The 144,179-nt window shown below is 39.6% G+C and overlaps 5 protein-coding genes across 8 annotated transcripts; 3 read left to right on the top strand and 2 right to left on the bottom strand.

The window, feature by feature from the left end:
• Positions 1–15,666: 15,666 nt before the first annotated feature.
• On the top strand, positions 15,667–24,099 carry NRSN1 (neurensin 1). Its single transcript, XM_058833465.1, has 3 exons — positions 15,667–15,998; positions 21,274–21,471; positions 22,497–24,099. The coding sequence occupies exons 2-3, from the start codon at positions 21,283–21,285 to the stop codon at positions 22,893–22,895; spliced, it is 588 nt and encodes a 195-aa protein (XP_058689448.1). The 5' UTR covers positions 15,667–15,998; positions 21,274–21,282; the 3' UTR covers positions 22,896–24,099.
• Positions 24,100–33,262: 9,163 nt separating this feature from the next.
• Positions 33,263–93,668, bottom strand: DCDC2 (doublecortin domain containing 2). 3 transcript variants are annotated; one of them, XM_058830846.1, is made up of 10 exons: positions 93,506–93,668; positions 83,330–83,381; positions 70,950–71,026; positions 70,699–70,830; positions 65,998–66,141; positions 65,113–65,167; positions 63,395–63,590; positions 49,465–49,565; positions 37,453–37,797; positions 33,263–36,546 (listed from the first exon to the last, which is right to left on the bottom strand). In XM_058830846.1, exons 1-10 carry the CDS (start codon positions 93,508–93,510, stop codon positions 36,439–36,441), a joined length of 1,215 nt encoding a protein of 404 aa, XP_058686829.1. In that variant the 5' UTR covers positions 93,511–93,668; the 3' UTR covers positions 33,263–36,438. The 3 variants fall into 3 exon arrangements, with proteins under 3 accessions (XP_058686829.1, XP_058686826.1, XP_058686827.1); XM_058830843.1 differs by lacking the exon at positions 93,506–93,668 and adding an exon at positions 87,539–88,439; XM_058830844.1 differs by lacking the exons at positions 33,263–36,546; positions 93,506–93,668 and adding exons at positions 36,574–36,845; positions 87,539–88,477.
• MRS2 (magnesium transporter MRS2) lies at positions 93,575–105,334 on the top strand. Its single transcript, XM_058831105.1, has 12 exons — positions 93,575–93,606; positions 93,660–94,102; positions 94,312–94,385; positions 95,944–95,980; positions 96,580–96,692; positions 97,108–97,281; positions 97,929–98,059; positions 98,729–98,845; positions 101,450–101,602; positions 102,696–102,813; positions 103,532–103,645; positions 104,624–105,334. Exons 1-12 carry the CDS (start codon positions 93,575–93,577, stop codon positions 104,732–104,734), a joined length of 1,617 nt encoding a protein of 538 aa, XP_058687088.1. The 3' UTR covers positions 104,735–105,334.
• Positions 105,335–106,531: 1,197 nt separating this feature from the next.
• GPLD1 (glycosylphosphatidylinositol specific phospholipase D1) lies at positions 106,532–130,453 on the bottom strand. 2 transcript variants are annotated; one of them, XM_058830841.1, is made up of 25 exons: positions 130,315–130,453; positions 127,335–127,390; positions 126,770–126,848; positions 122,980–123,077; positions 122,042–122,152; positions 121,736–121,784; positions 121,193–121,247; positions 120,442–120,549; positions 119,712–119,739; positions 119,485–119,624; positions 118,460–118,525; positions 118,098–118,221; positions 117,444–117,583; positions 116,080–116,266; positions 114,991–115,101; positions 113,915–113,989; positions 113,314–113,470; positions 111,486–111,627; positions 110,848–110,953; positions 110,660–110,753; positions 109,911–110,087; positions 109,444–109,604; positions 109,152–109,178; positions 108,986–109,036; positions 106,532–107,847 (listed from the first exon to the last, which is right to left on the bottom strand). In XM_058830841.1, exons 1-25 carry the CDS (start codon positions 130,409–130,411, stop codon positions 107,770–107,772), a joined length of 2,517 nt encoding a protein of 838 aa, XP_058686824.1. In that variant the 5' UTR covers positions 130,412–130,453; the 3' UTR covers positions 106,532–107,769. The 2 variants fall into 2 exon arrangements, with proteins under 2 accessions (XP_058686824.1, XP_058686825.1); XM_058830842.1 differs by having other exon boundaries at positions 118,098–118,218.
• Positions 130,454–131,807: 1,354 nt separating this feature from the next.
• Positions 131,808–141,937, top strand: ALDH5A1 (aldehyde dehydrogenase 5 family member A1). The gene is made up of 10 exons (XM_058832674.1): positions 131,808–132,137; positions 132,272–132,355; positions 133,270–133,440; positions 133,553–133,669; positions 134,102–134,245; positions 135,119–135,262; positions 136,556–136,714; positions 138,042–138,211; positions 138,958–139,016; positions 139,169–141,937. Exons 1-10 carry the CDS (start codon positions 131,841–131,843, stop codon positions 139,372–139,374), a joined length of 1,551 nt encoding a protein of 516 aa, XP_058688657.1. The 5' UTR covers positions 131,808–131,840; the 3' UTR covers positions 139,375–141,937.
• The last annotated feature ends 2,242 nt before the right edge of the window (positions 141,938–144,179 follow it).

Here is a 144,179-nt window from a genome sequence, read left to right as displayed (position 1 = left end):
ATCTCTTAAGCAGTTTGGGGGGAGGGGGGTAATATTCAAGTACAATTTAAAAGCTATAATTAAAATATCGATTTCATGCTTTTCCAAGAATCTTGCCTTTTATGATTTTACAGAAAAAAAACTAGCAGTCAGATGAGAGAAATTTTCACTAAGTAACAGAACCAGAATATCATGACGAAAACTATTTTGTACTCTACAAATTCCAAGAACAGAAAGCAGAATAAAGGGAAATAAAGTGTCACTATAGAGCTTGCAGGAGAAGGCCTTACAACTGCATTTTTCAATGTAGCATTTAGCAATGAAACTGAAAACTATCTTACTGTATTAAATATCTCAAAAATATACAGAAGCACTGTTCTCTCTGGTTTCTGTAAAACCAACATCCTTGGAATAAGATGCAGTACTTATGGAAAATTCCTCCTAGGTATTCTTTCTCAAAAGCAGTTGGGAATTTAGTATAACATCTAAAATAATTTCTATATATTTATAAATAATGTGTATATCTATATAAAAGCAAACTAAGTAGCACTTTTAACCATCTGGACTTGGATTTTAAGTGTTACTTTATGTAAACCAAGTAAGTTACAAGTTCTTGATATATTATGCAGCCTGCAACCTACCTGCATCAGGTTTAGGCTGCATGCATTTGTTTTAAATTTAGAAAGTGGTACACTTAACCTTGAACTTAAGGAGCAGCTATCATGTGGATAATTGATTTTGGTTACTTTCTTAATTGTTTTTCCTGCAAATACAGCAGGAGCATGTGTCCCTTTGACTTTCAAAACACAAAATTGCAAGTTAACACCTTTCCTGTTTCTGCCCTTTCCTGTTAACGCCTTTTCCATTAAAAGCCTCTTCGATAGAAAGTGTCGGGGATTGAGGCTGGCTCCGGTACACATAAGACTGATTAGTCACCAAGAACAGAGAGGCTACCAGCCAAATGACTTTGATGGAGGATGTGCACACTCCTTACTGTGCAGCTGAGATGTGCTGCAAACTACTGCAATGGAGACAGCACAGTTTATGCTACAAAAACTGTAGCAAAGTGAGAGTAGTGATAAATGAGAAATCTTAAACCCAGCCTCAAGCAGTTCAAGACTAACCTGTGGCTACCTTCACTGCAACATCCGTCACTTCATTTTTGGCATCTTTTATCCCAGAAGCATCCTAGCTGTAAACACCAGCATGCCCCCAAAAGCCTTACATTTCCTTTGCCGAGGAAAACTGCATTCTCATTTCACTTTTAAAGCTTGTCTCAAAATTCTCTTCACAGTGATCAAGGTCATGCACTGCCGTGCTTAAATTTTCAAAAGGCCATAGTTCTGTAACCACTTGCACTTACTAAAATTCACATTTTTCTTCTATCACCTGCAAAGTGGGAAGCCAGTTGCTTAAAGCATATAAAGCAGGAAAGGAAGCATGGCTTTTGAGGGGACTGGTACCAGATACCCATATAGCCTTCTGTCAACAGATTTATTCAAGGCATGCTTCCATATTTCACTTACATTGTTTCAAGTGTCTCACAGAAAAGGAACAGAGAGAGGAACAACTCCCTGTTCCACAGGGGCTCAGTGTGCAAGACATCATAGAGTGCTGGCAGAACATCATCCATCCTTCTCCAGGTTCAGTGAGCACTAAAAGCACCAAAGTAAAGCTGTGTGCAACTTAATTTCTTGCACTAGAGCTTTCTGAGCTCAAAACCAAAAGCCTACAGATTTGTAGGTCTCATTTCTGTATCACAAAGCCATTCACTCTGTGTTGGAAATAATTAATCTTCTGATTAATTCTGATGCAGAGCAGCTGGGAGGGTTGGGAAGTTTTACATAGAAGGGCTGAGCAAGTTTTATGCAGGTACTGAAATGCAGTGGGTCTGGTATTAAGAGGGCGTTGGTGGTATTCATAATAGCCCCTACTGAGAATAAGGAAAAAAAAAAAGGAAGCAAAAGCCACAAGCTTTAAATACTAACATACTTAAATATCAACTCAAGAAAATCTCTGCCATGAGCAGAGAAACTCTCTTACTGCAGGATACATGTTTCTAAAAGCTGACTAACCAAAAGAGCAGGATAATAATCTTATCGCAAACTAGTATTTTCAAGACTATTCCAGCCTGAGCAGGGACTGGAGAGTCCTTGACCATTCTGCTAAAATCCACTATGAGAAGCAATAAGAAGTATTTTCCAAAGGCACCTATAAGAGCGAACAAATCTTAACTTCTATACATTCCATTGTTCATACATCAATTTATTCTAGTACAAAGGACTGAGAACCTCGAATTAGACATTTAGGCACCTGTGCCACAGGAAGGATACTGTCTGAGGAGACAGAGGTGGATCTCAAAGGGCTAGAACAGCTTGTTGAGGTATTCAGCATTTTATGAATTCCATTTTCAGAAAACAAAGGAACAATTTATGCTCAAATTCAGGGCTCTTCAGTCATTGTTCTAAAGCCTTGGAAGGCCTCATATTCATATTTCTCAGGAGTATTTTAAGCATTTAAATCCCATTATCATGTATGAGCTTTCACAGATCAGCAGCTCAGCATGTAATTCAGGGGATTTTCAAGTATGCTTTCCTCCCAATAGCTCCTGTGTGAGTTAGTCATGAAAAAAAAAAGTAGGACAGAACTAATTATAGAATAAAACCTGACAGAGGTGGTCTATCTGAAAGATTTTCTTTGGAATAATAATTTTGAGAACAACTATATTTAACTGTATAGCTGAATTCAGTTAAAAAAATAGTCCCTATTACTCAAGACAAACTCTTGCTGTGCAGTTATGTCCTGTTCTCTGCAGTCTTAGCAGGCAGCTGATTCTCCCCATTTTTATGGCAGTCTTGAAATCTTATGTCACAACTTCAGTTACTACTTTAAACAGAGCACAATTCCTCCACATTTCCCTTGAAGGGCATATTTAGGCTTCAATTTTACTACTTCTGAATTTCCAGTACACTCACTCTGGATATTTCCACACCAATCATAAGAATTCAGCACTGCCCCAATATTGCCAAGAGGAGTATTATTTTGGGTATGACTGTACAGTGCAGATGCTTTGGAATGGCATCTTCCCTGTGAAAGAGCATCATACTAATCAGTTATGGCTTTGTCTGTTTTTTGTGTTAGCTCTTTTCCAGGTCCTCTATCTCCGTTTCCTCTTCAGTTTTATTCACCCATTTTAAAAATCAGGCCTCAAATGTACACTTTACCTGCTCTCTGAGATGGCACCCATCCTCTTATAATCTTTATGAGGTGGCTGCTAATGCTATCAGACCTGCTTTGACTCACTCTTTGCCCACTCCAGTATGAAAATATTCCCATTTGAAGGAACTTGATTTGGCCTTTTGAATAGCGCCCACCCTTGAAAAAGCAGTGCTTAGAAAAGAGTTATTCCATGGTAGATGCCCCATTGCAGTCCCAAGGTGTGACTGCAGTCATACAGGTGCACTCAAGACATAACCCTGGTTATCCATCTCAATTTCCCTGTTCTTGACAAGCCACCATGTTCTTATCAAGGGTCACTGGCACCAGCTTTGTGGCTTGGAAACTAGGTCCTAAGTGACCATGGTTACACACTCTTCCTGATGTATAAACATCACAATACAAGATCTTCCCACAGATATCTCCTGAACCACTGGAAATGGGAACTTCCACATTAGCCCAGATGAGATCTGTAGTCATGACTGAACAACACAAAATGTAAGATGGGCACTAAGCCACAGGATGAATATTCTTCTTATATATTCTTCTCTCACATCTAGGGGAGAAAAAAGTTAACACAGAATAGGTATTTTCAAAAGAAAATTACATTTCTTGCATATTATTTAAGATTAGTATGGGCCTGCCTGTAAATGTATCAGCCTGTGCCAAAAATTCAAGTGTATAGTATCTAAGAACAGACAACGAAGACAGAGGAAAGCAATGAGAAATGCCCCGTTGTGACCTCACCACCTGAGGAAGGTGTCAATGACTAACAAAAGACATCTCTGTGGTAAACTCCTGAGCTCTTAAAATGCAATTACAACTTCACAGTGGCCTGGACCAGATAATTTACAACTTCAATACTTTCAGGACTCAGGCAGAATCTTAGTGTAATTAGGCAATTTATTTCTCAATTAGCAATTAATTTAACAAGCACAAGAGACAGAAGAAAATACAAAAGTGTGGATTTCTAAAAAGTGAGACAATTGAAGAATACACAACATAGCAAGTTGTGTTCAGTTCTACTAAGTCAGACAAGGATCCATTTGCAAGCATCTTAAGGAGGGAAAGATCACCCCCTCTGTATAACTTGTAAAGAAATCAAATATGCCAAGGCCTGAAGAGACAAACCATCCTCCTGCTTCATACAGCAAACACTTCATCAAACCAGTGTTGAAGGCCTTCAAGACTCCTTCCAATGCACTGTGACCACAAGGACTAACTTCTCCGGCCACGGCTGGAGAAACTAGAAAAGTTCCTCTAGGCTCAGGGCTCAGAGAAAGCAAAGTTCCCTCTGATTCAGACAGAAGATGTGGACATGAACATGGAAACACCAGAAGGGGGATGTCACTGATCAAACGGCTCTGGAGCATGAACCTGGAACTTCATTGCCATCCCCCCACAGCTATGTCTCTAATAGTGATCCAGCAAGGGCATTGATATGAACACCTTCTCATGACACTGCTTCTTGTCATGCTGACCTCATTTTGACTCATGTCACCCAGACAATGTAAGGACATAGCCACAGAGCATGCTTCTCACATGCAGCATGAAAAGTGGTGAAAAATGGGGATAGATGCATGTGGCTCAACAGACAAAAGCCAGGCCAGGCCAAGTTGCCCTCAAGACCACACAGTAAAGGACCTGGACCATTTTATTTACTGATTATCATGTACCTGAGAATGATCTGGGTTGGAAGGGACATTATACTACCTTATAGAAGTACTAGGAACTGCAGAGACAATTGCTTCTGTCACTAAGAGATGCCAAGTTCTATAAAAATTACAACAGTTTCCTTGGTCTAAAAAAAGCCTAACATCCTTTTATTTTTGACATCGATGAGTCAGCAGATAGAAAAGGCAATTCCCAAATATAGATCCTCGCACCAGAGGACACAGCAAGAAGAAAATTTGATCAAGGCTTCCTCCTTCACAGATATGACATTGCTTGTGATGAGGCACATCAGTCAAACAGCATTGCCCATCACCAGCCCTTCCTTAGAAGGTCCCTGGAGTGTTCCAACAGAGAGAAAAACAGTATTTTGGTATGCAATGAGATGACTTCCACAAACTTTCTGATGTGGTTTGGACTACTTGGGGTACACAGCAGGAACAAGAACAAAGTGACCAAATAAGGAGCTGTCTGTATGGTCACACGTTACCTATCTTTAGGTAAGTCTCTTTTTATTAAAAGAATATTCCCTGAATCATTTGAAGCTTCCCCTAGCAAAGGCTTCCTGGGCAGGCATTCCAGGTGAGATACTTAATGCTACACACACCACTCAACATTGACACTATGTTCTGAGAATTTTGTTTAACTACAGGTCTTTTCTAACTTTTGGGTGTATTTTATTTCTGTGGAATGTAACAATCCCATAGTAGTCCAAGACAATCCCTGGCTGGCCACGTTTTTCTGAAACAATACTCCAAGTCCAGTCACCTTGAATCATAAGCCTCTCTGCATGATGATTTTATTGCCATGCAACTCAAATTTCAGAGAATTTCTGAATTCTGGCTTTATGACCACAGGTCCCAGAAGATGAGATTCATCACAGTTCTACTAACTTCAAGCAGAGCTATATCCATTTACTCCATAGAGGGATATGATACAAGTGAGTACTTTTGGACTCCTCCCTGATGAAACAGCCATGAAAACATTATGCTTTTAAGAGTTAGCTACAAAGATTCTAGGATTAGGACATCATTGTATTGGTAACTTGTTGGGTATTCCTACATATTTCTTAAAAACACCAAGCTGAAAATACATTCACTAACATTTGAAAGCAATTTTTGTGTAATGAGTTATAGAATGTAGGCAGTTTCCTTTTTTTGCAAGGCGTCTACATACCCCGGAAAAGGAATGTTCTTATGAATATAAAAATGTGACCACCAGACCCTAAAACATATCTTGCATAACTGTTTTTTGAACATAAATATCATATAAATTGTGCAAGTCATACTGAACCAAGTACACTCCAAGTACTTTGAAGACTGCTGTGCCTAACTAGAATGCAGCAACAGGTTTGAATGGTAGTGTACCAAAACTTACTGTAACATCAAGTGTCAGTATTAAGCAGACTAGAATCAGATTTTAGGAACAGAATTTATTAAGCCTGTATAATGCTGAACATAAATCATGCCATTTATAATAACTGTCATCTCAGATGACCTTGATAAACCTATCAGCCGTTTCCCACTCCTTAAGTCATTGTCTGGACTAAGAACATAAAAATCTTGAGTTATTTCCATGGATTTCAAAACAATTTGAAACTTCAGCTTTGGACATTTTTTCTGCTACCTTCAGAATAACATTCATGCATTTCTAGAAAGCTGTACAGTTACTAACATGTAATTATAAATCACTACAGTATACAATCAGGTAATTTAACAAATGATAGATCAATTCAGGCCTCCAAATCCATGGATATCAAACCACGTAGTCCTATTTTTATCACTGTCTCTATCTCACTCAAAATATACCAGATACTAAGTATATTTGTATGCCAAATTATTTTACTACAAAAGGATGGAATGTGTTTTTGGAGGACATGTGCTAAGCTACCCAAAATGTTAAAAAATAAGACCACATTGCTGCATCTTTTCCCAGTTTGTAATCCCAAGTCACTAAGTACACTATCTATGGCTATTTGCTGAGTGAAATGGCTACTGTGATGTATGAACACATAGTTAGGAACACATCTTCCTTCTTGAAAAGTATATTAATTCCCTCAGTGCCAGCCACAGTTTGGGATGTTCTGAGATGCAAGATCAGTGGGTATGAGAACCCCATCCCTCAAAGAGGTGCCTTTAATAAATGAAGCAATCAAAACAGTCAGGCATCAATGTCAAGCACCTCAGATTCTTTTTTTCCCCCCCATAGTTTTAGAGCACAGCACCCAGTATCTCTTCCAAAACACCTTTAAGGCTTGTTAAATAAACATACAGTCCAACAGGCAACATGTTCTGGGGAGAGAAGACACCAGAAGTATATAAATATCTGGTCCAGTTAAACAAAAACTGATAGCAAACTCCAACTTAGCTTAGCATTAATGGAATTCATCTACCTCAGAGTTACCAAGATCAGGATCACAGAGAAACACACAAAAATTATAACAGAAGAATGCTCCCACCTTACTAAAGCAGATAAGAATAAAAAAGAGCAAATTCTTTGCTGACCTTTCTATATCAACTTTTTCCTCATCAACAAGAGCACAGCATGAATGTAATTAACATACAAGGCAAATAAGAGTCAAAACAAACACAATCTCAAGAGAGGAAATCATAGCAGCAGCAGATGGAGGCAGCAGTAAACATTAAAGATGCTGGCAAGGCCCAGTTCTCTCCTCTGGCATTTTTAAAGAAATATTTATTTGGAGTTGAAAACATGAACATAATAGTCAATTTACAATGAAAGAAAATTCTCTTGAGGGGGACCACTGTCAAGTGCACAAACTCAGTGCAGCATACTTTATAGCCAACTCACACAACCAGCACATGAGCTTCCTTCCTTCCAGCACCCTCGGGGACTAAGCTTGGTCTTGTAAGTAACCTTACTTTTGTTTGGCAACATTCAATTTAAGCCAGGGCTTGAGAAGTTAATACACACCAAAGAATAAAAAGAGATGCTACCACCAATCACCAGTTTGCAATTCTACAGCCCTCCTGTTGACTTTATCACAAAAGTTGTGTTTCTCATCCCTGTATAAGCCAGGCAACACAGGTGAGTGATCATCATTATACAGCACTCCTGAAGCTGGGTTTAAGTAAGGTAATAGATTAAATTCCTATTAACTAGAAGTCAAAGGGCACAAGAAGATTCATCATGTGTTCAGGAGTCCCTTGAGCCATGGCAGCAGTACGTTTTAATTGGGTTTTCTCTTGAGGCAATTCTTTTGTGATTTATGAAGAAACAAACTAGTCTTATTTTGAAATGCCATTTCATTATTTAGCAAACAAAACAAGCAAACAAAAAACCCAACAAAAACCCACAAACAACGACAAAAAACCCCACAAAACCCTAAAACTAATCAAAAAGATGTCCGCAACCACCAAACCTTGGTTAAAGGAAGGATCTGAAAAAACTATCTGACATCTCTGCTAAGGGAAGTCTGGAATGCCTCCTCACTCCACTTAATCTCTGTGTAGGAATTCTAAATGCATTATAATAAGCCCCCTCAGAACAGCAGGTACTAGAGGCATCTGAAAGTGTCCCTGGCCTAAGGCTTGACGGAGTCTGATGTTGAGGAGTGTTGCAATGCTATTCTTCCTCACAACTGAACTGGAATTGCATTTAGATGTCATTACTACAACACTCAGGAAGTCAAATTTCTTGGCAAAGAACTTTTGTCATCCCCTCCTATACAATTAAGGTTCAAAGCAAGGTTTTATTCCACCTAAACTAATAAGCCTTTTATTCCACCAAGGTTTTATTAGCCACCTAAGCTAAGGAAGCAGTTTGGATTGAGTCAGTGGTGAAATATGAACTCTATTGTCATTGTGGGGAATTTTGCCATTGACTCCAGTGGAACTATACTGTTGCCCAAGAGGTACTAAGAGGTGTTATTGTCTCTAAAAGAAAACACTGAAAAGCATAAAGGTGTCTTCTTGTTTTCTGCATAATTCAGAATATACACTAATAATACAATATAAGACAGCTTCTGAATGAAACTCGGTATTTCTTTTGGACTCAGGCATCTTCCACAAAGACTGCCAATTTTGATTATGAAATTGGACAGAGAAGAATCTAGCAAACTCCTAGGCAAATTGCTAAAACAATTAGTTAGCTTTACAGTTAGAACCATGTTCCTCATTTCTATCCTGCATTAGCACTGCATTAATTTTGAACACCTTTATCACAACACATTATTTTCCCTAAAATTACAGTTATTAACTACCAGAAATTGCCTCTACTACAACAGCCACAGTGTTGATTACAGCAATGAAAATGCTATAAATCAGCTAAAAAGTCTCTCCTACAAAAGCCATAGTCTATTCAATATAATTAAACAGGTTATGACCAAGATGCACCCTAACAACAGCAAAACCATTTAATCACTGGAACAAGCAAACAAGAAAGTCATTAACCCCATTATAGCTGGAGGAAAAAAGGGCCTTGGGGTTTAATTGCAAAACACAAATATTTATTTTGGACTGACACAAAATGAGAGGTTTTGTATCATTTTAAACTAAAAAATTTCTTTGTATTACCTTTTCTCTCTCTGTCCTGGTCCATTTATTAAAAAAAAAACCAAAAAAAACCCACCAAACTATTTTTAATGGAAGAATCAAATAATTAAGTTTTAAACTAGAAATATTTTGACATTTTGTTATTTGAAAGATTTGATTTTGAGAAGTGCTTTAATAAAATGTTTTTTTCAAAATCTTTCTGCTCTCCTTCCATGTTTTGTTTTTCTCCAATGAACCAAACAAAATGATATTTCCTTTCTCCAACCTTCCAGAAACATTCTTTTTCAGTTAATTTACAATCTGTCAAAATAAAATTATGTCCTCATTTATAGAATAGATAAAAAAAACGTTCCAAAAGTTGAAGAATAGAATTATTGCCCTTGGTTACGAGAGATGTTGAATATCCACATATAATGGTATCTTTCAGCCCTGGAATTGATAACCTACGCAGAATTACAGAACGTTCTTTGAATGCACTCAAAACCCCTGATAAAAAGGCACAGTTGGTGACCCAATGAAAGTTCCAGCCTATGTCAGTACCCACCACACCATGTCAGTGACATCAAGATGATCTTACCATCTTACAGGGGCATAATTCACTGTAGAGTATGAACTGGTAAAAGAAAAAACTCAAACAAAAATAAGCAAACAATCCCCCAGATAAACAAACAAACCAAATCAAAACCACATTAATTTCCTCAGAGTAAAAAAAAAAAGGCATTCAAATGTATTATTTAGATAACTTCTCATGGATTTAAAAAGGCTTAGCTCTCTTAAATGGGACACTACTGCCTGAATAATTAGATCCCAGTGCAGTTTTGAAGATTTGTCCCTTAATCTTCAATATTTTCAGCACAAAACACCCAGAATGATCAGCTGTCCTGAGCTATTAAACATGAGGATAGAACGAAAAAGTTACTTAATTCACAGTTAAAAATTTGTTTTTCAGAGCATCATAGTGTCAGAGAATATAGTGTCATATAAAACCAAGCAAGCAAACAGAAGAAAAGAGACAGTGAAACGTATTTTGTTAGGGTGTTCTGTGCTGTCTTCTCAAGAAGCCTGCACACAACTCTTATGAAGTCAAAGATCCTGGAGAGAAAAGGAGCTCTGCTGAATTAACTCTACCAACTACAGAGCACCACACCCACAGTGAAACATTTCACCACAGTGAAATCAAAAGGGGTTTAAAACTGTAAGCACAAGCAGAAGATTTGTATCCACCAATCCATCCTTGAATTGCCAATATTCACAAATGCAGCAGTGTTTTAAATGTCCTACATAGAAGTCTGAGGATGATGTCAAAAGGATGATATTGTCACTGGAACCATGCTGGTTTATACATCAACGAGATTATACTTCTCACTTTCACGTGTGCATGAGTGGAACTTGTCTGCCTACAATTGTTGTCTGTTTACTTTTGAACATCATCAGTGATTTAAGATGGACAGTGTCACCACAGAACTTTGACCGGTCTGTAGTTCAGAAATAATAGTGTTCTCTTTAATGTTTTTTTGAGGGTACCTGCCTGCAATCCCACCAGTCCCATGCCCTCTAAAAGTGTGTTAGGATCAAAGGTGGAATGAAATTTTTGTTGGACTGGCTACAAAGAAGGTAACATTTTCCTTGTGTCTCTATTCAACATGTTGGATAGATTTGAGATCCTTGTTTTCTCATAACATCTGTAAATCATAGGAACAATCAGTGTATGCTCTCCTCCATAAATAAAGTTGGTTGCAAAAGCTGAGGTGGCACTTATACTTTGTACTGCTCTCTGGGAAGTAATTGTAAAGTCTCTCTTTGGAGAGACTTTTATTGCTTAAATCTAGCAGTGTTTTCTGAAGAAGAAATATGGACTAAGAGACAGTCAGTGACAGCCTGGCAATTGATGCTTGTTATAATGGCTAATTACATTACAAAAAACACTGTGGCTGCACTGTTTCAGAGAACAAAAACAAAGAACTCCTTGAACCAGAAGATGCCTTTGCACAGAGGTTTTCACAGCATCCTCCAGACAACGTGGTTCCTGCCTGATTGCAGCCACTCTCAGATGCTGTCAGGATACATGGGCAACAGCACCAGCTCAGTGCTGTTGTCCTTCCTATCTTTGATCTTGTAATCGAAATATGTCTTTTAAAACTGTGTTTATCTTGATTACATGGTATTTGTGTACTACCTTCACTCTGCCCTGTTGTTAGGATTTGTATTACACATAATGGCATAGAAGAGACCAACCACAGAGTAGTTGCATTACAAACTTAGAGTGATTGCTTTATAAAAGCCAACTAGTTTATCAAAAGATGATGGGAAGAAATAGAATGACTTCTGGAATAGAAATCAGATAAAATATTACAACTGCAGGGGATTTTAAGAGTAGTTATAAAAGTCATCCTCATGACCATCAGCATTCACACCAGAGATCAAGTTTTCATTTACTCCCATTTCCATCTGGACACCAAAACAGAGAACAACTTGTACATTGTGTATGAAGCAACTTTAGCAACCTCACCTCTGGGACCAGAATGCACAGGCATGCAAGAGTTACCAAAAGACTCTTCAGTTCAAACCTTTTTCCTCACAGGCACACAGGAATACAGAAGAGAGAGAAACACATCTGATGTGTCCTAACCCATTCAAACACAGTAACTCACACATGCAGCAGCCACAGCTCAGCCTGCCCAGAAACTCAGCCCCTATCTGGCTGTCCCGCTGGGAGCAGACCACTCTGGAAAGTCCTCCCTTGGCACGGGTGCTCTGCACTTAAGCGTTACACCACATCTCCTCACGAAGAAACTGAACTTCTTAGAATGACTCTGAACAGCTTCCCCTCACCAGCCCTTGGCTTTGAATTCCTCTCTCCTTAAGAACCCAAATTTGAAAAATTAACCCAAGCTTCCAGGTATCGATCTTCATAGGCAGTGTATTTTAAAACAACACGGCCGTCTAGCGGTAGTAGTAGCTGCTGCTGCGAAGAAAATACTCTCTGCTGCACACATTTGCTGTCCAACACTTGAAAACTTGACACTTCCAGAAAATTGTGGGTTTGATATTTTGCTGTTTCATTTGGGTCTAAATTAAGGCTTTTTGCCTCTAAACCATGTAGACACACTGCACTTGCAAAGCTTACTTGAAAACAACTAGGCCTAAGAGCAAGAAAGTTTCTTACTGAACACTGGAAACACAAATATGATGAATGGAAGCAGTCTCTGAGTGAAGATGTGTCACTGAAATACTTCTGATTCCTACTGCCTATTCCTCTTTGCTCAGCATCCACTCACAGGCAAATGTTCACTGACTCATGTGAGGTCCCTGTCACATCTTAAATCACTTGTGTATGTGCATTTTGGACTACACAGCTCCTAAATATTTCTGGGGATTGTGATATTCAAATTCACCAACACCAACAGGAATGAAAAAGAGAACAAACAATTCCTAGCCCATATATTTTCAGCATAAGACACAAAAAACAAAACCCTAGATTTATGATTTTGATTGTCAAGAAAGCATCTTCTGTATTTCTGGCTCAGGGGACAAGAACAAATCTATATCCAAAGATGGCAATGGCAGAATATGACAAATTATAACAATTAATCATTTTTGCTAGCTGGAACACTTTGAACAAAGCACTGAGAAATACAGCAATGTCTGACAAACAAGTAGCCAAGCACTGGACATTTCTGGACAATAGCAACAGGCAAATCACCTCATATAAAACAGGAATGCAGCAGCCAGCAGCATATCTTGAGTCTGAAAAAGACACCTCTTTGATATATAAAACATGCTCTACATCAGAAGCTTTGAAAAATGAAATACTCTTTATAAGACATCATCCCAGCTCTAGAAGAGCACCCACAGACCTGAACTGACCTCCACCTTTTTGCCCCATTCCTCCCCAGTATTTCTGGTCACTCAAGATCACCCCCTTAATGGCAGGACAGCTCCTTGAGGAGATTCCAAGCCAGAAGAAGGGCAGACAGCTATTAGTCATTAGTCCTGCTCCTTGTGGACCTGTGTCAAGTGCAGATTTTTCAGAAGTGGAAGCTTTATGGGCCCTGCTCTCCAGATGAAGGTGGGCCAGTCATTAGGAAGGTAAGGACAGGCAACTGTGTCAATAATGTCATTACAGCAGAACTATTCAGGCACGTGAAGCAGAACAGCTTCTGGAATCTTGCCATCACCATTAAGCAAATAGGAACAGACACCTGCAACTCAGTGAACTTGAGTCTCATACCAATTTCTGCATTTTGCTACAGGAGAAAGTGTTTTACAGGAGCTGTAATTTCTCCAGTTCAGCACAGGCTCCCAGAAGCTACCTAAGCTGCATCCATCCAACCAGCTGATAAAATCACTTCGACTGTCAGTAAGAGAGATGCCTGTAAATTCTATGGCAACCAACACCACCACCTACAGAAATTCCTGACAGGATTTTTTCCTCGGCATGCTCACTACTGTCCATTATAAACCTTTAGAACAACAGATGGAAGATAAAAGAAAGCACTAGACTTGGGTTTCCTCTCCACAAGGGAAAAAAAACAAACCATATATACAGCTTGAGGTAGAATATTGCACTTCCTCTCCATGCCACTACCAGCTGAAGCCCTCAGGATAAACACATCTAAATGTTTTGAAAGCTGGTAACTAAGGAAAGACCTACGTTTGGAAATTCCTTCATAGACCAGCAGCTCAAACCCTGAGTCCCACCATGACCTAGAGGTCCTGCTATTTTATAACATCTTTGCATTGATGTTACCTATTTCTAGGCTGAACAGGGCATTTACACCCTTCTGTTCCATGTTTCTCATAACCAAATTCAGTTTCTGAAGCAGACACTTCAAGAATAGCTGTGATTTCAGATTGAGTTTAAAGTTCTCCTAATGTGCTAAAAGTGCACTAAAATCAACCTATGGTTAACCCTTGGTAATCCCTTCAGGGTTGTCAATTTGGAGTTTACAGATCAACACTACTGCAAATGTTCCCATTGCTAAAACATAAATTTGTCTTGGTTAGCTGAGAATGTAACTTCTGTGCCAGGAAACAAAACTGGGCCAACACTGGCATTTCCTGTTCTTTTTACTTATTGCTTTTGTCAATAGGTAAGTAAGCAAAAGAATCTTTGCAAACAGAGGGAGCACTGATCATGTAGATTAATTGTTTTTTCTAAAGAAGACATCTTCCTGATCTGAGATAAAGCAGCATTCAGTCATAACTGCGATACTACATGTAAATCTGGTGCTAATTTAACAGGACAGTTAATCACAGAATCTCTTTTAAGACTGACAGCCCATCTGGCTTCTTATTTATCACCTCACTGTATTTTCCTAGCTTTTTTCATAAATAGTTGTCAGTTTATTACGTGCTAGCTGCTGTGGGTTGAGGCATGCTGATTATAGTCACTGAACAGCACACTGCTGTGAAGTAGTTCTGCTCAGGTCAGGGGAACACTTTTGGCATTATTCATTGCCTGAAACAAGAGAGGCGTAACAGTTTTGGAAGGACAAGATGAAATGCACTGAAAACAGCACTTCTTCCTCCAAATCTCATCCCCTACTTGCTCTTTTTTTTTAACAGCTATTTTTATGATTCCTAGTTTGCAACTAACCAAAGTCATTGTCGTCTTTTACCAAAGAAGCTTGGGCTATCAATGAAACCATTACTCTCACTTTTTTCTTTATATACTATAGTGCTTAAGCCACTTTGGAAATACCTTGTTTTTCCTTTGGCTAATACTACCCCATTTTGCTTTAATGCACTTCCACTTATGCATGCAGCAACACTCTATTTCTGTGCATATTTCAGTGCACCATACGGATACGAGTCTTTAGAACTCTTGCCCTGTGCATTCTCATTATTTTTTCAGAGGAATTACATATCGCATCTTTGTGGGATAAACTTCAGCTCTCCAGCTGTCATGCTCTTTCCTCAGTAGCTTCCTTAGCCCCCAAACTTGCTTTTTTGCAGTGTTTTCCCATTGAACAACTAACCTGTTGCTATCAGGGCAGCCCCCAGACGCCAACGCTTGGCCCTCAGCCTCACTGTCTCCGAGGAGTCCCCCTCGGTCTCCCTCTGGGCGATCCATTTCCCCAACCCCCAGATCTCAGTGCCTCGTCCTTCGCAGGACACTTTCAGCCACGATTATCCCCTCGGCTGGACAGACAGCACAGCACCGGGTCCCTGCGGCTCTCGATGCTGACTAAAAGGGGGAGGTGGTGTGGGGGGGCGCGATCAGAGGCCTCTGCGCCGCCAGCCCGGGAGGGCACCGCCGTGACCTTGGCGTGCACCTGCGGGCCTGTCCTGCGCGGCCCCGGGACCCGAGCGCCGGCAGCCGGGAGCGCCGGGCTCCCCCCGGGCTCCCCCCGGGCGGCCGCCCTCGGGCGGGGGCGGCGTGGCGAGCGCGGGGGCGGCGTGGCGAGCTTGGCCCGGCGCCGCTCCGCGCCCGGCGGCGGCGGCGGCTCAGTGCGCAGGCACGGCGCGGGAGCGAGCGGCGCTCCGGGCCGTACATAATACGTGGTGTCTGGGGCCGGCGCGGCGCAGAGCGGAGATGGGGCCGGGCCGGGACAGCCGCAGCTAGCGCCGCCAGCGCGGGGGCTCGCCGGCCGAGGGCAGCGCCGGGAGGGACAGGTAACCGCGGCGCCGCCGCTCCGACCCTCGGCAAACTTGGGCTCGGCACTTCGGCGGGGGCACGGCGCGGAGCATCCCGCGGAAGGCAGCGGCCGCCCCGGGCTTCGCCTCCCGGTTCGGGGGGAACGCGGCTCTCCCCGAGCAGGCTGGTGCCGCGCTACCCCGCCGCGGGTCGGGGAGGGGAGGCCGGAGCGGGATTTCCGCTGCCCCCGGGGCACCGCCGGGCCGGGAGGGTCGAGGGGGCCGAGATCTCGTCCGCGTCTAGGGCGCTGCGGAGTTCTTCCGCTCCGGCCGGGAAACGGGAGATGGAGAGCATCCCGCTCCGGCCCCTGGCGGCGGCGAAGCGGCCGGACCCGGCCCCCCAGGAGCACAGGAGAAGGTGCTGCTCGCACCCCCGTGCAGGGCAGGGGAGCAGAAGTGGCATCCCGGCCGCACTCGGGGGAGCGGCAGCAGGTGCCCCGGCAGCGCCGCAGCCCCGGGCGAGGGCAGGGCGCCGGGACGGGCGGAGCGCTGCTCGGCCCCGCCGCCGGCCCGGCAAGCGCCGGGAGCTCAGGAGGCATCCGAAGGGCCACCTCGGAGACCGCTGTCAAAGGCAGGCTGTATGTGTGGCATGCCAGTGGTCCCCCTTCACAAGGAACGCTCTCTGTAGGTAAGGACGGGAAACATGGCTCTTTGAACAGAAGGGTCAAAGTATGTAAATCTGAAGAAGGGGGAGGGCGACTTCACCTCTGCCAACCATCAGCATTCGTGGCTTACATTCGGTGGCAGTGTGGTGTCACAGAGCAATGACACATCTTTATTTCCTTCTGTGCTGCTTTTTAAATGGCAATTCCTTACATCTTAATTTTTTTAGATGTGTTCAACCCTGGCACAATAAAGCAAAGTGTTTGGAAATTTTTGGGGCAATTTTTCATGGAGCTTGCTCATCTTTTAATCTGTCTGTTCACCAATCCAATCACATCTCCCCAGATCAGCAGAGGATAGTAAAGCTCAAAGTAAACAGGACAGCTTTTGCCATGGAAACAAAAGTTGCTAGGGGATGAATTGCTACTACACAGTGGTGTTCTCTGAAGCTGTGATCCTACATCCCACATTTTCCTGAGCACCTTGGGTTTAGGCACTGAAAAACTTAATGGTTAAGCCTCTTCTTTCAGCCTGGATGTATGTTTTCAGATCATGGATAACACAAATTTCGGTAACAGCAACTCTCTTTTTAGCAAAAGTTTCCCAACATTTCAGTGTTTAGTTTCTCAGCCCTGAAGGCAAGACATGCAAATACACATCAACACTCAAGAGATCATAGCTACTGCAGTATTTATTCATCCAATGTAAATTGATGCTGTGACACACGTTTCCTTCCTACTTGTGGAGAGCTGTTTTCTCTCTGACTGTTCAGTTCCTGTGCCGGATCTGTAAGTAGCAAGAACATTACATTTACATTGCAGCTGAGAAAAGAGACCATCTTAGCCCAGGCTGCTTCATATAGGGCTGGGGAGCCACCTTCTCTCTTAAGGGGCAAGATACTTTTCAAAAGGTAGGAGATTATTTGTAAGTGAAAGAGTCTGACCATGAAAAAAATTCTCAGTAGAATTAATATTATACAGTGCTTGAAAAGAATTAACAATTCTGGCAGTCCTTTTTTTTTTTTTTTCCCTTTCATTTTAAAAGGTCATACTGCTTGATGGTATCACAACTATTTCAAACATAAGATCATTCTTTTGTTCTCTGTTTCACCTCCTAGCTCTTATTTATCATTTTGCTCATATACCTGACCAAAACCACCTATTAGCCTTTTAGATTGCCAAAGAAAAAGAATCTAAGTGTCGTGTAAGCTGTGTAGTCCTTACAGGCAGTTCTTCATCAAGCAGTTAGAAACACTGCATCCTACTTTTTCTCTCTTGACTAAACTTACAGGCAGTGCAATGAATGCAAGGTCATGTTTATACAAGTCTCTGTCATGTCACATTGGGTTTTCTTAAATTTATCACAATAACTAAATAGTAATAATAACTAAAGTTGCTGGTTCAGACTCAGGGAAGTGCTTCACCTCCTCTCTGAATGCTCCTGGTGGCAGCTGGAGTAATACAGCTAAGCTTTGGCAGGCCACATTATCCCATCATGTTAATTCTGGTTCTTCCCTGGGTTGACCTTATGGAGTCGCTTACACCTGGGGAAAATACCTACCATTCTGCTCATTATATGATGCTAAATTTGCTTACCTGAATGATTTAAGTTAGCCAGAATTTAAGCATAATTTATTAAGAAGGTAGAGTCGATGTGAGAATAAAGATCTAAGGACCCAAGAGAATGAGGTTCTGCAGTATTTAGTTGACCTCTTTATTTCTGGTGTGTGAGATGGAATCTTTGCTTAACCAAAAGATGAGTTGAGGGGTATGGATTTAAAGTGCTCTTATCATTGAGGTATAGACAGTGTGACCCTGCATGAGAGAGCTGGGGCAGCGGTGGTAAACTACATCATTTTTCCCTCTTCTCCTTTTGCCCTAAGGTTTGAGGTGGGCAGAACTGTGGTTTTTTGAGAACTCAGCTTGTGCTGTTAAAGATGTCAGCTAGCTGTTGAAAAAATGGTGGCAGTGAGTAAAGAGGACTTCTTGTCCTCTCTTTTTGGGTAAGGAATAAACAGTTTTTCTGAGGGAAACAAAAAGAGCCTTCAAAAGTAAAATAACTTACAGCTTTTCCCCACAATACTCCAGATTATATACTTAGATACAAAACACAATTTTATTTTTTTTTGTCCCTCAGAAAATCATAGTGTTCAAAACGTCATAGCATGATAAAAAATGCACAACAAACTGTCCTTGTTTTTGACTGGCATCTAATGAATTTTTTCTCAGTAGCCGTTACAGTGCTGTGTTTGGGATTCAGTATCAGAACAGTGTTGATAACACACTATGCTTTGGTTGTTGCTTCATGCTTGCCCTAAACCAAGGACATTCTCAGTGTCTCATGCTGTGCCAGTGAGGAGCTGCACAAAAAGATGGGAGGAAGAACAGCCATGACAGCTGATGTGAGCTGACCAAAGGGGTGTTCCACACCATAGAACATCATGCCCAGTAGTGAAACTGTGGGAGTTACCAGGAAGGGGTTAATGGCAATTTGGGGACAAGGTTTGGCATTGGTAGGGGTGGTGAGCAACTCTATTGTGCATGACTCCTTTTTCTTGGGTATCATCACTCCTTTTTTTATTTAGTACTAGTAGTATTATATTTTACTTTGTTTCAATCATTAAACTGTTCTTATCTCAGCCTACAAGATTTACTTTTGTTTTTTCTTCCTCTTCTACCATGGTGCAGGGATAGAGGGTAGATATGAGCTAGTGGCTGCAAGGTGCTTAGCTGCCAGCTGGGCTTAAACCATGACACAAATGAATGTTTTTCACTATATTTAACTGTAGTTGGAAATATCAGTGTTAGCTATGTACAGCTTGACATAGGGTGGCCACAGGGTCAGACTCTCCCAGTTCACCTGGTGAGCAGCTGGTGCTGCCCAGGAGCTTCCTGCTGTCTCAAGGAAGTGCCTTGTTTTTCCACCATTTCTTGGAAGGCCAGCACTGTGAGCACGCTCTGATGGGCACTGGTGCTGTACTATCAGCAGAGAGCAAGACTGCCCACAGACTTGGAGAGCACTTCTTTAATTTCCTGAAGCTTTACAGTGGCTGAGGTGGAAAAGGGAAACTTGCAGGGAGTTGCTCTGCAAGGCTCAATCACCAGCAGTGTTCCCTCTAGCCCTTGGCAGGTCTCCCAGCAACACCTGGTCTGCCTTCTCCACTGGGTCATGACTTCTGTGAGAGCCTTGAAACCTCGTCACTGTGTTGCATGAGAGATATTTGCAACTGTAAGAATGTTGAGATCATGAAATCCCAAACCAAATGCATATTAGATATACAAAATAAATAAAATGCCAATATAATGGGTTTTTGTAAAGAGGAAGAAGCAAATCCCTCTCTATTCCTGAGCCAAGAATACAACCAGATTTCCAGAGCATGGAAGTTCACTGTTTATGCCAGCACTGATTCTAGCAGAGCCAGCCAAAAGATTCAGTCAGACTGTTGCTATTCCCCATCAATATTTTCTGGATTCTCCTTAATTTGTATGCTTCCATATTCAGGTTTTTCATATTCAGCAAGATCTCTTGTTCTCAAAGGGTAAAGGTCTGTAGGGCTGCAAAATTGGGAGGTCCCAGCTGCCATGAGCACATAAAACATCCCTCCAAGTGAAATTGCTGCGGAAATCTGACGTACTTCTTGAAGCTGATATAAATTGAGCCATGACTTTCAGGAGCAAGTTCTGATTAACAGTTCCCTTTGGACTAGGGCTTTTTGAACTTCTTTAAAGAGAAGCCAATCAGCCTAAGTGACATTGAGCTATTGCTCAAGTTGTTTCTAGGGGCTAGTATTATTTCAGTGACTTCAGTAGCATCACACTTGCGCAAGCAAGTTCAGGCCTTGGACTTGCTTAGTTAAATATGGATTTTGTGCATTAGGAGAACTTACATGAAATGGAAAGAGTAAGAAATTTGTTGGTCGTTCTCATAGCTGGGAAAATTCTGATTTTATTAAAGTCAGTAGGAGCTTGGGCATCAGCTTCTTCAAGAGAGCAGGACTTGGCTGTAAGCTTAGTATTTCCATTTTGGTCTTGCTGAGCAGATTGATGTGGTTATGGCATTCTTTTTAATTTTATTTTTTTTTTAACCCCATTTAAATTCAAGTTATATACTTTATCTGTCTAGGACTTATTTTGCCTCTGTTTCCCATTTCTGTGAGTGGTATGTCAATGTTTAGTCCTGCACTTCAAAAGCTCAGAAAAAAACATTTTAAAAAACCCCTTTTGCACAGCAGTTTGCAAAGTTCATAAGGTGGCAAACTCCAGAAACTGACAAAGACAGTCTGGAAGAGAGGCAACATGAGCCCTTGAGGGATGCTGGATTTTGTTACCTGGCATATCCTGCTTTTTTCAGTCTCCATGGAAACACAGTAGCACATCAGTGTGAAAGATGGGGAGTGAGCACCCTGCGTACGGGAGTGAATGTTCCCTGCAGCACCTTTGGGCTGTGCTGTGCCAAGTCACTGAATTCCTTGGGTTCACTTGAGCTGAGTCACTGCATGCAACTGTACCCGGCTCATTTCTCAGTTTGGAAAAAAATGAAGGAAAGGTCTCTCCTGGGCCGTTTTTTCCATCACATCTGGAGAATTTGCAGCCATCTTTGCTCTCCCACCACACTGATAATGATCTGCTTTGCGTGAAACCTCTCGTTGCAGGTAGGAAGGATGAGCTCCTATGCTGACATCTGCGGGTCCAAGCACGCGCAGGGCAGCACCGAGGGAGGGTACCAACGCTACGGAGTTCGGTCCTACCTGCATCAGTTTTATGAGGACTGCACAGCTTCAATTTGGGAGTATGAGGATGATTTTCAGATCCAGAGATCGCCGAGCAGGTGGAGCTCTGTATTCTGGAAGGTACTGCCTGTTGCTTTTTACTGGCGAGCAAGACTCCCATTTCAAGAATTTCGCAGTGTAACTACTGGTATTAAGTACTCATCCAGAAAGGCGTTTTGTTGCTCAGTTCTGCCTGAGGTGGCCAAATAACTATGTCTGAAAGCAGGGCACTTCTACCAAAATATGTCAGCTCCCCGGGTTCTTTGGATCATCTAGTTTCTCTGTCCCAATGTCACTGAAACACCAGAGTCTTGTCTGGGAACCCCATGTACATCTTGAAAGCGTAGTTTACCTCCTCTCTGCATCAATAGAAGTCCTGCCAGATTTTTGGGAACAGGACTGGTAGGTTAAGAGTAGAGTGTGATGTAGGGCTCAAGAAAACCAAAAGATCTCCATTAAGGTCAGGGAATTTGACAGAACTGGAGAAGAGCAGAGGTTGAGTGGGGCCTGTGAGGCCATCCAGTCCCTACTCCCTGATGATCCCTAGCCCCAGGAATGTTCTGGGTGAACCAAATTTTTTACTTACACTTAAAATGTGCTATAAACACTCTGTGATCTGTTCATATGGCAATAGCAACTTCCTTCTAATCCCTGCAAAGGAATGAGATCTCGTGAAGTAAAAGCAAGTGGTGGATATGACAGACTACCAGCAGGGACTGAACTGTTGATGCTAACCACCAGCTAAAGCTAAAGAAATAATCAGTCACACAGCACTGGGGTTAAACTCTGACCCTCTCTCTGATGGGGCCTTTCAACATGAAATGCTGTTTAGAGATAGTAACATATTCCATTGTTTCCAGGAATGTCAGTACTCAATTATATAAATATGACTTGTAAAAGAACATTTTCCCTTATATTCTAGTTCTACTAAGGCCTCATATGTCCTAAAAGAAAAATGCCCATCTTCTAGGAGAAAGAACGATATCTGCAAGACACAGTGAAAGATAAATGCCTCCTAGGAGTACTTCCCAAATGAAAACTGGAAAGGGAAATGGACAAACTAGAAATTAATTGAGGGTTTGTTTGTTTCTTTGTTTGTTTTCCAGGTCGGACTCATCTCTGGGACGGCTTTTATGCTGATAGGTGTAGCTGTTCTTGTAGTGGGTTTTCTTGTGCCACCGAAAATCGAAGCCCTTGGGAAGGATGATTTTGTTGTTGTGGATACCCATGCTGTTCAGTTCAATGGGTCTCTTGATATATGCAAGCTGGCAGGAGCAATCTTGTTCTGTGTTGGAGGGTCCACTGTGGCAGCATGTCTGCTAATGTCTGCTTTTGCTAAAAGTTACTCCAAAGAAGAGAAGTACCTCCAGCAAAGATTTAAAGAGAGAATAGCTGATATAAAAGCCCATGCAAACCCAGTCACAAAAGCGCCAGCACCGGGAGAATCAAAGATACCTGTCACTTTGTCCAGAGTACAGAATGTCCAGCCTTTATCTGAAACCTGACCTTTCCCTTGGGTTTTGTTTCTCTTGTAGATCACTTTAACTGGAGAACATCAGCCCTTGTTGGCATCTGTGCTAGTCAAGTAAAACATTGAGTGCTCCACTATATAAACGTGCAGCTAATGGGGAAGCTGCTCTGGTAAAAATTTAGGATTGGGAAAAAGGAAATTATGTGATTAGACCTGTGAGTAATATATTCAGTACATTTGAACCTTTTAATCTGTGTGGGTACAGTAAGTTCTTGCAACAATTATTAGGTGTTTAGCTTATCAGATTGCATCCCTGGGAAACCTAAGGTGCACTTAATGACAGCTGTACCAGGAACACTCTACATCCCACTATTTAAAAATTAGATGAATTTGCTCTTTTTTCAGTTTAATTAATTTGTTTAATTTTTATTGTTTTTGCCTTTAAAACACTCTTTAGTCTTACATTTCCCACCTGGTTCTGCTGTCTGGGAATCCAAGATTCTGCCCTTGTAATTTGCACTTGTCCTCCTGTCACATGCTACAGTCTGTATCAAAGTAATACTGCACAGGTAAAACATATATGTCAGGGAGAGCCCATAATTTGATCCTGGCACATGTCACTTCCCAGTAATGAAACTTCCTGGGAAAGGCAAGTTATACTTGATCCTGAGTTATAACTAACCTGTGCTAAACTGCCACTTTTGTCTTAGTCATTGCCATGTTAGCAAAATCTACAGAGAAAATAAAGATAAGGAATTCCTGTGGGAGGAGGAACATCATACTTGTGTGTCTTTGCTTTGATACTGTTTCTTTCATTAGACTGTATTATGTTGAGGATAATACAAAATGTTTTTGTTTTGTCTGGGTGAGAATGAATAAATGTGGTTTGACATACCCAGGCCCTGTATTTTGTCAGTACATCAATGCCATGTTAGATGATCTCAACGTACGTATCTGAACACATTTTGAAATGCTGTTTATATTTTTATAGAGAATAGAAGACGTTATGCTTAACCAGATACATCTGTGTAAATGCTTACCTAAAGACTTGTCCTTTCATGGAAGACCCGTAACTATTTTATCACCCAGGCCAATTATTTTACTGTCTTAATCTATGGATTTAAATTAAACTGTATAAAGATGTGACATTTGTACTCTCTGACAATATGTGCCACCTTATAGTTCTGTCTATTTTTTGAATGGATTGAATAAAATTCTAGGCGTGAGCCAGCCATGGATTTTGTGAAAAGTTTCTTTCTGAAAAAAATTTAAGAGCACTGCTTAAAGGAGAAATCAGCAGTTGAAACTCACTGGTCTCTTAATGCAGTTGCATCTGTTTTCATCTTACAGCAGCAAGAAAGCTGAATCAAACAGATTCTTCCACAATAATGGCAGGTATGTGATAAGAGCTGTGTTCTTTCCCTTGCTCATAAAACATTTTGTGGTCTGTGACGCTCAGTTCAGACTTAGAACATCAATAAGCCAGATCATATGTGTTTGGAAATTTCAGCTGAATCTGCAATAATTATTTATAGTGGACAATGCCATGGGAAGTAAAATTTTCTTCTGCAAAGAAAGTTCCCATCTTGGCAACACAATTGCAGAGTCCAAGCATTAGCACTGAAAAGATGGACAGTCGAGAGCTCATCACATGCACACAGTCAAAGAAAATAGAAGAAAGGAGGCATAAAGGCATCTGGCAATTCACTGGCACCCATATATTAGAAATGCAAAGGCACATTGCACCCAATACTTCAAAATAAGACTGCAGTCTCAGGGGAGAAATAGATGAAGCAGTGCTAAAGAGGAAAAGATCAGAAGACTGGCAAGATGAGCTGTGTGTATTTATAAAGAAAGCCATCTAGAGCAGGGGTGAGAGGTACTGATTACTCACAAGGCACGTGGAGAGTCTGTCACTGCTGCTGTTTGTTATTCCAGGTAGAAAGGGTCCTCAGCATTTCCTGTCCAGGTTGCAAGGAGTGTTGTTTACTGCCATGGACTTTCACTGCTGTCAGGCTATCAGTGTGTGGGCAGCAGAGTCAAGCTGTTCTGGCCTTTTCAATTGAGACTTTTTAATTGTGCATGGAGGAAATGTGACATTTTAAGTTTTACAGTGAAGTTGACAGGAGATGAGAGCGAGGGCTTCTGTAACTGAGTCCCTTCTCTTCACCTGCATTTTGTTAATACTGTACTGGAAGCTTGACTGAAATTCCAGCTGGAAAAGAATGCAGAGGTTGGGGTAGTTCACCCAAACTAGTTATATGGGTATATACTTCTCATTAAAACACACTCCACCACACATGCAAGTGTCACTTAATTTTCATCCAGAGGACAACTGACCAATCAGGTAATTGACAGAGTGGATCCAAACATCAGGTGCTCAGTCACGTTGCACAGAGCTGAGCATGCTTTGACAGTACAAAAGGAGATGAGTCATGGCATGGCATTACCCAGGTGCTAGGGGAAAAGAAATGCCCTTGAGGATTTTACTGAAGCTTGCTGGGATAGGAAATGCACTTGGGATTTATCAACAGCAGCAAAGCTGATAATGCTGTCATGGCTAACGTTGCCACACACGTTTCATCTCATTAAATCCTTGTTTCGGTTGCTTGGAGCTTTTCTGCAACTGAGACCTCCAGAGGCTGCAATCCTTCACAGCAGAAAATCAGTGCCACACACAGCTTTTGTAGAAATACTGAGCAGAAAATTGCTCTCTTAAGAAGCCCCATACTGGAAAGATTAGGACACCTCAGGAACATTTTTTAAGATCCATTTTCTTGTAATGTTTTAACACCTTCACCCTTTGGTGCAAGAACTGAAGCATTAGCAAAAGGCAGTGGAAATGGACTGTGTGCTGTTCTTATGGAAAATGTCTGTGACATGGCCTCCAGATGGGGACCAGCAAGAGGAAGTCACGCTCCCTGGGAAATTTCTATTGAGGTTGAGGGCAATCTGTACCTGCACATATCAATTTCCCTACCATATAACTTTTTCACTTTTCCCATCCCCACTAAATTGCAGCGCACACTTGACTATGGGACTGCCTGGGACTTTCCCTCCAAGCACTGACTGCCATCAGCTTTCTAAAGGACACGTAAATGGAGACCCCAGTGCATATGAGATGGCTAAGCAGCCAAGCTCTTCTTTTTTCAACCCTTTGACCTCCCTGCTCCAGAGGCTCCTTTCAGTTTCTTCCTGCTCACCTTATTTCTTGCCCCTCTTCTAGACTCATTTGGCTTGAAATCACAGTGCAATCCCTCCCAACCCAACACCATTTTCTCTGCAATTTTGGTGAAAGAAGGCACAATTTTCATCTGAGTGGTAATTACTGGCTTCATTTTGGTTAATAGAAGCTAACCTGAAGGTTAGCTCTGCTTCCCCAGCACACTGTGATGGAAAGGCTTCTGTTAGCATCTGCTCTGTCCTCCACTCTCCAGGCTGTCTCGACCCCTTTATTTTCCAATTTTTCCCAGTGCATAGTGAATCACAGGCAAAAGGCAGAGATGGAAACATTCCTCCTCTTGAGCTGCCTGTAAGCAGATTTAATTCCCAGTTTCAGCTACAGCCTCAGCCTGCCATTTCCAAGAGACTTTTAATCATGCACAAGTACAAGCAAACAGCTCTTCATGAAAGCAGAAGCAGCAGAATAGGGAGGCTGCAGAGAGAGTTTGGCAGGGGGAGAGGAGCAGCACAAGCTGCACACCAGGGAGGCCACTCAGAGAACAAGAAATGCAAAGGAGTCAGCAAAAGACTGCAAGTACCTTAGCTGGATGCACTTTCCCAGCAGCTTTCTCAAAAGGGCTAAGAGTGGAACAATTTTAGTAAAATAAAGGAAGTAGCACTTGGGATTATTCAGCAGTGCCTGGTCATCCTGCCATTACACAGCAGGCTGCCCTCTCAGCTCACTGCATGTCAGGGGTAGAGAGACAAAAAAAATACAAGCTGCATGAGCAGGCTGTAGAGGCACAGCCTCACCCCTTCCTTGTCCTACCCCTTACACAGCTGAAGGAAGCAACATCTCTACAGAGCATTACCCTGTACCAGTCATTTGGGGTTAATGGCCATGCACCTCTTAAGAGAAACAACACTTGAGTTTTGTCAGTTCATCCCCATGGGACAGTTTATCCCAGAGGAAAACCTTTGTAAATGGGAAGACCCACCTAGTTTCCTCCTATTTCAAATATTTAGAGACCATGTGTGATTCTACTGGAGCCTTCTGGTCTCTGGGCAAACAATCCATCCACCTCCTCATTTTTCTTCAGTTCTTATCTGGACATGTGGCAGACCACACAGTGTGCATTTCCTGCATCAGTTCACTTGATGCACATTAAGCAGGCCAAAGCTCAGTTTTACTGTCAGATAATTTACAAAGGTATTGGGATGAAAATAATCTCTGCATATTGACAGTAGGTGAAGCAAATACTTCTAACAGCCCTTTAGAGAAAAGAGCCAGCATCAAATAACCTCTTTTATTGTTTTTTCCTAATTATTTACAGCTGATTTTTGAAGGCACCCTTTTTTTTCCATAATTTTCCATTCGTGGACTTTTGCAAATACAGATGGGAGGTCAGTTTTAAACAATGCTAATAAGCTAGTCAATTTAACAATGTATGTTATGCTGCTTGAGCAATTTCAGCCTCAAAAATTATGGCACTCATCGCTGCAGGCCATTTGCCAGCAAAAGGCACCCTTCAGCCTGAGGCTAAAAGGATGTGTTGATGTTGGTGGTGTTGTGGTCATCTGTCAATAAGTATCAGGAGAGACAGTCAGTGAATATTGAAAGCATAGAAAAACTTGCTGCAAGTCTAAAACCTGTGACCAGAACAATGTACGTACAGTGGCTGAAATCTTCATGAAAGCAGACATCAAAAAAAAAAAAAAAAAAACAAACCAAAAAACAAAAAAACAACCTAACAAAAAACAAAACACATCAACTTTTGACATCAATATTCTGGCCCCCATAGATGGCTGGACAAGCTTGAGGATCTTATTGTTGGACAACTGCATTATAAAATATGTGAGGACACATATTTTCCCTTTGAACACTATGATTAAAAAAAATTTCTTCAGATAACTGTTGCTCAGAATAGGTTCAGCTCTCAAATAACCCCTTGTAAAGGCACTTGTGAAACTGGAGCAAGTTTGTACCCAGACAAAAATCCTCACTTCAAAGACTGCTAAACAGAGCCACTGTCTCTGAGGGGCACAATTCGGAGGGTGCCCCAGTATCCCTCATGTTCAGGCTGACTGGGTTTCTGCCTCCCTGCTTTGTAAGGTCAGAAATTAGTGGGTTCTTCTGCATCTTCTCTTGCATGTCAGAGGTGACTGAGAAAGCCCTGAGTAAGGCACACATCAGTGCAAATCAGAGTAGAGGTATTCACTAAAACCCAGGACAGCCACAGAAGCCAGTGACAGCTTTTAGCTCTGGCCTATAGCTGAGCTTTTAGGGCAGAGGCAGCTCCAGCACTCTTCCAAAATTCACCATAGCAGCCATGTGAACTCCCTAGTGCCCTGAGAGCCAAGGTCCCAGATTTGCCCAGAGAGAGACATCACTGTTTTAGGCCACAGGAAGAGTAGCAAGAGCTTGGTCCCTTGAAGTAAACACCAGATAAAGAGAGATGATTGCAGCACATGTAGCCAGCCTGTCTTTAGCTTAAAATCACAGCAGAACAAATGGCAAAGAGCTTGTTCTGACCTCCAGGTGATCATGCAACTGGAAAGTGATAAATTGAGTTTGTTGGTTTAAACATGTCTTGTGTTTGACATAGGTCTACATGACATATAGACAAATCTTTGCCCTGACATGTCTGAATCCTCTGCCCTTCCTCTGTCCCTCCAGCAGCAGTGACTGCCCTTTGAGGAGTGCCTCAGCATTGCTCTCTGAACTAAACTGCTCGCTCTTGTGGCACCATGTGCTTAGACAAAGGTATGACGGGAAAATATTCTCCAGGTCACACACAAGTTCACCTGCCTGGATCACTGGCATAAACCTTGAAGGCCTCAGCTCAAAAGCAATTCCAGACCCTATAGCCAGATGGTTTTTGTCTCTGCAGATGCACTCATGGCATCCGTGTTGAGAAGGCTCTGGCCTCTAGTTGTCTGGTGTGCTGCTAAGTCTCCTCACGCAGGCTCTCTGTGAGTAATCCAGCAACCAGGCGTACACAAGGCAGGTCCCAAATCTCTCTCCAGCAGCAACGCAGACCAGTCCATCAAGTCCTTATCTTTAAAACACGCAGCTGTGGATCACACAGATGTTGGATTAGAAGAAACTCAAAGTGTACACCAAAGTATCTCCAGATCTGCTCTGTAAGGAGGCTGCTGGCCATATTTCCTGTGAATGCCAGGCCTGTACTGAGGCACACTTACAGCAAAGTGCAGAGAACTGAGGTGCCCAAGGACTGCAGTCTGCATCCCGTGTGTAAGGGAACTAATCTAGCACTGGCTCACTGCTTGTATGCAGGGCTGAGTAGTTAAAAAAGCAAAGCTGCTGGGAGCACCACCTGGAGCCAAATAGCCACAGACACACACACCACTGATATGTGCATCACTTCTTTTGGTACAGGAGCCCTCATAAGGCGGTGTTGTGTAGTTTTTTCACCTACTGGAAGCTTCTGGAGGACTAGGCATTTGTCTGGGAGCAGTGGCAAACACCACTGGGTCAGTCAGTCAGGATCACTGGGTCAGTCAGGATGCTAACTCTGAAATAGAGAGCACAGTGCCTGTGGAAATTGCAGGCCGCATAGCTTTCTCAGTCTTGCCTGAGAAAGTGGCCTGGGAATTCATAGGGAGGAATTAAAACAATCTTCAGAGATAGAGAACAGCCTTGCAGGTGCTGTTTGTCTGTTCCTTGTTTTCTTGCAAGAGAAGGTCGAGGGGTGGTGTGCCCCACTGACCAATGATGGTGATGTGTTAGTTTACTAACCAATAAGAGTTTCTTTTCTGTACTTTTCACGTATTGGTCTATAAAAAAGAGCTAAAACAATAAACTGAGAGATATTCTCCTGATCGACTCTCAAGAGAGTCTGTGTTGTTCGTCTCGGCGTTCCTAATAGAGCGACATCTGGTTATCACCGACGTGATGTACATCTAGTGACCCCCGAGGTTCGGTGCAACTAGCAGATAACAAACCAGCCACTTCCCCCACAGAGGGGTAAGTGAGAATCTCCCGGGCTCTCCTGGAGGGAGCTGGTTTTTAGACCAACGGGATAGTGGAGCCCTGCCAGTGAGCGGGCTTAGAACGGCTTATCTTGACGAAGCTAGAGCTTAAAGTCCCGGGTTAAGCCACTGCGTCTGCATCATTCCATTCGCGGGCCGTCAAGATAGACGGTTCTCACAATGAAGAACCGCATTTCAACTAATGATCAGATTGTCTTCTCTGCGTGGCAGGATGCCTTGCCATGCATGGGACTCAGTATTTCTGAAGATGCTATGCGTGCTTTGTTCCAGTGGGTAAAAGCTCAAGGTTTTACTGTGACTGTTGATAATGCCTTTAACCTCGAGATTTAGCTGTCAGTGGGAGACCGCCTATGGTCTGAGCTAGCTGCAGGAGATACCAGCGTGTGCAGCTTGGCAGCCACCTAGGGCGTGCTCTTTAAAGCGCTGGAGCGGTGCCAGTCTAGGGACAGTGATGCCGCGATGGAAGATTCACATGCCAGGGGTACCTCTTTTGTACACCATGAGAGACCGGGGGGTGAGACCGAGAACCCATCACCCACGGAGTTGAGCGCACAAGCCTCGCCAACAGAGAGGCAGCAGGAGAATAGAGACCACCCGTCCCCGCCCGCGCCTCCGTCTGCGGCGCCTTCACCAGCGCCGCGAGCAGCCATGGGGGTCCCTTCGCTGTCGATGGTGTTCTTCAGCCCCCCCACGCCCTCTGCGTTCCTTTCTCCTGTGCCGCAAGGGACAGCACAGACGCCCCCACTGCAGCCTGCTGACGCGGTGGGGGGAGCGGTCCCCCTGCGTCCATCTGCGGGACCCGGCAGCGCGGCGGGGGGGAATCAGCTTTCAGCCCCCCCGTGTCCAGCCGCGGAACCCGCGCATGCACGAGCCTTGCCGGGACACCCATCGCAGTGACCCTCATCAGGGGTGTCCTCTCCGGCCTCCGCACCGCCTCTGCACAGCCCCCTGACGGCAGCAACACTGCCCACCACGGCAGAGGCGGGCGTGGACTCTCCCCTCTGTGCCCAGCCCGGCGCGGGGGGCAAATGAGTCCACAAGCAAAGCTCCTGCCCGGACCAGCTACTGCAACTTTGTTGCCAGGGCAACCACTGCTGGAAACAGCAGCTGAGCAGGAGCTTCAGCGAGCAACAACACCGACAACTTTACAATGGAATCAACTTTACAGAACTGCAGAACATGCAAGCTTCAAACCGCTCAACAACACAGCTGCAGAACCCGACGAGCAACAGCAGCCTAATCCTGATGAAGCAACCACCTCTACACCGCAGATAGCTTCCCTGTTTACTTCACTGATTGCAGAGAGTCGAGAAGCTTTTGACCACAACCATGTAAACTCTACAAGTCCCTCAATCATATCTGAAGAGAAAATCCAATGGTCAACAAAAAAAAAAAAAAAAAAAAAAAAAAAAAGGGGATCAAAGCATCGTAAATTGCATTATTGCATTGTTGATTAATCTGTAAAAAAGTTTATAGATTTTTGCATAGTAGAATATCTAGGTGTTCTTGAGTTTTGTCACTTTAGTATTCTTTTAAACTTCCCTGTTGACAAGTTAGACTGTCAGTTTGAGCAGACTAAAGATGTTTTATGTGCTGTGTGTGTTAGTTTACTGAACTAGTTGTATTAGAGTCAACCATCAAATCCTTGCAAAGAAAGCAATCTTTAAACATCAAAAACACAAGCCAGAAAATCATTCTTAATCAGTGTCCATTCCAAGCTCTGTTGAAGGAGACCTCTTGTGCTGTGTTTGTTCTCTTTCCTGCAAGGGCCCAGCAGGAGATTACAAACACTGCTTTTTTATTTTAAAACAAAAAGGGGGAATTATGTATGCTAACTCTGAAATAGAGAGCACAGTGCCTGTGGAAATTGCAGGCAGCATAGCTTTCTCAGTCTTGCCTAAGAAAGTGGCCTGGGAATTCATAAGGAGGAATTAAAACAATCCTCAGAGACAGAGAACAGCCTTGCAGGTGCTGTTTGTCTGTTCCTTGTTTTCTTGCAAGAGAAGGTCGAGGGGTGGTGTACCCCACTGACCAGTGATGGTGATGTGTTAGTTTACTAACCAATAAGAGTTTCTTTTCTGTACTTTTCACGTATCGGTCTATAAAAAAGAACTAAAACAATAAACTGAGAGATATTCTCCTGATTGACTCTCAAGAGAGTCTGTGTTGTTCTTCTCGCCGTTCCTAATTGAGCAACAAGTCAGCACCATGATCTGCTTCCCACATGCACCAGCCATGGCACTGCCCAGCACCTGCAGCAGCCACACTCAGGGGCCCTTTGCAGCACCAGGGCTCTCCCTGCTGTGGAACAGCAGTGGAACATCCAAGTGTGGAGAGGTGCCAGTGAGTGAAAAAAGCCTTAACACCACTATTAAGGCCTTTGAGATGAACTACCCATCCCCACTCTTGCCAAAAACAAACAAACAAACAAACAAACACACAAACAACGCACACTTTTTATGCAAAAAAAACCTCTGCTTCAGTTTCCCCACAGAAAATCATGCTTGCGAAGGTTCTTCCAGGGAAAGGCTCTAATCCCAATGAGCAAGTACAATGCTACTACAACAGTTGTTTGCCTGCCTTTGCACACACACAGGACCATGTGCAAGCATCAGATGTCCCTGAGGGTGAGGCCCCCAGCCAGAAGCACCCAAGAGGTTTAGCTACCTTACCTTCCTTGTCCTGGGAGAAGCCACCTACAGTCATGGGGTCAGGGTACTTTGAACTATGAACCCTTTGGTCATTTTGAACTAGGCCTTGTGCTGAATGAAAGGAGAAATAGTCTTAACCCATGCCTCTTTCTCTGCAGAATCTTGTACAATTATAGAAAATTGCAGCTACAACAAATAATACTTTCCCATCACTAACATAATAAGAAGATTAAACTATTAATATGCACATGATTTATGAGTGCAGTGTGTGTGAGCACACAGCAAATGCCTTCAGTTTCAGCACTCACACACATCTATAAGTTAATGGATACAAAGGTGCACACACAGAATAATTTACAAAGAGCAGATGGCTCCACTGTCTATTGCCATGTCCACAGCACTTCTTTTGATTAAAACTTAGATTGAAAGCTGTCAGGCATCCAAAACAGAACCTCTTCATGTGCATCCCATTCAATCATTCTGATTGCAACTACTTAATAAATACACCCTTCCTGGAGATACTTCATTTGGTATTTATATTTATTATCTAATGGTTATTTTAATGTACATTTGGGGTAATCAATCAAAATATCCCAGTAACAATCCTTTCCCTGTATTTTCAAATAATCAGAATACTCACATTATTCTACTCTGCACACAGGTTTATTTCACTGTACTTTAGATGAAACTGAGTGGGGATTATATTCTCCTTATTTTCACCCATTTTTTCCCACAAACTAACTTTATTTTGGCTCTGACGTGTCAAGGCACCAAAACATTAGTTAAAATTGAATGAAAACTGCAGTCCAATGGGATTTAAGCCTATGCTTTAGTGCTTGGCTGAAATTAGGAATCTCTGCAGGGAGACATGTAGAAGTTTGGTAATTTTCCCAGGAATTGCCAGTGAAAGGATAAAACTCATGTCATTTGCTGAGTACTGCCTGGACAGTACACACATACCAATAACCCAGGCCTAACCTGAATTGTGGCATTAAAAAACTCCCTGAGCAAGTTTAACTGTGCCACTAGTCTTGCATTTATAACTATGTAATAGCTCAATTGTCAATGTATTTTCTTTCACAGTTGCAATACAAAAACTGCCAAATCCATTTTTTGTTGGTTTTTTGATTTTTTTTTTTTTAAAGTACTGGTTATGGGAGAATCCTGTCAGCTGCAAAATCACCAAATTATAAAGTCAGTAATCCAAAGACAGATTTAACAACAAACAGGCCTTGATATGAGAGAAAACACAGGAATGTCTGAACTAGTTCTCTTTAATAGCAAATTATTTTTAAAAACAAAAGCAAAACGAGAAAACAATTATTAAACAAACCCTCAGAATTGTTGCACATAAGTGTAATAAAATAACATTATATAAACTTTACAAAATGATGTATTTCTCAGGTAAAACTGAGTTAAGCAATCACACTCAGCAGACCAAGACAGAAAAACTATTAGGAAGACCAAGACTGTATCAGTTTTGTTTAATTTCTACTAGAATTATTTGTTAGGTATAAACTAGTTTCCCTAAATAAAAGAACCTGATAAACATTCATGTTGTCAGTGTAGCAAGGTGAATGATAAAATGGTTATATCTCTAATTCCAAATTCAGATTTGCTTTTCTGAAGAAAGATATCCTTTCTTACATGAGAACAGAGGGGGAAACATTTTCCAAGTCGAGTAACACTCACAGGAATTTCATGCTCCTATAAAGGAAAATGGTAATATTACATTTCCCTAGAATTTAGTTTAATCCTTTAAATTATTCTTATTGATATCTGTAAGTCTCTTAAGCATGGAAAATACCGAACTTTTGGGGAAAGTAAAGAAATGACAGAAGCTGGCACTCAAAAGCTATAAATAGAAACCAACAATAAAGGTACCTGTGTCATTTTACCTCACTGTCACTCACAGTTATTTTTATCCATTCTGATTCAGGTTTGTTTTGTTGTTGTTGTTGTTGTTTTTTGTTGAGAAGAGCTTTTTGGTTTTTACTTTTGCTTAACTATAAATGTCTTTTAAATCCCAGAGAAATCAAATATATTTGAATATAGGTTTAATTGCTATTACAAAAAAAGGAAGTGTGCATACTTTGCTTAAGAGCTTGGCTAAATTAGGAGTTATTTTGAACTGATCACAAATGCAATATTCCCTTCAATCTTTGTCAGACAGCTCAACAGAAGCTACAGGTTTCATAGAAGGTTTCAAGGTTTCACAGACAATTCAGAGATTCCACAGGGCAAACTGTTCTAACCCTTTTCATATGTTTTTTAACATGTCTTTTATACTTAATATTGCCAAAGCAGCAGAAATATGCTGAAGGATCTCCACATTTTTTACTACATTGGAAAAATATACTTAATAATCAGTAGAAGAAGGGAAGATGTTTGAGTTTCAGTTATGGCAAGTGGTTCTTCACATTCCTTAAACAGCGCTTCAAGTTCAATTTGTTCATAAATGTAATTCTTGTCTTAATGGCATGAAATCAACAAAAATTACATTAAGTTTAGTATAGTAATAATTTACTAGCATTAACGATAAGGAAACCCACTATTTCTTTTGTATAATTAATAAAATTATGCTTAGGGCTGTATTTCTATGAACAACAAATTATTCCCATTACTAACAGAGAAATGATAAGACCAATAGAATTACTGTCATTAAGTGAACTAATACTGTGGATCAATGCCTTATTTACTAATGCATATTAAGCCACAGCCTATCAGGAGATATCTTGCTTAAAAGGATGATGACACACTTCCAACCATTAAGGCTATGCAAAGGGTTCATAAAGGCATTGTTCCTGACTTTTACAGAAAGCTGGTGGGCTTATCCTGATGTCTCACATATTAAAATGACTCCATCAACTGCAATGGTGTCATGGAAATTTCAGTCTGAATCTAGGCATGTTCTTTTTTTTAGTTCATTAATAAATTAAGTTTCTCTTAGACTGAATTACAAATCCATCCAAATTCAACTCTTTAACTAATCCACTACATACTCTTCCTTTGTCTTTTGTTCATGATGACAATAACTCACTATTTAGTGAATCCGTGCAGGACAATCAACAAAATTTTCTGTTTTAAATGGAAACAAGCTGCAATATTGTAGGCTGTATTAATAGTGTTAAGTAAGTGCTATTTATGTATGCAAAACCTAATAATTCTAATTAACATACTGAAAATAGACTATTTAGTAATATTGAACTGACCCCTCATTATAGTAAATCATTTTCTGTGGGCATAAATCCATTAGGTGAGGAACATATTCTAGTTATATCTTAATGTTATACCTCAAGATTATACCTTATACCTATGTGGAATTGTAGAAGAAAAACTACACGTCCTAGTTAAAAGGTAAAAAATAGTTTCTTTTCCTGAACAAATCAACAAAGAAATTTTGATATTGAATGTGGGTGGGTCTCTTTTCCTTTCCCCGGAACAGTGTTGTTTTTCTGGTTATTCTATTGTTGCTAACTATGTCGTACCACAAAGTAGTTAGTTTATTTCTAATACTACTATAAAGTACTTCTGCATTTTCCCCATCAAATCCTATCAGAAAATCTCACCTTCTAAAATTAATTCTATGTTCTTCTAGTAGATATAAACGCTTGTTTTTCATCAGTCCATAGAGCATTACGTGGGTACTCAACCTGCCTCCCTAATTTAAGTTGCCAATGACAAAAAATAACATGCTTTATATTTAAAGTGTTATCCGTTCTCATTTTCTGCTCATTACATTTTTCCTGTTTATGCAACTGCTGCATAGTCATTGCTCTGGTCATTCTTTTCACTTTCCTGTGGGCTGGTGATTGTCACCCTTGGATTTGTTGATGTTTTTTCAAGACCGGGATCAACCTCAAGAAAAAGGACAGGCACTGTTAACGTCATTGGGTATCAAAGATTTCACTTAATTTCAATACAGCATTAAGCACCTCATATTAAAATTTCCACAAGGTATTCTAAATGTGAAAAAAGTGTTTTCAAAGAGCGATTGTGTTAAAATTTTCATTTATTTTATACTTATATATCTTCCAAATGAGAAAGCACTCACATTAGAGGTCCCCCCTTCTTTCATCAAGCATCCAGTTACCCACATATGCATTTAAATGAATGCTCATTCACTTTCTCCATTTCCATAAATAACTTCAGCTTTTCTAGAACAAAAAAAAATTCAAATATATGAAGCACAGAATAAATTCAGAGCCCAAGAAAATGTCATGCTACTCAGCTCTCTCAATTGAAAAATATACTTGTGTGTCATACAGGCACTATATTTTTCAATTTCTAAGAACAAGATGAAACTTCCACAACACAATGGCAAAATGCATTTATGAAATGCAACTTTTGTGAAAGTCAATTCATCAAAATAATGAGGCACTTTGGGGTCATGAACACACCCATCTGCTCTGCCCTAAAAGAAAAAGTAATGTAGAAATATATAATGATTCTGCTTTTCTGGAAACTGCAAGAATTTTTCTCATTACTTTTTTTCAAAATTTAGCACACTAAGGAAAGTAGAAGATGCAGATTCATCAAATAGTGAGAAACATCTGCTTTCTCAGTTGGAGGGTATATAATGTAATTACTGATGAAACTGATCTATACAGACAGAAAACAACTTTTCCACAAACTGAAGTTCTCATATATGGTATCAGGACTTTATCAGAAATTAACTACTTAGAGACCAGATGAGAAGCATAAGGCTGAGATGAATGAGGAACAATAACATAAGAAAAACAGTTTAAAAGAATTAACACTCACCTGGTTCTGACTGCCAGAATCCTCTTTTATTTCTCCTTCAGACTGAAGATCACCTTGGTAGTTCAAATGCTCCATTCCATCACCATTTCCTTCATTGGTTTTGCCATTTAAATGGATAAGTTCATTTCCCTCTGCTTGGTCAACATTCTGTGTTTCCCCTGCTTCATCTTCATAATTTTCATTTAATTTCTTTTTGTTTTCTTCCACTTCAATTCTTTCTTTAACAGTTTCCTCACTTTCCTCCCTATTCACTTCTGGATATTCTTCCTCTCCTTTATATGCCTCCTCTCCCTTGTCATTTTCCTCTTCTACATTTTCTTCTTCATCTACAGTTTCTGCTGGCCTCTGGTGAAAGGAAAAACAGCAGCATTATGAGGCATTTTAAATCAGAATGCTCCATGCAATTCTGAAATGTGACAGACATCAAATTCACAATTACATCATTACTGAGGAATAAGTATGCTAATTTGAGGTTTGTCTACATGGACAGAAAATGATGCTCCTGTACTTACACCCCATAATGCCCTTTTATTCTTCATTTACAACAATTGTTGGTGAGATTTAAATTTATTACATGGGTTTTAATCCATTTGGCCACACTCAAAACAACTGGAATGAGCTAGATTTAATGGGCACAGTAACAGCTTAATCTGTTCCATCTACTCCAGGTTCTCTAACTTTCTAGCATCTAGTACATACTTGTTTATAAATCCTGTCACAAGAAAATATCATGTATTACTAGCCCACAAACTGTTCCCCAAGAAGCATTTTACCTATGGACCAGGTCATGCCATGACCATCGGTATTGTCTTCTTTGAATACACAGAGAAGTAGCCAGAGAGATGAGGTAGACCTACCACTGGTCACTTCCAAGACATCATTCCCCTTCCCAAAGATCCCTGTATAGGGTGCCTTGGCTAGGTTTTGCTGGACATTTGGCAGCAATTTTTTTCCTACACAGAATTGGACTAGCAGCCAGAAGGAACAAGATCTTGCCTCACTTTGTAGAAGAGTTATATGTATGGATAAAACTGCTGGCAGCATCATCTCACGACAGCCTGGGAGACAGTTGCACAAATTGTCTGGTCTTTGTCATTTGCCTTCCAGTTTCAGCTTTGAAGGCACACCTGACTATTCAGTCAACCAATGCTCCCACCTGCCAAGATTACTTACATACTTCTGCTGAGGTATGAATCAAAATAAAGTGAAAAAAATCCCACAGGAGCAACAGGGATGACTCCCACCCAGCTTTATCAGACTCTAAATCTAAAGCAAACAAGCTGAGAGCAATTGATTATCTCTTAATCAAAACTGCTTGGAATTTTACTGTCCTCAGTAGCTCCTTTATGCAAGCTGCTATCTGCTACAGAGAAGCAAGTTGTCTTCTAAAAATTTGTTTTCCTCACTAACCCTAACATTTCAAAAGAATTTTCTCATCACCTTCAACATATTAATAAGAGCCAGTTCATTAAGGTCAAGAGTTTATTGAAGCCTCTTGAAACATCTTGACTTTCCTTTGATATCTAAGTTGCAACTTTATTATGCCAGTACACAATGCCACATTGGCATGGCTGCAAAAAGGACAAGTCATTGTGTTGCAATAATCCACAGAATATGGAATTACCAGAAATACTATGTGGTTACATGACCAGATAAATAATGGCTCCATAAGTGATTTTTGAAGTACGGTCATTTCTATGTGTTTTATTCAAGCCTTTCATCTAGTAACATCAAACTGGCCTTATTACCACTGAAATAGAACTTTAACAAGCCAAGTCTTTACAGAAACCTTCAAAGAAGGCAACATCCAAAGCAAATTTGATCCAACCTTTGTAACCTGCAGCACATAAAGACAGCAAAGAATCTGTAGATCCATAAATTCTCAGAAGTTACCCTCTACTCTTAGGCATGTTATCTACTAATTTGCTTTCAGTCTACTAAGGAAATTAGCAGCCCTGGATTATGACCAGAAACAGGGTAAGGTGGGACAAATTACACCAGATGCCACTAGCTAAAAATGTGTTTGGTTTTACTTAATGGCACCTGCTTGCTATGACATTACACACACTAAAAGAAGAGAGGATAAGAAAAGTCAACACAGACCTTCTCAGTTAACTGTCGTAGTCACCTGAGACATTACAATTTCCAGCTTTTTGGTAGTGGCTTTAGTATGGTGGCTCACTGTGGAGTGCAGAAGAAAAGTGTGTAGGCTTTATGCCATGGTGTAAACATATGTATCCCAATGCTTTAACTGGTTTCACTGCTGTGGAAGCAGTCTTTGGCATAGAAGTACAATGGACATTTGAGGGACAGTGACTTCCTAAAGTGCTATGCTAGCTAGACTTATTTGATCTTATCTGTCTAAAATAGGTGTGTATGCAAATTTTTGAAGAGTTAAATCTGAGAAACATAGAATAAAAACATAGCATTACTGAACTGTACCCAGAAACTCACTGAAAGCTCACAGAGCATAGAACTAGCATGAAATAACATTCAAATTCCAACTAATTTAACTTGACCAATCAAGCTAAATTGCAAGAAAAATAATAGTAGAGAACAAGATGAGTAGAACAACTCCCATCAGTGCAAGTATGTTTTTATAGTAACTGAAAATTTCAAGATAGCTGAGCCTATTACTACAATGTCATTACTATTATAGACAAAAATAAAAAGACACATTTTCAGCTAATAACTGGAAAGCAAAATGCATTCTTCATTTAATCTCCTTTCAAGCTACGCTACATAAGAATGGACATTTCAAACAAGTTAAAAATACACATTGATCCAGAGGAAAAGACCTTTCACAAGGTAATCTAAAATGTAGTACGGTTCCCTCTGCATGTAGAGTCAAAGGTAGCCTTTAAAATGTGGGTATGACCACTGACTGTGCATTTCAGACTGCACAGCAGACCTAAGGCAGGACTGTAGGGAGGAAATTGAAGGCCAAAACCACCCACCAAATAGTACATTGCTCTTTACATAAAAAAGTGTGATACTTCCTACTGAGATCTCATTGACCTACTCACCATGCATAAATTAGCATTCTCTATTTCAAGCACACCTTCTTCACTAAGAAAGAAGTATACTTAGCAAATTTTAGCTAGGGAACATTTATGGAAGGAGAATGTTTATCTGCATATATAAATGCAGGGTAGAAAACAGAAAAAGGGAGAAAACCAGAGGTCTTAATAGTCCAAAGCCTGTAAATGCTGTACATGCTTAACTTTACCTTTTTGAACAGTTTCAGTGATAGCAGTGATCCTGAAATGATGAACTGAAGCCTACATTAAAGTACTTGGTGGGTCAGAGTGTAATTTAAAGTCCCCTGGAGTCATTTCCATCGAATTTGATGCAGTCCAGCCATACCTCTACCTACCACTGTAAAAATTGTCTATTATATATGCACCAAAATTACCACAAACTGTGCTCTCTCAGTCAGAATAAAGCAGGATGGGCACACTGAAAGCAAAATAGGAATGCTGACTGAGACCCACCTATCCCTGCAGAAATTATCAGACTCAAGTCAGCAATGACCTTGTATACTGACATGGAAGCAGTGACACTTCCCATCTTAGTTTTTATCTTTTTATTAGTCACCTTTTAAATAACCAAAATATTCTCAGTCAGAATATCCTGTATGGAATAAATTGGATGGATAGCCAAGAGAGATGGGGGACTGCTCTTCCTGTTGTTCAGAAGTCAAGAGTTCAGCCTTTGGCCATTGTGATGGTTCACTGGAAGTTGTCCCTCACATTTGGGATTCTTATAAAAGCTCAGGGCATCTCAAATCCAGAGAAACAGCTCTGGATGTATCTCCAGGCCTGAGTGCCTGAGGTCTATCACCTCTATGCAACACAGTGATCATAAGGATATCAAAGATCGTAACAAGGAACAAAAGGCACATCAAAAATTCATGTTGGAAGCAAAAACAACTGTACAATTTCAACTTGGACTGGAGAAGCATTCCTATTCCTTAAGATAATTTTCACAATCAAGTGAGTTCTAGAGCAGAGAGCTTTTCCAGCCACTGTGCTAGATTATCCCCATTCCTCCCACAGCCAGAACTAATCATAATAAGGTTTGTAATTTTGCCTTTTGAATGGTTGAAATAAAATAGGAAGTAACCTTCATTTTTGCATTGCTGGCTGCATCTTTTAAGCAAAGGTGATGCTTTTGCAGTTTCATGCTTGAAAGCACATTACTTAAAGTAACTAGTTTTCAAACCATACCTTTGTGAATGTGAGAACAGTTCTTTGCTTGTCATGGACTAGCAATAAAAAGACTCACTGACAAAAGACTTGTACATGTACATTGAAAAGCATATTAAACCAAATGCACACAGTAAAACCGGAGCAATTCTCAGCTTCTTGCTGCAAACATGGACCCAGCTCGCCTTCTGGAAACCTCCTGACTTAACTAACAGGATGATGAGGAACAGAGCCAATTTAATTCTGCATTCAAGAAGTATGATTGCTTGACAGTATTTTTAATCTCAGCAAAAACAGAGCATTTAAAAAAGAAAGATGTATTCTAATTACACTCATCATGCTAACATTCATTAAGAGCTACATTACCAAATGCCATCATCACTCAAAAGCAGTAAGTCAGGAAATCTTCAGACATTGAAGCATTTGGCTTCTTTTCCTCTAGGGATGCTAATGTAAACCTCTCAGAAGGTTTGTACATGACTGGTACTGAAAAGTGCAGTATCACAAATTATTTAAGGCAGAAATTATTTTGTACCATTAATATAAAACATAATTTTTCTTTATTGAAGTCATTTGGAAATGTTTACTTGGCTAATGGTCATGACAGACAAACAATGAGATAGACAACAAAAATCTTAAAGGTCATGAAAAACAGCATAAATGCATCTCACAAATGCACCAACAGGAACACTTGACTTCAATTGCACCAAAGCTCTCCAGAACAGAGCTCCCCTGCTCCTACTCGGGAATGTTTTGTAGCAGCGCTGCACAGATTCCAACAGCGAAACATTTTGTTCCTGAACCAGAAAGTGTTGCTAAGTGACAACAGCCCTCTTCTCTTTCACATCATTTACAAAACCTAGGCTCTCAAAAACAAGCAAATGAATAGTTAAGGTTCAACTGTCTTACACTTCCCACATAGTTCCCACCTTTGCACAAAATGCACTGTTGTTACTGAAGGCTAAAAGTCTTTATCCCCACAACATTTAAACCTCAACTTTTTTATGAGATGGGTGCCCTTTATTTATTTATTTTTACAACACTGTAAAATACCTGAATCCACAGAGTCTAATCTTTCATAAAATCACAGCACCCAGAAGTCCAGCTAGAATGAATGGAAACTAAAGAACTTGAAGTGTAGAAAAAACAGCTTTTCAAACTCCCTTCATTGGTTTCATTGTCCAGTAACTGGAAGCATACTTCATTCTTAATCACAATGCAGCCATGATAGAGAAGCCAACATCTTTGAGCACTGCCCTCTGGGGCCCCCAGAATAAGAGGGACATAGACCTCTCCTACGAAGACAGACAGAGAGTTGAGGGTGTTCAGTCTGGAGAAGGGAAGGCTGCAGAGAGATCTCTTAGCACTTCCCAAGGCCTGAAGAGAGCCTTTGTGAAATCCAGAGAGGATCTTCTTACCAGGGCATGTGGTGACAACACCAAGGCGAATGACTTCAAACTGACAGAAGACAGGGTTGTATTGACTCCTAGGAAGAAATTCTTTACTATGAGGATGGTGGGGCACTGGAACAGATTGCCCAGAGAAGCCATGGATGCCCCATCCTTGGAAGTGCTCCAGACCAGGATAACAAGGCTCTGAGCAACCTGGTCTGGTGAAAGGTGTCCCTGCCTGTAGTAGAGGGGTTGAAATGAGATAATTTTTAAAGTCCTTTTCAACCCAAACCATTCAATGGCTTTATGAGCTTATCAGATCTTTACTTTTCTAATATGTACCTAAGTCAAAAATACTTTTTTCTATCTACTTCAGACATCTATGTTTGTTCTTTCCCCAAAGCATTTTGCACGTGTTCAATTTGCCTAAGCGTCCTACAATACAGTATGATCTGCTGAGCATACCTGTAGATAATGAGAAAATTGTTAAGCATTTAGAAATAAGTCTGAGACTGCAAAAATACAAAAATAATTTTATAAGTTCTTCTATAATTAATTAAAAATGCCCTTTAAGTTAAGCAGTTTTAGAAACTGCCTGCTCGAGGGTTGCTGAAATTTTAGAAAACAGGGTTACACAGAGAGAATTTTTTTCAGTGGTATCGAACTAGTTTTACAAGAGTTTCGCATTTCCAGGCTTCACTCAGAAGTGAAGGCCCTTCAGCTGTTGGCCACACAGGCCTCTAAAGACAAGATCAGCTACTGCTACTACAACTTCAGAAATCAGTCACCCAATGCAGAAACCACAGAAAGATCTCCCTTCTCATTCTGAACTGCAAGGAGCCAATCAGAGTAAGTTTCCCTATCTCACACAGACAAACAATAACAACATTAAGTGTAAATCAGTGGAGCTGAAAGAAGAATATACAGTGGAAAATATTATCTGCTGGCTTGTCAGCACTCAAAATTCATAAGGCTTAAATTACAGCTGCATCATTTGTAGTGAAATTTGAGCATAGGAAGTCCCGCATGTGTTCTTTCCAAATGCCATTTTGAAATCCTTACTGATGTAGTGCAAAATGTTTTCTTGTGAAAAGCTGTAGCCTTTTAATCAAAGAATGTCTCTTAAAGCAGTCAGCCTGTTGTAATGTTGAATCAACATAAACTTTAACCTTTTGCCTTCGGCAATGGGGAAGATAAACATTTTATTCTGCTCACTGAGGTGAATCTTGGGTCTCTAAAGCAAAATGTATACTCCATAATGAAAACTGCAAATGAAAGGTGAAAATTTTCTTCTACTAATGATATACTCCAGCTCACCTAGGGGAGATACACAATCTCACATCACATCACAGCCCAGGAAATGGGAAATAATGAGTGGAGGACTGCATTAATCAGTGGACAAGTCTATCAAAGTGGAAAGCAAATGGATAATGAAAGAACCAAGAATGTGAACATCTACAGAAAAACTTCAAAGCAGTGCCTGTTAGAAAAATTTATCATCAACTAAGTTTTACAAATAAACACAGAAGCAGGTAAGCCGATGGGGATGATGAATCTGGAGGGGGGAAATAACCCAAAGAACAAACCAAAACAAAAAGAGTATCCAAGCGGATACTCTTTCTACATCACATCTTAATAGCCAGTATCACACACCCCATGGCAAAGCAGGCTGGCACAACAACATGCCTGAATTACTTATGGGGTCATGCACTGGATAACTTCGGGTCTCATAACTCTCATGCTTACTCCACCTCCCAAGGGCTAAGCATGGGAGAAGTACAACCACTGCAAATGGATAAACCACTGCAAATTTGCAGTGTTATTTCAGTATTATCACTAGAAACTGTTGCTTTTGTATTTTAGAACTTTTATAGAATGAAAGAAAAAGAGTAGCTTTTTCTGAAAGCTTTAAAAGTTAGGATTTTTTCTCTTGGAGTTACTTTGAATATATTTGCATTATTACCAGAAAATTCAAAGTAACACACATAATTACTACCTCCAGTAAGAAACTACTATTATTTTGCTGCCTCCCTGTCAAGAACCACCTTGTTCCCTTGCTATTTGCACAACTGATTTCATAGTCTGTCATCAGTCCCCATGAATGTTGACACAATGATGCAAACAACCAACTTGGAGTAAGCCTGCGTGTCAAAAGAAGAAACCAATCATTTTGTATTTGGGAGCTGAAGCCTTGGTAAAGAATATAGAACAGAAAGGTCTGGTTTGGTTAAAGGCAAAATACTCATTTCTTTCTTCCTTGATGTTCAATTACAACTGTCAGCTAGTCTGGAGTAAAGCAAACACTGTTCTTTTAATGTGTTTTCAGCTGGCAGACAGCATTTTACAGAACGGGACATAAGCGAGTCTAGCCAGTATAACATTAGGTTTAGTTAATGGCTAATCTGGCATTTGTTCAACTGTGTACTTCAAACAGCAAGACAGAGAAGGTGCATAAAAAGAAAAAAATATGAAGCTCTATCTTCACCACCTCATTTATGTGCCTGATGGAAATGATAGCCTATCAGAAGTGTCAGTATTCTAGTGAAAGCTGGCATGTAAATATTTATGCATTATGCAGGATAGTCAAGCCCTGGCTGGCTGTCCTTTCCCATATTTCTAGCAATAACAGAAACTCTGGTGCAGATAAGAAAAAGCTAAAAAGCTTTACATCACAGAATTTAAAACAATTTAAAATGGTCATTAATATGAACCTGAACATGCAAAATGCTAAATGCTTCTAAGGTTAGAGTGACCTTAATTATCTGGAAATAAAAACTACTCTGTGCTACCCAGAAGGACATGGCTTCTTGCCAGATTACCAAGGAAACTATACATGAAGTTTTAACATTATATATATTCCATGGCTCGTGTTGCAATAAATCTTGGTGCTTTGTTTTGCTTTTATGGAAACACAAAAACCAGATTATTCATAGTGTGCATGACTGATTTTTGAATATTTTTTTTCCCCATCATATACACCTGCTTTCAGTTCCTTGTCCAGATAGCAAAATCTGTTGGTAGCAAGTGAAAAATATTTCCATCTGAGCATGATGAATGGACCTTGGTACATGAGCTTAGAGGTATCCAGCAAGTTCCTAGCATTGCAAGCTTGCCAGCACATCTGATGCTCACTGGCAACTGTGTGAACAGTTCCACTGCCAAACAGAGAAGTGGTAGTAGAGAGTTTTTCCCCTCCCTAGGGATGGTCACCATCCGCTGGCAGAGGCAAACTGGTGAGACACACAGAGCTATTGCCTGTGCTGTAGCATCTCTGTGGAGAGGTAAGGCAGCTGTCTCCAGGGCTGGATTTCATGTGAATAGCAGTCAGCCTAAAAACTAAGGTCTGACAACCCAGTTTACACAGCCAAATGTCCTACATTGCCCAGAGGAATTCTTTACACACCTTCAGAGGCCAATAAACAGGCTAATAATTTCTGAATTTGATTATTACACTGTCAAGACCAGAGCAGAATGTGCTTCAGGATGTCATAAGAAACTAGGATTAAGACAACAGCCGACATGTTCTTCCCCAATGTCAGTGCTATCAATATAACATAACACATCCTAATTATCATGACACCTCACCAGGACAACCACAATTAACAGGGCTGAGCCCAATGCTGCTCATCATATAAGACTCTGAGGATGGGGCAGGTATGTGCTGTGAGAAGACACAGCTGTATCACATCCTTTCTATCAGGAAGCAAGACAGTCATGTTCTTGTTGTCTCTATCACCTGATTCATGTGTCTTCAAGAACAATGTCTATAAAATAGCTGAGCAACAGTCCTTCCCATTAAAGTGAATAAATAATGAGAATGATCCTTCCTACCAACAGGAGCCTAAGATAAAATCTGTATATTTTTTTAGGTGGTATGGTGTCAGTCTTCAAACTGGCTAATAAGTTCACAAAACATCTATTTCCCCTCAGGTATTGTTTGTAAAAGCAGAACACAAGCTAAAGGTATGTCTAGTATTCTTTTAGACATTAAGCATGAAAAAAATCAGCCAACTAAATAATAAGCAATATTTAGTAAGCAATTAAATAGTGACATAAGCTCTAGCCCCTAAACTTTTTAATTTGCTGCTGTGTTGTTTCTTGTTTCTAAATACCTCTCTTCTGCTGAGAAGGACTCAAAGCTGGAAAAATACTCTAGATGCAACCTCAGAGACGTCAAGTCAAGAAAAATAATCAGTGACCTTGATGTGCTGGCTGTGCTTTTACTACCCCATCCTACACAGTCCACCTCATCCCCACAGGGAGCACTTGCATGCATGGGAACTGCATGGCCCTTTCTGCAGCTCCTTTCTAGCCCACCTCTGTCAAGACTGCACTGAGACAGTTACTTCATTAAAGGTGCCCAACTTTGTACCTCTCTTTCTTGCTGAACTTCATGAGGCTTAAGTCATCCTATTCCTTCAAGCTGTTGAGATTGCTCTGAATGACAGCCCTGCATTCACCTGATGACAGCTGGGCCTGAATAAGGCTGTGTCCCATACCATCATCTGTGTTACTCATGAATATATAATGTCTCAGGTACAGTACCAAACCCTGAGGACCACCATCTGTAAATAGGTGCCAGTTAAATCTCAAACAGCTGACCTTTTAAATATAACCAAATAAGCCAGTTTTTCACCTACCTTTTAGCCCACAAATCTAGTCTCTATTCTCATTAAGGATATTTTCCTCCCCATATTTACCACACTTCTTCCAATTTTTGCTTAAAATATGGAAGTCTATACTGAAAGCAAGATAAAGGACAATAACTGTTCTCCTGTCCTCCACAGAGCCACTTATTTCATCACTGAGGCAATGAAATGGGTAAAGTATGATCTGTCCATAGTACATCCATAGTAGTTATTCCCAAGCACATGCACCAGTTTCCATTTCTCAACAAGCTTTTCCTCTCTCAATTCCATTTCTGCATATCCAGAAAATGCCTCTATTCTGCTCTTTAATCATCTATCCCCCCTTCTGCCTCTTTTAGTTTGAGGTCAGGAGTCCTCTGCTCAAATTGGCCTCCTGTTATGCTTGCTTGTTATCATTCACAGTGGCCATAATTCTTGTAGTTTGAGAAGATTCTCCTGGAAATCAACTAGATCTCCTGAATTCCTCCCCACTTCAGGGCAGCCTCACACAGGATCCTGCAGCCAGTTTCCCAACCAAGCCAAAGGCAACTCTCCTAACTTCTAGGATTTTTTTATTTTGTTATTTTCTACCCTACTTTCTTCAGGGGCTTAAACTCTGACCATTTCACAGCTGATGCAACAAAGGCTTCCACTGTCAGATGCCAAACAAGTTTCTATTTATTCTTGAGAAGTAAATTCAGCAGAATGATTCACCTAAATATATCTCTTACTACCAACATCAAAAAACCTGTCTCAAACACACACCAGAAATCTCATAGATTTTTTTATGCTCCATTGGGTTGCCCTGGGTAATTGAAGTGCATTTACAAACTCTTATCTTTAACTCCCTCCCATTTTTTACAGACTCACATAAATAAACAATCCTCAGCTCTGCTGACCACCAGTATGTCATAAAAATGCCCAAGATTCTTGATTTTACTGGGGTGATTTTTAGCCTGAGAAATCCTTTGGATAAACTGTGATTCCTTGTATCAAAGCATGGATCAGAAATACTATTTTGTGGCCAATGTGACAGGCTCCAAGCCATCATCAATGGACACCAAAAGCACAGTGCAACAGGAAACAAAGCTGAACAAGCTGGCAAATTCCTACAAACACGTAAGATGAAAAAGAGGACTGTCTTGTGAGCAATTCATTAGCAGAAAGAAACCACATACATTTTCAGCAAATAGTTTAAGCAATTCTACTCTTCCCTTCCTTGGAATAAGCTTCAATTTACCTATTCCTTGTATTATATCAGTCAGCAGGAGTACAAATCAAAGTACAAAAAGGAACATATAATCTTACGTTTAATTATCATGACCTATTTATTGCATATAAATCTTAGGATTAAAAAATTGGCCAGCAAAGCACCATGTTGCTCCAACAGAACTAAGTGCTGTCAGCTTTAACAAAAATCAGATAAATCCACACATGTTGTGGTCCAGAGCTGGAGGAATACTGCTCTACAAGTATAAAGAGACTGCAATTCAGGTGAACCTATTTGGTAGGATGTAGCAGTAGGAGTCCTGATTCACTAAGGCTCTATAAGAGCTCTCAAAGCAGTTCTAAAGCTGATGAAAAGGTAACTGACATTTGACATATTAACACAGAAAGGGAGATTTGCTAAAGCTGCCATAAAATAAGCTGTATTGTTGAGCTTACATTCACCTCCACAGAATTATGCTGTACACTTGAAAGAAATTGAGGAAAGAGAATCAACACACAATCTGTAATCCTAAAAAAAAAATATGCAAAGCCATTTCTTTAAAGCTTCATCACTACCTGGTCCAGTGGAACTTCCACAAGAGTATCTTCATCTTCTTGCACTTCAACTGCCCCCCACATTTCAGACCCCTCTTCTCTGGCTTTGTAAATATCTTCACCTATAATGGGAAAGATAGAGTGTAAGGAAGTGAAGTCCAATGGTGACACAGTGTGGCTCAACTACTGAACTGCACATTCAATTTTGCTTCTGAGAAGTTTTCTGAGCTGACCCATCATTCCCGATACAGTTCTTTCAAGGAAGTCTTCAGTCTCCCCTTATTGTCAATTTGTTTTTCCTTCCTTTTAACAATACTTACATACTACACCACTTGGCGAAGGGGGCAAAAAAGAATGGGAACTGAAAGGGAACTGAACAAAGTCCTGAATCTGAAGTTCCTTCACTTTGGGCAAAGATCCAGAGCGAATCTGAACTAGATACATTACAACAACGACCTAATACTTAACGTTTCTACAGTCAATTACAATATCCTTTAGTAATGAGGGTTGTAATAACATACATCTATCAAAAATTTCAGTCTCTGAATCAAAAACAAACATGCTGAATCAGGGTTAAAAGATTAAGAGCAACAGTTGGATTAGTTCTACTCCTCAACTCTGGGCACATGCAAGTAGCACATAGAGCTGAAACTCCACATACGCATTAAAAAGCAGGTACTCCTGGACAACAAGGATTAGCAGTTACATTAGTATTTTCAATTTTGCAAAGATCTTACACCATTTAGTTTTAGTAATTTCTTTCCCCTAAGTATAAGGAATAACTAGGGGTCTCTGAAGTTTCCAACACAGGCCTTACAGTATCAGCTAATTAGAAAAGTGAAGATAGGTACATACGGAAAAAAATTTCCAAGTGATGCACGATCCTCTCTTTTTTCCCCTGAACTGAAAACAGCCCAGAAACTAAAGGCATAGGTTGCTCCAAATCATCTCTCTCCACTGATCAAGGAAATCTGAAGATGTGCCCATATCCAATGTAACTACAGTAAGAAAGATGAAAAAGTATTTCCACTATTTCTGACTGCCTCCTAGCTCTTCATAGAAGGATCTGAACTTGGTAATATCAACCAATACAAATTGATTGACATTGCTGGATGCTGCTAAAAAAACAGCTTTAGTATAGCACAGAACCAGTTTGGTGGGAAAAAAATTAATAAAACCACAAGACCCAGAGAAATCCAGCATCCAACTGCATAAAAAGTCAGCACTGACTACACTGTCTAGTTTCCCAGTTACTTTCTTATCACTGTGAGAGTCAAGGGAAGAGTTTGCCCTGGGAACAAATTCTGAGGTGCCATACCTCAGATGTAAATGGCTGGAGGGGAGGTGCCAGATGGCCTTAGAAGTTGCCAGACAGACACTGCCCAGAGGACCAGAAATGAAGGCCGTTTTCACAGTCTGAAATGAAGAGGCAGAACTGGGGGTTTCTATGGCACATCACAATGAAATTCCAAAGTGGTGCTGCTGGGTGCATCTTAGGAGAGAGATTTCCTGATGGACAGAGCAGCTTGATTACCCAGGCATCAGTCCTGCTGGAACCTCCCCACCCTACCAAAAGATCTATAGTACTTGTCCTCTGAAAGCATCCCTGTTGGAAATACCAGAGGGCTCTTAGCATCATTGGTTGGATTCTTATCCTAAATAACTCACACATGTTTTTCAAGACCTGATTTTCATATTACACATGAAAATAATAATTTTCTTTTTTTATTTCCTTTTTCTTGGGAAATTATAATAAATACAATGCATGTGCATGCATGTTCCATTGAAACCAACTAAGGACATTCAATATTTGATGACAGTATGATAAATCTTGGACAATCTACCTGCATGTATCTCATTACAAATCCCCTTTGACACAAGACTTGTTTGGGTTTTTTGACAAAATCAGCAATAAAAACATGGAGTGGCTGAGAATAACAAGATGCATCTGAACAGAATGTTACCTGTACTTTTTCAAATAATCAATGCACTTCACACTTGCCATTTTTCTGAGCTCTCTAAGAGACAGAATGCTCTGTTTCTCTTACCTGGTATTATCAATTGCCTCTCATCATAGACATTAGAGTTATAGATTTCCACCACACTCTGAGAGGAAAATGTTCCCTAAAAGCCACCAAGAAGACTCTGCTATTTCAAGGCCTTCCCTTAAGTACGTAAGAAAATAACCTTGCCCTAGATTCCTTGGCTCATTGAACTATAAAAAGTCAACTCAGAGTCTGAAAGAACTGCATTTAATATCACCCTCCTTCCATTTAGACTCTGTAATAACACCTTTGCCTTCAAGGTCCCCAAGTCTTTCAACCAAAATGGGGACTGTCTGGCCTCTGGAGGTAAAAAGGATTTTGGTGCAGGGGCAATTTTCATCAGGTTTTTACTCCAGGGCAAAAAGAGGAGTAGAAGGGAGATGAACATGTATTAGCCCTGGAAGCCAAATCCACTCAAGAGCTGAGGATTCTCAATTTTAAAGCACCTCATCTTAGAAGAGAGATCAGGCTCAGGGCTATGCTGAACAACCCAAGGAGACAGACATACAGTATTTTGAAAAAACTTAATTATGGAACAGGAGGGAGCAGGAGAGAGGAAAGAAGGCTGTAAGTTTCAGTAAGGAATCATATTTCTCTTTTAAAAGAGAGTGCCCAAAAAGGTTTTTGCAGGATTTCGATGAGCAAAATCTGAAATCTCAGTGGAATTTCCTCCAAGCACTTTCTAGCAGGTGTTTGCTCAGAAAGCTGGTCATAAATGAAAAGCTACTAGTTGAAAAGAACTCTGCACAACACTCTAGCATCTCTCGGGGATACCACTGTTGTCTTGCACAGAAAGAATCCTCAAGAGAAACAGCATTCTTGTTCTTCCACAGACTGCAAATATTTTTTAAGGATAATAGAACATTTACAACAAAAGGAAATTATTTACCTCTGCACAAACATAAGAGAATGGAATACAGATATCCAAAATATGTGTACAGTCAGGGCAGGACTTAAAACACTTAGGTCTGAAATGTGCCAAAACAGAAGAAGAAAGAAATGACACTAACTGAAAGATGGGGAAGTTGTAATACTTGAACAAAAAATTTGAAAGGTAATGGCAAGGAATGCAATTCATCTTAAATTAGGGCACACACTGTTGTCTTTTGTTACGAAAAGTGAAAAGAAATACAAAAATTGCAAAATAACTTACATGAAATTGATTTGAATAAATGGAGCATTATGAAAATAGCTTAAAATGTTAATTGCTACTATAGAGCCAGAAGTATTTACACTTTCTGCATGTGAAGTTACAAATATTTGGAGGATGGAAGCTGAGTGAAAGGCCAACACCTTTTTTGTTTGTGTGATTCTGTGTCAAGATCTTGTCAACAGAAGTTTTCAGGCCACATTAATCACAATTATTGGTGCTCTGAGTTACTTCCAAGGAAATGTTTTCAGTTGGGTAACTTTGCCTCATATTTTATAGATAATGCTTTTTGGTTTATGAAAAAAAATATGAAAAAATCTCGTTGATGCAATATTTCACATCTCTGTGTCTGAATCATTAGTCAGTTTCTTCTCATGTCTCTAAGGGAGAAAAAAAACCAAGAAAGCATTTTAGAAAATGCCATAAATTACATGTAGAAACATTTTTGCACATCTTCATCCTGTATTGTTATGGGCTTCTATTGCAATCTGTACTGAAGCAGAAATATGTGGTGTACCGTGCCAAAAAGAAAAATTCCAGCACTTCTATTAAATGGAACATTTATGACTACTACAAACAGTTCATACAAAATTGTAAATTAAACGTGGTCCTCTTTTATGAGTCAGCTCTGACTTTCTTGTGCCTCAAACTACCTGAGAACTGACCAGACAAGCAACCCTGAAGCAGAAGAGCTCTGAAAGAGGGTAAGAAAGGAAAGTATGTCTCCCTGCAGCTTTGCTGGTAAGTATAAAGAGAGGATTTATTTCAGTTTGGTTCTCAGTTCTCCATGCCACAGCAAGTGCAGCTTCTGTCAAGAGGCCAAGCAAAAATCATTGAAAGTTTCATGATCTTCTGTGAGGGCATTCTTCCATGATGTCCAAACAAAAAGAAGATATTGGAGTTTTTCAAGTCTTGCCAGTGTGACTACCTTGAGGCAAAAATCAGAGAGTTAGGTAGCCTAAACATCTCCTGTTATTTCTGATTATTTTAAAGCAGGGTCATGTTCAGCAATTTAGGTAAAAAGGAGGAAGAATAACCTGCAGAAGGGCAAAGAACAGATTAATTCAAAAGGAGCAGCCAGGTAGAAAGAGAGAATATGCAGAGGCTGGAGGATATAGACACTGAAGGAGGCCATGATGACACAGTGATGTTAGAAAAAAGATGTGGAATGAGGAACTGTATAAGAGCAAATAGAAAGCTGAGGAAATTCTGGTGAAAAAAAAGGGAAGCAATGGGGTCCAATGCACTGACTGGAAGGCAGAAAAATGGCTTTTACGAACCAGAAGAGTAGAAGCTTGAAAGAATGAGAGGGGGGAAGAAAAACAAATCTGCAGGTACCCAAGCCAATTTAAGCTTCCTAAAGGAATCTCCCTTCAGGAAAGCCTTCAAAGAGGCATGCTGCTGGACTATTACCTATCAGCAATTGAATGTTTATGCTCTGATGTTACCACACACTCAGAAGTGCAGCAGGAAAAAAAAAAAAAAAAAAGCAATGAAAAAATACTGAATTTTTGTTCATATTTATTTCTCCAACAAACAATACTTATTAGGACTCTGGAGACTGGAAAGAATTCTTACAGAGTTTTTTGGTTTCAGGCTGAAGTGATGAATGAAAACTGCAACCACAAGTGCTTTCCTATGTTCCTACGGAGTTTCTTCAAGAGTTGTGCTCTCACCCGCCTCTTCTCCAGCTCCATAATCCCACAGAGAGAAAGAGTGATGAAATCTCAGGAGGATCCAGATGGCTTAAAACTCTGAATTCCTCAAAGCCTTGTCAGGGTTACTAGGAAAGGGAACATTTGGACCATGGTAACAGCCCTGACAAGGAAAGGTATCTACTGCTTCAAAAATGCCAAGGACCAGCTCAACCTGGCCCAAGTAAATTCAAATGACACAGGTGTTGAAACACTGGCACCTACTTTATGGCCAGCTTCTTCACAGCTAGGAGCAATGAAGCCACACAAATAGTAAGAACAAGATAAATTTTCAGCTGAAATTTTCACTGAAAGCAGTGAAATTACATGAACAGGATGTAATCAGAAACAGTCTTTGGTAATCACGTCCAGAGGCTATGGGTGAGAGAAAGGCACTGCGGTCAGGTTTGGATGAGAAGCTTGGAAAGCATAATGACTGGCAAACAGGGGATGAGGTTTCTGATTTTGTCCTTGGCCAAGGTCTATCTCAAAGTAAGCAGTTCAGTACTCGACTGCTTTCACCAAAGATAGAAGGTGGTACTGTATTCCTGCAGAGGTTTTCATCTCTGTGACTGTTGCAAATGGACAGATAAAACCAATTCAATTTTAGACTATTTTAAAACTTCTTAACGACTTGCACAATGACACCTAAAAGTCAAAGATCTTCCTTTTGAGAGTTTTGAGAGTTACCTACTCTGTCCTGGCCCTTATCTATGCCAGCTCTTGCTGGCTTTGCAGCCCCAGGGAATTAATTTATTTAATTTATTTAATTAAAGGGATTCTGCTGCCCATTCAGGAGAATTTTCTAGATATTTCCTAGATCTTTTTTACTTCCTAATCTCCTGATAGGTACAGAACAGAGAAGTTACCAGCAACAGCAAATTTATAAACGCCCAAAAGATTTTGACTAGCAAAATTTCATGTTTTAGTAGTTGTCTCAATACAGAAGCATTCAGTGTATTGTGCATTCAGCTCAGTATGTAAAGAAAGAAACCACAAACTGGTGCATGTATAACCAAGCAAGTCCTGGCTAAAATGCGAAGATCATTTTCTGTTTGATGCCAATCAGTATTCCAGCTGGAATTCTTTATCTGCACTTTGATAAACAAGGTTATAAGACTTTATTAAATACTAATTAAGTTATGTATTAAATTAACTCATAAGAAATCTGAGTTTATTTTTAAATAATTAAGTTTAATTATTTAATATTAATTAAATATTAAGTTTAATTAATGAGTTTAAGTATTTTTAAATAATTAAGCACAGAATAAATGGCTTTCATATAAGCTCCTTTCCTAAACATCATTAACTGCAAAATATTATTTGCAGTGAAAATTACAAAATATAGAGATATTAATGCATTTCAAATTTTAAACTGAATGAAATTTAGTAGTAGAAATTGTAAAAGTCATTGTAATAATAGTCTTCCCTGAGTATTTTGTGAAAATCTGAGACATCTATTAACTGCAAGCCCTATACATAAGGAAGGAAGTTAATGTGACTATTAAAAAAAATTAATGTGACTTACAACAGAGGCTGCCTCATAAAAACAGTAAGTAAAATTCAAAACCAAATATAAAAAAAGAAAAAAACGTGGCTCATAAAATTGAATAGTTTGCTATGAGGAAAAAGGAAGACATCTGTTTATGCCTGCATATAACATAATTTTATTTTGTAGTTTTGTGTGTGTTTTGGGGTTTATTTAATTTAAAAGTATCACTCTTGTACAAGGCCCATTTCCAACAAAAAGCCACTGCCTTCTTGATAGTTTTGCATGTGTGTTCATGTCTGTGATTCTTGTCATCAAAAAGCAATGGAATTGAAAATAACCTGCTATCAATATACATATAAAACTGTTGAGAATATTAAAAAATACATTTTTTCCCTTGATACTATTGTAGCCTCAAGCTTTTAAGCAATTGCTTCCTCTCCTTTGAAAATTTTGCATTCATAATACAACTTGATGGTATTAGAGAATGCTGACATCTGATTACCTCAACAGAAACTACAAAAGGTGCTTCTAGAGGCTGCCCTTGTATACAGCATTCTCCCTTCCTGATGGGAAATATGGTAACTCTTGAGCAAAGGAAAAGTTGCAATAGCTCACTCATCTTTATACATCAACAACTACAAAAATAAAGGACTGTCCCTCTCCCTGTTTTGGTCTTTCATCTCATTTACTCACCATCTTTCTAAGCATTCAATTTATTATTTGATTTAAATTGCAGCTCATTAAGACCATTCACATTTTGAAATTAAGAAAGCCAGTGGTCATTCAGTCACATCTTTTTTTAATTCCATGCCTGTTCCATAACTCAGCCTTCTCTTGAGTACAGCTGTGTGCTAGGGGCTAAACTGTCACAAAACAAATGCAAAAGCCCTGAAATGTCTGCCCTGGTACCATCATTCCAAACTCAGCATCACTACACTTTTACACACTCCTGCTGGGAATTAAGCAGCATGCTTTCCTGCTGATAAGTATATATTTTCCCGTTTAACATTTTGTGAAATATTCACTCACTTCCTTAAAAGCAAACCCAAAGAAGCTCACTGTGTGTTTGAATAAAGTGGCTGCAAGGTTTATCATCATCTGAGTTCCCCACTGGCATTAGAACACTCTGGCTACCATGATTTAGCACTGTAACAATACACACCTACAGCAAAAAGGGTTCTCATTTCTTGCTACAGATTTGTCTCCTACTATGCAAGGAATAAGCCAACAGGTCTCATAAAACCTCTGCAAATGAGAAGCTCTCTCTTTCTTCAGCAGCCTTTTCATCTGCTTTGACAATGCAGAAATTATATGGTCTGTGTGTTAATGGCAGATAGGTTCTTAATCTTAAAAGTTATCAGCAGGAAAACACAAACAGTTTTAGTTCACAATCAGAGTGGCTATTCAGCAGCCCAGGTTTGTACTCTTTGGCAAGTTGATAATTTTACTGTAACCAATTCAGAGCAGGACAGCAATACCTGGAGTTCTGTGCAGCTTTCCTTATAAATAAGGGTTGGCCTGTTTCTTCCTTTTTTTTTTTTTACCCAGTAACAAAACCAGGAAATTGAAATGACCACTAACTTCTAAGACCTCATAACACTCAAAAATAGATCTGAAAAACTGTGGAGTGGCTCAGCCTATGTCTGCTCTGTGACTTCCCTAAATCACATCAAAAAACTCAAACTTCACAGTCTATTAACTCTAGAATTACTTTTTTTGTAGTTTATGTAGGGGGTTACTTTGCAAACCATGCAACCACAATTAAACTACTGTATTTTAATTGAATAGACTTTAAATGAGGGTTCTCCCCTGCAACAATTTTCTGCTACACTTCTGAATTTGCTACTTTCCTGATCAACTTCCTACACAAACTCTTCACAGGATGTGTACCACAAACCAAAAAATTAATAGGCTGGGGTTTTTTTGGTCGTTTTCTCTCTTTTTTCTTTCCTAAACTTCAAACCAAGCAGCTGATAATTAAATGTACCTTTGGTGTCACTTTCATAAACCCAAATTCTGCTGAACCAGATGCACTAGTCTAAGCTCTAAACCTCACATTTCCAGTGGCAATTACTGTTGCATACAATATATTCCATGTTATTAAGGCTTCTGTGAGTGCAGTGGAAGCCTGATCATAACATTTATAGTGTGCCTTATAAGTTACAAACACCAAAGCATCAGCTCACAATCTACTGGATTTGTGAAGAAGTGGTGAATTAAAATCTTGCACAAAGAGCATTCAGCTCTAAGAAATTCTTTAATCATCTTGATTTAAGAGGATTATGACATGGATCAGTTGTAATATAAATGGCATGCTGGTGAAATTCTCAGTGTATTAAAAAAATATAAATTCAAAGTAAATACACAGCTAGCCCAACTAAACTCAGCTGGAAGATTAGGTTAAGCCTTAAATACACTATATGCATAATTCTTCAGATGTTAAGACCCAGGAAACAATTACTTTCAAACAGTCTAGCACTCAAGAGAAGATTCCACAGAATGCTAAATTGGCAGGGAAAATGACAGCAAAGAACACAGGATACATTCACTACTATAAATATTTTCTTTTTATCTATTTCCATACACCCCAAAATATGCATGTGTAAACTCACTGTGCATTTTATTGGTTTCAGATTAAAATTTATTAATCACTTATCAGTGACAGCCAAATGCAGCCAGCTAAAATGCCAAAAGTCTTTTTCACTGTCAATCAGGAAAAAATAAAATTATAATTAAAATTAAATAAAATTCCTAAGATAGTGATAAATGCTTCCCTTATTCAGTCCTAAGCCTTTGAATTTGAAGGACTGTTTTGGAATAAAACTGCAAAGCCAATTTAGGAACTGCAATGAGCCTTCAGAATAGACAGTGCAGTTGATCAAAACTGTACTTGGGAGCCACCATTATCACTGTATTCCTGGAAGTGGCTTCTAGTTTTCCATGAAGAGAAAATCTCCATTTCAGAACAAGACTCCTCTCTCTGAAATAAACCTGAAAATGTCATCATTCAAGACACCAATTACATACCTACTTCATGCATCCAATACTTCAGTGCCTAGTCTAAACTAAATTTCTAATTTCACAGTCATCTGAATAATAAACCAACCTGATTGCTAGCTTTTAAGGTATTTTATTCAGCAGCCCCACTAGTCACACAACCACTGCAGGGGTCCATCTCACTGAGAGACAAGGTGACAAACCAGGACAGAGCAAGGGAGATTCTCTGCTGACAGGGAGACTTTTCAGAGCACTAAAAGCACACACATTAGGAGAAGGGGAAAAGCTTGCACAGCCTGTTTTCAGGTTGGACTGGATGTTAATGCAGGTCTTCAGTGTATGAAGAAGTACTGAAAACAACAGGTGAAGCAGTGCCCCCAAAAAAGGGAACATACTCTTTGCCTGTCCTTTGGATCCCAACATACTGTCCCAGCAGCATAAATTCCTTCCAAACACAAAGGGAAGCATGATGGGTCCTCAGCAGACATGTAAGGAAAGCATAAAGACACAGGATAAGTACATGTATGCACACAGCATGTCTTGCTGCCAGAAGAAGCCATGCCCACTTATTGGTATTCTAAAACCCAGAGGCCCAGCATGCTTAAACATTAATTTCAATGGAGTTTTTGGGGGTTTTTTTTGTTAAAAACAAAACAGCTCTTTGGTTTCTAACAAGATTTGTTCAGTGTGCCTGTTGGCTTTCTTTCCTTTTAACTAAATTAAAGATTCTTGTTCCACATTTGTAGCCCAGCATTCACGTTAACTTGTAATGAATGCTTAAAATGTAAAAAAAAACCCAATAATCTTTGCTCTGTTGAGGTCTCAACACTCTTCCATCATTTTAATACTAAGCACAATAAATTTGTGCAGGTTATGCTTAAAGGCTGCATGGCAATAAAGAGAGAAAATTATGAAATAAACTAAGCATGTGAGATAGTATATAAAGGAAAGAAAAATTGTCTTTATGGTATCAAAATGACCAGGTAAAACAACAGTTAAAAGAATCCAAGGGAAAGCAAAAAACCTTGGGGAAAAAAAAATAGAGTTGACATTAAACTCACCAATCCCCCAGCTGTAAGAAAAATCAAAAAATTAATAGTATCACCAGAGGATTGAAATGGCGGTGTTTGGGAAAACCCTGATGAAAATGATGGTGAGGGAGGATGGGATTCCAATGAAATAAATGAATCTTTAGCTCCTCTTCTAGAAAGGAAGCAGTTCTAGAATTAAAAATTATATCCATAATTAAGACTGAAGTGTTCAAAAGACCTCAAGCAGGTCAGGAAATAAAACATGGTCAGAACTACTCCCTGGGACCCTCTGCAAGTAGCAAACATACAGGAAAAATATGGATGAAAACCAGAGGAGCCAGAGACTGAGCAATTGTTGAGAGTGAGTCCCTCAGGAGCAGGTTAGAATATTGCTTGATGGATGTGAAGCTGATGGATACTGGGGGCCAGGAGTCTTATTAAACCTAGGACCTGAGCCTATCAATCAACCCCATTCAATAATCAGCAGGGTTGCATATTGGGCAGGAGGAATAGAGGGTATGGGAAGAGCAGGACAAGCTTCCATACCCATGTGGTCATCTCATGGAATATTCACCACTGTTACAAGGCAATGTACGGACACTCAAACGGATATATCCCAATATCCCCAGAAGCTGATCCCAATATGCTGAGACTTCTATTGAAAAAAGCCCTGATAACATTAAAAATGTTTTCAGTAGGGTGACAAGAGAAAATGAGAGGAGATGTAATACATAATGAAGCGTTACAAGATCCCCAAGATGACCTATCTTCTTGGGCAAGACTCTTTCATGACACCATGCAAGGGAAATGGGCTGGGAAACCATCCCAGAGAACAAACTTGGGCCTTTGAGAGAGGCCCAAAAACTGAAGTGCAGAGACTTCCTGAGTGCCAGGTGAAGACTTTTAAAGATACCCAGCCTGAGATAAAAGAAGGATCAAAACACTCCTGGAGCAAAATGAGTTGTGGAGGACTACAGTAGCTTTAGACACTTCCCTTGCAGCTCTCAGGCAACAAGAAGAGAACACTCAGTGAAAACAGGGCAAGAGGGAAACATGAAAAACAAAAGAAAAAACATACCTGCAACCCTTTGAGGAGAGGAAGAGAGACGAAAGAAAAAAACCTCACTAGGTGCTGGGAGAACTTTAGGCTTTATCACCTGGTGCATTATGACCTATCAATGGACTGATAAGGACAAGCCCCATATTTACTTACCAGTAGGACCTAGAAAACAACCTTTGAAATAAATGATTGATAGAGAAGCTCAAATTTCACTAAACACCCCAATGGATGATGAGAAATTAGACATAAGTTTTAAAAGAAATAGGGCCCACACACCAGAATTTAATGGACAAAGTAATTTATGTTATACTGCCAAAATTTGTTTATGCTTACCTGGAAAGACAAAGACCTCACATACCCTTGCAATCACGAAGCATGAAGAAAATACTTTAGGATACAACATCTTTAAATGAGAAGTTTGGCAATTGCCTGATGAAAATACTTGGTCATACAGGCCCACAAAAACTCCAAGTAAGTTTTCTGAAGAGAATCAGAAAACTGATTCAACATCTAATGGTTTTAATCATGTACTGACATGAATGGAAGTGGTATTCAGACTGTTAGCTGTCACTAAAAGCACGTATGCTAATGACAAAGCTACTGTTTCAGGGCTTCTGTAATTGCTTTTCCAGTCTTCCTTTTCCACATTACACACAAAGTGACAATGGATCACTCTTGACTGGGATGACTGGGACAGAAAGGAGGGTATCAAAGGAATTTTTCATATTATTATGAAATTGTTAACTTTATTATCCCCCAAGTAAACAGGATGGTGGAGTGTGCTGATGATTTGTTGAAAAGCTACTTTACACCTCACACATCTGGATGGGATAAAAGTTTACCCTCTATATTATATCAGATGGATAAATGACAAGGACCACGGTATAATGTGGACTTCCTCAATGCTGGCTTTCTGTCAAGGGCAGTCTTTGACAATGAGGGTTGGCTGGGCAGGAGGATACTCACAGAGCAGCACAGCTCAGAGCTCCTACAGCCTGCCTGGCCTGTGCTTCAGGTCACTCCATCTTGAGGTGTGACCGGAACAGAATGCACAAAAGACAGCAGTTTTGCAGAAGGAGACCATCTGGAGTCACTGTAGTACCTTTTATTTTAACTACTTCACTACAAGCTACCAATGTTCTGACCACAGTGGAGCTCCCACACTCCACTGAGTGAGTAAGTCAGGAGTGAAAATACTTTGATTTCTCAAGAGTTAGAATCATAGAATAGTTAAAGCTGGAAAAGACCTTTAAGATCATCAAGTCTGTCAACCCAGCACCACCACCATGTTCATCATTAAACCTTTCCAAGAGTGCCATATCCATACTTTTTTGAATATTTCCAGGGACTTAATTCCACCACCTCCCTGGACAGCAGGTTCAATGAGTTACAACCCATTCTGTGAAGAAATTTTTCCTAATATCCAATCTATGCCTCCCCTGGTGCAACTTGAAGCCATTTCCTTTCGTCCTGTTACTTCTTACCCAGGAAAAGAGATTGAACTGCACCTGGCAGCACAACTCCATGGCCCATTCTCACTTTTACTAACAGGTCTTCATATATGGAGGAAAAATAGAGGATCACGGAAAGAACCAAGAGCTTCTCCAAAAAAACACTTGAGCTCAAACTAGACAATATGCTGCCTTGAACATCTTATCTTCTCCTAGGTACACAAGGCTCACAAAGCATGGAAAAGCTGAAGTGAGAAGCAACCAGTCACTTCTACAATAAACTTAGTGGCTTCCAACCAATTCTGTCAGCAGGTGGAGCAGCAACAGCACTACATACAGAAACATAAATACTTCCCTATATATGTCTAGCAAACAAATAAGGCTATAAATTTATATATATTATATCTCTTTTAAAAAATTGAGGGAAAGGGATTATCACACTATAAGATAAGAAAAACAGTTTTGCAAAGAGGATGTTTATGCCTAAATTTGCAAACTGCTGCCACTGCTGTGACAGCACAGAGAAGGGCAAATTCTGAAAGGGCCTCCAGCAGCTCTGCTGTAGGATTAGCCTCAACAGCTACCATCTAACTGGAGTTTTTGTCTGTGTTCTTCCCCCAGGGTCTAGTAGTTTTGTTACACAGAGCCAGGCAGGTAATGAGGGATCCTTAGGGACAGCAAGGGGTCCTTTGAGAGCACCAACTCCTTTTCCTCACCTTATTGCAGGGCAGAATAGGGGGGAAAATGGCAAAAATATATTTTTTATTTTCCTTTACCAAAAGCATAAAGATAGAACCATATGAACTTAACTTCCAAGGTATACTAAAAATATACACTGCATCTTGTGCTCTGTAAATGAAGCCAGGAATGTAGTGGATATGCATAAATACATTTCCTAAGCAGAAAGAACTTTTGCAATTCCAGTTAGCCAGAGTAAATGGACAATTCAAGAACTATTCAAGCATGTTATTCTACTGCTTCACTTGTTTAATGAAAAGCCACTATGCTACAATAGTGTTTATCTCACTGACCATTATCTTGAAGGACTCCTGTGGAAGCTTTTACTGTCTGTTTTACTTTTGTAGAGTGGTTAGAAAAGTGTTGTCTGGACACAGTATTCTCTCGATTCTGGCTTTTTTTGTCTTTCCTTTTGGGAAGCTGAGGTGAGGAACTGTTTTCTTCCCAGTCACTGGATCCAATGGTAGATTTAGATTTCCCATCATTTCCCTGAAAAGAAGAGGATGTAATTATCAGTGATGCAAATTAACAAGCTTATTTTTAAAATTTCATTAAGAACTGGTATCAGGTGTTAAAAAAGCGTAATAATTTCCAATCACTGCATTTAAGTAATATCTTAAATTACCCAGAAAAGTACAAATCAAAAAGTACATATCAACTTACTATATGATCTGACCAATTAAATTCTCAACAGCTTTCAGGAGAAAAATCACATCCTTATTATAAGAAAATAATGTTTCATTTAATGAAAAGAATGGCTAGATGAGTCTATGCATGCATGCATATTATATGCAGCTATCTCATTCATATGTGTGGACAGTCACAAGACATAACACATGACTTGTTAATATGACATAATATGACTTGTTAATAAATCATTGTCTGTGCAAATGAGACCTGGGCATTATTCTAAGTGTCAAGAGAAGCTGGAGGAGAATGACAGTGTTCATGGGGCAGTAACACATTCAATAGAATGGAACAGAAACTTGTATATTTTATTGCTTCTTTTTAGCGGCTCCAGAGACTTGTTTGGTTTGTTTTGTAAACACAAAATGGACATGATCATGGTAAATGGACATGATCAACTACCACAATTATAATGACAGACTGAGTCTAATTTCCTGCTGTCTTGTACTTTTACAGTAAACTGCACTTGTGAAGAACTGGTGAAAACAGATACTTATATTCTGTTTTGGCACTAAAATTAAATCCACAGAGGACTCTTGTAGCAAGGTGGGGTTAGGTTCTTCTCCCAGTCAAAAAGCAATAGGACAAGAGGAAAGGGCCTCAAGCTATGCCAGGGCAGTTCAGGTTGAACATGAGGAAGAATTCCTTCACTGAAACAGTGATTAAGCATTGGAACAGGCTGCCCAGAGAAGTGGTGGAGTCACCATTCCTGGAAGTGTTTAAGAAACAAATGGATGTAGCACTTTGTGCTATGCTTTATTTGACACGGTGGTGATAGGTCAGAGATTGAACTCAATGACCTTGGCGGTCTTTTCCAACCTTAATGGTTCCATGACTCATTTTGTACACATAAAAATAGCTATACAGGATACAAAGCAGTGAAGGATCAAGCTCTGTATGTAGTGGTTACCTCGAATAAAACATATCAGATTGCAAACTGGCTTAGGGCCTTTTTCAGACTCAGCGTTCAGAAACACAATTTTCTGCAAAATGTTTGGTAAAAGGTTCTGTCTTTTTTCTTTAGGTATATAATTTGAAAAAATAAATAAATACACAAATATATGTGATCAGGTTTATAGGAAAGACCTCAAGCCAGCAGCTGATCTTTGCTATGGAAGCTTTTATAAAAAACAAAGCAGCCCTTTTCACAACAATATTTTCTCAGATTTCTTCTGTCTAATCGACACTGCAAAGAGCTACAGATTCATCAAGCTCTAATAAGCATTCCACCAGGTGGCTGTGGATTTTCTTCTCTTCAGAGAGCCCAAAGGACAGGGACTTTCCATCTGCCAGAATTTAGCTGAATTAGAAATTTGATACTTACACTGCCTTTAGACTTTCGAGATCCCACAATCGGAGGTAGTACAGAGGTTTTAGAACTGCAGAAATAAGCCATATCTTAGAATTGTGTACACTGGCACAGACACTACGTATCTATAATCAAGTCAGATAACACCAAGGTGGCTACAGTAACAGAGGTAATTGGTTTTTTCAGTGTGTTTTCACTAAGTATCACTCATTCTGTGTACTAGACTGTGCTTAAGTGCATAATCATTAAATTATTCAAACAAATGCATGACCCCACAATGCATACTTTATATTCCAAAAATATTGCAGAGCAGTATCCAGTGAATTACTATGTGAGTGCTCCTTACTATTTACATTTCTTTCCATTTATTTCAGTGAAATGGTTCCAAACTTCCATGTTTTCCAAAGGTTCAAAAAGCAAGTTTCTCCTCACAGACACCCAGTTTAGGACTCTATTATGTGATTGTTCTAGCCGACAAAAAATAGACCCAAACATAAAACAATCTTAAAGGAGTACATGTTTCACAAAACACTACTAAGCAAGAGGAGACCTAAACTGCTATAGGTGCACATAATCTCATTCAGCTGTACACATTTGTATCACAAGGGAAAAAAAAAAACAAAACAGGATTGCTTTGACTTGGATTAATTCTTCTCTGATGCTAATTTTGTGATACATGATCAAGGGAATGTTTATGACATGAACTGGTCTTCTGAATTTCCATTTTTGCTTTTCTTATTTTTATCTCAACTTTCTCAGAAGCTGCCAAAGAAGTTTAGCATCCATACTAACCTCATGCATCATTCTTGGACTAATAATTTTGTACATTACCAGTGGCACTTTGTAAACAAATTGATACACACAAACACAGGAGAAGTATCACACACCTCTAGAACTTACCCCTGTGGCCTTTTTGTTGTAGATTTGGACAGAAGATCACCATAAGGCAATTTCTTAAACTTTTCTCTACCCACTGCAACATAAATTTGCCCATTCTCCAAGTCTGACCCATTCTGAACAAGTTTTCCATCTACAGTGTAGAGTCTGAAAAATATGAAAATGCCTATTTTAATAAACCTTAACATTGTTAGTGCATTAAGAGCACTGAAAGCTATGTTAATCTAAACTCACTCAATATATGTTGAATTTCCAGACATGAAACCAAATAAAGTACAGTGGACACCATACAATGATAAGTAACTACATTTTGAAAAAAAAAAACAACCGACCAACCAACCTAAAAGCCAAGAAAAAAAAATAAAACAAACAAACTACCAAGGAAAAACAGCAAAATAACTACTTAAGTCACAGTTCATATAAAAAACTAAGCATGAAGTGCTATAATGGATGAAATACTCTCATAATTTCTAGAAAGAAATAGATGACTTTATAGTTCTAAGGTCTTCAATACCTTTTCCCTGTTACCTTGGAAGGAATCTATTCCATGAGTTCCTGACCCCCTCTCCTACCAAGTTCCACCTTCTATCTTTGCTCAGGGAACTATGCAGTATCCTGGGAAGAACAGGGCATTCATGACTGAAAGTCCTGTCCACCTAACACATACCATGCCAATAATATTGCATTTATACTGTTATATTGTGCAGATCAGAAGGTTGGAACCTGGTGGGAATAACAGGAAATACAGTACTACATTAAAACAAGAAGCCATGTGTCTTGGGCACCTACCAATAATGACTAAGCCTATTACACCAGGTGTATTTTTACCATAATAACTTCTTTTTGAGAAGAAAGAAATGCATCAGGGACTGGTTGGGGGAATTTAACTTCCTTGTCAAGTTTGTGATTTTATTCTAGTATGGTCAAAACAGTGAGTAAGAAGTAACATTCAATAATAAATTAGTTCTTTCCTACAAAGAAGAGTTCAAAACTCAACAATATTTATATTTAATTTAAAAGTCAACAATAACAACTTTCATTTAAGTCTTAAATGCAGGAATGTTGAATGGGTATCTTAACTGCCTTTCTAGAAGCCTTCTACAGGAGCTTTACAATGCACAAATTTATTGTCACAAATTTCAACCCAACACAGGGATATATATAAAAAATACACACAACCATACTGTTGCTTGACTTCTTAAGGCATTATTCAATGAACATTTGGGGAACAATATCAAGAGGCTACCTTGAGTACACACTTGACTTATAATGTGCAAAAATTTTCAGTTTAATAGAGAAAGAGCTTTTAAAATTGATATATATGGTGGCATAACCTTGAACAAACACAGAAGAAAATCAGGCACTTTACTGAACCAGGGATCACAGAATACCTGAGGCTGAACAAGATCTCTGGGGACCACTTAGTCCAATCATGCCTTGCAGAGCGAGAGCAACTACAGTAGGTTGTTCAAGACTGTCTCTAGGTATGTTTTAAACACCTGCCAAGATGGAGACTCCACTGCCTCTCTGGGCAACATGTTCCAGTATATGATGACCATTACTTTTTTATTATGTTCAAGTGAAATTGCCTGTATTTCCCCCTTTCACTGTGCACCACTGCAAAGAGCCTGGCTCTGTCTTCTTCACTCATTTCCACCAGATATATACACACATTTAAAAGATCCCCCTGAGCCTTCTCTTCCTCAGGCTGCAGAGTGCCAGCTCTCCTCACACCACAAGTATCTTCAAGCCCTTCCTCTCTGCAGCCCTTTGTTCCAGCATGTCCACATCTTTCTTGTATTACCCTTGTGAAAGTACCTTAATTTTCTGTGTCTCCTGCCACATGGGAACATGCTTCCACGTGCAAAGGCTGAAAATTTTGAAAGGTGAAATTGCAGCTATTTTAAATCTAGATCACATTGCTGCTTCCTTGAGAAGAGGTATGCTAACTGGAGTGCCTCATTTGTATTAGTCATATTTATTTCATAGTGCAAACATTCCACAGGCATGCCAGCAATTCAAAGAGCAATTTATGTTTCAGTACCACAGAGTCAACATCAGTTACACACAAATAATGAAAATAAAACAAGCTATCGGAAAATCAGCAGGAAGCCTATTTCTGAATTAATCTCGCTGTGTTCTGCTAGATTGCACTTTGCTTTGGGAACTCAGGGGAAAAAACAGCAAATGAAGTGTACCACAGCTTAAGAATTATTTATATATTTGTATGGGGCTGCAGATATAGAGGGGTACATTCAAAATAACTGGGTTTTTTTTTGTTCCTGATCTTTTGTTTTGCTTGTGCTTTAATGTTATATTTAAAGCACAGAAGTTGTTTGTTTAATACAACTCAAAAAAATGTTACAGATTACCTGGCAATCTTTAACTACATTTTTCATCCTGAAAATAATAATCACAAGAGCGAAATCAAACATAATCAGTCTCTAAAGATGAAAGTGAAATCAAAACACATTTTTTAAAAATGGATATTCAAATAACTAAATTGACTTAACAAGCATACGCAAATTTTGTGACACTAATTTCTGAAGCTACGTTTTTACAATTTCTGAATTTTGAAGCCACAATTTTCACCCACCCACTTTGCCACACCCATTCATGGACCAGCTGGGTTCTCTCTGGCTTGTATAATGTAACAAAAATATCCTCGTAGTTACTCCTTATGAGGATGACCTACGTTCGCCTTGTGAGATGTCAGTGGATTTCCATTTTCCCTCCTGAATCCAAGCTAAAAAGTGGCAGCCAAAAGAAAGCAGCATACAGGCTGACAAAGGGAGACAGCAAAGATACAATTTCTGGGACAATATCCCAAATTTCCACGTGCTAATGCACCAGGTACCTGCCAACAACCCACCAACAACCTGGCAAGCAGAAAAGCTGCTTTCCTATCATCTCCCCTCTCATACTTCTTGCTTGCATCCCTATTCTAATCAGGGTGATCAATCATTTCTTTTTTAAAAGGCCCATGTGAAGCTGTATGACTTGGTAGCTTTTTAAGTCTTTTAATAACATGGAAAAGAAAAAGCTGCCATGTACATAATTCAGGTTCTTGTAAGTCCACTTATCCTCCTTTAATGAGAAATTTTGTCTTCTCAGCATCAGTGGTTTTACCAAATCTCCCCTAATGCTAACACAGTTTCAGTAAAACTCAGCAAGTAATGTGTAACTTATTAGAGAACTATGATTACTTTACTAATATGTATTTCTAAAATTTTAATGAAAAGAAAATTAAAAAGGAAAAGAAATGAAAATGGAGTTAATAGAAAACCAGCAAGGGAAGAACATTAAATAATTAAAAATGTCATGTACATTATCTTATTTTTGAAGGATTAAAGATGAGTATTGAAGGGAACGTCTCAAAAGGAATCTTAGTTATATATTGAATGCTTTCATGTACAACATTCAGTTTCACCAGAGTGACACCAAGTAATGAGAATAAAATGTGAAAGATTTTTAAATTGCTAAACAACCTGAGAGCAGAAAGAATTGGTATGTTGTAAATGTCTCTTCTCACTTTGTTCACTTTTGAATTACACTAGCTGAGAAATGGATCCAGAAACCCTCAACACATACAGGTTTACTCTACTGCAAGTGAAAGTCCTAAGTAGTCAGCTAATAGGAGCAAAAAAGTGCAGGGCTGAGAGGAAAAATTTGAGAGCTAATATTCAACAGCATTACTTTAATCTTTTCTCACCCATATCAAACAGGAAAACAAGCAGAAGAACTAAAAGACTGCCTTATCTTCACTGTTTTGAGAAAGATTTTGCAAACTTAGCCTCAGACATTGCATAGGCTCCAAAGAATGATTTTCTACAAAAGGTCCTTTCCCATCTGATGAAGAGATTTCTGTAATGTGCTCTGCATGGGGCAACACTGGAATGTCAGTAATTTGCTTGCACACCTTGACAGCCCACCTACACGGCAGTGTTTCTCACGGACATCACATCTATGATTTTGCTCTAAAACTTGCAACAACTACCAAATGCCAGTTTAGGTAACTTGTTTCACATTGTAAAAGCATTAAGGGACTGAAACCTACCTATCCAATAGGTCACCTCCTGCTCCTTGGATACCACAACAACTCAGACTAGGTGAGATTCTGGAACGGGCAAACCCCAACACCAACTTTTGCCTTGGCTTTTAATAAGCTTTTATTAAGAGGCTGAGAGCTGAATATGAAGCACATCCTAGTCTTGGCCCAGGTATACAAACCCCAAAGAATCTATTATATTTTCCTTGAAATTGCTTGCCCCAATGATTTTAAAGAACTATCAAAATTAAAAGATAACACAAATCATATGTATCTCACATTCCAAACATCTTCACCAACTTCACCATGCTCATTTATTTTATCATGACATGTAACTTAATTATTTTACTGACTGTATTGCATTAGTATTGTATTATAACAGGCCTGCTAACTAAATAATTAATTCATTAATATTAATTTAAAATTAACAGCTTAAGCAAATTGCAGTTAATCTTTTTTTTAATAGTAGTTGAAATGAAACCAGAAGGTTACTTGGAGTCAATGTATTTTCATTTTGTGTCTTTTTGATGTATTTTAATTTTCTTACAGTGAAACTTCCCATAAAATAGGAATTATCCAATATATCTAACTATGGAGTTCTAGAAATATATCTAGGCATATAAAATGTATCTTGCAAATATTCAGCTTCCTTATACCTGTGAACAGCTCCACTTCTGAGGGTAACTTTTCCAGTAACCATTTCAAGAATATGATCCCAGTGATTCAGTGTTTTCCTGGGAATGAGGAGGCGCACTGCAGGGCTAATAAGGTCTCCATTAGCAATCAGGCTGAAATAAAGCAAAGTAAAATAACTTGGAGGCACATTTTAAACAAAGCTCACCTGAAGTGAACACACTACCACCATCACCCCTGAAACTGCAATCTGCTAAGTGAAAATCCTACTTACAAAATAGTGTAGGGCTCCTGGAGAGGCTTTCGAAACCGTGCTGATGCAGTGATTCTGCTGTGAGTAACTGGCTTGACCTGCAAGAACAAAATTAGAATTAGAAACTACGCAGTCTTCACAGCCAGAAAAACTGACTGTGAAACCCACCATTATGTCTTTAAAGCAGGCACTTTATTCATTCCAGCTTTACCTTCCACATAGCACACATAATTACTTGCTGCAGGTTTATGTGTGTGATGAGTAACAACCACAGCACAGCATACCACCATGTGCACCAGGGAACCATACATGGTTTGCACTGAGAGGACAGAATTGTATGGACATCTTTGCTTGTCCTACAGACCCAAAGAGATACCCCCAAATGCTGTTTGTGCTTAGTCCTTATTGCTTATAACCATGGCACAGGCAATTAAACTATCCTCTCTTTTTAATAATAAATGCCATTGCTAGATCTCTCTGCTGTTATAATAACTTTGGTCTTGCTATTATAATTTTGGTCTTGTACAGGCCTTTAATACAAATCTATCAGTAATTTATAAAGGTTCCTGAATACTTTGCTCATTTTAGAGCAATGACTCAAAAGTGAGGTGAAGTGCAGATTTTTAGCCTTCAGAATAATACATATGCTACTTAATTCTCAACATTATTCCCTGTACTCTTTTGAACAGACACAGAATTGAGATCAACATTAATGTTGCTATTCTAAACAGAAATTTTAAAAAAGGAAAAAAATAAACCCAAACTCCAAAATCTTTAGGAAGATTTTTTTTTTAAATTCTTCATCATTAGCAAATCAAAATAAGGTGTTAAAGCCAAACAAACATTCAAAAGTAATAGTACATGCATTAACAAGTTGTCTACATTTCTGAAAAAAACCAAAAACCATAAAAGCTTAAAGGATTAAAACATGCTTTCAAATAGATGTACAAAGTTTATTTAAACTGGCAATTTTCCAGTCACTGTGTAAAGCAGTCTAATGACATGGTATGTTGCAGTTTTATCACACTCGGTGCTAAGTTAACTAGTACTTCTTATTTAATTTGTGGGAAATGGTCTGAACTCCTGTGACTTTAGTCTTTGCTTGGATTTTCACACAAACTCATTTAGTAATGACTGGAATTCTTTCCAGATCTTTCTCTTGTGTACACTGAAAAGAAAGGTGCTCAACCTAGTAGATATACCAAATCGGCTAAAAATTATTATTAAAATAATCAAATCTGACTTCCCACATGAGTCAAAGAATGTCACACAGCAAATTCTGCACCAAGCACATAAATTCTAGAGATAGCAAACTTAGGAGAAAAGGAATCAACAAAACAAAAGCAATACTGGCACTCAGTGTACAGTCATTTCAAGTAAAATACAAGAAGCAAATCTGTTGAACAAAATCTGTTTACAGTGTCTGCTGAAAAAGAAGCATATTTATTCTGAATTCAACTCACTTCAACTTGCGTTTTTCAAAGGCCCTTGTGAGCTGTGTAACCCTCTCAAACTTTTTTTTTTTTGAGAGACTCAGAGGACAAAAAAGCCCACAGTGGTCATGGATGGAGAAAGGCAGAACCAGCCTTTGCACAGCTACATAGACTAAAAAGACTAAACAGACACAATCAGCCCCAGAAGGGCATGGTGATTTGAAGCTCAGTTCAAAGGGAAATTTTAGCCAGAGACATCTAAAAGAGGAGAGACAGCAAGGAAGATGTGACTACTGCATTGTGCCAGCATTGCTTGCAGACCAGACTAGGAAGCAGACTCCTGGCATGGCTGGGGACCTTCCCTTTACGCAAGCAACTCACAAGCCATTTGCATTTACTCCTTAAGATCTGTTTTGTAGATGCATGCTTGTTTCAGCTTCATACAAAGAGAAATTTTGTACTAGACTGTACATTAGCTGTGCACTAATGCCTAAGGTAACTGCATTTCACAGTCTTGCTGTTAATTCCAGCGTTATCTGAGAGATTACGTTATCACACATACTACTACAGGCTTGGAAAGAGAATAAGAGGTTGTTATCATACAGCTTGTTAGGAGAGGCAGACATTTTTTGGGAACTGCCAAATAACTTAGGAACTCAGCCATTCTTGCAGAAACATTTGAAGCATACTCTTCAGAGCATACCTGGTCATTTATGTCACCAAAATTTGAAATGAAAATTTACTGGAAAAGAAAGAAAATACAGCTTAAGCTTCAACATCTGAAAACATTTATATTGCTGGTGTCAGGCATTAAAACAGTTCTTTTCTCAGTGTAAGCAATCTAATAAAGAACTTCAGCATACAGGGGGAAAAAAGTTAAATTTCTAAAGGTTATGCTACTGGAGGACAAGACAATACTGATTTACTTCCATAGCATCAGGTCCTAATGTTTAGGCTCCAAACATAGGTTGCACACAAAATGGGAGTTACGGAATCTTGGATGCCCTTACACCTTTCTTTGTAGCTGGTAGGTTGCCAGGACAATGCCCTGTAAAATATCCAATACATAAATAGTAAAAAAAGTTGATTCCACATCCATTCCTGATGCTCACTTATGCTGCTCAAGCTCTCCCAGTCTCTCCAAACATTCCATCAGACTAAGTTCTCTAATGCAGTCTGCAACACTCAGGTTCCAGTGCTCCACACCTTACTGGAACAGCTAAAGTTCTAGAAAGCTAGAAAGTATTCACTAAGCATAAAGGGGCCCTTAAGGATAGTACCAGGTGGACCCTATTAGTTAATTGCTCCTGCAGGCTGATAAAACCAATAATTTTGGTATAGGCTCCTCAGAAGGCCATCAAGCGATTTCATGTAGCCCAGTCACCAAACCCTGGAGAAAACAATAACCTGACAGGTGTTAAGAGCTCATTTATTATTTGGAGGATTGTATTTCTGCCAATAATAGAAACTGAGGCATCAACTTGGAATTTTGTCTTTTGGACTTCTCTCTGAGGATCAATATTTCTGACAGCCTTCTGCAGCCTTGCAAGTTTAGGTTTGTTATTAAACAAGCAGACTGCAGGGGATTATAACATTGGACCAGCTTGGGCCAAGACTAAGTATTTGTCTGTTCTACCAAAACATGGCCCAAACTGGAACAAAATATCAACTTGCATTGTTTATCCAAGCCTGTTTAAAACAATGTACCTTCTTTATTAAAAGAAAATGAAGAGAATATGTTAGTGCAAAAATACATTTGATAAAGTGAAACTACAAAAATCAGAGCATGCTCTGACAACATGTTTTATGAAGATCACACTACACTGTGATTAAAAAAGAAAAAGCCCACCACTTCCATACTATGCACCCCTCTTCTCATTAATCTGACTGTTCTGTTCATAGAGTTTAGAATAACTTCTGTCTGATCAATGTTAAGCTATTTGTGGTTGTGAAAAGCAAGGTACCTTACTTCAAAATACAGAAGTATACATTAATAAAAGATCAAGTGCTCAGCCACAGTAAATCAGTTTAGTTCCTCTGAAGTATTTGGAGTTCCACTAAACCATCCCAGCAGAAGACCTGGTCCTGGGTTTAATTAAAGAATACATAGTTCTGCTCCTATTATGTTTGTAGGAGGCGCCACAATGTTGCAGTGTCTGGAATAGCCTGACCCCTCTGGCACTGCAGAGTTACATATTAACAACAAAGTGGTCTTGGGTGAAAGTTTGTGCTTACATTAAGTGACCAGCATCACTAGCCCCCTAACCCCTTTATTTTCTTTTCATTTCACCAGCCACATTCTCTGATGATGTAAATCAGCATTTTCCAATTTACGTCAGCAACTGCAAGCAGATTTACATTAACCAGTGGTCTGGCCCCATTATGATTGTATCTTTAAATTTTGTACATTTTCAGTTTGTTTGAAAAGACCCATTTAAGGGCAGCTTCCATTTCCTACTGACAAATGTTGCAAACAATTCGTAATTTGTGATGAGATACTTATCTGGGGTATTACATGACAACACACAGCAGCAACACAAAGTGTTCAGGGGATGAAGAAGTAACTCAGAGAAAACTTTATGTAAGCTGGAAGCAATAAATCCAATGAGAATTTACAAAGCAACAAGAGCTACACACAGCTGTAAATACACCATGGGAGCACAGACACTCAAAAACACCACAATATTTATTTTTCTATTCTTTAAAAATAAAAAATAAACTTATTTCACACAGAGCCTCTTACAGCAGTATAGATTTTACTTACTTCAGAGAGGAGTTACCATCTGTGAAATGGCTTTGCAAAGTCTGAGGAAAACAAAACAGCTAAACTCAGCACAGGTTAGGTTCTGGGAATGAGAATCACTCTGCAGTGGTTGAGGACTCTGTAAACACTTCAATCTCAGAACACATTTTACAGAGTCTCACGGAGTCCAGCTTTCATCTTCAGTCATAATACACTGCGGTTGAACTTGTGATTAGCTCTGAGTGTCTCCTAACAGTCCTTTGTAAATACAAACACACAGCACATTGGCATACAACTGAAGCAACGCAATAAAATCCATGCCCTCACAGCTGTTCATTTTAAACAACAGCCGATACACTTTTCACTTTAATATATGCTAAACATAGCTAGATTCTAAATATTTACAAAATTTAACAAACACAAACATAACACTTAAGAAACACATACAACACACTGCTCAACCTGCTTTAGGTACGTATGTCTTCCAGTGTTGATTGTTGGGAAAAAAGCCAAAAACAAAGCTAAATGATCAGCAGCCAAACCCTTCCTCAGTCACACTGTCATATTTTTGTAAGTAAACCATTTTAAATTAGTCTGTGTGTATCCACATGTATACTTGAATATAATGTGTGTGTATGCATAAACACAAATACACGTTAACACAATTTTAATTTAAAAAAAAAAAAGTTACATTTATGGTCAGCTGACTATATGAAAACAAATTAGAACAGTAAGTTTTCTAAAGCTGCTACAGCACAGGAAACATCTGTTTCATAGAAACACGACTTTTTCTTTTTTGATAGGCATTTTTAGACACATTGACAAAAGAGGAAGAGTCAAACATTCTTTTTAGAAGACCATGGATGGGCCTGCTTATGCAATCTTTCTAATTCCAAGAAGTGTTACATTGGGAAGAGAATGTCACACATATGGCATTAAATGGAAATCATCATTGAGAATGGATATTCATGGAAGGACTCATGAAGGACACAGATAAAAAATAATGGTTTTCACTTCTTTCTCCAGACACGTGCTAACCAATAAAAAGTAATAAACATAATATCTAACATGGAGATGTATCAAAATTAAGTTTATTTGTTTTGGTTGGTATGAACCTATTTGCTGATCCCCATAAATAGAGTTTTTTGCTTCTATGAACGCTGCACTATACTTCTCAATACTTATTATAAAAATATAGACTGGAAAGTGGGACAAACTCTGAAAACTACCTAGCCTCCTCTTGGCTTCTTGGGACTTGTAAGAGGCACAGGACACTTCACAGAGTCAATCCTCATATACAAGAAAAGTATAGTTAATGAATTAGTCTTTTAACTGGCCTCTGAACATGCCAGCCTACATATTCAGTTTCTAAAAAGGTGATTTTTATGCACTTGATAATAGCTTCAAATAGAAATGTGCTTTTCTTAGCTTTTCCTTTCAGTGTTCATTAAATAATTAGACATAATGCTAAATAAAGAAGTCTGTCAGAATTTTCACAGTGCTGCCATGAATACATATACCAGTTACCCATAGCTAAGAAATAGTATCACTAACTGATTTATTTCCTTCCCTTACCAGAAGTGTCCCCCACAAAGGGGGCAATTAAACAGCTGCATGATTTACAGGATAAGATGTATTTACAAAGCAACATTGGACAGCAAAAAAGCATGAGCCAAAAAATGAAATGTGTCTAAACCAGATGCTCTGTGATGCTTTGATTTTTATGAGTATATGAGCTGGTCTTTCTTATTGCTACCAATGTAGTCCTGGGTGCTACGCATATCTCACTCATTACTCACGTCACTTTATAACTAACCTTTTGAAGCTGTAAATATTTCAACACGATGTCACATTCCAAATTTATCAGCTCATGCAATGAGCCATGGCCTTGCCAGTTTGTTACAATGGCCTGTTTGTTAATCAATGTGCCCAGGAAAATTGAGAACAAATATTTACATTTCCCTGGGGCAGAACTGTGGTCAAAAGAACCAAAACCCCATTAATATACACCATCACCACCCTGTGATGTGAAAGAAAGGAATGTTCAAGGTTCAGTGATCAAAACCAAACTAGAACAATAAGTTTTCTAAAGTTATTACTGCACAGGAAACATGTTATCTATGTCATAGAAACATGACTTTTTTTTTGATGGAAATTTTTTACACATTGACTAAAGTTGCAGAGTCAAACTCACTGAGGCATTTGCCTAGTACAAAACCATTTCAGTTATCCTATGCAGTAACTAACCTGGATAATCCACATTTCCCTGGCTACTTTGCACTGCTAGATGGTACTCTGGATAGTACAAAACAGCCTTGAGCCAGAGATTATGAGCATGTGTACTGGTGTGGATATAAAGCAACACCCAAACTTCTATTAACTGAGCAACAGGCCACAAGACCACAGCTGCACACAAACTTCTCAGCTCATATAAAACATGGATGAGCTGGAAATGAGCTATTCCACAGCAGACAGTTGTGCAATGACTAAGGGAGCCTTCTAGACTGCAAAGATCCTACAAAATTCACAGAGAGTTGAAACCTGCTCACGTGCAAGGTAAATCACCCTCTTTTTCACCCATGGTAAGTGAAATGGACATTGGTACATTAGTGCGTAAATCTCACCCTAGCTAATTACACCCTGGGAAGAAAAATTTTTCAGTCTGGATCTGCCATAATCTTAGGACATTGGACTAGTGGCCGAATCTTCAGCTGGGGTAAGCCAGACAATGGCATGGCCTTACCTACCCAGAAACTTAGCCTGTGCAATGCTCCAAATAGATCACATCTGTGTTCCCTCTTGATGTCAAGAACAGATCCCATTACTTCTCTGAGTTGCATGATTCTGTACCCACACTGTTTACAACACACACAATGAGGGTATCAATAATACAGAGTTTAGTCAAGCAAAATAGATCTTGATATTAGTTTCTGATACTGACATGATAGTGACAATTCTGATTCTGACTGGTCATGCCTCTCACATTTTGTGTATTTCCCTCAAATTCCTTATACTAATTAAACTAAAAGGAGGTCTCTGGTCTTAACAGCTCATCAGAAAGACCTGAGGCTAGGAACAACCAAAAGATAAAGAACAAAAAACAATCTCCTTAAAATATTTTTTTTTTCACCATTTTTAATCAAAGGCAAAAATTGTTAATATTTCAAGTAAGTCAATTTAATATACAGCAACAAATTATTGATGAGACTAACACATGCCTCATTAAAAGCTTCAGTATTGTCTCCTCTTCACTCTCTCCTGGTCTCCTCACAGGCCAGGAAGACCAGTTACCCTACTGAACAAGGTAGGTGTTAATCAAGGAAGAGAACAACTTTCAAGTTTCAGATCAAACTCAATACAGACCATGGAATTCTCCAGTAGCATGAACCAAACTCTTTCTGCTGCTCAAAAAAATCACTAAATCAATCTGTAAGGAAACTGATAATCAAAATAATTGCAACTACACAGTTTAGGTAAAACAGCAGTATGTAAAGAGAAGTTTTATGCATCCACAGCTCAAATAAGGAAAAAAAGGGCACAGCTTATCTTCTAACTGGATGTCTGGGAAGTTCTCTGATTCCTCCTGGTCTTAGGCTGTGAACACTCAGGAAGAGGATTTGTTTTGTATGTCTTGTTGTGCTAATTATGTTACCAGGATACTAAATACCAAACAATGGCATACCACGTTTAACTATTAAAGATGTTGCTCAGGAGATTAAAGACATATATCAATTTTTTTCAAACTTTGCATTTTAATAGTCTTATTCCTTAAAATACACTTACAGCAGAATTACTAATTAATTTAGCATGAGAAAAGGAGAAAATTCTTGCCCAGTCTGTGACACCAGCAATAGAAGAAATCAAATGGGTCAGATATAGAGTAGTAACAGGGTTTAGTTTTGCATTCTGGCAAAAGAGTATGAAATAGACTTTTATACACAACTTGTTACCAGCCATACAGCATTTTGTGTTTAGCAATTTTTGGTAGCACAAATAATGTTTGAGTTTTTTTAATCCTTAGGAAAGAAGCTGGGAAGAATATCTTATGTAGTTATATTGTTTTGACATCAAAAGGCTGTAATTTGCACAGCCTGGGATCATTTCTAGTATCTCTTCAGTCCCTTTTACAAAACTATCTTCTGTACAGAGAAAATATCCATGAACCATTTCTAACTGACAGTTAGATGCTAAAGTGAATCAAGAGCCCAATAATTGAAAAATGACAAGATTTTTCTTATGATTAAACGTGTATGTTGTCAAATACAACAAACAGTAGTTTTAAAATAAAAAATAATTATAACTACTGTGATTTTTCATGAGAAGGTACTTGAAAAAGAATTACTCATGATAAGTTAGATACAAGGTATATCCAGCATGAATATACCAAAATAATTTGTGAAACCGGGACAACATCATAAACTTCCAAAATGTGATTTTTACAAGTAATTCAAATCACACTACTGCTGAGAGATGAGTGGTGACTTTGTCAAGCAACAAAGGGTGAAAAAAATCCAATTGCCATAAATGATACTAGAATAATTTAATTTTGAAATATGGAGGAACAGAAGGAAACACAGGATTTGCAAGTCTTCAAAATATTTTTATAGCATCATCTTAGATGCTTTTGGGGGAAATTTTAGTGCTAAGTTCATATCTACCAAGTCTCAAACATTGTGTTTTCTACCTCACACTCCCCTCTCATGGTGCTCGCCTCTTCTGTCAGCACTGGACAACAGGGAACCTTTCCTGTCCCAGGACCTCACCAAGAACACAGTGGCCAACTGACCTACACTGAGATTTGCCAATCAACTATGTCTGGTCCACAAGGCCCCCCAGCAGCTGCTGAGTGATGGGCTGCACCCAGAGACCACCAGCAGAAGACATTCTGACAGTCACATTTTCACCCTGCAGTCACACTTCACCACCGGCACAAACACGTTCTGTGAAGTTCCCTAGCAATCAAAAGCGCTTTACTCCATGTCCTAGCCCACGTCAGTGTCACCCAGAATGTGACCAACGTGAGAACTGATTGGCACTGGATCAGAAAAAGAAGTTATAAATTTTAAAAATGTTCAGACATGCACTGAAATCCTTGTGATTAGTAAGTGTTTTCACTACGGAGAGATGTTCTGGAGATGTATACAGATACAAATATGCAGGTCATACATGTAGGAAAGCTTTGAGGAATCTTTACTAATCCTCTGAAGAATCATTTGTAAAAATATTGATTATTCTATTCAACAAATACTCCTACAAATGTGATGACACCTAAACAAAATGATAAAACAAGAAGTTGCAAACAAAAAGGAGTTATGGAACAATAAAATAAGTTTATGTAAAACAGTGAAAAAGTGATTTGTCACTGGGAAAATGTGACATAGTTGTGTCAGAGCTGCCCACACGATTACCTTTTCCTAGAAGTCCAGGAGAAAAAGTGAAGTGCAGACAAAAAAACTCAATGTTCTTACTACCTAAGAAGATCAACCAAGGGCAAATGCATCAAGAGTAGAGTAGCTTACTGCAGGGCTACTCTGGCCTTCTGATAACAGATGCTGTTTCATACAGCCAGCATAACCTTCCTTTTTTATCTCAGTTGCAAGAGACTGGCTCTTCAATATCAAAATACTTCTGCTTTTCTTGGGTACCTGTAATTCTTTGCTGTTACAATATCACATGGCAAAGTTCATGTATTACAGTGTGCTCATGGAGTAGTTGGCCATAAGAAGCCAAAGAAGAAAGGAGGTTCCAGCTGGATATATTTTTTTTGAAGCAAAGAGAGTTTAAAATAAATAGCTGGCTACAGGATTTGCAAATACAAAAGCTCAGTTGATTCTTCTTCAGCTTGCCCAGCCCCAAAGGCAAGTAAAATTCATCTTTTTTGAGTGCAGAGGGAGAGACCATCTAGATCAGACAGTGCCTGGAGAAATATAAATGTCCACACTTTCCACATTATAATTGGAAAATAACATTCAGTACCTTTTAAAAACAATTAAGCTTATAATAAACAACTGGTAACTCTGTTGGTCCGTATTTTCTCAAGAGATTAATTGTTAGGTTCCTCAAGCACTTCATTTAAAGTGTATTTGGACTTGCACATCAGCTTTGGTACAAAAGGGACCTCTCTTGCAAAACAAGAAGCTCAGTTGCCAAAAGAAGTGATAAATGAAAACATACCTGAGAAAGAGTTTGTAACAAAGCTTTACCTTGGGTAAGGATAAAATATTTTTACTATTTTGTCTACCACTAACACAACTGTTAAAATTTTGAGACATATTATTACATCATGATGGCTCTGCCAGAGGATTTACACCGTATCTTGAACATCAATTTTTTTCTTTCCTTAATTCTATTTTGACACACATTTTCTAGTTATTTGCAAATTTAAAGCAATTGAGATGTTGCCTTGGAAGAACAACATTAAAGTGCACCCAAAAGCAGATGTCAAGCATTTGGCAGTTTTAACTAACACAAAAGAAAACATACAGCTGCATACAAATGCACAGTGTACAGCTGCTGCATGAAGTTTTCTTCGTTTTAACTCCCTGAACACTAACCAGAATCAGAAATAGATATTTGTAATTGTTTTAGTGGAGAAAATGCCAAATTACACGTGCTTGATAGAATTGATACCCTTGCACTTAAGCACGATAGGAATATTGCTGCCTTTCTTGATCCTACAACAAATCTAGGGTTTTGATTTCTAAGTGAACATTTGAAAAAAAAGTAAAACCAGGACTTTCTGCCTCATATCATTTTAACAAAAACTAATTTTGGCATTAAAACTTCTGTTACTAGACCCCTGAAGTTTCAGTCCTAGGATGAAATTATTAGGTCATGAAGACAATTGTGTTATCCATAAACCCACATAAAAATCTGTAGACTATCAATATGTTTCATCTTATTTTTATGACTCCTCTCCCCAGATAAATCAATCATGTTAAATTCAGCACAGGGATTTAAATTCAGTGCAGGGAGAGTGGAGATTGCAAATGTAAGTCAAATATGAAGAAGAAAGCTGAGATAATGGAGGGTTTATACTGGGTTACTTCAAAGCCCTGAGATGTGGCTGGAAGTCTTAAGATAATATACAATGAGCACGGATTCCAGACAAAATAATAAACACATATTTTATCAAACATGCAACTGTAAGTAAAAAAAACTCAACTCCTACAACTTCTCCAACTGCACAGACTTCCTGTTACATCAAAAATATTCTAAGGATTGCAGCAAAATAATCAGCCTTAAAATTTAATTACTTTAAAAAGTAAGGCTGTAGTTGTACCGACTATCCAACTAAGAGTAAATTTACAGAGTAGTTGTAGCAGCATATCAAATCTTCAACTTGAATTTGATCTTTCTGTTCATGAGCCTATTCAAAAAAATACAAGTTTTGCTCAATTATAAAACTGTTGTATTTCACAGCCTCTGAATAAGAAGTATCTGATTATCATGGTAAAGGTCATTAGGACAATTTTGAGGATCTTCTGGTACAAGGTGTCCTACTGTCTGAACACACCTGTTTATACAAACCACTGAATTGCTGAAAATGTGGACTGAGAGCACAAGGCAAAACAAATTGAAAAACAAGTGAGCTGATGCTTCTTGCGAATTCAAATTGTAATTCAAATGTTTGTTGGGAGTCACTGTTACCTCCATACACAGTAAAAGAGTAAAAATAATGCAGAGCCATGCATCTCACACAAATCCACATACGATGCTTTTTGAAGCTTGCAGTTTTCTCCTCCAACTACAGTGTAAGCACTGTTGAAGAGAAATGACTGAGCTTGGAAAATTATGGACTAGAACTAGTTAGACGTTTACAGTGGCATTTTTCAAAGAAAAATGTCCCTTCTTCAGAGGAAATACCAGGTTTTGAAGAAAATTTGTTGGTCCAAAACTCCCAAAATTCTCATTCCTACCATTTTTTTCTGCAAGTACAAATCTCCCTTAGGTTTACAACCAAATTCGATGAAGACAACAGGAGATATTTTTTCTTACTGAATTTTTAACTGGATATGACAATTTAGAAAGCTGAGAAGACAGTCAATGTATCACACTCAGAGCAACCAGAGCAATAATCAGTGAAGAAATATCTGCAGAATGGCAGCTTACTGTATTATTATAAAATTTAATTTAAAAAAAAATGTATTAAAAAAAGTCAGGCATAAATGCAGGCATGTCACTAACATAAACCACAGGCTTACTTCAATATTTCACCATCCTACCTCATTATTGACTTCAGCAGGTTTTTTCTTTGTTTCTCCAATGTCTAAATAGCTGTAGAAAGAAAACAGGTTTGATTATTACAGAAGCATCTAACTTACACAATACAAATATTCTACATGTTTTTTCATACATGAAGGTTTTAAAATTTGTTATGCTTCAAAATAACAGAAAAAGTAAGTAATTATTAATATTAATTAACTCTTAATATAAATCTTCAAGCTTGCCCTCTGGGCTAATATAAAAGGAAGCTCATATACAGCTGTGAGGTGGATCAATAACTCTCAGCACAGCATCACCCTACCGGAGTTTTCAAAGTCATCCTCCTGCCTCTGAGTTTCTCATAGTAAGTCTCTGATAGATTTAAATTTTCCTGAGTCCCTCAGGTGTATCAGCTAAAGTTTAAAAGGATCTACATCACTTGGGTTTCAATAGAATGTGGGCATATCTGAACACTCATTTCTCATGGCTGGATGAACCAATAGCAGCTTCATAATTATTTCATGGATAAAATACAAGCCTCAACTGGACAAGCAAACAAAATGCATCTATTTGGACAATATTATGTTATCCTTGTAATGTTCCCTGATGTCACTTCCAGTGGGAAGATGCTTTACCAGGCATTTCAGACTAGAAGACCTTATTTGAGAAATCAGGTATACCTAAAGCCAAGCATTGGTGTAGGCTCACCAAAAGACCTCAGATCTCACAACACATCTGCAGCCCTTCAGCTGGGATCAGATTCATTTGCCAGAAGAAACTTTCCTACTTGGCCAAAGTTAAGAATTTGTGGGACTTGAATGAAGGTGCAAAAGCAGTAAAGAGAGGGGGAAAAAAATAAAGAAAAGCATCATTCTTTTTTTGAAGGAATGGCAATCATTTATCAAGGTACCAGAGAATGGCCACAGGGATTTCAAGGCTTTGTTGTGAGAGGACAGTAGGACACAGCAAAGTTGCCAGGCCATGCTTGAAAGTGCATGCCAATGCTTTGAAAAAGGTAAGTGTAGCAACATAGGATAATATTTTTTAAAGCCTCATGTTTAAAAAAAAAATAATAACAACTGTTCCAAGCTCTCAGTTTAAAAAGGAACGAGTTCTCTTTAGACCAAAACCAAGAAGTCTTAAGGCCTGCAAGATTGAAAAGAAATAAGTGCCTGAGGCAAAATGGTTCCAACAGCCTGTAACAACACCTGCAGACTGTGGTTCTTGTTTCCCAAACACCTGTGAATTACTTCACCAAGAACTAAGAAAAGTGAAAAAGAAAAGCAAATACATAGTCAAAGGCTTAAATTCACTGTACAGTAGTCTGGGAATTCAATCATCAAATTTCAAGGACCTGCAAATCTGAAAAATTCTAAATAGGAGCAATAGGCTTTTTTTTTTTGATGATGGCACCCAAAAAAACTTCAGACCAAAAATTTTACAGCCCTATGCTCACTTTCTAAGAAAGCAGAAATGCTTCCAAACCCATGGCTAGCCAAGCCAGTGATGAAACTACAGCATTGCTTAAAAAGACACAGCTGGAGAGGGGACCATCTACCATTGATGAATGAGCACAGATATAAATGGGAAAAGGAAGAAGGATGGAGGAGTAGTAAGCTGAAAAAAACCTATAAAATGGAAAACAGTTCCAGCATAGAGAGTCTTCTTTCAGGAAGCTGAGAGCTGGAGAAGAACTCCACAGGGGAGCAGCCTACATGTGCATTCTCACTCACCACTGTAATAACTACAATACACCAACACACTTTACTACATATGTGCAAAAAAAAAAGGGTGAGTTAACTTAGCACACCTCTAAATGACAAAACAAGCTGGAAAACTTGTTATATGTTACAAAAGTTACCAACATTGGCAAAAAAATTCCTCCATTAAAGAAAATGTCTACTTTTTTTTCCTAAAATCAGAATTTCTAAATGCTGATTGTTTTATTTTATTTGAAAAATTATTCAGCAGTTTATCTAGAATATACACCCTCAGAACTATCAATCTCAAAATGTTAAGAGTCAGGGTTTGGCTCATGTGCTAAAGGTGAGCACAACTTAGTCTTGAATTCACTGTGAACAGGAAAGAAAAAGATTCACTTCTCAATGAAAGGTATCTGAGAAGAGACAAAAGCACTGCTTGAAGCTGAATAATGACACTTTCAAATTCTGCTACTCCTTGGATACTTCCTCCACTACACTCCACAGCTCTCACACATCAGTGCCACAAGCCTCCATTTCAAAGTTCAGCCCCGCATAGTTATCATAACAATTAATATGTCCAGTAAGAATCAGTGGGAGAAAAAAATAAATAAAAACTAGTAAATAAATAAATAAATAAATAATCAAACTTCTTGCTGCCATCAGACCAGATTCAGATCCTTTAAGGCAGATGCTTTGGTCTGTCACACTGTAACTGTTTACCTGTGACACATAACACAAAAATACACACTTTTCTTTCATTCCTTCACTTCCTTCCAAAAATCTGTTCCTTCCAATTAACTTTCTGCCCTTCCTCTCTGACTTTTCTGCCTAAGATATCTCCCTAATTACCATTCTGTCTACAACCCAATTAAGAACAATTCCAACATTTAGCCCTTCAACTTGTCTTTAATGCTTATAAAAGCACTGCCAACATTTCCACCACTATGTAAACAAATACTAGTAAGTGAACAACTCCAATTCTGAGTTGAAATGAAAGGGACCTCAAGTCATCCCATTTATCCTGTCTACAGCACAGGACTAGGACATATTATCAAGGGATATATAAAAGAGCCTGTTTTTACCCAGTCCCTTAGGTTAGCTTTTCTTAAAGTATTCTCTTTGTTGGCTTTAAATAACAGGGTACCTTGTTGTATTTTGCAACCATAAAAGTCTGAAAAAGTCTCACCAAAAAACTCTGACCTTAAAATGTGAACTGACAAAAAGAAATGCTTTTCCCTATGCAATATAAATCCAGAGAGCCCAATTCTCTTAACAGTGTGTGCTAATGCCAAACATTTACTTAGTTGTAGCCTATCAAACACAAAACACATTTAGAGAGGTGTAACAAGATGTGCTGATAACTAACAATTTTAAGCTATCCACGGAATCACGGGATTTAATTTCAGAAGGAAATGGTACATCTCTCTTAGAGCTGAGCACCGCATTTGACAAGGAAAAGAGAAAGTATTGTTGGAAAAGGGCTTATATTTAGCCTTCTAAATATACATCTTTTTCTCTGTTTTTCCTACTGAAGTGCAAGAAGTTTTAATAAATCTTTAGAAGCAGCTAGTGACAGAAATGGTAAGGGTGATGATAGAGATCCTGTTCATTACACAGAGAGTTTTGTCCTGAAACATAATGAGCCACTAATGAGCTCTGCTGAAAAATAGTGTCCTCAACTCTACAGAAGCAAGATGAGGAAGACACTGTAAAGGTCTTGATGATGTAAGTTGATGGTATGAACTGTCAAACATCTCCAGGAAGGGATTGTTAATTTTGAGATTTATTTCTATAAATTCAGCTATAGGAACAATGCCCACAAAGAGCAAAAGATGCAATAGTCAACTGAGAGCATGAAATTCACTGACAGAATTAAGAATATCTACCGATCACATGCAGAGCCACTCTGGAAACACACCTCCTTCACATTATTCTCCCAATGACTCACTAGAAAACAGACAAACTGGCAGCTTAATTCTTGGTGTCCAGGTAGGAAAAATAATTTAAGTGGTCATCTTTTAAATAACAGGGGGGACATTAAAAGGCTATATACATACCCAAAATGAACAGAAGTGATGGAGATGCAGATAGCTGTGTCGAATACTTTAGATTTTTAAAAAATAAACAAGAAAGGAAGCATTGTGAATTGAATTCCCAGGCTCATCAACTTCGTAGCGGGACTGTCAACACTCCACCTTTTACTGCTTTCACCCTGTTACCCCTGAGCACAAATACTGGCCCTTCAGCTAAGCACAGGCATCACAACAACATGTTATTCTGCATGTCCTTTGGGTTAAAGGGCTGTTTCTCCTTTTCTACTGTCCTATTTCTACTCTTCTACTGAGCCCTTCTGGGGCTCACCTCTAAAGCTCTTTTCCTTTCGGCCTAAGTCACAGCTTCTAAATTCTCTTTCCGCAATGACTAATAAAAGGGACAGGGTGAGGGGTCGTCTGAAGCACTGCCACAGTGCCAAAGCCCAAATGCTGATATTCATTTCTGTATAAATCTTACATTTCAGCCACTCACTTGAGTTTCTTGAAGGCCTCCCTGCCACCAGCCACGTACTGCTCCCCACTCTGGAGCTCCTCCAGCTGCCGGACACGATGCCCACCCCGGGGCGTGTAGATGTTTCGCACAGCTCCAAAGGGCGCCTGCACCCCGCCCGTCACCTCTTTAAGGAACACATCAAAGTTGGACACTTTCTTCTCGTGGATGACAATGCGGCGCCCCGGGAAGAAAGGGTCCCCGTTGCGATACACCAGCACGCTCTTCACGTTCGGCTGCGAGAGCCACGACGCCTTAGTGCCAGGACTAGTCATGCCGGTGTCCCCGCGCGTCCTGCGCAGCCCCAGCCGCGCCGCCTGCACCTGTTTGCTCGGGAGAGGCTCCTGCCCGGGAACCCCTCTGGCCCTGACACCGCCCACGCCGGGCACATGCCGGGCACACCTCCCGGGGAGCGATCCCGGCCCTGTGCAGCCCGTACACAGCGGCTCCTCCCAGGCAACCAGCGCGCCGCTCCCTCCGGGCGCCGGGAGAGCTCGGAGCGGGGAGCGCCAGCGCGGGCGGAAAAACGCGGCGGGACACTCGAGCTGGCACGGCAGGGACACGGACTGCCGGGGACCCGCGGCTTCGGGGGCCTTCACCCTCCGGCTCTGCCATGACGGGAAGCCCTACCCCCTGCTTTCCTAGGGAAACTTTACCCCGCGTGTGCCCGGCTCCCCGCCGGGAGCCTGCCCGGCACAGAGCCACCACGGGAAGGGGGGCGAGGGCGGCGTGCCCAGAGGCGGGCAGAGGGGGCCGCGGGGACAGAGGGAACGGGAACGGGATCCGAACGAGGGAGAGAGGGAAACCCCCGCTCTGCCTCCTCCTGGCCCAGCGCCGCCTGTTGTTCCCACGAGGGAAGGAGCTGCCCCGGGCGGGGAAGCGGCGGTAGCGGGGAAACGCCGAGGCGGCGCAGCGCCCTCACCGCGCTCCGGCACACCCTGGGGACAAGAAGCCGTAAAACTTGAGAGAAAGTAAAACAGAAGTGCCTTCGATACAAATATAATTCCTTTGACAACCTCTTGTTCCCGCCGATAGTCTCAAGTTTAAAAATGTATTAGAAATTCCTACCAGAATTTGTGTAGTGTACAGTAAAGATTGTCTTTTCAAATGGGTTTAAACACGCGGGATGGAAAGAATTTTCTTTCCTTTTAGCTTACCTCCTTTGATGGGAAAATTACCCCCCTGCTGTGAATTACAACAGAGCAGTTAACCATTACAAAAAGAGCAATTTCAGGGTGAGGGCAGTCAAACGTGCTACTGTTATTGGTTAACAGCTGAAGTTCCCCACTTGCTGCCGGTCTCCTTCTAACTAATAACGGGGAGAACCAAGCGTTTACCATCCTCGAATTGATACTGTTTAACATTGAACTTGAAATTTTTGTTATTAAAGATATGCTTTTGAGTAAAACCAAAAATGATGACCCTCACACTGCTCTGCGTTCAAGTAGTGGTATGTCAACTATGTGCTACTTTATACCAGATTCTACCACATTTAGTTATCTTAGGTCTAATTTGTAGTCACACATCGTCTTTGACAATGGAGTAAGACACTGAATATTTTATTGGTGCACACATTTTGACATTTTTGATACTTCAGAATACTGTTGGTATTTACTTATGGCCACACTAGTTACATTCACTTTATGGATTGAAATAAAATATCACTGGAATGGTACCGGAGCACTGCTTGCCTTAAAGCAGCCTAAAATTAGTGGACAAAATCTTGGCTTTCCACCTCACCTATGTACAATTGCTGACCAAAAGCTAAGAAAAGGTTAGACACTTCAGTCCATAATAGTGCCTTGAACCATGACAATTTGATCCTCCTTGCTTTTCCAAGGTCTGACCTTTTATTCCCACTATTGTTTCACTTTGTAAGCAATCTCTTATCACATTCTCAACAGCAAGGAGACAAGCTGCTGAACCCACTGACATGATTAAGACAAATGCAGAGACACATAATCTCTTTATGATGGAGCAACATCAGACCTCTCATCTTACATGAGGTTGGTGCATGACATGACGTCTGTCAGGCCATGTGTCAGGATCCCCTGAGGTCACACAAGGAGCATAACATACCATAATGTCAGGGGATGTTATGAGAGCAGAGCCAGGGCATAGTGTAGCATCAAACAGGGTCACTTTCTCTGCACCAGAATGCCATGAGCTCTCTGCCTTTTCAGAACCGGTTAAGATTTTGCAGCTTGTTGCAGGGCCTTGCCAGCTATGCTCGGTGACAGCAAAACATGAAGTCATGAAGACAGAAATATCCTAGTGCTGAAGAAAATATCAGCAAAATGGACAGAATGGAAAAAGGATAAAGTTTCTAAACACAGAATTAAATTTAGCTTATTCTTATTGCACACACTGCTGAGAATCACATTTAATAAGTGCACCTCTGTGAAGCTTATCAGAAAATCAGACAAAACAATAGCAGCTACTTTATTCCCAGCTGTAAGTCTGGAGTATCCAGACTGTTTGCACTCACAATTTAAAGCACATAAATACCAATTGGTTCAGCTCACATGCATACACTAGAAGTAAAATACCAATGCAGTTGTAAATTTTAAAGCCCAGTTATAGGAAATTCATCTGCTTGTTCAATTGCCAGATCAAAAACTCCTGAGAATACCATGATCAAGTATTTTTGCTTTAAAAAATAACTTAGACAATCACAGTTTAAACTACAGCTTTTGATCACTGAGGTCCTGTCCTGTTCTTGAGACAGCCAAAATGCTGAAGGATTACACAGGGAAAAGGCTTTAGCAAACCCTTAAGGCACAAAAGGAAATGGTTCTCCATGGGGAAAAAAGATTCCAGTGGGTTATCTTAAGTAAGGAAAAGGTTGAAAGATACCTTCCATGTGGTCTTGCTATAGATTAATGAAAGTGAAGTCATCCTTCTTAAGCAAAGATTTCTCAGTGTGTTACTGTAGCTACCCTTTGATCAAGGAACCTGAGATAATCAATTGGGTATTCCTGATTCATTAATGTAAGAGCAATTACTGTAAACATGAGTGGGTTTTTTGGTAAGTTTTCTATGGGGTCTTCTCTATCTCTCTCTTCTTGTGTAGCTTCACTGATCATCCACAAAACACTTACTGTCTGGTAGCAATTGTGGGGTGGGGTTTTGATTAATCTGGCCTTTTGTTTGTTGTTTGTTGTTTTGTTTTTTATTTTTTTCTCAATGTGAATAAAACTGCACATTTCTTTTAGGAGAAGAAACAGGTTATAGGTACAGGAATGTATTTGTGTATATAAAAAAAAAAAAAAAAGATTGATCAAGTGGTTAAGCTATGCATTAAGAATTTTCTGTAGACCAAGATGCCTTTTTACCATAATTTTACCAAAAAGTTCTCTGAGCTTTTCTTCAGCAGAGATTTATAAGGACTCCTCTGATAATACCTATGGTTTCCTTCTCTTTCTGTTTTTCCTTGGTGTTTCTGCTCCTTCTTTGCATAAAGCAGAGCTGCAACCAGAGCAGTCCCCTACGTCTGCGCTGACATTCAGCTGGCAGTGGAACTAGTTCCTCGTGTCATTCAACCTCACAAATAGCTTCTCCTTTGGATGGCAGTTTCATGACTAAGCAGTCCTGTGCTGCAGCTATCCTTTCCTTTTGGCTGAATGAAGAACAGCCATCATGCCTGTCCTTGTTAGTGAGCCTCTTCAACAAACAGCAGATGAACTTGACCCAATATTTCTTTGATGAAATTCAGCAAACCGCTCCCAATGGTCAGCACTGCAGGACAGATACCTGACATGTGCCTACAGCAGAATTAACAAGAAGCTCGTTGGTATTTAGATTACAGTAAATAGATGCCAGTTCTAGATCTCCAGTTATCTTTTGCCAGCAGCAGTGTGAAATCAGACATTGTGTGTGTGCTTTAGGCTTGTCCCCAGCTGCCAGTTCACACTGATGTGCTGCCTTCACCTCTGAAGACAGAGGTGACACTTGGTTATTGTCTGCCCTTCCAGACAGTGGCAGTGGTGGCTGACAATGCAGCTGTAATGAGATACAATGCCAGTGTTCACTGATACTTTGGCCTGCTGCATCCTACATAGCAGAGTTTGTATCACTACAGCTTCTGTGTGAAGTTACATTGTCTTATTTGCAACACTTACGTTATCTCAGCAGCCAGAAAAACAGATGAGCAAAGGAAAACAAATAGATCAACCATGCAGCTTTTCCCTTTTTATTGAAGAGTGTGAAATGTCAGCTATGTAAGATTTACTGCACATTCATTAAATGTAAATATCTGGCAGATATCCTTTAAATGCTTACCTAGTTTTTGCATTCCAACATGCAGAGCCAACATAAACTGCAATGGTGTGCACTGGTTTCCTGCCTTCCTGAGGTATTTTCTGTGCTGTCTGGTACTTCCAAATCTTAAGTATCTCTGACATCCAAGAGATTAAATTAGTGTCACACATACTGCCACCTGCTGAGATTAACCAAAACTAGAGCTAAAATACTCCATTTAGAGTAAATTTCTACTTCTCATCAAGTATGAATAGGGACAACATTTGCAGACAGGTGTGGTTACCCTGAAACTGAAAACCTTTGATGGCTTCAGTCTACACATACATGCTGTCCACAACTACTGAATAACTTTTTAATTTAATTACTTCCTTGTGAGGTATGCAAGGTGTGCATAAACAATCCTTCTGATTCTGTGCACATCAATCCACTTGTAACAAAGGCTCATCTATGTACGTATCTACACACAAACATACAAATCCACAGATCACCTGGTGCAAGAAAGAAAAGGAAAGTGTTGTTACAAATATTCTGATAAAATAATTTATTTATCATATAAAAGAGTTAGTTATGATTACAAGTAGAAAATGGTAAAGTATAAGGTATAGCAATGTTAGGACTGCTGTGTTTAAAGTATACAGCCATAGAAACTTCACCAAGAAGTTCCTGGATTTCTTATGTTTTGTTCAAGAAACAATGGAGATCGTCATGCACACCAGTTATGCTGCTTGGAAGCCCCCTACCCTTCCCATCTTGATGTGAATGTCAAGGTTTCCAACCAGCAGAGGTCAGTAAAGATGATCAATGATTGTCTTAGGGTAGGAATATTAATGAAGTTATGTAATTAGCAAAACCAATTATTGTAAAGGTTAAATTTAAAAGTGGACGGATTATGCATAGTACATAAAACAACTTACGTAACGATGACTTGGCAGAAAAAAACATATAAAATGGATGGATTTTGTTTACTTAGTGGAACACGTTTGGAGGAATAATCCTGTGTGTTCCCAGCACCAAAAGAAAGAAGTGTCTGCTTATTCACATCAAACTGATGTTGGATACCTTTTTTTGTCCTGTTTGGCGACACCCTTGTTTTCAAAACTCAGACCGGTGTTTAGATTTGTGCCTTCCTCTTGGAGCAGCCATGCTGCACGGATCATTTCATTAATCACTTCCTTTTTTACTTCCCAGCTAAGGATTAATGAGTACTCTAAGTACAGTCTGATAACATGTCCTGCTGCAGGGCTAGGTAGCAGGCTTTGCCTCCAGGCCGATTTACACATTTCAGCAGGACCAGCCAAGGGAAGATATCCCTGCTACCTGCATTGCCCTTCTGCACATGAAAGCTGCAGTTTCAAAAGAATATGTAGCAGTGGAAGTTGGTATGCTGCTAATGAACCTTTTACATCTCAACCACCCAGGTTGTCTCTATCTTAGATACAGAAGGACAAGGAAATTTAATTCCAAGATATTTGCTGGGGACAAAATTGTACTTTACTTGGAAAAAAAAAAACCAAAAAACAACAACCCGTATTTTAGAAGATCATCAGGAAGTGGCCAAATGAGGAAAGGAAAATCCCAGCCACAGTAAGGTGTGCTCAGGTTATGAGCACTGCCGGAGCTGAGATTTTAAGAACACCTAAGTCTTTGGGAAGAGTTACCCATTTAATTAGATTTTCAATTCGGACCTACCTCATTAGAAGAGCTCAGGTAAGCTTTATGGGGTTTTGGGGGTTTTTTTCCCCATTCTCACAAATCACCATGTACAAAATTCACCACCGAGTGAGAAGGTGGTGAGAAGGATCATGACTCTGCGCATTACAATACAACGGCTATGAACTTGCAGGGCGCCACCGAGTTCTCTCGCAGCATTTAGAAACAGAGAAGCGGCTCACAGGACGCGCCGCTCTGCGGCCGGCGGGGCCCGGGCCTGTCCCCGTCGCGGTGCGGCCGTGGCCGCGCGGCTCCCAGCCTGCGCCGGGGCTCCCCGTCACCCCGCCGGGCTCCTCCTCCCCGCCGCCGCTCGGGCTCCTCGCTCGCCGCGGCTGCGCCGGGAGCGGTGCCGGGCCGAGGGCCGAGCGGGGTCGATGCTGCGCGGGGCCGCGCTGCTCCCCCGCGCCCTGGGCGGTGGCGGCGGCTGCTGCTGCGCGGCCCGCGGCTGGGCGGGAGCGGCGGGCGGCGGCTCCCGCCCGCGGGCCGCCCCGGGGCTGCCGCCGGGCCGCGCCTGGGACCGGCCCGCGGGACCGGCCCCGCTGCCGCCGGGCGCCCGCGGGCTGCTCTGCTGGGCCGGTGAGCGGCGGGTCGGGCCCGGGACACCCGGGCTGGGGCAGCTGCGCTGGGAGCGGCCGGGCCGGGCCGGGCCGGGCGGTGTCGGGTTTGTCGGGGCCTTGTGGTGACCGGCGCTTCCTGATGTGTGTGCCGGAGCTGAGAGCGGGGCACCGCGCGGCTCAAGGCCAAGGGCGATGTGCTGGAAGTAAAGCTGTGTTCTCTTCCCGCAGGTAAATTTTACCAACATGCCCCCACTGAGACCTCCCAAGCCACCCTAGCCAGCGTGTCTCCTGTTTTTGCAGTGGTAAGTACCTGCAGGCATTTCTGCCAGCGACGGCAGCTGGTGCAAGATGATGGTGCTTCTTCCCTGTTGTTTGTTTGTTTGGTTGTTTCTTAATCTTAAAGCGTCATAAAAACAGGTGGATTTGGCTCGGGGAACATTCCTAGTTCTAAATTGTTGCTTTGAGCTACTCTGATGTGAGGACCAGTTAGAGTACATAGTGTTGATGAAGATGCTTTTCGAAGGCCCGGCATCTGCTGGAAGTTCTCTGGCTCTAATTGTGAAGACAAATCACCTCTTGGAAGTGCTGCAGTCAGAAGTTTCTTCTTAAGTTTATCATGGCTTGTTAATACCTGTAGAAATATTAGTCTTGTGTCTTGATAGCTGCAGTTCTAAGCAAATATAGGATTTGGTGAAAAACAAGCTCTCTCTCTGCTTTCTTTTTAAAGGAGACTGAAAACTGTTTGCAAACTGCTTGGTTTGCACATTATGTTTTTCTTTTAGATATATATATATATATATATATATATATATATATATATTGTGAAAAATTGCATTATTAGTGCCAGTGAAGGAAGGTGTGGTCTCCTTGTTGATAATGAAAAGCAGTCATTCTGTAACAAGGTTCCTTGTAACCTCCACTGCAGCTCTGCTGGAATGCATGCTTAGGTAGGCTTTGTTTGCTGAAAGTCAGTTTAAAACTCAGTAATTAGATAAGTAGACTTAGTAGATTAAGCTACATTGTTTATGAGCAAAGCAATAAACTTCATGATTAATCTAGACACGGCAGTCTTTCCAAGAAAATGATTTTACTAGAAAATACAAGCATTAAATGAATCATATGAATGACAAGATGCTAAGACAAGAAGTGTTTAGGTGCAGGCTACAAGCTAAATAGCATGTCTGCAATATTTGATGTGGGCACAAAGCCTAACCGTACAATCCGTGGTACTCTTTTAAGTTTTATTAGTAAATTTTTCAGTGTTCCAGAGCAAATAGCTGATTTTTTAATCCCAGGTTTAAGTTGCCCTGCTTGTCTCCTCTCCATGAGGTCCAGTGATAGGATGCATGGGAATAGCTCAAAGCTGTACCACGGGAGGTTTAGAGTGGACATTAGGAAGCAATTCTTTACCAAGGGGGTAGTCAGACTCTGGAACAGGCATCCTGGAGAGGTGGTTGATATGACAAGCCTGTCAGCATTTGAGGCATATTTGAGGCATTTGGGCAGCATCCTTAATGTCAGGCTTTAACTTCTGGTCAGCCCTGAACTGATTGAGCAGCTGGACTCTGATCATTGTAAGTCTCTTCTAACAGAAATAGTCTGTTCTGTGTCTGATCCTCTGTAAATCACCTTACTAAGGTTTATGTAGGAACACAGTCATGCAGATGACACTGGTCACAAACACAAATGTGGCCATTTCATACAATTGTTTTGCTTAACTGTGAATAGAGAGCATAAAAGTTGCTTTCTCTTCGTAATATGTTTTCCATTTGGCTTCTAGGAAAGTGCAAATAATTCTGGAAATTGATTTCTTGTTTTATAGTGGTTCTGTGAATTTATTATTTTTTCCCATTCCTCCAGATGAAGTTTGACAAGGAGGGAAATACTACCTATTTTGGTAAGTTTCACTGTAGTTTTGTTTGGGGATTGAGTTTCTTCCTTGTCCCATACCGAAAAGCCCAGTGGGAAATCTATTGGTTAAAAAAAAAATATGGTTTGGATACTTTACTGTGTTTATTTGGGATGTTGCAGCATTTCTTCTGTTTTGCTGTTGTCCACTGGGCCTTCATAGTATCTTTATTGTTACATATTTTTTTTGCATTTTTAAGTAATATTTTGAAAATTATGTATTACCATCTCTGCCAGGAAGGTAATTTTTTCTTTGCCTTTTTTCTTTCTGGCCAGCATGCTGCTTTTACTGCCTTGTCTGTCCATGTAGGATTACATGTGCTTTCTCAAAGAAATCACTTGTTTCTGATGTAAAATTAATTGTCATGGCCAACTTTTTCACTTATATATGGAATTTTTCCATTCAAGATACAATCTTTTAAATTTTGTAGAAAATGACTTAGATTGAGGAGTCAATGGGAGGAAAACCTTTAAGAATAACTGGGTTGTTTTGTTGTGGGACTTGGTAACACACTAGGATGTTTCCTAATTTCAGAACATATGTGCTTGTCCTCTAAATGTCTTCATCAAAAAATATTTTCATGATAGAAAAGAAGAAAACAGAATTGTACCAGGAGTTGGGTCTTCAAGCTCGAGATCTGAGATTTCAACATGTGATGAGCATTGCAACCAGGAACAACAGGATCATCATGAGAATGGAGGTAATGGTTTCCCTATTCTCATCCTTGCACTTCGATTTTCTTGCACAGCAAGAAAACAGCAGCTTTCTGTATCATGCAGTCCAGCAGTAAATGTTTCTTTGGAGCTTTGCCTAGCAATCTGAGTGTGAATTCACCAACTGTACACATTAGTGACCATTGTCCTGGTTGAGCACAGGAGAAACATTACTAACATTGTCACAGAAGTAAAGGCTTGTGGGAAGCCTCTTCTCAATCCCTGGCACAGTGCTGTGTCTAAGCCTCTTTGCAGTTAGCATGAGATTTTGTTATTTTCCTACCTGAAATGAGGTTTGAAGATTGGTTTTATCAAAGCCCAAGTCATGAAATGTGCAACACAGTTATGAAAAATCTTCAGCAAGTTTTTTTTCAGACTATTTACATGTACTGTCTTTTTCAGTTCTTGAAGGCTGTCATAACACCAGAGTTTCTTCTGATACTAGATTATCGTAATTTAAGTCTGGAACACTGGCTCCTCAATGAACTAGCATCTCAGCTGGCTGGGGAAGGTCAACTAGTCACATATTCCCTGCCCTTTGAATTCCGAGCCATAGAAGCAATCCTGCAGTACTGGGTGAGCTATCTCATTTTTTAAAAATGTTTGGGAAGTTCTTGCTACACAGAAAGAGCAGTATGACTTTAGTCTTGTGTTAATATTTACACGTACATATTTTAAATGCATTCTGCACTTTCTCTTTTTATTTTATTTTGACCCTTGTTTCTTTAGTTCTTACAGTTTTGTGTGTATGTGTGTTTTCATTCCATTTCTAGTAAAGTGCTATTTGGATGTGATGGCTTCACCACCATTTGGATAATTAAAAAACAAGTCAGAATTTCTTTCTAGAGATGTATTGTAGCTGAAATGAAAATCACACAAAAGTGCTGAGCTTTTGGCCTTTGAGCAGGAGTCAGATAAGAAATATAGCTATCATTAGAAATTTGTGCCTGCTACTTTCACCTATAGACAATAGCGTTTTTGCTTTATCAGCCTTATTGGTGTGGTTGTCACTGGGTTTCAGTTCACTTTTTATTAAATACTGTATTACGCACTGGTTTTGTGTTTATGGGGTATCCATATACGAAGTATTTTCCAGGCATTGAAAAGCAGATTGTATTAACTACCTATTGCTGTGAATTCTCTGTTGAAAGACAGGAGTCAGTTGCCCTAATCATTCTAAATGAATTATTTTAATTCTTATGAAGGATCATGTTGTTATCTAGATCAGCAAACTGCAGGGAAGACTTAACACTTTGCAGCCTCAGATCCTTGAGACACTGGAAGCCCTAGTGGATCCCAAGCTTTTATCTGTGGATAGGAGTAAACTACACATTCTCCTGCAAAATGGCAAGAGGTAACTAAGAATAAGCTGTGAAGACATTGGAAGATGACCATAGAAAATGGCATGCTTTGAAGTGTTTGAAAAATGGTATCTGATATTAATTTCTGAGATTATTGTAATGCTGGGTTCTCATTTGGGAATGTAAAAATCAGTATATGAATTATCTAGTGAAATGGGGGGAAAGGGAAAGAAATTCTGAATAGTCAGAAATACTGTCATGCTTCTTAAATAGCATCTGACAAAACAAAGTAATACCTAAGAGAATCAGTGTGAAAATGTTCCCCTTAATATAAACCTTTGTAAATCTATGTAAATCTGTGCTTTGAGGTTACCAGTACAGTGCTACCTTCAAGTATTGACCTCTCTCATATGACAGTGCAAACATGCACTTGCTACGTGCTCAAAGAGCACTTGCTTTTTCTGGCTTACAAATATATTCAGAAATACATCTGGGTGCCTTTTAGTGTGTGTCTCTACCTCACTGGTTCCCAGACAGATCACTGCCACAGCTAAGTATTGGCTTGTAAAGTGTGTTTGGAAGAAGCTCTTACAACCCTGCAAGGAAGTCTTCCCTGGCCACTCCATCTGACTAGGGTGCTGGCTGGCAAACTCATGTAAAGGTTGCCTTTGGGCACTGGTGCAACTGGGGATTACTTGACCTTTTGCCTGTTCTTCCTTCAGCTTGTCAGAACTGGAAACAGATGCTAAAGTTTTCAAAGAAACTATTCTGGAGATCTTAGATGAAGAAGAACTAATAGAAGAACTCTGTGTGTCTAAATGGACTGATCCACAAGTATTGTATGTATATTTTGAAACCACATACACTTTTTTAACAGTGTATTTTGTTTGAGGAGAACTTGAACACTAAACTGGATGGAAAGAAGGTCTTTCAAATGTTTTTGTAACCCTAATGCTTGCTACTTCAGAAACCTTTGTAGTTGCCATTTTGGAGAGGAACACCATTGTTACAGAGTTACAAATAGTTATTGACATAACAGGCCAGCTCATCTAGTATGTGATGGGATGGGAGAAGGATGGCAGAAAAAGCAAATGTTATTTTTCAATATAAATCAACATTCTGAGAGAATTTTCCTCAGTTTCACCAAGATAAAAACCAGAAACAGATTTTAAAGTTTGTCTTGAATAGGTCAGATTCCACACTTCCTTTACTAGAAGTGTTCTGCACACCTTGCTCCTAGCTTTTTGCTGACTAGCAGAACCCAAAGGAAAGAGGCCTCAGAACAGTCTTGGACACCTGAAGAACAGCATTCCAGGAGATGCATGTGCAGAAACAATCCTATTTCACTGGTGAAAGACAGCACACAGCAACACAGCACTGGTCACTTTAATAAAAATTAAAAAACTGAAAGATAATGTATAGAATTTCTAAAGATGTTTTGGGCTGAATTGTATTTAAATCTTGGGCCTAGAGATGTGTTTTATATAAAATCAGAAGTTACCTTCCAGCATACTTCGTGAAGTTACTGAATGATGCTTTTGCCTAACTACATTGCATGTACACATTAATACTGTTCACATGGTAGTGTGGGTTTGAAGTCTCGTGCTGCAGAGCTTAATCTAAATGTGCAGCAGAAACTTAGTGTTCCAGAAGTGGTTTGCATTGCTAAGGTATCTTCTGGAGCAGTATCACATGTAGCTGTTAATTCCAGCTGCTTCTAAATCAGCAGCTGGTCTTTTTCCTGGTTTTGCTCACAGCCTTGCTTTAGACTTAGTAAGTCTGCTGCCAAAGCCTTTGTTGACTCACAGTGTGTAGGGGATCTAGGAAAAATCCTTATGCTCATGTCAAGAGAAGCCCACAGGCATCCCTTGTCTCAGACACCATTGTACAAGGGTAGGAGAGGTAGTAGGAGGTTGTGTGAAGAGCTGTGCTGCAGGATGCAGTGAGGCAGTCTGCACACAAGGCACACCGGGAAACACAAGCCATGACAACATATGCAGGCACGTTGGCCCCGTGTGTGATGCAGGATTTTTGATGAAGGATTGATGCAATTGATAGGTGGTATTTGATGAACTCGGGGAGCCTGAAAGGATGTGGAGGATCCCAATTAAACAGATAGGTGCCATCAGAGATCTTTTGCAGCAGAATGGTGAACTTAGATCAGAGAGATGAGGCTGAACTCTTAACTTTGTGTGAAGGAACATCAGAATGTGGAAGAGTCATGAGACAGATGGAGGCTAGTTAATGAAATCACATCCAGTGGCAGTTATTTTCATGTCTTTATGGCTGTCTTTATTTTGTGTATCCCCAGAGGAGCTGATGTAAATGTAGAGATACTCATCGAGTATGACCTTGAGCTGAAGCTGTAATACTGCAGATAGTGCTCTAAGACTTTCAAGTCTGAAACTCCTCATCTCCATGCAGTGAAAACCTCAAGATCTGAAGGGCTTTCAAATCAGGTTAGCTAACTAAGTTGCTGCCCTAGAAGAGAGAAACTAGTTAGAGAAACTAGTCCTTTTAAAGGTCCTCAGGGAGCTTACATGAGTTGATTTCTAAAGACATACCACTTACTTTCATGGCAAACCATTTCAGAGATGTTCCTTTAGCAGTCAATAATGCCAGGTGGAGATTCATTAAAAATTTAGGTCTCTCTGGAGAAATGAGATCATACCACAAAACAGAAAATTATGAACAGTCTTCCTGGTTTTGCTGCTTAGTTTCCAAACTCTTGTGGACCTCAGGTGCCTCAGTTTCATCTACACAATGCCAGAAACATGTTTTTCAGGCGAAGGCTGCTGCACCAGCAGTAGCACTCTGAAGTAAGATGACAGCCTCTCAGATTTCACTTAAGGAAGGAGCATCTTTGATCAAAATGCTCACTCTTTGGCTGCTTTGGGATTGAAAAATACTTTGCAGGAATTTCTGTGTATAGCTCAAATGCTTCAGTACTAAATCATTTTAATATAACCTAAACCATCTCCATCATTGTGTAATTGTTTGTGTATTGACTTGGATGTTTTATTGTTGGGAGTTTTTCACTGCATCATTACCAGCTCTCACCACTTGAGGGCACTAAAAAGTTAATCTGTCAAAATAGTTAGCATTTGATAATAACTTAATAATATATAATACAAAATTTTTAGAACTGTAATATCTAAAAAACTTAACATTTGTGGTGGTGTGCATACTTCGAGCACATCAAATGTTAGCTTTGCTACTTGAAATAATTGACTGCCTATGCTGAGGTGCTGATAAATATAAAAGTATTTATTTTATTGTATGCTGTTGGAACTGGTGGAAGTTCCTCACCAAAAGGTTGGATTTTGTGGTGTAGTGCCTAATAGCACTATTGTTCCCCACAACTCTTACATGCCTTAACACATCATTAATATGTTTCTATACAATATGTAGCTAACCAGGAAAATACAAATTGTTGCTTACAGTGAGGAGAGTATGTCTGGAATTGACCATGCAGAGGAAATGGAGCTGCTCTTGGAGAATTATTACAGACAAGCAGAAGATCTTTTAAATGAAGCTCGTGAACTCAGAGTACTGATTGACGACTCAGAAAGCATCATCTTTATCAACCTGGACAGGTTAGGTACCATCTGTTAGATTACCAAAAACTGACAGAAATTTAGACTTTCTTGGCCTAGACTTTCTCAAATCTTACTACAAGGAAAGGAGAATTCTGTCTTAGTGAGGTTGAATGGATTTGTAGTCACAGCTGCAATGCACTTTTCTAATTGTGAACTGGATAAAGCAAAACAAGAAGATAGCCTAATTAGTGTGTAATTAGTATGTACCTCTGTAGCTAGGTATCAGTCTTCCCTAGCAGAGAAACCTAGCTTCTCCTAGACCCTTCAGGGGAGTATTCAATACAGGAAATGTCTGCACATTGAGAGGCATATTAAAATTCTGTTCAGAAAAGATTACTAGCCAGAGTCTGGCTAGGTTACTCAGGTTTCCAGTACAAGTTAAATTATTACCCTATAGAATGATACAAAAAGTATTAACCTGAGAGCAAGTTTTCTCATTCTCTCTGTATGCTACATTTTTCACTTTTAGTCAGATTACTTAAAGAAAGAGTTGTAGCTTGTATTTCCAAGAACATGCCAGTCTGAGGTTGGTGTTTAATATTCTTTCTTCTCTACACTGAGGAGTTATTTGTAGAAGCACTTAGTGGATGCTGTATCAGGAAACCACAAAAGTCTTTTTGTGGAAGACTTGAATATGGAATTCACCCAAAAGGACTGAAGTTTGTAGTCTGCAGCATTTTTTTGTAAAATTTATTAATTTTCAAAGTAACAATGAATTTTTGTCTATTTTGAATACAGACAGAAATTCCAACCTGATTGTGGTGAGTGGTCACAACTTTGAGCAGAAATTTACTGTTACTCTGTAACAGTAAATTACTGTTACTCAGTTACTCTGAGAAGTGAGCCATGCTGGAAAGTCTGATGATGGTTAAGCAGAACCTGCTGCCTTTAGAGGTGTTCAGATATACCGATGTCAAAATGATAGTCTCTTTGTACTGTTGTTTCATGATCTTTGCAACTGGGTTACCTAATTTCAGCATGACTTCCTCTCTTTCACTATTTGCTTTTAGTGCATGCTCTATGGAATTTAAGAATTTAGGCAGCAAATAAATTTTTGGGTTCCCCTTACAGATGTTTCTCCCTTCTTTAGCCACCGTAATGTGATGATGAGGCTGAACTTGCAGCTGACCATGGGGACTTTCTCTTTCTCTCTCTTTGGACTCCTAGGAGTTGCTTTTGGTATGAACTTGGAGTCATCTCTTGAAGAGGTAAGGAAGTCCTGTGTTTATCATAAAATGTGGGTCCTGCTCTTACAGCTTATTTCATATTTGGTACAGCCTCATGCATTCCAGTGATTCATGTGTTCATACAGTCACTTCCTTTGTAAGCAAACTGCACAGTATTGCAGCCTTTTTCCTGTGTCATGTCCATGGAAAAGAAATGGGAAGACAAATTTTTGGTTGTATAAGTAGTTGATTATAAAGTAGTATTAAAGTTTCTTTAATGGACATCTATTCTGACAAGAGCAGCTTTGTCTTCCAGATACAAGGGTATCTGTCAAGCAGCCAGGGCATTTCCAGCACATCAGAGGAAGCAGTCTACTGTCAGTTGTTGTTTGTACCTAAACTGGGGAGGAAGGAGTACAGGCTGGGGGGGTACAACTTTAAAACTGCACATGCCACCTTTAAAACAAACAAACAAAGCAAAGACTTCTTCCTTTTCAAATCAGTTCAATATAAGGGTTGAATTTTCAAACTTCCCAATGAAGGAAGGAAAATTTCATGGAACAGTAACAGAATATAGTGCAGTGATCCTAAACAAAATGCTTTGCTGTGAAACAGCCCTTTTCCCAAGGGAGGGCTTTGCTGTTGATGGTGAAGAGTTTACTGCTTTCTCCCATAAAGGAAGAAAACTCTGGTGGGGAATGAGAGATTACCCTTTTCTGGAGAGACAGTTAGATGTCTAATGGGAGTGTTCTGTTGGTAGGACCCCAGGATATTTTGGTTGGTGACAGGGATTATGTTTCTGGGAAGTGGTCTGATCTGGCGGCGCTTACTTTCCTTCCTTGGGCGGCACCTGGATCCTCCACTACCTCCTCACGTATGTATGGCTGGCTGGGGCTCCTGCCTCACACTCTGTGTCTGCAGTCCATTCCTAAGGCAGAAAATAAGATGGCTTAGAGGGGTTGGCCACAAAGCATGGCAGAATTCAGCTCAGGTTCTGCTCCATGGCAGAGATGGTACTCCCTAGCTGGATTGAAGGAGGTGGGGAGCCACAGCACTGGGCAGAAGTGAAGCTGCAGTCTGTTCCATGAAAAGTGCTGTATTTACTTTCACCTGGAGCCCAAGGAAAGCTGAGGCTAATGGTAGAAGTAGTCCTCATCCTCCCACCTACATACTAACTCTGAGAGATCCATAGTCCCTGTCTTGTATAAGAATAAGCTGAGCTAAAAGGATGATGAGGAAAAGCGCTAGCTGTAACATCACTCTGGAGAATGATGTCGTGGTTGTAGTGTCTGACTCTCAGTCTGAAGTTTGTAATAGTTTCTGGCATGCACACCAGAAATCTTTGTCATTGATGGCACCAAACTAGGAAGATTTCCGAAGAGACCGTGTTCAGATTAGCATGTATGGCTCATTTTCCCTATTGACTGTCCTTTCCTGGACTTGCAGAACTGTATTGTCTCCCTCATCTTTGCACTGTAATATTTATAGCAGAAGTATCAGTAGAGTCAAAAGTTAAGATGCTACAAGTGACAGAGGGAGCCTCAGATAAACTCCCCTTCTTCCCTCTCCTCTTTTGCTACTAAGAGGCAGATAGAAGTAGTTTGTTGTGGATTGTTGACTGTGGCTACGATTAACTAGAATATCCGGAAGTGTAGCTCAAAACCAAGTCCATCACATACTGACTGACTTGGAGAAAGATACTGGAAGGTATTAGGGAGGGAGAAGCCAAAAACATTCTTCTGAAAATAAGGGGAGCAAAATCAGAGTTCAGGCTTCTGTGGGGCCTTATTTTCTTCTGTCACATGTAGAGCAGCTTCTCATGTAATTACAAGCTCTTTTGCTTCTTGTCCAGGTTCCTGCAGTTTTGAAAAAATCCCAACCAGCAGCTGGAAGAGTGGAGATAAAGACCAGCCTTAAAGGAGAAACATTTGGGCTGAGCAGAAGCACCTTAACAAACCAGTAGGAACAGCAGGAATGAAGAGACTTTTATTGTTACAGGGTGGACTTTGGACTCTTTCCTTGTATTTGTTCTTCCTTACTGAAAACTGCAAGAATTTCTAAACTTGCTAATTTAATCTATATTTTGTGCCAAAAACCTACAATGAAATTTCTAATGCTCGTGCACATAAGGAGAGAAACACAAGGGAAAATAGCAAAATGCTTTCTACAGTAGTTTCACTTCCACCCCATGTATGTGCCTTTAGTTTTCTGTATCACATACATGTACTTACTTTTTGGGCAATCTCATTTTTAGTGTTTCTGTCAAATACTGCTTTGCTTAATGGCATTTCTTACAGAGAACAGAATTTTTGGTTTAAAGAAGGACAGCAGTCAGCATTGATCAGTAATTCTGGTTCTGAACTGCAGATTTAGGAATCTGACTTCAAAGAAAAATCCACCCCAAGAGTGCCTTCTTGAATGGATTTTTAAGGCCCTGTTTAATAGGAGAGAACAGGTTTTCCAGAGCAAAAAGCATACCTGCATCTCTGGTGAAACATGACTTCTAGATTGTCAGCAATGATTAAAAAGGAGCAATAAAAGGCTTTGGAAATGCAGCTGCTAATCCTGTATATTCCTTAACAATTAATTTAGGCCCAAAACAGCAGTTCTAGGAACAGAGCAAGTGGGCTTATGGATAATGCCCACTTGCATTTTCCTTCTGATGCTATTTCAACACTCATGGATACAGCTGCAGTTTAACAATTCCTTGTGTTGCCATAATTCAAATTCTGGTAAAAATCAACAGACAGGTTGTTGATTTTTCTTAAGGTGGGCTCTGCTTTCTCTCTTCCCTCCAAGACAAAGGATGGACTAGCCTGCACTACAGTAAGTAGCCAGGTTAGTTAAAGGTGTGGAAGCCTGATGTCCTGTGATGTGCTGAAGGAAGGAGTAAAAGCCTTATGCCAACTATTTCTGTTTGTTCTTAGGACTTCTCTTTAAGGGTGTAGCTCTCCACTGGTTTCTCTCAGGTTGCAGAGGGAGCATGAAATGTGTCTAAATCACGTCACACGCTGTCCATTTCCTCTTTGGGATTTTTTTAATCTGTGACACAGTGAGCAGCTCCTTAGGTGCCACCACATAAATCATTGTACTGGCAGGGGTTGTAAGACAGTAGCTGTAGCTGTGAACGTTCTTCTCAGGACTAAAGAGTCAAAGATGGAAATAAAAAGGTTTATAAATTAAAGTTGTCCAGGCCTGTGATTCTGGTTTGGTTAAAGTCAGATGTACGTGTTACTATCCAACAGTTCTTCTGTACATGGCTTTAAGTACAGATACTAGTGGTGTGAGAAGGTGAGAAAGATAATGGGGCTTGTAACACTTCCGAGTTTTTTAGCTGTGTTTTTTTGCAGCCTTTAAGCTTAGCAAGTAAAGTAGTAAAAAATCTCCAAACTGAGCAATCCAATGGAAAAAAAAAAGGCTCACATACCTTGACTGATCAGCCCCAGAAATCTCAGCATGTGAAGGGAGATGGATGCTAGTGTTTCCAAATGAGCTGTAGTTGCTTTAGGCCAGAACTGATACATGTTGGTGCAGCTGTTTGGGAGGCTTCTTTGTAAATTTTTTGCAGGGAGGCTTCTGTGAATTCATTTTGACTCTTTACCTGTACATAACTGACTCAAAGCACAATAATAAAAACATGGAGCGAAAGACATGTCTTCTACAAGACTCCTTTTTATCTCGATAGACATATGCAAATGTTTAAAGTTTTTCTTACAATTCAAGTAATCAAAATGCAGTCAAGTGCAATAAGATTACGTGGAGGTCATACATAGAAAAAACAAAAGCCAGTGGAGAGTGTATGTTCAGAATGGAATTGATACAGAATATACTGGTTTTGTAAATTTTGATTTGAAGAGAAAACCTTTATTCTGCCCTTAAAACCACCCATAGTTTGCCTCATACCACAGTTAACAGATTAGTAATGCACGTACTGCAATCCCAGTTGTATCCAGTTACTTCTTCCATGAAATTCAGATTTAACTTCTTTCATAAACTCTTTTCCTATTTGGGCAAGTCCTCAAAATAGATGCCAGAATGCATTGTACATCAAACTAATGTTCACCTTGCCTTTTTTGATTTGTTTAAAACAACACCCTTGAGAGAGAATTCCTAGGAAGGTAAGTTGAGGTCTTTAATTTTGGAATATGACCTTTAGAATTCTCTGCAATTTTATTTAAAATAAAAAAAATGCTTTGCCTTTGTGAAGGAGGCAAGAGAGAGAAAACACACATATATGTCTACAGACTAGTACTGGCAAATAAGAGTATCAACACATTCTGCTGCTCAAGTTGTTTAATAGATAATTGATGCACACTGTTAAACCTGCATCATACAAAATTAGTGTTAGTTAAAGACAATACTGTTAACAGTAAGAGCCATTAACAACTCTATGTTATCATGGTCATGGAATTTTACACAAAAGCAGAAATGATGTCAGAGTAATCAGTGAAACTGCAGAAGCTTTTCCTAAAGTCTTGTTCTTTTTCCCTGGGACATCCAAGCTGTGCTACACCTTCAATGCAGGCCTCAAGACTTGAGAGAGAGGAGAGAGAGTCCTGTTGATCAGCACCCACCTTTCTGTTAGTCTTAGAGCTGCTCCTGCTCCATGCTTATTATTTTGACAGTAACTTTCCAAAATTCAAAATCCTTATCTTTATTACAATATGTAAGTAATTGTAAATCCTGTGCTGCAGTTTCCCAGTTTTGTCAAGAAGATACTCAAATCTGGCCAGTAAAGAAAGCGGTCTCTGAACATTCCTTATACAGCCAAATGCTACTACCAAAAATGCAGCTGCCTGCTCATTTCAACCTATGAAAGGTTTTCAGACCAGATTGCTTTTTCTAGATAAACAATGCTGTTGCCCACCACAGAATTCTGCAAAAGCTTGCTGGCATAGTATGTTGGTTTGTGTGGATTCAGGAAAGTAGCACAAAAACTACAGCAATTCTTCACTAGAAGACCAGGTGTGTCCTGGTCTTTAAGGCTACTGTGAACTTTTAGAGCGAGTAGACAAAAAGCCTTCCACCAAGTCGAGCTTTTGCAGAACTTCTCTCTGCTGCCACTACAACTTCTTTCTGCAGGGATAAAGAGCAAAGATTAGCAAAATGCAGGTGCATGGCTGCCTTAAGCTTCCCTTGTGGATTTTGACCATCTCATTAGTGTAATATAGAAATGTGATGGGAAGTGAGAGAGCAGCCCATCATCAGCAACCTCATCAGAATAGCAGTTAGGAAAATAGTTGGCAAACAGACTGTCTCATCTGGGGAGCTGGAGCAAGCTGGAACAAAATGAAATGAGTCTCTTGCCTATATAAACACTTCTCAGGGCTAAGATAGGGATGAAGCGGGAGTATGGACTAGATGGTGCTATAGCAACAGTACACAACTGCTTGGAGAATGGCCTCACTTGCACTTAGCATTGCCTGTGTTTCAGGTGTTAGATTATGCACCCTAATCTATCTGAGAAGAATTTCCAGTTATTTCTCCATTGCATGTTTTAACACAAGATGTCAAACACCATTTGTTGAAGACTTCAGCCTGATGCTGAGGCTTTCTATGTATTCATGCAGAGAACCCCACTCCTCATGGAAGTGATGTTAGAGTGAACAGAATATTGGAACTCAGATGAACAAGCACTAAGTAACCTTCCATCTGAAACAAAGGCTCCTCAGTGCATCATACAATTGTAATTAGTGTTTGGTAAAAAAATGGGCATCTGAGGGAAGCACAGAGAAACAGGTACACGAACACATCTAAATCAGTCAGGTGGGAGTTGGACCTCTGTGCTTAGAAGACTAAGTTCACTGCACATGATAGCCAGGACAGCAAGCCTGTAAAGACTAAACGAGAGGGATGGTTTTGGGTTCCTGGTTTCCTCCACAGCTAAGCATCCTCTGCATACAGGTTGGTGTGAACAGTAAAGCCAGGAGGCACGTATGCTGCATTTCCCATGGAACCTTTCAGCATACTCCTAGGCAGTTTAGAATTCAGGCTGCTTTAAAGTGATTCAAATTTTTTAATTTAGGTGTCAAAATTTTGGCAACCCCATAGCTCATCAATCTATAAAGTGGGTTTAATTATCAGTTCAGAGAGTGACTTAATTATATAGAGAACTTAAGACTTGAAAATGTGTAAGATACATGTGAGGTGTTAGCTAGTATATGCATAGGTAGAAGGATGTTATGAAACAACCAACCACAGTAATTTTTCTCACCTTTTTTTCAGATTTCACAGTGGTAACAGAACTCCCAAATCTTGATAGTTCCTGAAAAATAACATTGCTGGTTATAATGCTGCTAGGTTTTTTATGTAGGACTTTATAGTTTCTCACAGAACTCTATAGTTCTCTCAACTGAGTAGTTTGTTTTCTGGTTACTTACCTCAGGAGAAATCAGGACATACTGTGCCTAAAGAAGAAAAAAAAAAAAAAAAGAGGAAATACAAAGTCAGTGGAAGAGAGTAGACCAGTATGATAACCCTGGCTCCTAAAGAGCAAAGTAATTTAAGAAAAAACAGGAGGAACCAAATTACAGGATTCAGAAACCTGAGAAAACCTTGGTTTTTTAACCACTTGGTGTTGTACTGGATTCTACACTTGGTGTTTGTACTGGATGTAATTAATTAATTGTCATTCTAAATTTACGTTCAGAATTCACTTTCATCTATTCTTACCCAGTCCTCAGGACAGGGAGATGTCCATGATGTGCAGTGGCCTGTCACATTCCCTGAGGATGCCTGTCTGCCATTGAAGATATAAACACGGCCAGCAGCCCCACCAGACAGGACTGAGGTGACACCGTTAGTTCGCAGTGGGGATGTCACAATCATTTCATCTGGACACATTACAAAGAGGACATAACACAGCAGAAGTCAATTAATGGTATACCAAAACATAGGAGAGCTGCAATTTACATGCCTCTAGATGCCACAATTCCTATTAATGATAGCAACTAAAATGTTTCAATTTCTGATTGAGTTGCTTGGGATTTCAGAGAGGTCTCCCTGTAAGGCACAATGGAATACAGGTATGATTCAATTGAGAAAGCAGACTGTGTTTAGCACTTTTATGAATATATCAGTGACCAATTTTCCTGTTTCCAGAAGTTGAACACTTCACTTCAAGATTCATCAAGCTTTACCTAGCCCATCGCTATCCAGATCACTTAAGTATATGTCTCCTCCAAAACGAGAAAACCTCCTGTCCCCACTGAATGTACTGAGCAGAGAAGGCTTGGTGCTGTTTGACAGGTCATATACCACAGCAAGTCCAGCTTGATGCAGCACTGAGGGCATAAATAAAATCCTAGACAGGCTGTCTGGAAAAAAAACCCAAAGAAACAGATGTTGAGCATCAGACACAGGAACTCAGGTTTAATACTTAAAATTATAGGTAACACTGGCATTACATAAAAGGGACAAAGTTAATAGAGTGTATCAAATAACATCTAAAATTTTATGGGATTAACACTAAATAGCATAGGAAAAGAAAATCTTTTGGTCATAGTAGCAGGGGAGAAATGCATTCAAGTTGGACTTCTGCAATTTAGCATCCTCAATTCCTTACTGCCTACTGCCAGAGCGAGGACAAAATACGGTTGTTTCAATCTGAGAAATACGCAGTGTACTAGAAAATTACTGTTACATAAACAGTGTAAAGAAGTTATGCTGTTAAATCCATTTTAAGGAAGGAAAAGACCCATTGAAACTGAGGCACAGTAGAGAGGACTCTACATATAAGGCATATACAGGTGATTACAGTGATTTCTATTTTTTTTTTTAATACATGGCAATTTAAAAGTCCCTTTTCCCTTAAACATTATATCTCTCATCAAGTCATGCAGAAATAAACATCCTAAAGCAGAAATGGTCTCAATTTTTCAGGACATACCTGCAGTAGGTGCACCCACCACCAAAACTTTTCTTGTGTTCCCATCCACAGAGAGCACACCACTAGCCAGAGACAAACCCATTCTGCCCATGTCCTGTTAGATTTTTAAAACACCTATGTAATTTCTACAGAATGTCACTTTTACTTCAAATTATTCACAAGGTCCCATACTAAAGAAGCAGCCCTACCTTGTCTCCAGTTATCTCAAACCTGTGCTCTGTACTTGGTGGGTTATATCCATACACCTTCCCAACACTCTGTCTGACATCCAGCAAGAGGGGATTGCAGCTTGAACTACAATGCAAATTAAATTTGTATGTAACAACATTATTGTACACACTCTTTTACTTTGGAATAATAGTGCCTGACAAATTCTAGAAATCTACTTTAGTAATTCCCATACTTGTTCTAACTAATTGCATAATACTTAGCACAGATGTGGTCTGTTTATCCAGTTTTTTACCATCCAAAACATCTTCATGTTTAATTTGCTTTTAAAAATGCAATCTCAAAGTAAGAGCTATTTATACAGTTATTTAAGGCATACTTACCCATCAGCATTTTTGTGACCCCTCTGCCTACCCAAGGAAACTTAAGAAATTCTTAGGTATTTTTAAATAAGAAAGGCCTGCCCTAGAGAGGGTCTAAAACCCCCTGTCTTCATAAGGAAGGGTGAAGACATAAAAATATTAATTTAATAAAAGTATTCTTAGCAGAACAAAAAGGAAACTTTCTAAAAAGCTGGAAGTCTAATCTATTGCAAATCTTAAACCTTGCAGAAGAAGAGCAGAGTGGAGAAGACTGCAAGTTCTCACATGCAACACACCTAGAACAAGTCTTCCATGTAGGGCTACCAATCAGCAGTAATTTCACATCCTCCAGCTGGCAGCTGGCAAGAGAAAATCCAAACCAAGCATAGTTTTCTTCCCCCTCTACCATCCAGTTGGCATCCTGTACTGACAGAAGTCCTGAGAGACCAGAGAAAAAAAAAAAAGAGTTAAATCTTGTGCCCTGACATTGAAAAACCCATTTGTAATCCTCCACTGATTCATCCTGTGATAACAAGTTCCTCTGAGCAAAGTTACGCTGTCCATGACATGGCATCAGTAGTTGTTGACTTTTCTCGCTCACCCTGCAGCTCTACTGGCTGGTGAAAGCTTTCATTTGACACAGCCTGTTTCTCAATCCTTCCAATAGCCTACATGTTCATTTGACACAGCCTGTTTCTCAATCCTTCCAATAGCCTACATGAAGTACACGAAAGCTCCCACTTGAGCCTGTCCTAAACTACTTACTGTTTACCAGAACTTATATTTCTTCACGGGTGCTGGGTGGGAGAGCTTCAGATCATTCTGGCTATAGTTTAAATAACTCATTATGTGCTTTGGTTTTACAAAAATGTCAGCAGTGTTGTGAAACTGATGTTCTTGTGGTTTCTAATTTTACATGAATTGCAATAAGCTGCAACAATTAAGCACTGTTGCAAATCACGATTACATGATTTTGACCAAGCTTTATTATTTAGTTCCATATATGACATTTCCTCCCTCATTCACTAGAAACCTTATCATGTGTACTCATTATCTGTATTCACTTGTAGCATTCCTCTTTAGCCACATGAAAGAATGGACAGAATGGTAAAGATTAATTTGTTGAGGTTCATTTGCAATTTTCCAAGAGCCTATCCTAGACTCACAATACATAGTTGAATCCATTCCTTTAGCAAAGTTTCCAACAGTTTCCCACACTGTTCTTGCATCCAAGCTGGAACATTGAAGTCTGGATGGACAGAAAACCAGATGGGAAAAACCTGGTTGAGATGATCCCTCTGACAAAAGTAGAGAACCAGTGTTGTTCTGGTCCTCCCAACTAGTGGAGTGTCTATGGGATCAATTTTTTGACTCATCCTGTTGGACACTTTATTATACATTATTTAGCCAAGGCAACAATATGCCCTTCCGTGAATCTGGCAGATAACAGGAGATTTCAGGGGGGTGGTCCCATTCAGAGGCACCCAGGCAGGCTGGAGTAACAGGCTGACAGGAACCCCACAAAATTCAGTGAGGATGAATGCAAAGCCTGATACTGGGAAAGGAGATGTCCTTGCACTGATATAGATGGGACAGACTGGCTGAGGAGCTGCCAGGTGGAAAAGGCCCTGGAGATCCTAGTGAGAAGAGAGCTGAGAGTGAGGCTCTGACAGCAGACAGCCAACAGTGCCTCAGACTACGTAAGCAGGAGCATGGCAGAGATTGAGAGAAGTGATTGTTCCCTAGATCACACCTATAATAAGTTGTTCCCTAACAGGAAGGATGTTGACAAACTGGAGCAAGTTTAGTTCCCATGCTTTCTGTGCCTGTAAGGTGCATGGTGGGAGGACAATAGACAATGAACATAAACTGAAACAAGATATTTTTTTTCCCTATGAGGACTGCCAAGAAGTAGAACAGCTGCCCAGAGTGGCTGTGCAATTTATATCACTGGAGGTTTTAAGATGCAACTGGACAAAGACAATTTGGTCTGGTTTCACAGCTTATTGAGTAGGAGAGACACCCTCTGAGAGCATGTCAGACCTGAATTATGCTGTGATTAATTAGGAACAAATAACCAGTCACATCAACTGTAGGAGGGTTAATTTACTCAACAAATATTACCTTGGTCACTCCTGTTGAAATGAGAGTAAAATGCAACCACAAATCCTCTCTGCTTTCCACCACCGGGTGCATATGGAGAGCCCACAACCAGATCAGCATTTCCATTCCCATCAACATCAGCTGCCAGGAGGGACCAACCAAGATTACAGTAGGAATACTGCAATAAACAGTTTAAGCCTGAAATAGGACTGAAACCTTCAATTCTGTAGCAAAATAGAGCAACTTAACCCTAAAGAGCTAACTTTGCTTCTGACTGAATTACCCTCCCACTCCCTGGCTTCAATTTTGTTTTCTTTTGTTTTTTGTTTGGTTTGGGATGGGTTTTTTTGGTGGCCTTTTTTTGTTTTGAGGGCTATGCACCTTTCTATTCATCCTGCTGCCTTACTGCACTGAGGTGTAAATGTCTTTCCCAAATACAACGGGGAAGCACCTGCTTGCTCCATCCATCCATCAGTCTAAATTTCCTTGCAATAATAAGTTGAATTTTTACATTCTTTTTTAAGCCCATTCTTTTCCCCTTTTTCTCACCTCCTGCCTGTGTAGCCCTGTGTTAGTCTGGCTAACAGGATAGTATAAACAAGACATTACATTATTAATATACCTGACAAGTTATGGTAATGTTTGGCTGCGGTGCCAAGCCTCTTCCCGCAGTTCCAAAGTAGACATACACAGCACCCTAAACAGCAGAAAAAGAAAATAAGGCATGAGAGCACCTGCATGTCAGTACCAAGTATTAAATCCAAGGCAAATCACAAGGAGTGGAACACTTCTGCAAGGGCTATTCATACAACTTCATTTTCCCCTCTAAGAGCCTTCCCACACCACTTACTTTCCCACCCTAAACCTAAGAATATCTATGGGTAATGGTTACTGCTGTAACCAAGCAACAAAGTAGAGAAGTACATTTTCTCCATGCTGTGTGTAAGGGACAAGGGCAGTATAGTGTATATTTATACTCATAATACACATGTTCAGATGGCTCAAATTTTGATAATTATTATTTAATGTGATGGCAAACACTGCCAGGCACATACAATAGATGTACACAATTTTCCAAGTGGTGAGTCTAAATAAAAGCAACTTAAATTTTTATTTAGACAGCTAAATTAGTATCTAAAATTCTGAAGAGTTTTAAGCTTAATGGATATTGTTTAAATCAAAGCATTTTACCTCTCAGTTTGCATGGCCTAAAAATACTCAGGGACCATTATACAGGCTTATCAGGTAAGCTGTAAGTCCTTAAGCCTCTGTAACTTGATTATTTTAGGAAGTGTGTCTGTGTTCATATCCCATTTTAAATATAATTCGTCGGCCTTGTGACAGCATATAACAAAACTCAGTGACCCATAAGGTCCATTCCAGACTCTCTATTCCTAAACAAAAAGAGTACATTTGTATTTCATGAACGGCCCCTTACATTTTCAGCATGTCAATGCTACAAAGTTGCAATCTGTTTCGGATTTCTAATGTGCAAAAAGGCCACTGAAAGAGAAATACAGGTAGCTGTCATTGCTCTAGTCAAAGTACACACAAAGGTCGTAAACTTCTGTTTAAATTACAATGTCACCATGAGCAACAACAGAGATGCTCTTTTTCATTTCAATGTTAAAAAAATGTGTCACTAAAAACATTCAGTTTGGAGAGTTAAAAAAAGCAACAAAAAAGTTTATAGCTTACTTTGTAAGTAAGAAACTGAGATCCCACAGAAGGTGCTCCAATTGCCAGATCTGGCACTCCATCTTCATTGAAGTCCAGGACTGCCAAGGCAGAACCAAATCTTCCTGAAGGCTAAAAGAAAAAGGATTTCTCTCATGTTTTCAAGTCAAAACCATGAAAACCAAATGTACATTTGTGTAGTGAAGACTGGAAACAGATGACAGAAGTCTATCCAAACAATTATTTTTCTTCTAACTAATAACCCCCATGACAACACACTAATTCAAAGTCAGCTGTGTTAAAATGAAGGACAACTGAATATAATTTGGTGCTGCTTTGCTATTTCTTCTATCTTCCTTTGCTATTTCCTCTTCTGAGTCCAGTGCACCATTGATGTTAAGTTTATGGTCTTTCCTGTTGACAGCATGACTGGGAACCACTAAAACACTTTGTAAGAAGACAGCAGCTGTTACTCCACAGCTTATAACCACTGAAACAAATTAAAAGGAAGTGTATCTCATTTCTCCCCATTATCTCCTTTGTGAATAAAGGTATTTTCTACAGAGGATCATATTTAACACTCAAAAAGGTCATTTGCTCCTACTTCTTGGTTACAAACAGCCAGCATCATGTCAAATCAGGGTTTTCTCTTTTTTAATATTTTTCAATACTCTTACTACAGAAAAAAATATTTGGGGTGAAGTTATCAATTAATGAAGAAATGCAGCCTCAAAGGAATTAAAACATATCAAATGAATAGTTTTAGATTAAAAAGGACAGGCAGCACACTATTTTCTTAAATGCAGGGACGAATGAGCTATACTGTGACTTACAAAGATACAATCTAAGTTTTATTTAAGGGCACTTTATGGTGTAATGCTCACTTATCTGGTACAGTAGTGGAAGAGAACCTACAGATCACCATCACTTCAATTGTTTCTGTGACTTTGATAATGATTATTTTTCTTGAAAAGCATATGACAGCATATGACATCAGGAGGAGTGTTCCAGGAATAATACTCATACACATTAATGGTACTACTCCTCATTCAAAATTCAACAATTTTCAGGAAAAAAATTAAGTGACAAATATCTGCCTTCACCCCTTACTTGATGACCCTGTAGTATTTGGTCAGCTTTCCTGTCCAGATCCATGTCCTCTGGTGGCAAACCTGACTGGTTGCCATAGACCACATACACCCTTCCTATCTGAATATGGCCCATGGTGCTGTACCCTGGTGCTCCAGCCACCAGATCTTCATATCCATCCTGGTTTATGTCAGCTGAGATGAGTGCCCTGTACAGCAAGGGAGTCAACAAAATCAGCATTAGTTTCCAGACTACCACAACATTAGTGGAAAAAAACCCACATAATTCAGATAAACTAGGACCTCTGTTTCCCCATATTGTTTTGTAAAGATCTATACAGCATGTTTTATATAATGTATTTATTTGTGTTATCTTGAATTAAGTAAAACCAGAAGAATCATCTTCCATCAATGCATCTGAGATCTGTAGGAACTGCTTTTTACTGACATTAGGCACCTGACACCAATCAGAGCAAGGAGCATGAAAAAGGGCTGCTTGCATATGACAAAGAATAAAAAAAGAAAAGAAAAGAAAAGAAAAGAAAAGAAAAGAAAAGAAAAGAAAAGAAAAGAAAAGAAAAGAAAAGAAAAGAAAAGAAAAGAAAAGAAAAGAAAAGAAAAGAAAAGAAAAGAAAAGAAAAGAAAAGAAAAGAAAAGAAAAGAAAAGAAAAGAAAAGAAAAGAAAAGAAAAGAAAAGAAAAGAAATATATATTTTAAACTGAACATCTGATTTAAATGATGGACATAACAGGAGATAAGCAAAAGGATCACAGGTCTTGGTGACATGTTGGAGTTTAAAGAGGGAGCATGGGAAGAACTAACTACTGTTAATTTCGCCAGTATGATGTAAACTCAAGAATCAAATACAAATTTTGAGACAGAATAAGGGAAGTTACATGAACAGCAATGCAAATTTATTACTCTTCCCTGTTGCAGGTCAAGGTAGAACATCATTGTCAAGGAGAGAGATTATGCCTCTCTCTGTTCTTAATCTATCTTTGAACTCCCCACTAGTTTAGAGTACTTCCAAGAAGTCTCGCTAGACATCATCAGTCATCAATTCATGACAGATGATTAATTTTGCACAAACATCATCCAACAACCAAACAAGGGTAGCAATGATCCTTTACTGTTCAGAACTAGAGCCAGTGTTAGTTCTAATGGTGGTTCCTTCCATTCAGAGCTTAATCAACATCTGAAAGAAAAATCTTATGTGTTAACTTGCTCTTCTGGACATACTATATAAATCTTTCCCTCAGATTTGTACCACTAATTGATTTGTACTGTCACCTTTGAAAAGTATCCAAAGGACCAACAATAATATCTTGGTAGGTACTCAAAATTTTCAGAAATTAAGAAGAAGGGGGGATGAAAAAAATTACCAACCATCCAAGCCTAGCATAGGGTGAAGTCAGAAAATATGAAGCTACTGGCTTAGAGATGTGCTTAGAAGATTTCTGATGTGTAGCTTCTAGTGCTCTCCAGACATTGGTTTTAAAAGCATGGTTTATCAAGTGGAGGGATTTCTGAAATAAAAATAATAAAGGGACATGACAGTGGTTAAAACACAAATTGAAACTCTAGAACGTTTTGGGACACCTCAAAAATCAAGTCACCAACATTGGAAATCAGAGCAGGGATTTAAGAAGAGTCTGACTCAGATCATAAGCACCATTTTAGAAAGACAAAAATCTGTATACTCTAAAGGGAGTGCTACTAATAATTCACTGCTATGCTTTTCTGGGAGTTCTTAACCAAAAAAAGCTATCATATGTCTGCAAAATGTAAATACTAAATATATATTCTGTTATTTTTGGCACTGCAGGATGTGTTCTAACTTCACTATCCAATGGGCAAAGTTTAAAAATTGAATATTTATGATGTACAAATATAGATTAACAATGGTACTGAAATGTCCACGAAGTCAGCTACTGTTAACATCCAGAGACCCTGCTCCACCACACAGCATTTCAGACAGAAACAAAACCAATTTTATACAGACATGAATTTTACCTGACACATCTGTTACTTCTCACTTACTGTTGCCCAAGGCTGTATGTTGAATTGAACTCCTCTCTCTGTATAGTTTATATTCTTCTCAAGTGTTTCTGTAAGCAAAGAAGTTGTATTCTTGTGATGTTCATGTTTTGATTGTTTGTTTCTGCTAAAATAAAGAAGGCACTGATAAGAATCAATATAACTGAAATAAGGACTCGAGGTAAAAGCCGCTCTTAGGTTCTGTACAGCTCCCTTATGCAAAACTTAGTTATTCATGCTAAAAGAATCTCAGATTCATACACAAAAAAGATTACCTAAAGTATTTCTAATTTTTAGCAGCTCACTGTCCACATTAGCAGATGACTCTCATCACTGAAGCATTAAACCATCAGAACTATACTTACATGTGGCTCTCCTTGTTCTCCTTTGTGCAGTTTATGAACAGGGGGTTCTCAGGCAGGTAGCAGTCACTAAAGAAAAATACACAGAATGCCCTTTAAAGATTTTACCATAATGGAAGTGAAACTAAAAATACAACTTTATCCTTACTGATTCTTCTGTTACAAGTCATCAGTTTTCTCAAGAAAATCAAAATCAGAGCACCATCATCACCCCTAGAAACCCCTATGATGTTTATTTGATGACCTTGATTAGGTTCTGGATGAATATCACATGTCTTTGCAGAGCTCTTGAAGGAAACTTACTGTAACATGCATGTATATGAATCTAAAGCGCTTTTAATGAAAGTGCCATTCTGGAACAAAGAATGTAACAGATTGTGCCATTCTGTATTTCAAACATAATTTCCCAAAATAGCAACAGTGATATTTTCTATATAAATGGATTGATTAATTGCCACTGTTGGTCTTCTAAAGGTATTTACAAAAAAGGTTGTATTTGTAACAGAGTTGTACAAGGTTAAACTTCTATAAAAATATGAAATTCTGAGAAGTCTGCACTTAAACACCAGAATGTTTAACTAAACTCCTACTCTTTCTAGTCCTATTTGCCTTCAGAGTCTGAAGGTAATGTCTGACTTCTCAAAAAGGACATCTTTGCTGGCTGATGGCAGCAGCCAAAAGGTGCAGGCTCAGATTGCCAGTCCAGGCAGAACCTCAGGGCATGACCATGCAATATTTAAGCAAACCCTTATGCATGTCTTAAAAAATGCCCCAAATTTTCCCTGCTAAGTATCATCTGAGCATGCCAGAGACGTGCCAGGGCAAAGGAGCCTGAACACATAAAAAATACAAACTCAAGGTCTGCGTAATCCTTGCGCACAGGTAAAAGGCAGACACGGAAATCCATCCCCTTGTTCAAGTGAGGATCTAAAGCTCAGCACCTCTTCCAAGAAAGATCCTGCCTTAAGAATAGTTAAGAGGGTGTCAGCATTTTACTACTGCATTTCACAGTTCAGGACACACTATACCTGGTTCCGTTCTCTAGCATATGGCTCGTCAGCTCAAAAATGTTGTTGCTCCAGAATGCCATGTCATCCACTCCTCCAAGGAAATATTCATTGAACTTTTCCACCAGAAATGGAGATTTACTAGCAAATGTTGGAAAAAGCTGAGACAGGCAACATATGCAGTAAGATGGATCACACATCGTCTCCAGGTTACATGTTCATTTTTTTAAAGAAAACAGAAAACCAACCTTGCCAACAAGAAGCCTTTCTCCATGCCTGAAAAGAAAATTAAAAAAAAAAACAGAATTAAAACTTGCTTAATTTAATACTTAATTATTTAAATAGTTCCTTTAAAAAGTCCTATATGGTAAACACTATGCAAGTCATTACATTTCCATGTTGGTTGCTAATAAATTTTTAAAGCTGTAAAGTAAAAAGTAACTATATAAACTTTATTACTCTTAATTCTGAAGGATTCACAGTTTTTGTAAATGTTGTATGACTATTGGTAATTAATTGAAATACAGGATACAGCTAAGCTGTTCTGGATATTCAAAAGCAGACACTGCCAGATATCCAAAGTCTCTTTTGAATTATTCTTGGACTTGAAAGGATCTACATAAAGTGTAGATAAGGCATGTATCTAGAGACTCCTTTGGTGCATGATAATTATACCTCTAACTCACCACAGTGCAATGGTACTTGAAGACACAGCTGTTATCAAATAAATATGCATAAATACATTAAATGTATAAATTCATTAAATAGCCAAGATTCACCATCTGTGGTGTAATAATTAATTTAACAGTCATTAAGCAGACCAAATTTGAATCCTAGTCATTAAAAATATTCAGGTGTTCTGTGATTTTGGAGTCTAGGAGGGAGTCTTCATTGCTGACATCAATGCATAAGGCGTTTCTAATATAATTATCATATTTCTCCTACTTACAAAAGCTCAGGCAGAGATATTCAACTTACAGTTCAAAAAACAGCAGATAAGTGCATTCAGCAATTGTGCTTTCAGTTATGATCTCTTTTCCATAAAATTCCTTATAGATAGCTGCTAGGTCTTTGACAGGTACATACCTAAAATCAAAAATAATGTATTACAACAACAGATGTTCCACATCACCCAATAAAATATTGCAGTTCTTGTAATAACAACAGCCTATAAAATATTACAAATTTCAAAAGACTACATAAGGTCATGGAGATTTACAAATATCAGAATTGCACATGCACTTGTGAGGGGGAAAAAAAAAAGTGTATATCTAAATAATCTGCTCATTTTTATGCATTTTAAACTGTCTGAATTCAACATCCTCAACTTTCAAAACTTTAAATAAATCTCATTGAGATTGCCACTTAACTGAGTTATATTCCTAGCTGCTAGGACATTCCAGAAAAAGGTTTTCAGTAGTTATTTTATATATAACTACTTATAACTTGAGACATAAATAATTTAATCCTTTTTGATGTGTTCCTATACATAAACTCTCCTCTGTCCTTCCAGTTTTTCATGTCAGGGAACAGTAAATATGCATATAAGGAATACCAGACTCATAACACTTAAAATAGTTGCAAAGATTTCTTTTGAAAGAAAAATAAAGGACAGCATTCTGGTTAAACAGATTAATACAGAATTATATGATATAATATGCCATTTTATTATATATTATTATACAAAAATAAACATTAAATATTAAAGAAGACAACCTCATTATCTTACCAACTTGATGCCAGGTAACTGAAGTCCAGCTCAAACTGACTCACTACATCTCCTCCTGAGGATGAAAGAATGAAAAAAACCCCACATAGCCCAACAAACAAAACCTGTTTGATACCCTGTGTCAAGGGTATCAGTGTACATGAAACTATGTATGGCTCTTCTATATGGATTTATATGGCAGATCTTCCAGGTAAATATTTAGAACACACAAATGGTTCACCTGAAAGTATGTTGCACATTTTAAACCTACAGAGAATAATGTACAATTTAAAATCACAGTAGTGACACCATCCAAATCTTAGCATCCTCTGGTCTGCCTTTTGGCTTTAATGCAAGTGTTCATATGCCTTATCAGATCTCTTGAAAGCTGAGGACAGGTACAGCAGGGCTTTGCAAGCCATGGGGGAGGGCAAGAAACAGTGTCCATAATTCATTCTTAACTCCTGCATTGCACAGGACAAGAGGCAGAATCAACCACCATGGTTTTGAAGAGGACTAGTTATTCCAATACAAGTATCTATGATTGGCAAGCAGAAACATTACCAAAATCTCCAACACTGTGAGCTTCTGAGTAAGAACCATGAAAATCAATCTGGAGAAAGAGAAAAACAAGAGAACTGCCTGTTTCTTTTAATATGAGCAGAAACAAACTCCAAGCAACACTAATTTTTACAGGTCCCAAACATGACAAACTTCACTCTTACAAAGTTTGTGACATTGTGTCTCTCCAAAAATCTTCCTGAAACAGGCTCCAGCTTTTCTCTTTTCTCCCCACCACCACAGTCCAAAGCAAAGATATCCATTCCAATAAATCCAGTTGTATCAATAAATAAAATAATACAGGCTTACTTCTCCCATGGCCTTTAGAAATCCTTGGTTGATGCCCAGGCTATGCCAGCTAATATCTGCCACCATATGTGAAGCAATTCCAAACAGGAAAGCCACCAGCTTCTCTGTAGCCTACACAACAACAATTCATTTGTCTGTCATTTTACTCCTTTTTAAGAAAATGTTAGCATTTTCTGTATGTGCATTATACAAGGATAAAGGTGAGAAGCTCTTACAGTCCAAGAGTTTACCAGGACAAAGTGCTGACCACTCATTGCTTGATGCTGTGGTCAACTTTTGTAACTTGAGAAGATTTAAGCAGTTTATACAGTCCAGAGCCATAGAATTACAGGGCTGATGTGAGGGTAATTTGCATACTTCAAGTTTAATGTGTACTTAACTGTTTTTCTGGACCAAGGATAAACACTTCCAAGGATTGAACTCCCTCTTCCACCACGGTTGTTGTGTAGGCAGACAGAGCAGAGAAATACATTCCACTGTATGCCCACTTTTGACAAATTGTTTTTCCTTTCCTCCTGCATAGCTCACAGACCATTAACATGGGCAAATCTGAACTAAATTCAAGTGAGGACTTGAGTCAAGTGGACTAAGGACAAGTGAGAAGTCTAAAAGGTATCTGGTTTTCAAATGGCAAGCCTTCAACCAGATCTCACAGGAAAGCAAGACCATCAATCATATTTAAAAGTTTGGACCTATGAAATATGTCGTAAGCACCAGACCACAGTGGAGATAACTGACAGACTTTATATGGAAACTGTAAATTTTTTATATGGTAAAGATTAAAACAGGATTTCAAGTGTTCCAATATAAGCAGAGACTGTAATATAAAAATGTTGGGTTTTCTCTACACCTCACAAAGGATGAAATTACAACAAGTGAAAGTGAAGAAAACAGTTGAAAATAAAGTAAATCAAGCAAAAGTTAAACAATTTTCTTACCTCTTCCCAAGGCTGAGGATAATTCCTTCTTATGTAGTCAATACTTGCTTTGAGAAATGGTGTCCAGTGGGTGTCTTCAGACACATCATGGAACATTCCTATTGCAATAAAATTTATATCAGTATTTGATTTATTCTTTGGGGAAAAATGAAACAGAAAAAGAAAAATAAAGGGTTTTGTCCATTAAAAACCCCACAGACTTTTGTTCAATTTCATGTCTGAGAGATGATACATTTTTCACTCCAGCTGATGAAAAGAGCCAAAAGAGACTTATTTGATTTATACTATCAAAATAGGTACTAGATTTACCTTCTATGATTTTGGTTTGAAGCATCTGAAAATTTTGTGCCTGCTCCTTTTCTCTGTGCCTGTGACTAGGTACAATACAATGAAAAGCTGCCTCCCAAGCAGAGGGGATAAAGAGAGCTGACAGACAACCTGTTGACTAAACTAATGCATCCACATTTATGTCAGAAAAGCTGTAGGAAATGGCAGCCAACTCAAAATGTCATGCCCAGTTTCCACTGGGCAGAGGAGGGCTATGTCATCATTATCATCACAATCATTTTCAACAGAAAGGCAAACTAGCCAAGATACAGTCAGTGTAGGAGGAGAGGAAAAAAGGCAGGAAAACAGGAAAAATCAGGTTTCATTTGAAGAACCAATTACTACCTGAATTTAGGCAGAAAAGACTGTGTAGGATCTAACTGTGACCTTAAAAATTTCTGTGTACCTACAAAAAGCTAAGTGCAAAGGGATGTTGACATAGAGAGAATCAAGCGGCACGCAACGTTAAATTCTCTAAGGGGGAAGAAGGTAGGCAGGAGATTGTTCAGACCATCAGTATTCTTGGAGGAAGAGTGCATGTTGGTTGACACAGCAATGTGAAACTCCTCAATGTTAGGGCAGATTAAACACCAAGAGAGCAGACCTTGGGGGTAATTCAGTCACCTTGGCCTTTCTTGACATTTTACAGTGCAGCTAAACTAGATAAAAGAAGGATGGCACTTGCTTGGCCAAAGTCAGAATAGCCTTCCACATCTAAGCTTGTCTCCTGGCCAAAGAGGCAGTCTGGATGTCTTTGTTCTTGATCTTGTCATGCTCAGTTAAAACAGCTCAGGTCTGAAGAGGTACCTATTTCTTCCATACTGACTAAGGAGACTGCTGACAAGCGATCCAAGTCTAACAAGGCAAGATGGACTCCAACGTTAGTTCATTCATGAAGGAATTAAGATTGGATACTGCAGATAGAAAAGCTTTGACCTGGTATAAGACAGGTCAAAACGGTTAGAAGGGAAAGATGAAATACATAGATAGATAGATAGATAGATAGATAGATAGATAGATAGATAGATAGATAGACAGACAGACATAACCAAGGTGAAGTAGGAACTGAAAAAAATCCCAGGAGAACATCAGTCATAAAAACAAGGAAAGCAAGAGTGAAATTTGGGACAAGAAGTTGGCAGAGCCAGGCAGAAAACCGAGACCAGTGACCCAATGAGTGACAGAAGACAAAACCAGTATTAAACTCCATAACAGAGAGGTCATCCAGAAGTGAACTGAGCACATCAGGAAACCAAGCAGCCTGTAGCTGGCATAACCAACAGGCAGCATCAACAACCTCTGTCCATGAAAAACAATAACTTTGGCAGCAACTGTGTGATTTGGTGTCACCCTGAAAACTGAGTTTTTTGATCTTGTTGACATAGTTTCTAAAAACTTTACCAAGACAGTGACTTTTAAACATAGATATGTATACATTCTTTCTGATACACGTCTTTTGATGGACATCTCGCACAACCAGTGTGATTGGAAAGGTGGTAACCTAACTATCCAATCCCTGGTCATTGCCAAGAACCTATAAATACTGAAGTTGTAAGAACAAAACCAGTTTTTTCCCTGTTCTACTGGAGCCGTGTCTGTGTGAGTCATTGCATGTCCTACAGTGACAATTTGGCTCTAAAACAAATATTCTAAGTACACCACAAATTTAATGGAATTTGCATGGCCCACTAAAATAAGCTGCTTCCAATACTTTAACCTTCTGCTTGAATATTACTCCAAATCATGCTCTATACAAATATCAACAAATTTCTATGCAAAAAGTATATCTATATATTATCTAGATATATCAACATATATATAATCTAGATATATCAACAAATATCTATACAAATATTGTTGAGATATCAACACTTCTGCTGTCTCAACAATATTGAAGCCAGTAAGGCCAGATATCCTCACAGAAAATACTTATCACTGCCCTGTCTCTGGTACCTGCCTAAACCCCCTAATAGCTTGTAGCTGGAGGACAGGCAGGCTCTTTATCCATTTGCTAACTGCTCACTATCCAGATTTACCCTTTCAGTAACAAATATCCTACAGCAAGGCCTAGCTGGCTGTTTTATAGCCCTAATGTTGCTGAAAAAGCTGATTATGATCAAGAGCTGACCTTTCAGAGCTGAAAAATCAGGGAACCAACTACTTGCAAGTCAAGACATACTTTTTACAGCTATTGCAAAAGGGTTGTAATTCTGTAGTGCAGTCTTTTGATCTGCAAGCAGCAAATTTAAGACTGTCATTGATTTCCAACAAGAAGAGTAAAAGGCAAAAGATTTCACTCTGGGAAAAAAAAGGCTTTAACCTGGGATGTTATTAACACTTTGTCTTAGGTTGCAATGCAAGATGTAACCAAAAGTATGTATTCTATTACCAGCTGTTAAAACCAGGTGGGGTAGTGTTCTTTATCTGTTCCTGACCCATCCTCCCTCCAGGGGGATATCTTCTGTTAATGGGCCATTGAGTCTCACTGCATGACTGATAAAATTACATCATCCCACTGTGAGCTGCTCCACCCAGGGGGAAGAGCCAAGCATTCCTACCTGGATATAATCTTGGAACACCACAGTCAGCCTTCCTCCACTGGATTCCCAGAGGAAGACTGGACCCATCTACACCACCACTGGACCTTCAGAGGAAAACTACACCCTTCTACAGGATCATTGCTTCAACAGAACCACACCTGTCACTCCAGGAGGACTGCAGCCACCATTAAATCAAACTGCTACCAACACTGTGACTAACAGGGTGTCAGGCTGTATTCTGACTCTATCAGTGGGGTTTTTTGGTTTTTTTTTTTTTACTACTTATTTTTTATTTCAATTTCCCTAGTAAAGAACTGTTATTCCTATTCCCATATCTTTGCCTGAGATCCCCTTGATTTCAAGATTGTAATACTCTGGAAGGGGTGGGGGTTACATTTTTCCATTAAAAGGGAAGTTCCTGCCTTCCTTAGCAGACACCTGTCTTTTCAAACTAAGACATACTTGCCCACCCACCCTCAGCAAGTCCTACACTATTTTGTTGCTGCGGAATTTTTGGATTCCCTTATCCTCTCTTTGATCTGATAGAAACTAATAATTTTTAATACAGAAATAGCTTCAGGCCTTCCCTAAGATTTATAAAAAAAATTATCTTTTTGTCCTCTCTGTACTCAGTAATCTGACCTCATTTAGTCCAACAGCATCCTTCTATCAGATTGCCCTACACATTAAATAGTTAAATTTACCCAAGAGTTACTTTCTAACACATTTTCAAATGTGTTATTTCATTACAAAGTACTACAAAAAGGCTCTAACAAAAATAGTGAGTAGTTCTTACAGGAAAGCATTTTTGGACACACTTAATTTCTTACAATGTAACCTTTTGAAACCCACTAATGCTGTAGGATTTCCACATAAAAATGTGGTTGTTATAACATTATAAAAACTTATAAAATTTTTCTTACCATGTTTGCAGATTGGAGGATAAAAGGCATCAGGATAAATGCTCCCAGCCTGAAAAGCATCTTGGTGACTTAGTAATAACTGTGGAAAGGATGGGGGGGAAAGAATCAGAATGCTATTGCATAGCACAAAAACATATTTACTGCCACCATCAAAGACACGTTCTAAATAGCCAGCAAAATACAACTATTATCTTGGTAAAATACACCATGTGGTGCATAAAACTTTGCTTTTATTTTGCTGTCCTTAGGTTCATTAAATCTGCTTTCCCAAAGTCCTCTACTCATTCTTCTAATACAACTGCTCACATAGAGTATGACTAAAGAAGATATGAAAACATGCAAGAAACCACACAAAGTGTATATATACCCACATTGGTATAATTTCTATATTTCTGTAATAATATTCAGAAGGAGTCAAATTATATTGAATAAAAAAAGGTAAAAATACAGTCTGGGAACAATATTGACATACATATTACTGAGAATAATAAAGAAAGGCAAGAAGACAGAAAGAAAAACATTCAGAAGAAAGGTGTACAAAATTGAGCAATAATATGCTTCCTACCTGTCTATAATTAACACTCCCTTCATGCTTAATGAAAAATTCCAGAGCTCTATGTGCTGAAAAACAATATATTGAAGTGTTGATTTATAAGTATTGTGTCCAGGCCCATGTTTTGTTAGAAGCACTAGCAGAACCAGAAGATACCACATTTTCAAACCTAAGCCAAGTTCCACGTGCACAAAGCAGTATTTTTCACAGAACAGTGCACCTGTGAGAGGGTGTGTTTTCTCACCTAGGGAGTTAAGAAGGAAGTGCTCTTTCTGTGGCATATCTTCAGGCTCTCTCTAATCCCTAGCTCCCAATCTAACCAACCAAGCTGAAATCACAGGGAAATGATCTCCCTGTGTCCAGAAATGAGTTACAACAGTGAATTGACAGGACCACACCCAGCACATGTAAAGCATGGACCATAAAGTTCTAGCAGTACTGTATTCAAGTTTCATTGTTGCCCTTAACAGTGAAAAAGGTATATTGGGAATCAATGTGTGTTTAACAGTTTGATTAATTTTTAATATGCATGAAAAGTAACAAAAATCCAAAGTCAGTAAGGAAAATAACACTATTTATTCACTGAATTGGCAGATATTCTTACTGTCAAAATCTTTATTTAGCTGGCACAACAAGTGAATGAAACAAACTGTTATCCTTTTCTTTAATGAGGTCTCCTAATTAATATTAGATGCCAGGAATAATCTATCAACATTATTTTAAAAATACCCAATTTCTTCTAAAGCTTTTTACGAGAATTGAAGTTAATTTGTTCCTTACCAAATAAATCACATCACAAAAAGCCCCCAAAAACCAAACAACAAAACCAACAAACAGAAACTTCCCCCACCAAATCAAAAACAATCCATTACTATTCTGGAATAAGATCTAGACAAAACTGGGGGGGGGGGGTTGAATGATCTTTCACTTTGAATTTTACCCAATAATCTAAATCATCCTTATACAAGTAAGTTAAGATAATTTTTTTGACCAGCTTCGTACCAGAAGAGAAACAACAACAATAAAAAAAAATAACCTAAAATTTAAGGCTTAGATATTTCTTCTACACACATATCTGATTCCAGCGTGGGAGAGCCTCAGTTTGGCAGTTTGCATTTTCTGCCTCACACCTCCCCCACATTTCTCTCACTACTCCAGTGGGCCCAGCTTCTACAACTCCACCTTTACACAGAATTTTATGCCAGATGCCCACAGTCCCACAGAGCCTCACAAGTCTAACAGGAACCCCTGGGGTGAAGAGCTTCCTCACTGTGACCTGCCTCCAGGAACAGCCGTGCAAGTAGGACGCAGCACAGCTCTGCCAAGCACACTGAACTCGATCAACATTCTGAACAGGCAGAGTTAGAGCTTTTCACCATTTTAAATAGTACTTTCAAAATTCTGACAGGGATTTCTTTGGTGCTGGCTTTGAGTGAGAAGAATTCCTTTCTATGGTTTGTCATTTGGGGTGTGGGTTTTTTTGTTTAGTTTTTGGGGTTTTTTTTGTGGGTTTTTTTTTAGGTTTTTGGTGGGGTTATTTTTGTGGGGTTTTTTTTGGTAGTTTGTTTTTGTTTGCTTGTTTTTGTTTTGCTGGAACACTCAGTGTTTGAATTTTGGAAATACTTTTATCTTTCACAGACTTTTATGTGAACAACAATAAGAGCACTCATTTTAGCAGCATCAGGGCTGATCAGTTTTCTGACAAATTTTCTGACAAATGGACAAAACTTCTTGTAAACTAAGACCCAATAGTTCAGTGTACACACACAGGCAACCAAGCTCTTTATGTTATGAAGACACAAGTTTTCTGCAACCTGGTCCCTTGAATAGAACAAGAAAAAAAAATTACTGCTTTGGGACAGATCTGTAAGCTTGTTTCTCTTTGCAGAATTTTTTTTTTTCAAACACACTCTATTCTGGCAAATCTGTTATTTCAAGTCCTTAGGAGCTCATAGTCAGTAATTAGAGCCCTCAGCTTGCAGAGTTGTGTGCACTTGCTTAACCTCAGGCAGCGTGACTTCTCCTACAGATTATTATGGGTTTCTTGACACATTGTTAGGAAAAACAAATTGTTCCAGGATGCTGACCAAGGGTACAACACTCAGTAAGGGAACACACTCCAGTCTCAAACACCATGAATAATCCCAGTCTTTAAATTGCTCAAATTTGCATGTATTCAGTACTTAAAATCTGAGAAAACTACCTGAACAAAGGCAACATCCTACGTTTTACCATCTGTTTGAGCAATGGATTTAGAACCAAAACCAGAAGAACAATAAATTAAAACTGTCAATTATTATGAGTAGCTGTTTCAGAGTAACCTCACAATGCTCGTGTTTGTGCTTGCAATAACTGTGGAAGAAGCCAGATTTTAAAAATAGCACAGGCAAACAGAAAAACAAATATTTCTCCATTTTGATGTTCATTTAGTTCTCTCCTTCATTCTCTAAAAATCTAGGCTGTTCTGGCTACAGAGAGCAGCCTACCAGAAAGAGACACACAACAAAATTTTTATGATGTAGTTACAGATAGAAATACATTACAGAATTTTATCTACTTGTGCAGGTATGGCATAATTAATACAGAGTGATTTGAAAACAGAGTTGCTGCAAAGGACTAGTGTTATTCTTTCAGTTTAAATATAACAATCCCACGAATTGCCTGAAGCATTCCTTTTCTTTTTCCAAACCAAACTCTGTCTGCGTACGACTCACAGACAAAAACATTCCAGTTACATAATGCCTGTGTCTTAGGAGACAGAAAAACACGCAACCCAAGTAAATTCAAGCATTTTACTTATAAAACCACTAAAATTTCAAACTCCAAAATCAAACTATTCATTTATCCTATCTGTTATTAATATTTTTTTTAAACTTATGTAGCCTGCTCATTACCTTAACATTATTTTCTCCCTCTGCTTTTCAGTCAAATCTAAATTTACTTTTCTTCTCAAGAAATTCAAAACACAAAATCCATTTTGAACATGTCTTACCTATTTCAACATGTGTTGAAATTCCACATGGGATACAGCTTTGACAGAAATGGTAGAGTATAAACAGCAAGACAGACCAAATCTTCAGACCAACCATGATGCTGGCTCCAACCGTGGTTTTCAGAAGCCTGGAGCAGTAGCACTGTGACCTTTGAAATGCAGGTTACGGAGCATGCCTTTTCTTTCACACATATTGCTGACACAGCAAGCAAACGACCGCCAAATTTGAAAGGCTGTTTTATACCAATGCTTTCTTTTACAGCAAATAAAGTAGTTTATATAAAGAAATAAATAAACTGTGGGTTCTCTCTCCAGTTGAATTCTGTAACATCTCTGGGATTTGAGCAGTGTAATCAGTGCATCACTGCACAGAAGCAGTGAGATTTCTGTTAAATCCAACAGCATGGCAAAGAGTATCCTCTCAGAGTTTGCTCAGCTCATGGGGTGCTTGCTTTACAGCAACTACATCCCATTTCACAAAATAAATTAAAGCCAATTGCCAAAGCAGTATTAATAGAAAAACACCAGCTCCTGAGTTGCAGGTAATACAAATTCATAACCTTTGGTGAGCTGATAGGATACTGCACACTTAAGTCTGGGTCTTCGGATCAGTACTGATATGATATCAATATTCCATCACGTATCTCCAGCTGATATGTGGAGACTCGTGGCAGTACTCCTGCCGAGTGTATCACTATGAACTTGTGGCTGCAGCGGCTGCGCACCCTGCGTTTCCCAGCCGCCCCTCCCTCATGTGGCACAGCCACACCAGTCCCCAGCCAGATGGTGGCACCGGGCAGGGGCTTCACATGGCCCTTGTGCCAGAGACTGACCAGCTCTCAGGGGACCCATGGGCCAGTGCTCCTGCAGTAAAGCACAAATTAGCCTGGAGGAGACAGAGAGCCCTGAGACTTTATCACAGTCTGCAACTTCCTCACAAAGGGAAGAGGAGGGGCAGGCACTGATCTCTTCTCTGTGGCGATCAGTGACAGGACCCGAGGCAATGGCATGAAGCTGTGTTAGGAGTGGTTTGCGCTGGGTACTAGGGGAAGGTTCTTCACCCAGAGGGTGGCTGGGCACTGGAACAGGCTCCCCAAGGAAGCGGTCAGACCACCAAACCTGACAGAGTTCAAGAAACATTTGGACAACGCCCTCAGGCACATTGTGTGACGCTTGGTGTGTGCTGTGCAGGGCCAGGAGCTGGACTTCGATGATCCCTGTGATGACTCCTACCAACACAGGATATTCTGTGACTCTGAGCCTCCCCTCTCCCTACGAAGCAGGGGTCTCGATGGGGAGCGGGAAATGAGGCTCAGGGAAGCAGAAGCCCAGCCCATCCACCCACCCACCCACGCTTCGGCTACGCTCCCTCCCCTGCCCGGGCAGGCAGGGTGCCCCTGGTCGGGTGCCAGCGCCCCCGCGCCCCGGCGAGACGCCGCTTCTGGCCCGGCCCCCCGGCAGCTCCTCCTCCGGGGCGGTGCGGGCGGGCCGTGCCGGGCCCCGCCGCCTGTCGCCGCAGCGCGGCCATGGCCACCCTCCTGCCGCGGGGCGCCGCCGCCGCCCGCCGCCGCCTCCTGCTGCGCCCCGCGCCGCTCGCCCCGGCCCCGGCGCGGGCCGCCGGCCGGGCCCTGTCCGCAGCCCTGGTGCGCCGGGGCGGCCTGGTGGGCGGCCGATGGGTGGAGACGGCCGCCGCTTTCCCCGTGCAGGACCCGGCCAGCGGCGAGGAGCTGGGCCGGGTGTCCGACTGCGGGGTGGCCGAGGCGCGGGCGGCTGTGCGGGCCGCACACGAAGCCGGCGCCGGCTGGGGCCGCCTCCCCGCCAAGGTGAGCGGCCGCGGGAGGTGGCGGCGTGGGGGGGCCCGGGGCGGTCCGGCCCGCTCCGGTCGGGTCTCTCGGGGCCTCGCTTCGCCGTCCCTGCGTGCGGCGGCCACGGCAGCCTTGTCTCTCCCTCCTGCCAGGAGAGGAGCGCGCGCCTCCGCAGATGGTACGAGCTGATGTTGGAGAACAAGGAGGAGCTGGCGCGGATCATCACGGCCGAGAACGTGAGTGGGGCGGCGGGGGTGGGCACGGGCACTGCCCCGTGCTGACACTAGCGCTGGGAAAGCCAACACAGGCAGGCGAACGGTGACACCAAATAAGCTGTCAAACCTCTCCCTGCGCGCTTCACCAGTTAGCCATCGTGTCCTTTTCAATAACTTTGGGCATATTGTGCATTCACATTGCTCTGCTAGGTTCGTGGGTGACGTTTCAAACACTCCTTCTCCGGACATACAGTGCGTTGGTTTGATGACGGTAGTACCTAATCAGAGGAAACCAGACCCATGTTGTGCTTCATGGCATGCCAAAGTGTACATCCACCTAAACCACGGTCCTCGTGGCAGAAATGTTTGTGACTGGGAAAAATCACGCACGTCTCCAAGTTGGATTCACACAGTCTTTATCACTGAGTACTCTGGGAGCTCACAAACTGGTGTCCTTTCAGACAAAACCTTGCTGGAAGATGCTTCAGCAGCTCCTCTGTGGTGTCACAGCTTCTAATGGTCATTCAGTCCACGGGATCAGATCTGGGGGTAGTCCAAAACAATACTCCCAAAACAAATGACCCTGGCATAAACTTGTGACTGTTTTGACATGATTTGTGTCTTTCTTCAGGGTAGTAATAGCAGCTAACTCAGAGTTTGTAAATAAATTCATGCTACATTTGCTATTTTTCTTCCTTGTCCTGGGCAGGTATGAATCCAGGCACAACATATGAATTACTGACTATACAATGATGGTATATTGAATCCACACAACTATTGCTACTGCAATCAATCTTGTGGAGATCACAGTGTATGTCAGAGGGAGGGGATGATGAAGTACTCTGAAAAGAAGAAAAACTCCAAAGTTACTTTAATTTGTTTATATTGCTTCTGTTTGGTGCTTACAATGTATCTTCAATCTGATTTAATCAAAGGGGAAGCCTCTGAAAGAAGCACAGGGTGAAATCATGTATTCAGCCTCATTTCTGGAGTGGTTTGCGGAGGAGGCTCGACGGATTTATGGTGATGTTATTCCAGCATCTGCAAAAGACAGAAGAGTCCTGGTGCTGAAGCAGCCAGTAGGAGTGGCAGCCATTATAACCCCAGTAAGCATAGTTGAACTCTTGAAGTGAAGGTTGTCAGCTCAAAATGTCACTTCTGAAAAAACAGGAGGGAAAATTTTCCTAACTTTGACTGTACTATTTTCTTTCTTCCTAGTGGAATTTTCCCAGTGCTATGATTACCCGAAAGGTTGGTGCAGCTCTGGCAGCTGGCTGTACAGTGGTGGTGAAACCTGCAGAGGACACACCTTTATCAGCATTAGCTCTTGGGGAGGTGAGTTTTCAGTGCTAAGCTTTACCTCAACAATGGACTGATACTGTAAACAGGGAGTCAGATGGGCTTGGAAGGTAGATCTGGACAGCTTCATACGTGAAGAAAGGACAAACTGACTTGATGCAGGTGTTTAAGTTTAGTGAGAATCTTTGCAAATTGTTTCTAATATGGTCTAGAGCCTCAAAATGGATTTGGCCATTTTGATACTCAAAATATCCTTATATCTTTAATTTGGTTCTTTTGAAGACACAGCTTAACCAGAGCAAAACTGCTCTCTCAAGCACCTGTGGTATCAATTCCTAGTTGTGCTGAGCCCTTTTGGCTTCCATTGACTTATAGACTGTATTCTTCAAAACAATGAGCAATCATTAAGTGACTGTTCCTCTTAAAAAATGCACTAATAATGCAAATTCTGTTTTTCTTTTGTTGCAGCTTGCAAACCAGGCTGGAATCCCAGCAGGAGTGTACAATGTTGTCCCTTGTTCCAGACAACAGACAGCAGCTGTAGGGGAAGTTCTATGCACTGATCCATTGGTATCCAAAATATCTTTTACTGGCTCTACAGCAACAGGAAAGGTACATACGTGGACAGAATATCCTTGAAGATTATTACTGTGATTATACTAGAAAGGTAGGGGGAAAGAGTGTGCCTTTATATGGAGCCTTCTTTTCTGGCTACTGTACACAGATTGTCCAAATAATTGTGTACCTCTTGAGATACTGTTTATATGTTTTAGCATCAGCACTTCACAGAAGGATGCCTGTCTGCAGTTCTTGATAACTGCCCTTTATTAAACTGTAATGTGAACAGTCCTGTACAAAATGTTCTTGGTTAATATCATAAGGTGACAACATACTAATAGGAACACTGAAACTGAGTTTCAAAGGTTCCATTCAAGAATGGCTTCAGAAATTGAGAGAAAGTATTAGAGGAGTAAGGTCCTGGCATCTCTTCTATCAACCTTAGTCAATAAGCAATCTTGTTGCCGTCTCTAATTGAGTCTCTGAAACTGCAGGGTGTGGCTACAAAATGACAGAATTCTCTAGGGTGGCTGTGTGCAGAATGAAGAAAAAGTCTGGTATCAAGGCAAATCATAATACCAAAGTCTATCAGATATTGAAAAACTTTTGTAAGAGTAATCAAGATTTTGTTCTCAAAAAAGAATAGAACAAACACAAAAAAGTTGACAATATTAGTGTATAAGCTTGACCTGACCTGAAGTTGATCAAAATCTTTCTCTGCATTTGTCCTTGGCCAGAATTTAATCTTTAAGGATTTTAATGGATGAATTTTGAATGAATTTTTTGTCATAGGAGATGGTCTAGCATTGTAGAGAAGATGCAGATTATTTCCTTGCCAGAGTTAATTTTTCACTGCCTTGCATCCATGATTCCACTGTTCATATCTGTTAGAGGTACAGATGTGTGTGTCTCTTATGTTGCCTACAGATCTTGCTGAAACACGCAGCTGGCACAGTGAAGAGAGTTTCCATGGAGCTTGGAGGACATGCTCCTTTTATTGTATTTGACAGCGCCAATGTGGACCGGGCTGTTGCAGGAGCTCTTGCTTCTAAGTATAGAAACTCGGGACAGGTGAGAATTTTTGTCCATGTTTCTAGACAATGAAGAGCTGTACATAAAGTTCAAGCTGTAAATAAGCTATTTCACATAAAAGGAAAGCAAAGAACACTTCACTGTGAAGAGAAAGTTCTGAGCTCACGCATGGCTCTGAGCACTAAAGCTAATTACCAGCAAGTCTAAGTAGCAACACTGAAATCCCATATATTTTCAGAACATACATGGCAGTCAGTAGCACCACTATTAGAGAAGATGATGCTCTCTAGGACCCCTTGCAAGAGCTTGAGAAGTAATAAGGCGTTTTTTCATATGTTTTGTTAACATTAAATTCATTGGAGAACATGTGAATGACACCATCTTGCTTCCGTCTATTAAGACACTGATAGTTTTTTCTACAAGGAATAGTTTTAAAAATTGATAGACAAGATTCAAGTGTGCATTGCTTCAGATGTATTTCATTTAGAGTCAAAACATTTTTAAGAGCATCACTTTCCAGAACAGTCATCTGAGAAGGGCTATGTGGAGACTATTCCAGCCTCACAGGCTTCATGTTCATGTGAACATGAAGTTGATAAATTCCAGCTTTTGAGAAGCACTAAATTTTCAGTAGGTCTGGGAGGTCATTTGATAGGGAAAACTTTTCTTGAATAATGTAAAACATGACTAATCTTGGGAAGAAAGAAAGGAAACAAAAGTGGACAAGGACCACTAAGGGATCAGACCCACAGTGAACAAGATCTATCATAAAACACACTTCTGCTGCTGTAGACAAAGATAAGAAGCTGTTACTTTTCACATACTGTAGCAATCAAAATAGGATGCAGTCAAAGCAAAGGGGTAGCACAAATAAATAGACCATTGAAAACACTTAGAAACAACTTTCAGGAAGAAAGCAAACTCAGACTCAGATAATAAAGGAGTTAGTGGTAATTTTTTTCTAATCTAAGCGCAATTTGAGTTTTTTAATTTTCAGCATTCTGCAGTCTAATTAGAAAGTGTTGTGTGCAGCTTCTGGACCTTAGTTGATCCATGTATCTGAATCCACAAAACTCAAAAAGCATTTTCCCAGCGTTTCTTAGCAGTGTGACATATTTCACACACCCACTGACAGCTTGTTGAAGTATTTCTAAAGTGCAATGGGTGGTGAAAGAAATGGCATAACTAGGTAACAGTTTAGGATGAGGGAGGAGAGGCAGTGGATATCAGTGTAGTAACCTGATTCTTTGGCACAAAGGCCAGAATGAATTAATGGATGGATTAAATACCATATAAACTAATGGAGTTTTGTCTTACCTTGTTTGTTTTCAGACTTGTGTTTGCACAAACCGTTTCCTGGTGCAAAAGGGAATTCATGATGAATTTGTGGAAAAGTTTGCTAAAGCTATAGAGAAAGAACTTCATGTTGGAAATGGATTTGATGCAAAAACTACCCAAGGACCACTAATAAATGAAAAAGCAGTGGAGAAGGTATAAGTAAATATTTAATTTTTAACATCCTAATTTTATTTTTGTGATCCATAAAATAACCTTACATTTATGTTTCACCTTTTTTCCCTTGTTTTATTAGAACATATTTGTGGTGTGGCTGGAAGTGTGTTCTGTCCCCCAAGTCCATGTGTATATATAGACAAACAGATGTGGACAGTTTATGTATCATCCCCCTGCTTCCATTAAGGGAAAGAGAGGCCTCCTTTAGGAGAAACTGATTCCTCCTGATTACTCCCTAGCTATTCTCAAACTCCATTCACTGAAACTGGAAACACTGTGAGAGCTGTACAGTGATCCCGCAGTTCTGAAGCACTGTGATTGACTATTTCTTTTGAGGAAGAGTGTTTCTTTTTGACAAAAGCTAGGCAGAACAATTTATTTGGGTTAAAAATACCAGAACTCTGTATGTTGTAATCATTTGAAACTTCATGTGCATGGTTTGGGTCTTCTGTTTTGGGTGGCCTGCAACTCCAAGAATATTTATTTTTTAAAAAATTCTAAAAATCACACCTTCTATATTATTTCACTGTTCCTAAGGTTAAAGATTATTGAGTCAAGTGGCCCATACTTAGTAAGATATTACAGCTCAGTTGCATGCAGGCTTGGTTTGAATCTATTATACATAAATGCTGCCAGATTCTCTTTATAAAAGAATTGGAAAACATTCATTTATTTGGGAGACAAAGGATACAGTCCTTGAATTTCATTCCTTCATGCTTTTCCTTCTTGCATCACAAAAGTGTAGTATGTGTATCAGGTACAATTATGTACACAAATGAACACTGTATATAGTCACCTTCTGTAATTTCAAAGGACTGTATTCTTGGTGGGGATCGCTACTTTTGTTTTCTTATTACTTTGTTGTCTTTAGATGAATTTTAAATATAGGGAGTACATAGAATCATATAGATGTAGGAAAATGTTCTTTGCCAGATCCATCTTGAGAGTTGTTTCTCTTTCCATGGCGATCATAGGCTTCCATTTCCATAGTGCTTGATCATTGATACAAGATTCAGTTTTTCGTCCTGCAAAAGCTTTTTCTCACATTAGGTGTATGCTTTTAATTTCTACAGAAAAGTGGGCTGGGGACCACAATTCATAATTTGTCCCTCTGAAATTCTGTCAGACTGAGAGAAACAAGAATTGAAGAGAAATTAGATAATATTGCAAATGATCCTCTGCAACGTGTAAACCTCTCTTCAAAATTTTCTCTTAAATATTGGGAGAGTATTATTTTTTCAATGGGAAATATATTATTGCTCATTCTTAAATGCTGAATTTAAGATTTTTGTTATGCATGCCTCAGGTAGAGAAACACATTAAGGATGCAGTTTCTCAAGGAGCATCTGTTGTGACTGGAGGGAAGCGACACAGCTTGGGGAAGAATTTCTTTGAGCCAACATTACTTAGTAATGTTACAACAAAAATGCTTTGCACCCAAGAGGAGACATTTGGCCCTTTAGCACCAGTTATCAGGTAAGATTATTAATTCTACAGATTAAAATTAACAACTAAAAAAGCAGTGAAAGATTATTTTGAATAAACAAGATTTGAAAGACAAAAAATATTTATGTATGATCACGCAAGTCTTGTAAAAATCTGGGGGTACTGAGGTACACATGTGAAAACATACTTTGGATATGTGTCTTGTTTGTTTCTTTTTCTTGATCTGATCTTAGCATCTCTGCAACTTTTTGAAAATTAAAAGTATCGCAATGGTTAAGCAAGGCCAGATAGCAGCAAAACCTTCATCGGCTTCATGATCTGTGGTACGAAATAGGAGACAGGACTTTTGAGTTTGTCATGTGATTTGCTAGTCCTAAGCTTTTCTGACAGAGGATGAGTCGGAGTTGTCTGTTCTCCTTAAAGCCTTCCCTGCCTTTGTGCAGAGCAATTGGATGTGATGGAAGAACATCCAGTTACCTCTCAGAGTTGAGAGTGCTGTGTAGATGGAGAAATAGGTAGGCTAAACCATGTGAAGTAAATGTCTCAGAATCATCCAGGTACCTAGGGGGAATTAAGGTAATCTTAACTACTTAACTGCAGTTTAAATTAAGAGAAGAGGTAGACACTTCAGTGTTTCAAACTTAAATTAGCATTTTAATATACACTTTTGGGAAAAATAAATTGACATTTTAATTCCTGGTAAGACTGCTTCTTGTCAGTAAGTCAACAGGTGAACTGCAGGCCTCATTTTTATTTTTTCTCTTTTCTATTGACAGATTTGAGACTGAAGCAGAAGCTGTTGCTATAGCAAATGCAGCTAATGTGGGTTTAGCAGGTATGCTTCTCTGTCAGTTAAGTGTATTTCTGTGGGTTTTGAGCTTTAATGTTATGGGGTGATGATTTTGAATGCTATTAAGTCTCTTTTTCACAGTCTTCTGCAATTGTTCTTATGATTTTCACTCATGTGTCTCTGTGTCTTCACAACAGGATATTTCTACTCCCAAGATCCAGCTCAGATCTGGAGAGTTGCAGAACAGCTGGAAGTTGGAATGGTTGGTGTTAATGAAGGCATAATCTCATCAGTGGAGTGTCCCTTTGGTGGGGTAAAGGAGTCTGGTTTAGGGCGAGAAGGTTCAAAATATGGCATTGATGAATACTTAGAAATAAAATATGTCTGCCTTGGAGGATTATAAAAGCCTTCAAACAGCACAATCTCCACAACTTGGGAAAGAGTGCTGTTACTTAAATAAGCTTCTTGAGCCAGAAATATGTATGAATGAAACTTCTACCTTCTTTAAAAGTAATCAACCCTGTCCTGTGTGTGTATAGAGATATCTATGGTATTCTGTGCTGCCAAATGTTTTTACATTTGTTTATACATCCAGTTTTTCAGCAATGTGATCATAATGTCCATTATTTTTAGTAATGACTAGGGATGTACATTTATTGTTGGATTATCCCTGTGTAACTGGGACAACTTGTGCATAATGAAAACAGATTGTAACCTGTAGCAAGGGAAACTAGACCACCATTTTTTACTACCTTTAGTATTTCAGTGTGGATAAGGGAGGCTTTGGGATGGCAGTCTCCCTTTAGAATTTTGTGTAAATACTGACACTTTCTAGTGTGGTTATGCGACCTTAGAAGCAAGTGTGTGTGGTTTTCTTTTAGGATTTTTTTTTTTTTTTTTAATTGTGGGAGAATCTGCTGCTTACACAAGGTGAAGAATTGTTTTGAGCTATATCTAGGCATCCATATAGGCTAACAGACAGCTTTTTCAGCACTGATAATGCTGACTGCAGGGCTGCTGCCTGTTCAGCTTTAGGTTTTTGAGCAAAGAGGTGTACTTTGTGCCTAACAGCTTGCATGTCTAGGATGAAATATAGCCCTTGTTTGATGCCTGCTAGCCCCAGCAGTCCTGTGAACAGGACAGTCCAGGACAAAAAACTGATGGCTTAATGAGAAGCATGAGGAACATCTTGCAGAATTGTAAGAGCTGTGTGAAGAAAGCACAAGTGGTGACATGACAATACAGATAAAATCCCTCCCTTCCATGAAAAGACCATGACTCTCCTTGGGTAGAAGTACAGTCCCTGATACAAATATTGTTCAGTGTCTAAAGGAACATAACTCATCCCCTTCAAAGAATAGGAGCAGATAGCCATCCCTGTGGGCCTTGTGTCTTGAATTGTATTTGTGGTTATACAGGTGAAGGTCAATTAGGAAGGAAGGTTTAGAAAACCCTTGAACATGACCCATTTGTGACCTAATAGATTTAAATAGTGCTGGTTAGAGGTGAGACTTTGACACATCACCTCACTATTCTGTCATCTTCAAAAGAAGATATAAGGCTTCCTTAGTATGAAATAAACAATGTTGTTTAAACATTGTTTTAATGGCAGTCAAACAAAGCACTTTAAAAGATGTGCAATGTTAATTTGGTGAATAAATCAGCATGGCAGAAGTTAAGTGGAATAAATTTTGTTTCTTATGTTCATTATTAAAAATAAATAAAAGAAGGCAACAGAGCCCTTCTTTCTATAAAGTAATGAATGTACCCCATGAAATTAAATATTTTATCCCATCAGACAAAGAGGTACCAGTTAACACAAGACTTGGGGAGGGAGGGAAAGCAAACTGGCACTGCGTTTCCCAGGGTTTTTGTTTAAAGCGCACATAAAGTAGCATTGACTGCTACTCTTTATTTTTAAATATATTTTTTATGGTTGTATTTGTGTAGCAGTTGAGACTAGGTGGGTCTGGAGGACATTTTCTGTCAGTACTGTGTGCATCATGCCAACCAAAGGGCAGTTAAAGGGGATTTACTGCCCTTCCAGTAGTTCCCAATGCACCAAACCTGCATATTTGTGGTAGTGAGGACTTAGTACTGTTATCTGTGCTTGTTGTCAAGAACACAAGAACATGGCCTCTTTCTACACTGAAGCAAGAAAATTTCCTATAGCCAACTTCTAAGATTACACTATTGAGTACAAAGGCTGCCTGAATTTGGGAAACACAGTGTTGTGGGAGAAGGCTGTTTTCCAGCCTTGGTGACTGATATATGTAGTATTAATTGGAAAAAACATCTGGGAAAAAGAAGGTCATGCCTTGGTTCCTGGCTTCCACAACACAATGATGCAGGCATAGTTACAGGTATTGTACACAGGTAGAATATCTGCCACTGAAATTCAATTATGTCTGCCTGTGAACTGCAGTATAAGGTCAAAATTAAAATCATCTTATTTACAGCTGTATGAGAGTGTAGCATTTAATGTGAGTGTACTTCTTGGGACAGTGCAGTTGGAGGATAAATAATTTAACTCTTACTCTCTTCACTGCAAAGTTACTGATCTGATGCATTGGTACATTCAAAATCTCAATGTCTTTTCTGATAATCACACTTCTAATGGGTGTTTACTTTTTTTAGCAAATAATATCTTTTACAATGCCTGATAACAAGCACAAACAATAATTAAAGATAATGTTTGTAAGAAACTTAAAAAAATACCTTTGTCTAGAATGGATTGTGGTTGAATTCCAGCATAATATCCTCATGTCAGTAAAGTCTACATCAGTTAAACACAGAATAATCAAAGTTGTCTTCATAGCAAAAGCTGGGATTCTTCAACAAAAGACTTACTTGAATTCTCACACCTCAGTTGTGTTGATTGCACTTGCGATAGTTTAGCAATTTCTGGATATTAAAACTGTGATTAAAAAAATGTTTTCAGTCAATAAATAACTTCCATGAAAGCACCAGATGTTGTGGTTTATTACCTTATTCAGTGCTGAACTGACAAATTGACAGCAGTCACATTAAGTTCAGTCTCTCAGATTTGCACAGAAGATTTTGTTCTGACAGCTTTATCCCTGGAAAAGACACCACTTCTTTGTATCACAGAATCACAGAATGACTACGGTTGGATGAGACCTTCAAGATTGAGTCCAACCCATACCCTAACACCTCAACTAAACCATGGCACTGAGTGCCATATCCAATCTTTTTTTAAACGCATCCAGGGATAGTGACTCTACCACCTCCCCAGGCAGATCATTCCAGTACTTTATCACTCTTTCTGTGAAGAACTTTTTCCAAATGTCCAACCTAAATTTCCCTTGGCGCAGCTTAAGGCTGTGTCCTCTCCTGTCAGTTGCTGCCTGGTGAAAGAGACCAACCCTCACCTGATTGCAACCACCTTTCAGGGAGTTGTAGAGAGTGATAAGGTCACCTCTGAGTCTCCTTTTCTCCAGGTTAAACAACCCCAGCTCCCTCAGCCATTCCTCAAAGGGCTTAAGTTCCAAGCCCCTCACCAACCTCGTTGCCTCCTCTGGACATGCTCAAGCGTATCAACATCCTTCCTAAACTGAGGGGCCAGAACTGGACACAGCACCCCAGTTGCAGCCACATGTACCCACATGTTCATACAGTGTAAGATTTTGGTACCCCCAATTACAGTCTCTGGAATCTAAATAAAATAGATGAGACTACTTTGGCATTGTAATATGCCATCAGTCATTTTGTATGCCAGTCTTTTATGCTGAGTCAAACATTTTATCACAAAATAGATTAGTGTCTTCCCTGCTCTTGTAATGTGATTACTTGCATAATTCTTTATTTCACTCATTAAGATTTAAAATAGACTTTTGGGAGCTCTTTTATTTCTATTTATTTAACACAGACTTGAAGCCTGAGAAACTGTCTTTTAATTTCCAACTTGACACAGTCATCGCCAATTTCTATTTTATTTCTTAAGGTACTCCTTAAACAGCTGTTTCACACATCCCCACACCCACCGCCACTGCCTCCACTGCCTGTCTTCTCTGTGTAACAAGCTCTCAAGAAACTATGTTTACATATTCTACTAGATATTAATAAGTTAGCTAGCTTAAAGATTTAAGTATGGTGTTAAGAAGCTCTAAGTTACATTTTAGCACTTGTTTAAAGGGTTTCCACGTAAAAACTTCCTGCTTCGGTCCTTCCAAGAAGAACCATGTGAAGTTGGTGGTTTAGTCACATCATCAGCGTGTGCCAAAGCTGCTTAGCACAACTGGCTGAAGCTGTTTTGGAACCATGCTGATTATCTTCTGTTGCACCACCTACTCACAGGGATGGGGAGGAGCTACTGCCATTACCAAAATGTACAGTGCAATAGCAAAGGGGCAGATTCCATCCTTCAACAAAGGGCACATGTATCTCATCAGCTCATTCAGCTACCAGTATTCCCTTGCAGTCCAGTGGCAAGGTTTTGAGGTATCACCTAGACTGTGGCACCATGTATCCAAACAGACATAGAAAGTTCCTTTCATGGCATAGGATTTTTTCCTTACAGAAAGACACTTGTATCTCATAGCACCTTTTATTATCACTATTCAGCACAAACTTAATATACAATGATGGAAGGATTTTTCTTTTCCAGTTCAGAAAGAAGCAGCATAACCTACCCCTCTCTAACAGCATATTTTGGGTTATTCTGCACATCTGTATCTCTGATTACTGCTAAGCAGAGGATTCAAGTACGGAATTTTGGTAACAGAGTAAGCCACAACAACTGTGAAACCACCACACTTGGCATGACAGCTGGTGATTATTTATACACAGCTAATTAAACCAAGTAAGGACAAATGCCACATGAAAACTTATTGTGAAGTGCAGTAAATTTTTTTTTTTTTTGCTGCTCTCTGATCTACTGAATGATGTTGCCTCTCTAATAAAAGATGCTTCTGTCAGTAGGGAGGGAAGGAATCAGCTACTGCATTGCTTTTATGTTTGAATACAGACAAGCTATGGAAGACAACATATGTCTATTAGCCTGGCCTGATTGTTGTATCCAATATAGAATACCATGTTTAAAAGAGTACCTGACAAGTTTCTAAAAGGAAAGACAAAACTTTATTAATAGTTACATAAATGTAGTAATTTCAGCTCAGAAATGGTTCCAGTTACAATACAATAGCATTTGCAATAAATAACATTTTCTAGAAACAGATTCCTAATATA

Source organism: Poecile atricapillus, chromosome 2 (genome assembly GCF_030490865.1).
Source record: "Poecile atricapillus isolate bPoeAtr1 chromosome 2, bPoeAtr1.hap1, whole genome shotgun sequence".
Lineage (NCBI taxonomy): Eukaryota > Metazoa > Chordata > Aves > Passeriformes > Paridae > Poecile > Poecile atricapillus.
Note: the sequence above shows the minus strand (reverse complement) of the source record. Positions and strands in the feature narration are given on the sequence as shown.

Coding starts and splice junctions, on each gene's coding strand:
- NRSN1 (XM_058833465.1), top strand. CDS start 21,283: ATGAGCTCCTATGCTGACATCTGCGGGTCCAAGCACGCGCAGGGCAGC. Junction 21,472..22,496: donor GGAGCTCTGTATTCTGGAAG/GTACTGCCTGTT, acceptor TTTGTTTTCCAG/GTCGGACTCATCTCTGGGAC.
- DCDC2 (XM_058830843.1), bottom strand. CDS start 87,831: ATGACTAGTCCTGGCACTAAGGCGTCGTGGCTCTCGCAGCCGAACGTG. Junction 83,382..87,538: donor GAGGCCTTCAAGAAACTCAA/GTGAGTGGCTGA, acceptor TTCTTTCTACAG/CTATTTAGACATTGGAGAAA. Junction 37,798..49,464: donor TGGAAGTTCCACTGGACCAG/GTAGTGATGAAG, acceptor TCCTTTCACCAG/AGGCCAGCAGAAACTGTAGA.
- MRS2 (XM_058831105.1), top strand. CDS start 93,575: ATGTACAAAATTCACCACCGAGTGAGAAGGTG. Junction 95,981..96,579: donor GGGAAATACTACCTATTTTG/GTAAGTTTCACT, acceptor TTTTCATGATAG/AAAAGAAGAAAACAGAATTG. Junction 102,814..103,531: donor TGGAGTCATCTCTTGAAGAG/GTAAGGAAGTCC, acceptor TTCTGTTGGTAG/GACCCCAGGATATTTTGGTT.
- GPLD1 (XM_058830841.1), bottom strand. CDS start 130,411: ATGGTTGGTCTGAAGATTTGGTCTGTCTTGCTGTTTATACTCTACCAT. Junction 119,740..120,441: donor TATCTGCTGTTTTTTGAACT/GTAAGTTGAATA, acceptor TTTTCTTTTCAG/GCATGGAGAAAGGCTTCTTG. Junction 109,605..109,910: donor TCTGGATAGCGATGGGCTAG/GTAAAGCTTGAT, acceptor TAATGTGTCCAG/ATGAAATGATTGTGACATCC.
- ALDH5A1 (XM_058832674.1), top strand. CDS start 131,841: ATGGCCACCCTCCTGCCGCGGGGCGCCGCCGCCGCCCGCCGCCGCCTC. Junction 132,356..133,269: donor GGATCATCACGGCCGAGAAC/GTGAGTGGGGCG, acceptor ATTTAATCAAAG/GGGAAGCCTCTGAAAGAAGC. Junction 134,246..135,118: donor GCTCTACAGCAACAGGAAAG/GTACATACGTGG, acceptor TGTTGCCTACAG/ATCTTGCTGAAACACGCAGC.